The sequence below is a fragment of the Acomys russatus genome, chromosome 11 (genome assembly GCF_903995435.1).
Source record: "Acomys russatus chromosome 11, mAcoRus1.1, whole genome shotgun sequence".
Lineage (NCBI taxonomy): Eukaryota > Metazoa > Chordata > Mammalia > Rodentia > Muridae > Acomys > Acomys russatus.
The window spans coordinates 14,392,179-14,527,037 of NC_067147.1; the positions used below are offsets into that span (position 1 = coordinate 14,392,179).

At 44.7% G+C, this 134,859-nt stretch overlaps 1 protein-coding gene across 1 annotated transcript; it reads right to left on the bottom strand.

Moving 5' to 3' along the window:
- Positions 1–6,587: 6,587 nt before the first annotated feature.
- Positions 6,588–103,327, bottom strand: Adgrf5 (adhesion G protein-coupled receptor F5). The gene is made up of 23 exons (XM_051152935.1): positions 103,059–103,327; positions 59,387–59,512; positions 52,677–52,731; positions 40,777–40,935; positions 38,731–38,907; positions 38,497–38,606; positions 36,340–36,398; positions 35,568–35,713; positions 34,061–34,282; positions 32,348–32,551; positions 26,274–26,444; positions 23,933–24,052; positions 23,541–23,750; positions 22,103–22,321; positions 20,103–20,258; positions 17,994–18,202; positions 15,698–15,877; positions 11,595–12,998; positions 10,464–10,505; positions 10,310–10,369; positions 9,063–9,147; positions 7,667–7,733; positions 6,588–7,033 (listed from the first exon to the last, which is right to left on the bottom strand). The coding sequence occupies exons 2-23, from the start codon at positions 59,486–59,488 to the stop codon at positions 7,024–7,026; spliced, it is 4,167 nt and encodes a 1,388-aa protein (XP_051008892.1). The 5' UTR covers positions 59,489–59,512; positions 103,059–103,327; the 3' UTR covers positions 6,588–7,023.
- Positions 103,328–134,859: the final 31,532 nt, after the last annotated feature.

Genomic DNA, 134,859 nt, shown 5'->3' on the forward strand with positions numbered 1-134,859 from the left:
GCCCAGAGGCCAGATGAGAAACTTACCATATGGCCTCAGCTGCTGGCTGGGTTAAAGACAACCTGGCAGCTGAAGATTCAGTGTGGTTTGAAAATTGGAAAGCTGTCCCAGATGGAAAAAAAAATTAATTGGGTAATTTAAAACAATAATGTATATTCCTTGTGCAAAGTGATGTTTCATAATGACATTTAAAATGTTTTAGTATTTTTTTTTTTAAATGATACATATGTGTGTATGTGCATATGGGTGCAGGTACCCACAAGACCAGTAGAGGGCATTGTGTCCCCTTGAGCTGGTGCTGCAGGAAGTTGTGAGCTACTTGCTGTGGGTGCTGGGAACTAAACTTGAGTGCCCTGGAAGAGCAGCAAAGCACTCCTAACTGCTGAGCTGTTCTCTCGTGCACACAATGGCACCTTAGTTAAGTTTATTGTACATTTTGGTCATATTTACCTATTATACCCTCTCTTCACCTTTCTCCCCACTCTTGCTCCCTGCTTCACCCTTCCTCTTCCCAAACAGTCTCCACTCTATTTGTGTGTGTGTGTGTGTGTGTGTGTGTGTGTGTGTGTGTGTGTGTGTTAGTGGTGGTAGTGTGTAGATGTGTGGTAAATCTAGAGAATATTTGTCTTTCTGGCTCAGGCTTACATTTCATAACACAACCATCTCCAATTTCATCCATATTCCTCCAAATGACCTAATTATACTTTTTGTGGCTGAATAAAACTGTTCAATGGGTAAATTATGGAATAGGAGAACCCATTTTTTGCTTTATGGAGTAAGTTTTTCTTCTCAGCAAACATGGAAGGCGCTAATTCTTCTTCCTTAAATACCTTCCAGAAGCCTGTTTGAAAAGGTCAGGTGGTGGTGGTGGTGTGTGCATGTGTGTGCACACCGGTGGGTGGGAGCCGGGTGGAGAGGGTCAAATCCCTATAGGTTCTGGGACTGACTAGATTTGCTTAGTCATATAGATAAGCTTTCATCAGTGAAGGAGTGTGTGTGTGTGTGTGTGTTCTCCTGCTGGCAAATGCCCTATGTACAATTCAACTGTATGTATCCACACCTCCGTGTGTTTCCTGACTAGACCCTGCAAATATCATAATGTCACAGTGGAAGGAGTTCACTTTTGGGTTTTGAAAACATACCAATCCCTGAGCTCCACCCTGGGAAACTCCACCCCTAAGAAACTATATAAAGCCTACCTCCTGCTCAGTTCTTTACCGCTTCTTACCTGAGCAAAGACATCCACTCTCCTGTCTTTCCCAATAAAACTCTCTTGTGTGACGTTTGTGGTATTCTTTGGCTTCCAACTGCCAGGAGCCATTTCCCTTCAGAGCTGTGACATTTACAGATGAGAGAGAGAGGGAGGGGAAGGGAGGGGAAGCGGGAGGGAGGGGGAAGAAGGAGGGAGGGAGGGAAAGAGAGAGGGGGGGGGAGAGAGGGAGATTCCTCCATCCCTCATATCTGTTATGCAGCCTCAGACTTCATCCTGTTTCTATGACCCAAGTTACATCACTGCGTATTGTCCATTTGGGACCCTCAGTTTCCACGCTGTGCTGCAAGTGAGAACCACAAAAGAGGCACATCCTCTAATGCCCACCAGGTGGCGATCAAGCCTCAGGAGAAGCAAACTAGGGAGGGTTGGAGGTCTAGCAGTTGAGGCCAGCTGTCACTCATTCGCCCAGCTGGAGATGCCTGGGAGGAAGTTGATTCAGACAGCTGTAAAAGGCTCCTGGGGCATGGGAAAACTCTCTCAGTTCCAGGAGAAAAAAAAAAAAAAAAGAGCAAATGGATGTAATGACTTTCCTCAGTTAATCAAAAGTCAAGCATCTCTTTCCACAACTAAGGGTGTGTGTGTGTGTGCGTGTGCGTGTGCGTGTGCGTGTGTGTGTGTGTGTGTGTGTGTGTGTCTGTGTGTTGGAGGGGGTGGGGGTGTTGATTGGCAGGACGGGGACAGAAGATGACACTCATCTAAATCACTCCCAAAGAGGCCAAGCCTGAAGATGTTCTTGGATACTGTTGTCCAGGGCTGTCAGAACCGGGAGGTGACAGCCATCTTCCCGGGACTTGCCTTCCTGTTGGCGATGGCGGTTATGCCTTCCCCCTCACCAGCTAGATTCTGGGGCTAGTCATGTTTATTCTGTAATAGTTGCCATCACACTTAAATGGGCTCTGAGTTAATGAATAAAATCCCTGGGTGAGAACAGGCTCCCGTAGCTCCCGCCCAGGTCCCATTTGTGAAGTTTATCAGGGGTGGCCATAGAAGTCAATAAAATTATTTGGATTCCCCAAATTCTTCCAAGCGGCCTGTCTCGAAGGGATGGATCATGTCACTTCTGCTCTGGGCTTTGCCTCTGGTTCCATACATAGGATTTTGCCGGTGAGGAAAGAACCCTACAGCCAAGTCCCTTAGTGGTCACTCCTATCCCTGAAATGGCCTTTGAAAATCAATAGCCAATGTCAGCTCCTTCCTAGAATGTACTAGAAAGTACTTATGTATAGGGGACTCGCTTCAGTCAACCAAACCACACTCGTTGGAACAGTTGATTTGTGTCTTAGATATTTAGGTCCTGGCAACTTTGCTTCAAGGACCCTGTTGAAAGTCCCTGTGAGGCAGGCACTGGATCATCACAGTACCCCTGGGAGTGTGGGCGGTGTGACAACAGCCACGGGCCCTGCCTAAGCTCGCACGCCAGAATCCAACACCCTCTGAGTCTAGAAACCGGAAGGCCCCACTAGGTGTTTGGAGAGTGGGACCCCGTTCCGGCTGACCCATGAGGAAGCATGCAACAGCAGCAGCAGCACTTAATCAACAAATGGACAACCAAGAAAGCCGGGTAAATCATTAGATATTTTATTATTGGTAAGAAAGCATCACTGTACACCGACATATTAGTAGGGCATGATTTTAAGCTCTGAGTCAGAATTCTAGAAACCCATGGCATCTGATTGCCATAGAAATGCTATTCCTGATGTCTTCCAAATAAGAAATAAATGTCTGCTCTAAGCGCCTCCCTTGTGGATTCTCAAGGAACCAGGCTTCTATTGGCCTTGGTCCCTGGCTTTCTTTTTTGGTGGGGAAGAACCCATCTCAACACCTCTACATGCCACAGATAAAACACTTTCTCCCTGAATAAACTGCCCACACACATTTTTTCTGTCTTCCTAACTGGATGTGACTTACCACTCCACTCACCTAGGAACAACTTCCCTATGTCTGACCCCCCCCCCCTTCCAGCACACACACTGACTGGCTGGTGTACACTTTCCAATCTCCATGGACATTTTCTCCTAAGGAGCCTGTTCTGACTTCCCGTGGCATCACTTAGTTTTCTCCCAGGGAGATGCTGGCTGACACAGTATTCCCTGGGAACGTTGCTGTGTATTAATTGTGGATTTTTGAACTCTACAACTTCACAACCCCAGAAACATTAGCGTAGATTTTTAAAAATTAATTAATTAATTAATTAATTAATTATTTGCAAGAAACTGCCTTAATGGAAAGTCCCTGAAAGAAAGTTGGGGCCCATGAAATCTACTTTACACAATAAAGAATTGTGAAATTTGGACAGTAGAGGGCGCTCTCTTAGCAAAGTGAACATGATTCATTTGGCCCCAGCTTCAGGGAACATGTCTTCTCTGACCTTTTTAGTTCTGGGCTGTAGAACTGGGCCCAGGCTCTAGCTTTCATGCAGTGCACAGACCTTGTGTGCACAGACCTTAGTGCCTCTATGTTTCACAGTCTTGGATACTACGTTTACTTTATGGTATGGTTTAGAAATGTGAGTGTGGGACTGTGTACACAGTGCTGGGCACAGACAACCGCTAACTTCTCCTTCGGCATTCTGTTACATGGGTTTTTCTGGAGTTTACTTTTAAAACCTCATGTGTAAATGTGTGTGACAGGGAGAGGGAATCTGCACATGTGAGTGCCCTCAAAGTCATGAAGAGGGCAGCAGACCTCCTTCAGGCTGGAGTTACAAGCGGCAGTGTGCCCCAGCAGATGTGGGATTCCTCTGTTCAGAGCAGTATACAGTCTTAGCCACCGAGCCGTATCTCCAACCTCCTTTTCTGCAATCCAATGCTGTGCCTTGAAAGACTGAGCTGCATCTGTGTGTGCACATGTGGCTGTGTCTGCCCCAAAATCAAAGGCCCCCCCCCCCCAACAAACTTCCCTTAGGGATTTTAGATAAGAGCCCATTCAGTTGGGACAGAGTTGTGGCCCGGTGTATGAATTCGTGTGTGCATTAGCCTTTCTGGGCATGCGCAGTGGTGACGAGGGAAACGTGTCTCTGTGAATGAAAGCAGGCAGAGGGCCAGATCCACATCCTATGGAATTTGGCTAAAAGTCCCTGCCATTATGCTGATATGGAGGATCTCCTCACAAAGTCAGGCCCAATGGCTCCCAAGGGAAGTGGGCCAAAGTTCAGCCATCTTGGGACTTGTGCATCCCTGAGCACAGCAGCCACAGCTTCTCCCGGTGCCGTGCCTTCCCGATGTCAAGGTTGCCTGGTCATGCTGGGCAACACCCTTGACTCAGTGCTCCTCAGTGTGACTGAAGGGGCTGGGTCATCCTTTCTCCAAACCTGATCCTAACGCAGAGGATGCCCCATCTCAGACTCGGCTCTTGTCTTTTCTCTATTGAACTCTGCCTGGCTCTGGAGACTCCCTGGAGAATTCATCCACATTTGCACAGCAGCATTCGTTTCCTGGAAGGACTTTAAATAATGAGCCATTAAGTTGGGACAAGCATGTGGTGGTGCTCACGCAACTGTGGGAAGAGATGCGGCACGGAACTCAAAGCACCGGACTTTGCCCCACCCAGGTCTTCCTCTATGAAGAGGAAGCAGAAGTAGAATTTAAGCTTAGGTGATGGTTAGAGTTCAGACTCTTCTGTCTTTCAAACGAAGGGCCCACACAGTCTCTCATTGCTTAAAAACCCAACACTGCGGACCTGCCCCCAAAGAGCCTGCTGTTTGTTGTTGAAATGTGAAATGTCCCCTGTAGGCTCCTGTATTTGAACCCTTGGCCTCCAGTTGGTGGCGCTGTTGAGAAAGTTATGGAACTTATAGGAGGCAGAGCCTGGTTGTAGGAAGGATACCACTGGGGGAGGGCTTTGAATTTTCATAGCCTTGTCTCACTTCCTGTTCTTTGCATCCAGGCTGCAGAGGCAATGCGATAGGCTGGCCCCATGCTCTGACAGCCATACTTTCCCCACCAGGATGAACTGTATTCCGAAGTGTAAGCCAAAACAAACCTTTTCCCCTTTAAGTTGCTTTCATCTGAATTTCTTACTACGGCAATGAGAAGTTAACCAAGACACCGTCCTTATTGGCCCTGTTCCTTTGAGAACACACTTGGATATGGAACTCATGATTGCTCGGATACTGAACATGGTGAGTTCTAAAATGGATGCAGTTTTAATAAATATCTGTATTTTTGAGAGACACATATATAAAACCCGTATGGGGACTGGAGGGGGTCAATCTGCCATTTGCTTATCAAAGTAAAGTGTGGCTGGGAGCACAGAGAGCCTGGTGCAGATTTTTCTCCAGAAGTTGTCCTAGTGCCTGTAATAAACACAGATCAGGCCATAGAAACTCTGAATGTGTATTAGCCTCGGAACTTAGAAGTCTGGGAAGAGATGGCACACAGCAAGCTAGACAGCACATCGTCATGGTCACATTGAAGTCACAAAGGCAAGAATAAAAATGTACATGCTACACAGTTATTAAATCTATTCTATAATGCACAGAAAGTACCTGGTTAAAGCTATGACATATAAAGACAGATGTGGGAGTCTGAGTTCAGTGGCAGTGGATCAAATTTGTCAATCACTGGGTATAATATGTACATATACTTGCATTGCTTTCAAAATGTCTAACACAATGCTTTCCTGACAAACCATAAGAAATGAACCTTGCTTTCTCTCATTCTCATTCTCTCTCTCTCTCTCTCTCTGCATGCACACACTCTCTTTCTCTGGCCACCCCGACAAATGTCTCCTTGTCTGCATGGAGATCTCTCTGGTCTCATTCTGTGAGACTGGTGAACCCACCTGAGAGTTGCCCCCAATAAATCTGCACTTATATATAAAAAAAAAAAAAAAAAAAAAAAAAAAAAAAAAAAAAAACAGAAGAAGAAGAAGAAATGACCCTTACTTGGATCTGACAAAGTTGCTGTCATAGTTGCTCTGTGTGTTCATCCTGCTTTGCTCAGACCCTGCCATCCAAAGGTTCCTACGCGTCCCTGTCCTAAGAAGAACTGTGCCTCCTTGCATGCATTACTTGAGAATGTTATCATCCAGCCAGAAAGCATCCTCATGGCGTGAGTTCCTTCCTACCTTGTCCTCTGTCGTTTCATTGTCTGTTTTTGAGCCATATGATTTTACTCTCAGTTGCTGTGGTATCTGAGCAATCATATTAGATGACGGATGTGCTCCCTAAGGTTTTCTATCTTATTTCCTGTCTCCTTTCTATCCTTCCTCCCTCCCTCCCCTTCTTCCTATGTTCCTTCCTTGAATCCACTGAAGTCCTGGGTATTAGTTTTTTACTTACTGTTTCAATCAGTGCTTATCTTTATAGCAAATGGTGTGTGTGTGTGTGTGTGTGTGTGTGTGTGTGTGTGTGTGTGTGTGTAAAACTCTCTTCGAAATTCTATTTTACAATGTATAGAGAAAAGTTGAGCCTCAGCAGGGAGAGTTCTTTTAAATACTATACATATTTGGCATTACATGAGGGATGGGGTTGAGAGCAAAAATAAACATGGCAGTTGCTTTTAGTCCATCCTTATGAAAGAAAGCGTCCTCTTTACTGAGTCTCTTTGGCTCTGCTCCCAGAATTCTGTATAGAAAATGCTTCACCCAAAAAAGACTCGGGTGGGTCCTTTTTTTCACGGTGCATGGCCCCTTTTTCGCGGTGCATGCTCTGTCTCTGCAGATTTGTCTTTGCCTGGTCCTAATGGAGCAGTGAGTAAGCACTAGATGAGTTTTCCAAGGATGAGCTGGTCGTCTCTGGGGTGGAAACGTTATATGTTCCTGCAAAAAACAAAAGCAAAAAACAAAAACAAAAACAAAAACAGCACCTCAGCCTCCAAGACAAACTCTTATGCACTTTGGAAAGCAACATCCTCTAATGACCCAAGGTGAGCTCTGGTCCAGCAGCCATGCCTGGAAACCAACTCGTGCCTGCCCTCCTCCCTACCCAGCATGCCGGAGAACAAACGGCAGACGTGGTGTCCTCAAGCATGCATGGCAGCCACCAAGCACTAATTACTCCAACAACACACCAGCAGCCAGATTTTCACACAGGGTGGGGCGATCTCAATGTGAGCAGCCTCTCCATAACCCCCACCTGCCCCACACACATGCATGAACATGTGGGCTTCTACACAAGAAAAACTTCCTGGTCCCCTTGCTTATCTTGACTTGGGGGAACTCGGAAGACAATAACCATTGAATTGAAGGCTCATAAAAGGAAGAAAAGGAAGGAGAAGATTAGCTATAAGGAAGGAAGAGACAGATACAAACCCAAGTACCAGGACCAGCACAGCAGGGAGGGCAGCTGGCATGACTACTCAGCCTCATGTGGTGCAGCTGGCAGGCACTGTGCGTGTAGAGAAGCTACAGAGCATACACTGGACAAGGGAAGTACCGAAGTGACTACCCTACCATGAGAATGATGAACTGCCACTGCTAACAAGGTTTCCATCATTGCCTGGGGGGAGCTTTGGGGCTGCTGACAACATAAACCAGAGTTACAGTAAGTAGCCCCTCCTCCCCACTGTTCACAGCAGGGCTGTAGTGAAGGCTCACACAAGACTATCCAGCAACATGACCAGGAATCTCAGGTCCTGATATGCCCAGGACTAAAGCCCACACCCCAACTTAGATCTGGATCATTCACGAATAAAGAGTGTATTCTAGTGGCCTGGTATTGTGCAGTTTAGATCCAGTGGATTATTTAATAGCTTCCACTCACTTCATTGGGAATGCTAAACACCTAGGGAGTGCAATAGTTTTGATGTTCCAAAGACCCAGTCCATTTCATATTAGGGCTGATTAGTGATTTCCAAAGTGAAAAGTGACAACCCTTCGGTCTCATGAGTGACTGAGTGGAGGTTTGGCCTCCACAGTCTTCTCAGAATACTCAGATTTGGATACAGTCTTCTCAGAATACTCAGATTTGGATACATTTGACAGCAAATGTGTGACAGCCAGGGTCTGGAAGTGCACACAGTCTAAGTTTGCATTAGTGAGATCTATCTGGTTCTAAAGAGATGGAAGGGCGTCTGGGTGCCAGTTCCATGTTAGAGTGCTTGCTTAGTGTGCCTGAGAACCTTTTTGGTCCCTAACCCTAAAAAACACACACCCACAAAAGGAAGGCCTTTGGGGGGTCATTTTCTTGTGGGAGAGCAGTGTGATAGGGATTCCCTGTGGGGGAGAAGTGTGATGGGACTGTCCTGTGGGGCAGGGGTAGACAGTGGTTGGGCCTGGGACTTACATTCTGGTTAGCCTAGACCAGTTCTGAAGTCATTAATGCTATTTTTTCCCATTTCCCAGGTAGAAATGATGACTGTCCAATAGACCAGCCAGCCAGGATGGTGCCTCATGTGTGAATACCCAGTTTGTTGATGTCAATGTCAAACAAGCATGCTCCACAAAAGGGAGGGACAATGCTGAGTTGAATGCTATAGTCAAATTTTCCACGTTTATTCTTTGTGTGACCCAGAAAAGTGATGTGTCTATTACTTAACTTCATAGAAAGAATTCTGTGTTGGACAAGCCCAGAAACTTGTAGGTAACTTCTTATATTTGATAGATCTCTGAGGCTTATCAAGATTCCAAAACACCTCGTGGTTTTACACCAGTTGTCCACGTAGAGTAGCCTCCCTTCCTTCGCAACCTCCTGGTTGTTTATGAACATATAAGTAAGTTCCTGTATTCAGCATCTACCCAGAACACAGTTGTTTAGGTCCATGCTATGAAGTGGGGGTGGAGGCAGGAATGCTAGGTCAAGGCCAGTCTGATGTGGTCCACCTGGGAGTACCTAGTAGTCAGTACATACCTGTTTTACCAAAAAGATTATTAAATCTTCTGGATATTGGAGAACTCATAGAAAACACAGGTGTTGATGAACCGAGGGATGTTGACTAGAAGAGAGAGGGAGAAAAGATAATCACAAGCAAGTCCAGGAGATCAAGGCTAGTTTGGTCTGTTGGAGGGCTTGGCTTGCTGCCTTCTAGTGGCCACTTTGCTATTGTTTCTAATTCTGTCCCCTAGGTCAAGTGGAGGCCAGAGGCTGGCCTGCTCTGGGCTAGAGAAACAGCTTGAAAAAATATATGTGAGTTTGTGTTTCTTCTCCCTCTTACCCACTTCTCCCTCTATTCTGTCATCTTTCCTTCCTTCTTTCCTTCCTTCCTTCTTCTTCCTTCCCCCTTTGTCTCTGCTTCCCTCCCTCCCTTACTTTTTCCTTCCCTCCTTCTCTCTTTGCCTGTTCCTCACTTCTTCCTTCCTCGAATTTGTCCTTCCTTTCTTCCCTCCCTTCTCCCCCCTCTCCTTCCTTCCCATTCCATCCCCTTCCCCCTCTCTCCCTCTGTTTTATCTTCCCCCACCCAAGGAACAATTTTAGCTATTTTCACACACTAATCATAATCTAGGTTGTATCCTTGCCTAAATGCATGTCTTACTGTGTAGTGTTTTTTTTTTTCTTCTAGTATATTCTGGCATATAAAAGGTAGCCAATCATATTCAAGGACAATAGTTACACTTCAAAAGAATGAACTATAGAACATTTTATTACTAGCTCTCACATTGGTTTTTCTTGAATTTTCCCTTGAATTGTACCAAGAAGATTCTCACTGAGAATTTGATTTGCACTTAAAGGGTTCTATAGTGTTGCTGCTGGTTTTGGTTTGAGACTAGGTCTCACTATGCAGACCTATCTATCCTGGTGCTGCTTGCTAAGTAGCCCAGGCTGGCCTCCAACTCATGGATATTCTACTGCCTTAGCCTTCTGCATTGCAGGATCACAGGCATACACCACTGCTTTGTCTTAGATGCTACCGTGAGATTATCTGCCATCAAAAGCCGTGGAATCACTTTTCAAGGAGTTGTGCACGGCACATTTAACCAGAAGATGGTGATAATAATTGGATAATCTGTGCTGGATTTAGTCATGGGAGATGAGGGGTTTGTTTCTTTTCTTACCCAACTGGTCACAATCTTTAAGGTAAGAGTTACTCTACTTCCTTGTATCACAATGATGGACTCCGTGAGGGTGTGAAATGGGAGTCTCTTCAGGGCCAGGCTTACCTTTGAGTGCTGAGAAGACCACCGTGACAATGAAAACTTATGCAGCAAAGCTTCCTGCACCTGCATTGTTTAACAGAAACCAGTGTCAACTCAATAGTCTTTGTTTGGGTGTGGTTAGACATTTCCAGAAGCACAAGACTATCACTGGTCTTACCTTCTGATCCCAGAGGCAGCCAAAGAGCAAAATGAAGAGCCCCTGTGGGAAGGATGAAGAACAGCATTTCAGTTGCACGCCATCATCCAGTTTCACAGAAAGCATTACTATTAAGCAAGTGTTGAGTCTGTGCCACTTCTTCCCCCAACTCAGTGGATATGATGAGTCCAAGACATGGTGAAATTAGATGATGCAACATTTATGCATTGAGCAAGAACATTACATGATTAATGCTAGGGGAATAATTTCTATTTTCCTCTAATCATGAATGCTATTTCCCTGCAGGTTTTTTTGTTGTTGTTGTTGTTGTTGTTACTAAATACACGTCTCTAATCACATCATTTCTCATTTGTCTCTATATGTTGTGAAGACAATCATGGGATGAGATAGTTTCTTTACATGGAAGCATATCTTGAAGGCTAAGAACCTTGTAGCTATAGCACACAGTGGTAGGAGTTGGGATTCATACAGTTTTGTCATAAGCATCTAGGAGCAAGATGCTTTCTTGTAGCTCATCTAACAACTGGCATCCACTAGAAATGATTACATACTACAAGAGAGGCAAGGAATGTCTTCACCTGGACATCACCAAATAGATTGGCATACGCAGCATATCTTCCCAGAGAAACTATGTGGTACCCAGCACCTATTTCCTTCAATTGTCCTTTGAGAACCTGCCTTGGACCACGGTCTTTATTAGGCACTAGAAAGGGAGATACAGTGACCAACAGGAAGCCTGTCCTCACAAAGCCAGAGCTTGCTGATGCTCATGAGACTAAATGGAGCCATGACTGACTTAGTGGTAGTGCTATTCTTACTTAAAAGATAAGACTAGGGCAAGATTATCTTCTGTAAATAGCATCATCTAGTTTAGGATGATGATTCTCCTCCTACTTGTATTATGGGGACATTTGGAACCAAGTTATAATATAGGTGATAAAAGGTTCAAGGTTCCATGGGAGCAGAGGATTGTGTCCCTTTGTCTCACTGAAAGCTTGTAATTACTGCTCTCTGAAGCTCAGGCCTCCCATGCATTAAAACCTTCCCCATTCCTTCTTGTGTTTGTGTTTCTATCATTAGTTTATCCTACAAGGACAGGCATTTCCTGAGATCCCGGTGCCGTAGGCTTACCTGGAAGGCATTGAGGAGGGTAAATATGATGTGGAACACAGCATTGCTCCCCTGGATCACCGTGGCAAGACCGAAGCCCCAAGTAAGGCCTAGGAGTGGCGTGAGGACCCCGATGCTCTTACTGATCTGGAACAGGCTGCTCTTCTCCTGCTTGCCCGGCTTGTCTCCGACAGAGGGCCTCAGGATCTTGGTGATGACCACAGCTGTGATGCTCACGTTCACCACCACGATAATCAGTGCTGGGATGGCAAAAGCCAGCAGTGCTCTGGTGTCCTCCCAGTTGAGCCAGCACGCATTCTTCCTCATGTAGACTTCCTGTGGCTGTGTAACTCCCACTGTGATGGACGAGATAATGAGTGGACAGCCATAGCCTAGGGAAAAGGCAATGGCTTTCTGGGTGGACTTGCTGGCATCGTGCAGAATGAAAATCAGACGGTAGAAGAGCATGAGGCCCAGGGTTAGCATCCAGAAGAAGACGCTGAGGTAGAAGAAGTGGATGAAGAAGGTGGCGGCCACACAGGCTGTTTCATTGAGTGGGTAGTTGCCATCGTGAATAGCCCCGGCCACAATGAACCAGATGTTGGCAGTCAGAAGGCAGAGGGCAATGTTGACTATACAGATGTGACGCATATAGGAAGTACGGTTCTTGGTCACTGATTTCCACACCATGGCTTCCACAACTAGACAGGCCGCTAAGCTGAAGATGGAAAAACCCAACCCAATGTAAGAAATGATATCCAGAAGTATTTTTAGGAGAGATCCTGGATCCGGAGAGTCTGGGGACATGAGGATGGAGAATGACGTCAGGTGGTCGCATACGCAGAGGACTCTGTCCCTGTTGTCTGTACCATCATCTTCCACAGAGCACCCAGTGCTGTCCCAGCCCCCTGTGTAGTTGGCAAGGCTGAAGTTCCAGAAGACGCACTGTGGCTTGCCGCCTGAATGATGGTTGTTCTTAAAAGTCATGGCAATCCTAAATGGCTTGATGACACTATGGCTGATGGTGGTTGTCATGACTAAGCTGTTGGAGGATGTCTCTTTCTGTACATCCTGGGCAAGGATGGCTTTGAGGGTTGGGAAAGCCACGGTGACAACAGATGAGTTAGGCTTCAGGTTCCCCAGCTGATACTCATCAATGGCTACGTCACCCCACAGGTCAGAGTCCTCAAAGACAAACTTCTGTTGGTAGATTTGGGGGTGGCCGTTCTTTATTACCATGCTCTTCATCTGAACGTTAGGGTGGAAGAGGAACGGAGGGGCGCTGTCTCCCAGCTGCAGTGCTTGGGAGAACCTTTCCACTGAGTGCAGAAACTGGGAGCTCTGGTTGTTCTGTTTCTGGAGTAACTTCTCCCAGGAGTTCAGGGTAGCCTTGTCTAGGATGACATTAATGGTAGCAAGCACATCCTGTAGGTGACATAAGTAGGGGAAAGACCAAACCATTTTTTTTTTTTCAAGACAAAAGAGACAAACCAGCATTAACCTGGATACTGGTTGGTGTAAGGAGGAAAAGCAAAGGGTCTGAGGAACGACAAGCAGAGACAATCTCTCCCCTGCTTTCTCATAACAGACATGGCAGGCAGAGGCAGGGACCACAGGCTGTGGGATTTTGCTTAGCATTTAGGACTAACAACTGTGAGAATAACCCCACACTACTGAGATCCCACTGGCCGGGTGGAGTCTTAGTCTTATTTACTAGTTTTTGGCTCTGATTTTGTTTTTGTATACATATACATGTTTATGGACACATGCACATGTGTGTGTGTGTCTGTGTGTCTGTGTGTGTGCCTATGTGCACAAATGTGCATGGAGGTGCAGGGGCCAGAGGTTAGCATTGGGTCTCCTTTACAACAGCTGTTCACAGGATTCCTCACTGAATCTGGAGCTTACTGATTCAGTGACACTTGCTGCCTGGTGTTCCCCAGGGATCCTCCTGTCTGCTTCCCCAGCACTGGGATTTGGGCCATGTACCCAACTGTCTACAGTGGGTATGGGAGATTGAACCCAGACTCTCATGCTGGTATGGTGAGCATTTTCCAGATATCTCCCCAGGCCCTTGAGTGACTTTGTTTTAAACCTCAAACCTGTGAAGGCTTTTGGTAGGTTTGCATGTCACCAGCAAGAGGAAGTCTCAGCCCTAGCTCTGAGCATCCAATAAGCTATGAGAGTGTTTCCAAGGGCAGCTGTGGGTTTTTCTTGATAAACAATTTCTTTCTCTTTTCCATAAGCTTGCTTTCCATTCATTCTCTTCAAAATCATTTGTCTCCCTACTTTTGCCTTATCTGACCTGTAGAAGAATAACCCCATGAAACAGGTTGAGTGGCAGCCTCTAACAGGACACACTCTGATATCCAAACTTTAGGAATAAGACCGTGTGCAGTCACATAGCCTTTACAAATGTAGTTGCCTTAAGGGTTTATTCTAGACAGCCTTAACTGTCAACTTGACATAGCCTAGAATCACAAGTGTTTCCTGAGGAGAAGGGATTGCCTACAGCAGAGTGACAGGTGGAGGTGTCTGTGAGAAATTGTCTTGATTGCCTTAATTGAGGCAGGAGAGCACAGCCCACTGTGGGCAGCACCATTCCCTAGGCAGGTGGTCCTAAGCTGTATCAGAAAGGAAGCTAAGCGTGAGCCGTGAGTCACCAAGCAGCATTCTTCTATGGCTTCTGCTTCAAGTGCCTGCTTTGACTTCCCTCAGCGATGGGTGGTAACCCGTGAGCTCAAACAAACCCTCTCCTTCCCAAGCTGCTTTTGGTCACTATGTTTATCACAGCAACAAAAATCAAACTGGGACAAGATTTATTCTGTACTATCTGAGTGACTCTCAACTCCAATATATCTTTACAAAATACAGAGGAGAAAAAAGGATTGGACAGAGATTAGGGTGGTGCAGCAGGAGCCGCAGGATGCCTGGGAGAAGTGAAAAAAAGGCTCTCCTCTAACACCTTTGCAGGGAGCATGGGTTTGAAGCTACCTTGACTGACCTCTGAAGTTTCCTTTCATCCCATTTGTCTCTGGTAACACACACACACACACACACACACACACACACACACACACACACACACACACATTGGACTTCAAAATCTATAGCATCTGAGCAGAGTACTCTCCCCTAAGACTTCACCTCACCGTGTAAGTTCCAATGTTTTGTCTAAAGTGTAGTAATGGCTTATAGAGCCTGTGGCCTCTGAGTGTCCCACCCCTGCCCCTTACGTATTTTACTCTGACTTAACTCTGTATGTTCCCCATCATTAAAGCCTCTCCATTTCAACTCTTAGGAGCTTTCTTTCCCCCAAAACAGGAAGTGCCTGGCAGTTCACATTCAATGCAAACAAGACCTTTGAGAACCTGTCTTGGTTTTCTTTTCTGTTGCTGTGAAAATTGTTGCTCTGACCCAAACAAACAAACAAACAAACAAACCAAAACCCAAAAACCAAACCAAATCAAACAAAACAAAAACCCCACCAATGTAAAGGCCTACAAGTCCAGATTACAGCCCATCAAGGTGGAGAAGTGACAGTGGCAGGATCTTAAGAGAACTGGTCACATTACATCCACACAGTTAAGAGCAGAGAGCGGTGGATTAAGGCATGCATACAAGTGCTTGGCTCATGCCCTCTCCTTCTATACAATCCAGGATCCCCAGCCTAGAGAATATGGTGCTGAGTTAACGAAGATGGGTTAAGTTAGATGGGTTGAGTTAACGAAGCCATTCTCTCATAGACCTTCTCAGAAGCTGACCTTAACCAAGCTGGTCTTTCCTGGGTGTGCCCAGTGGCCTGCCTCGTAGGCGCTAAATTGATGCTATCATATACACTTTGCACATATTTTGTAGCCTTTGTATTCCTAGTTTTCCTATAAATTTCCTAGTAGGAATTGACTCTATATGAACAAAGAAATGAAAGAAGAGATTCATTAAAGAAACATAGAAACCATCTGATTTCCTAGACGCCGTAGCTGCAGAGCAGGCTGCACTGTCCTCCAAGTCAGTGCTCTGGGAAAGAAGAACCCGCACCGGAAGTGGGGGCCACTTCTTTCACACAAGCCCAGATGTGTGAGAAGTTAAGCCCTCAAACTCCCACAAGGCATGAGTGCACTCACCCTCATCATCTCTGAATTCACTTGGGTTGGAACTGTTGAGAGCAAATCAAGGATGCTAATAATGGCTCCCAGGCTCCCCGGAGAGGAGCGGATGTTCTTTTCCTCTTGCCCGGCACTAACGGAAAGGTCCCTCAGGTATGCAGGGAGCTTCTGGTCCTGGGAGGGGCTCTTGATCAAATCCTAGTAAAAAAAAGTATGCCAAACAAATGAAGCTATTTTGATCATAGTGATCTGGAAGCTGTGGGTTTTTTTTTTTTTTTTTTTTTTTGCCCCAATGTTCATAATCAATAATATACACTATAAGTTAAAGTCTAAATAGAATTAAGACTCATTCAACGGGAGGGAAATCACGCTTGCTACTAGAAATCTCGTCAACTACCTGGGGCTAGAGAGATATTAGAGGATCTTATGCCACCATTTCACTGAACCGCATAATTCCCAACTGCATTTTAAGTACTTATCCATATACCCACAGATAAGTGTAGCTTCCAACCCACACCGACAAAACACTTCGCAATAGACAGACACCACTACAGAAGTGCACGACTGGGTGCAAGACTGACTGTCGTGCAGTGTACGGCGCAATGGGTAAACCTACAACACAACTCTTGTGCTTGAGGCTCAGGACACATGGATGCAGGGGAGGTGTGAAGACAGTAAGAGCCAGGGGATTTGGAAGTTGGCTGTGAGATTGTGTCTCCCAGATATGACAAAGAAAACTTCACTCATGATACCTCAATAATATGGTGCCTCAACAACACCTTCACAGGGGTGACAATAACACGCATGCTAACATGTATGGGGGGAGGTTTTGTGGGGTCCCAGCCCTAGACAAAGAACTAAAGGCAACTAAGGGACAATGAGAACAGAAGAAGTAATCTCCCCCAGGGATGTGTGTGTGTGTGTGTGTGTGTGTGTGTGTGTGTGTGTGTGTGTGTGTGTGTATGTGGTGCATGTGTGTGTGTGTGTGAATGTGTGTATGTATATTATGTATGTGTGTATATGTGTGTATGTATGTGTCTATGTGTGTGTATGTATGTGGGTATGTATGTATGTGTGTGTATGTGTGTGTGTGCATGTGTGCATAAATATATAAATTTCAGAAAAGGATAACAAGGGGAAACATGGAGGAGGGAAAGGGAATGGGGACAGAATTATGTGTTTATGTTTTAATAATAAAATACTATTATAAAAACAAAGAGTTGTCCCCTTTTCTTCTCAGAGTATGTTGATTCAGGCAACAGATTATATTATCTATCTGTACACGTTGGTTTTCTAGCTATTTACATTTTTCTTTTTGTCTCAAGGCAGGATTTCTCAGTATAACCCTGGTTGTCCTGGGACATACTTTGTAGACCAGGCTGGCCTCAAACTCTGAAATCCACCTCCCTCTGTGTCCTGAGTTCTGGGATTAAAGGGGTACACCACCACCACCCAGCTCTATCTACCTTTTTAACTCTTTAAAAAGAGTGAGATGAAGAAATATATATTTTCTACAGGAAGCCTTTGATGAGTGGCCCTTCTGTGAACATGCGGATGTTTGTTTTATTTAAAATACATTATACTTGGATATCTCCACCAACGTAACCTTGTAGTTTACTTTCAATGCTTTTCTAATTAAATTATTTGCTATTGAATGTTATTTTTATATTATTTCTTTATGAAAATATTATAGCTATTTGCTACCAGAGCTATTTGCAACAGATTAGTAAGAAAGTATAACATGCCCCTTGGTGGTCTTGGACATGACTTGCTGAGCACTTGAGGTTAGGCATTCAGGTGAGCCAGGAGCACAGTACACATACTGATGTCTTGATATTCAAATTTAAGTGTCTTTAAAGCATTTCTGGATTCCAGTTTTGAGATGGTTCATCTTGATCATCAACTTGCTGGGATTTAAAATCACCATAGAAACGAACTCCTGAGCTCATCTAAGAGAGAGTGCCTGGATTGAGTTCACTGAAGTGGGAGGACCCACTCTCAGTGTGATAGGCTGGGGTCCTGGGCTGAATGAAAAACTTCCTGATGGTAGATGCCATGTGACCAGCCTCCCCCGGCGTCTGCATCCATGACTTCCCTGCCACGACAGAGGCCACGTCCCACCCACGAGCTAAAACAAAACCTTCCTTCAGTGGCCTTTGCCACATATTTTCATCACAGCAGCTAGTAGACGATACAACACATTTTGGCCATCCACTTTGGAGTGGTACACGGCCAATTTTCCTAAGCTGAGAATTCTGCTGAGCCAGAGAGACACCCCTCCCCAAGGGCTTAGAGTAGAGGACTTCAGGTTCACCTTGGCCAACTGGAGCAAATCATTGATTGGGGCTGAGATGCAGCTCCTTTCCTCCTCCTTCCAGTGGGAGCCTACACATCTATAAGTGATGGTCCCACCGATGGTCTGGCCCGGGCTTCTGTAAACACTTGAGAACTGGCACATCTTCTGGATGACTTTCCCAGGCTCCCCGATACCTATTATGGGGTCTTGGCATGTAATATTCTCCCCTGCATCAGCAACATGGAAATAAAGGGGACAGTTGGGAATTTCTTTCAGCCATAAAAAAGAATGAAGTTACGTTGTTGGGAAATAAATGCAACTGGAGATAACCATATTAATTCATTAGGTCAGTCTCAGACAAATATTGTGTGTTTCTGTCATTCATAGTCCCTATATTTTATATGATATACATATATATTATATAATGTAATTATATATATAGTGAGTGTAGATATGAAACCATCTGGGGAGCAAGAGAACTATTGGTGACGTAGGAGAATGCAGAGACACGATAAGAGTTAGAGGGCCAAACTCAGTATGCACTACACACTTGTGCAGAACTGTCATTGTGTAATGTAATGAAATTAAAAAAGCAATCAATAAAATAAAAATGAAACCAAAAATTCAAGACCAGTGGTTAGGGACTGTATGTGACTTTTTAAAAAGAATTTGAAAACCTTTAATTTGAAAACTTGAAATCCAAATTGCTTTAAACTCTGAATATTTCTAAGTACCAGTGTGGAGTCCCAAATGGGTAGTTCCCCATTTGGAAACCTTTCCAGTGTAAAGGCATTTCACTTTATTTCTGTTTTGCTGATGGTTGACCCACAGCCTTGTGCATGTGAGGGAACATGCTGTCTTGGCTGCTGTGGTAACATAAAGTGAGAGCTGGTGTGGGTGGAGAAGACTGCCCTACGCTGATCTTCCTGCCCTGCCTCCATTGAGAGTTTTGAAAATACCTATCAAGACTGTCGAAGGCGACACTTTACAGCAATAGAAAGGAAGTAAGAACCAGGGTCAGGCTGGGCAAACTTTGGTGCTGGGGTTCACACTGCTTTTACTCTTAGTTACCTGGTGAGAACTAAACACCTTTTGTTTTGTTCCTGGGGTTTCAAAGCCCTTTGATTGCTTTCAACCCACAGCTGCCTCATGTAATCCACAATGTCTTTTCTCTATGCTACGTGCATACCTCAGATCCCCAGGACTTTCCTTTTGGATGTAGAGATAATCTAAACCATGGAAAATAACAAGAACTTAATGTATGGACATCCAAATAAGAAATTACCCTATTTACCAAGGGTCCGGAGGTCATGGTGCCTTCTTACTTTGATGGGCAGATCCCAGTTACCAATATAAACAAGAATGTACACACAGCATTCAGTAAGCTCAAATACACTGGTTGGAAGAGCTAAAGAACCTTTGTGTGTCAGATATCTAGTTATCTGGGCACCATCTTTATCTCTTGGTCTCTCTGGTGACTAGGGAAGAGTTCTGCCCCATGAAGTCACATAGAAACAGTCACACGCGGATCACGACTTTTCAACTTGAGAACATGCCAAGTGACACTGGCTCAATGGGAAGGGCAGTTACCTGTTTTCCTTATCACTTCTTTTCAGATGGCTCTGTCTCAGAAAAAGAGTGCTGGCAAGGACATGTTCCCTTGGTGTTATCGCTAAGGGATCTAATCTGGACATAGATACTGCCCACTGCAGTCTGCGTCACAAACCACTTAGCCTTCTGGGCTTGGCCCAAGAATGATTTCATCTGCCAGGCTTCCTCTCCACCATCAGCAATGGAGTTAAACCAGGCGGCCTTTCCGGCCACTCACAATAGTTCTATCTTTATGTTGACCAAAGCAGCTATGACAGCATCTTCAATTCTCTCTCTCTCTCTCTCTCTCTCTCTCTCTCTCTCTCTCTCTCTCTCTCTCCTCTCTTCTCTCTCTCCTCTCGGCTAAAGGACGGAAGAACATGGCTCTATTTCTTTTTGTATTTCCCATGGTTCACCAAACACACAACAGTGAAGGTGTTTAACATATATTTACTGACTATACAAACGAAGGAGGCAGTGAATAAATGAGTCTCTGCTCTTGACTAAACAATTTTAAAGTAATTTAAATGCACTTACCTGGAACAAGGGTAAGCTTCATAGACGGGCTCTGGACCGAGCCGTTGGCATTATTGGTGAAGTGGCAAAATGCATTGATGTCTTTGGGACACCAGTGAAGTAAGTTTGCTGGGAGACTGTATGTGTAGCATGCTTGGTTGCCAATGACTTCTCTTTCTAAAGACAGTTATTGAACAGATGAATGCACACCACGAATAGCTAAGACAAAGACATTGCCAAGATATTCTAATATGAAGAAACCTGCCCCAAACTCCTAGGAATCTGTGACACTTATTTCCTAATATTGTTTCACATATTTATGTGAAAATAACTTCTGCCTCTCAGAATAGGTAAATTTATCTTTGACTGTGCGTTAGCCAAAATATCACCTTGACCATTTATGGTTTCCAGTCCGAATGCACATCCTACTCTCTACACTGAACCCTGCCTCACAGGGATTTATAATCACCTCTTTATTGGCCATTCTATATTTTAAAGATTTACTTTTTAAAAATTTACGTTTTAAAAATTATATGCACCCATGGGTGTCTGTATGTGTGCTTGTTAGCGCAGTGACCTGCAGAGCCTGGAAGTTAATTAATTCTTTAACTTCGGGATCTTGACTCCCACCCAGAATGTGAGAACAACACCTGAAGTGGAGTGAGGCAGGGAAGTTACAATGCATAGGAGCAGCTTGTTCCCACCCAGAGTGGAGGCCAGACTTTTAACCGTGACTGACAGATTTTCGTTTTTCTGACCTAGTCTTCTAGGGAGCATGCCACCCTTTGAAGATGCTGTCAGGGGTGGGCTACAGTGGGGAATGGCTCAGGTACCATTTAAAGACCAAAGCCTGGGGCTGGAGAGATGGCTCAGTGCTTAAGGGGATTGGCTGTTCTTGCAGACAACTTTGGTTTGGTTCCCAGAATCCCCTGGCCATCTATACCTCCAACTACAGGGACTCTACACCCTCTTCTGACTTCCACAGTGTGTGTGTGTGTGTGTGTGTGTGTGTGTGTGTGTGTATGACACACACACATACATACATACATGCAGACAAAGTATTTATATACATAAAATAAAATAAATAAGTCTAACAAAACATCTTAAAGAGCAAGGTCTTCCTGACCTCCAGAGCCTTCAACTGAGGTTCTGGGCTGCTGATCATGGCAAACACCTTTAGGAAGCATCATCCTTGCTGGAGAGTGGTTCTTATTCTCATTCTCTTTTCCTCTGTGGTGCTTGGACATTCCTCTCTAATCACCTTGCTGGCTCAGCTATGCATTCACATGGATCATTGGGTCATTTTCTATCAAGTTATTTTCCAACATAGAAGGATGGATTATCAGAATATCTAGTTGGACACATTGCAAGAGAGGAGGTGAAGGAAAACTTATGGGCTCCACCCAAAACTTCTGTTTTAAACCAGTGAGTCATCAGCCATATACCAAAACAAGATAAGAAAGGCTGGCAAAATTCTCCCTGATGCCGTTGCCAGGATTTTTTTTTTTTTAAATCCAGTGCTAAGGATTGAGCCTATGAGCCTCCCACATGCCATGGGTGCATAAAAAATTTTAAACTTTAAGTAAGTCTTTAAAATATAGAATGGCCAATAAAGAGGTGATTACAAATCTCTGTGAGGCAGGGTTCAGTGTAGAGAGTAGGATGTGCGTTCAGACTGAAAACCATAAATGGTCAAGGTGACATTTTGGCTAACATACAGTCAAAGATAAATTTACCTACTCCCACATGCCAGGGCAGTGCTCTGCAATACCTTTGGCCTCTTTTCATTTCTTATTTTGAGATAGAGTCTCACTAAATTGCCTAGGTTTGCCTTGAGTTCCGTTAGGCAAGCCTAGCATAGGAATCCCCCTGTATCAGCCTCCTGAGGAACTACATTACATTCCTGTACCAACAAGCATGGCTTGGTCTCTGAGAATTTTTTAATATCTATCTGAAGAGTAAAAAAAAAAATCACATCAACCAGCTAACACGCCCTAACAGTGGGATGGCCTGCCTCTTACCAGCGCGAAAGGATGAGGAATCTACGTGGAAGGTCACAGTATACTCTTTGTCTTTTTCCTGATCCACACAGCACTTGAATTGGTGGGAACTGGTGCACAGGCCAGTGGCTTCCAAAGGATCTATCATAATATCTGACTCCAGAGGCAGCGGGTGAATGGTGACGTCTTTGGTGGCCACACTGTATGAGTTCTTATATCTAAATATGCAGTGATAGGTTCCTGAGGGGAGGGAGCAAAAGTGAGACAGAGTGAAGTCATCACCCTTAAAAGGCATCAACTGTGATGAAACTACCACTCCTACATGGCATCATTGGGAAAAGGAATCTTTGATTGCCTTCCCAAACTTGTGTGCAGACCTGCTCCACCTTCCTGGACAATGGGACAGCTTGAATGACTTTCCTCCTACATACTTCACAGGACCGAAGAACTAACCAATAACAGATGCTTCTCTATTTAAAACTAGACAAATAAACACTTTCCTAGAGATTTCATGGCACAACTGAGTAGTGTGGCACTAAGCGTCTAGTAAAGCTGTTTCGTTATTATTATCTGTGTGTGTGCACAAGCATGTGCAGATGCATGTGTGTGCAGGTCTGCACATACACGTGGAGATCAGAGAAACAACCTCCAGCGTTGTTTCCTAGACTCCTTTCACTTTCTCTTTGAGACAAGGTCTCTCATTGGACTAGAGCTTTGCCACAAAGGCTAGACTAGCTGGCTGGCAAGCCACCTGGGATCCACATGTCCCCACCTCCTTACTGCTGCTGAGGCTGCAAGATGGCACCACTGCGCTGGGCTTTTTATGTGGCTTCTGGGGGGGGGGCATTAAACACAGGCCCTTAGACTCGCAAGGTAAGTGCTTTTCTGACTGAGCCGTTTCTCAGGCCCTAATAAACTTATTTGGAAAAACCGCCTATTGTCATGATGCCAGGCGGGCGGGCTGTGGACTTAGATGCTAACTGCAGTCCAGGCTGCAAAACTTAACGCGTACTGCTGTGTTTATTACTGTCTTTGAGCATTGCTTCCCACATCCATAAGGTGGGATAACGTGGGCTGGAAGGTGGTGGCGCACGCCTTTAATCCCAGCACTTGGGAGGCAGAAGCAGGAGGATCTCTATGAGTTTGAGGCCAGTCTGGTCTACAGAGTGAGTTCTGGGACAATCAAGGCTACAGTGAGAAACCCTGTCTCAAAAAAAAAAAAAAAAAAAAAAACCAAAAAGGAGGAGGAGAAGGAGTAGGAGGAAGAGGAGGAGGAGGAAGAGGAGGAGAGTATGATGCTAATCTACCCCACCCCCATAGAGCCCATATACCACCCACATAGAGCAATAAAGCAGTCATTGTAGGCATGTCCCAAGATAGCCCCTTCATAGGCAGCTTCTGCCAATGCATATTTCCAGGGGTCTGGACAGCCGGCTGCGGGGTCTGGCCTGTCACTCACCATCCCACTCTCGGGTGGAGGCCTTCACTGTCAGCACCGACTCTGCTCCCTCCTGATACCGCCTCATGGTGTAAAACCTTGGATGGATCTTAATACCAGCTGAAGTGTTCCAGTATACCTCATCATAATTACTCACGTCGCTGATGCAGGTTATAGAAAAGCTTTGTCCCTCAGAAACAGAAATTGGGTCCGGGGTTACTGTTAGGTTGGCTGAAAGAATGCAAACAAAGCAGACAAGACAAAAAAAAAAAAAAAAAAAAAAAAAAAAAAAAAAAAAGACAACAAATCCGATGTTTAGTTTTTCTGATGACATCGACACAGGAGTGAAATTTAAGACAGAGACAGCAACACGGACCGTCCTGACTCTACTCGTGCCAACGTGGAATTGGTACCTTGACGCTCCTGGGTTTTACTCGTTTCTAGGCTGTTCCGGGTGGTGCTCTGAACAGTACTCACTTCCATCTCATGCCTTGGGACCTCGGGCATGTCCCCTTTGTAGCTGGAATCATCCCCTGATGATTAGCAGGGTAAAAGGTTGCAAACTTAGGGATGTTGGCTTAACCCAGGCTCCCCACCAACCTCCTCTGTGACCCTTCAAGAGAAAAATAGAGGACTGGGTTCTTGCAACAAGTTCATCTCTTTAAACGCTGTGTTGTATCGTGGAAGGCAGTTGTGCCCACTACTGTACTATCAATGCCAGACCGCTGTGATGCAGCTTCACTTCTTGATGTATCTGTTTTTGCCTCTGTTGGTACACCCTTAGCATTTACTGATGGTCTAGCGTACAACCAGTGTTTCATAAACAAAAGAGAGAATTCTTGATCTACTTTTTTAGTAGAGGGAGCATAAAGTTCACTCTCCAAACAATCAACACTTAGATTACCTCAAGCACACTAGGCTGTACGGGCACTTTAATATTATTTATAGCTATTTCATTTTGACTATATATAATACTATAACTGAGGTTAAATAATGTAATCAATTCCATGTTCACAGTTATTTTTGTAATTCTCTCATAGATTCTGTAAGACATTAGCTGTTGACAATGTTGAGACCATTAGGATATAGATGCTGATATGAAAACCCATTATTTCTTTTTCTCTTGTTCTAGGCTTTCTCTTCTCCGGGAGCATGTCTTTTCCAGATTGACATCTCCGAGTGGTATTGGCTTCGGTCATCTGGGAGGAGAATTGCCTCATTCCTTGAGCCTGCCACCCCAGGCCTGCTTCTCCAGTCATATATAGCCCTTATTCTTAATGATAATCAAAAGAAGCCAATGCTTTCCACAGTGTCTTAGTCAGAGTTCACATGCTGAGGTACAGCGCCACAGTGTCCACATGACACAGTGCGTCCCTCACTCTGCCCTGCCTGACTGGAGGGATCTGAAATCAGCTCCCTGAGTGTTATCCATTTCTGGACAGAAAGTAAAGCCTCATGGACCCAGAGATATGTTTCTCCTGTTTCTGAAAGAGGTCGGACAACCAGATCAGTCATGTTCAGCAAGCACTAATCATGCCTCTGTAATATGGCCCAGGCTTCCAAATCAGAGCTAAGTCTTATCGAGCACTCAGGAGAGGAACAGATGGCTGCACTAGAGGAAGTGCTGGGCACTTTGGGAACTTAGCAGTTTTCTGTAGTGAAAGCTGCTCTTTCTCTCTCTCTCTCTCTCTCTCTCCTCTCCTCTCTCTCTCTCTCTCTCTCTCTCTCTCTCTCTCTCTCGTGTGTGTGTGTGTGTGTGTGTGTGTGTGTGTGTGTGTGTGTGTTCACTCTGGTTCTAACTCAGAGAGCTGTGCTGGACATGGGGACCCACATGCAGCTGTTCTTGACAAATACTAAGTCCCAATAGCAGAACACTTGCAGAAGACAAATAGGTATTGCTTTCGTCCTGCTTTTCACATTTCTCAGAAAGGCTGTGAATGGTTCAGAGGATAGAGGGAAAGAAATTTCTGTGGCCATGGCGACTCCATAATGCTAGTTGGTTAATGATGCAGTTATTATTTTGAGTGGCACATGGCCAGTACTGTGGTTTGAATGAAAAGTGTCCCCCACAGGCTCATGTGTTTGAACACTGAGTTCTCAGATGGTGATAGTCTTTGTGAAGGTTATACAACTTTTAAGGCATGGGACTTGCTGAAGAAAGTCCATCACCAGGGTGGGGGGCCAGGCTTTTAAGGGTTTTACAGCCTGTCCACACTTTCTGTTCTCTCTGATTCCTGTGTGTGGATGAAATAAGAAGCGACTCTTCCAGAAACTAAGAACTGAGAGACTAAAACCAAGCTTTTTACTCAACCATAAAGCAATGATCAGATTGCCCTAGGTTTCTGCAGTGTTGTTTCTAAAATAGGTAGACTGGGAGAGGAGGACCTGGAGATGGAATTGATGGAGAGTGGAGGAGGGAGTGAGGCTCTTGGGATTTAAGGAGGGGAAACTGAATTGTAGGAAAAAAATGGGGTTAGCTATCATATGAATTCGATGACTACAGAGCTAACCTGGTCATGATTCTATTTTCTACTGCTTCCTTTATCAAACAACATGATCAGTTTCTCCCCACGCTTTCCCTCCCCAGCCACTTAAAATGACTCCACCTGAATTGAAATGGCATAGAGGGACCTCTGACCACTATCCCACTCCTAGGGAAAAGCCCAGCTTTATTCTGCCTCCTGACAGCCCCAGTGTAATGTGATGGGCAAGTGTAAGACATTTGTCTAAACAGTCTATGGCAAGAGTTCTTACCTACAGAGATGAATGTCACAGCTATGTCCTTACTGCCTCTGGCTCCGTAGGCACTGACGAACTCACATGTGTAGGTGACAGTTGTTCCTGAAGACCCACTGGGACATTGGGTTCTATCTGCCTTGAGCGTGTACATGCTGCAGCCATAGTCCAGCTCCGATTCTGGGTTCCCTGCAATGATGTAGACAAAAAATTTCACATCATGGTTGTCTGACTCTGAATTAATAGCAGCAAGGTTCTAAGTGGAAACTTCAGCTTCATACTTTTTCGGTGGCTCACAGGTTTATATTTCCCAAATCACTGTTTCCATTCCCAGAAACATCCCATGCTCCAAGACAGCTTTCCTTCTTAGCTAGGGTCCTCAGATAACCTCTTGTGTGCTTTGTTTTCTTAGTCCAGTCTCCATCTTCTTCTCTACACATCTTCACCTTCTTGTGCAGTCCTCACACACTCTTCAAACACTTGCACCATCCCAAAGTAAAAGACCCACAACACGCTGATGGATTAGTGTCAAAAATAAATGCATTCTTTCAACTCTAGCTGATCAATGTTGCTGTACAGGCCAGTTTTATCTCAACTCGACACAAGTTGTGGCCATCAGAGAAGAGGGAACCTCAGTTGAGAAAATGCCTCCATAAGATCTGGTTGTAAAACATTTTCTTAATTAGTGACCAATGGGAGAGCACCCAGCCCATTGTGGGTGGTGGTGCCATCCTTGGGCTGGTGGTCCTGGCTTCTATAAGAAAGCAAGCTGAGCAAGTCACACCAAACAAGCCAGTAAGCATATCCATGGTCTCTGGCTAAGCTCCTGCCTCCGTGGTCCTGCCCTGCATGAGTTCCGGCTCTCGCTCCTTTTGATGATGAACTGTTTGTACAGACCAGTAAGTGAAATAAGCCCCTCCTCAAGTTGCTTTTGGTCATGGTGTTTTATCACAACAATAGTAACTCTAACTAAGACAGATGCCTTATGACTAGTGCTGTGGTTTGAATGAGAAGTGTCTGTCCTCCATAGGCTCACGTGTTTGAACACTTTAGTCCCCAGTTAGCGCTACTCTTTGGAAAGGTTATGAAACCTTTAAGGTATGGGAATTTGCTGAAGAAAGCACATCACTGTGGGAGGGCTTTAAAGTTTTACCCCCTGGTCACACTTCCTGTTCCCTCTGATTCCTGTGTGCGGATGAAACGTGATCACTCTGCTTCCTGACTGCCAGGCCTTCTCCCTCACACTGGGCTCTGTCTGTTCTAGAACCATGCACCGAAATGAACCTTGGCTTCCATAACTTGTCTTTTGTCAGGGTATTTTATCACAGCCACAGAAAAGTAGCAAGTCCAACCAAATTGCCTCCCCAAGTATCTATTCAAATCACTCTGCTGATTTCCACTTTCTTTCACCCTGACAAAGTCACTTCTAACTCTCTAAAGCCCACCCTACACTCATCCTTTCTTGAACCAAGTTCTCAGAAGCAAGCCACATCTGCCCTAAGGATTCCACAAGGTTGGCTGAGTGTAGAGGGCTAGAACGTTGGCCTCTGATGCAGGTCAAATCCTAGGCCAAGTCTATGCATGTGAAAAGCCCTCCAGCCCAGCCCCTTTCACTACCCTTTTGCATTTGATGCCTTTGCTTTCCCACTCTCCCTTTTTGCATTAAATCTTTAAAATTGGCCTTCTTCACACTCTACCAAAAGTGTATCCTTAGGGCCAACAGGGACCTCTTCTTTCCTTCACCCTGGGCTTTTCCTCATGCTGTCCCCCATGGCCAGCAACCTTGTTTCTGCTGTGGCTGCTTGAGCCCTCAGGTCCTTTCTTTTTCTTTCTTTCATCCTCCTGGGCCTCCTTCTAAGCCTCTCTCCCGAGCATCCTTCTTAAATGCACATGTTACTCCCCCCATTACTCATCTTTTTTTCACTCTCTCCACAGCATCATCAGCTCTGGCTCCTGTTATAAATTGAGTTGGGCTGACTTCCCAGACTACTCTAAAAGGAATGTCCTGGTTGGAAACTTTTGAGGCAAATTCCCAAGACCTGATTTGACATCTCCGGTACTGCAAACACAACACGCGCAATTTATTTATTTTCCCTCAGACAAAATTCGCACATCCAGTGTTTCCTCTCCCGGCTATTGGCAGAAACCCAGATTAAAAAGGCTTAAAGGCCACTTTAATCACCTGCACTTCCTCACATTGTACTTCTACTCACTTGTAAAAACCCTCTTTGAGCTTCCAGTCCTGAACCATGGAAACAAGCCCGTCTCCATCAACGCAAGGTCACTCACCCAGGCCCTACTGTTTGTTGTCTGAACACTGCAACCGATTACATCTGGGTCTCAAACTCTGAATTAATTCACTTTTCAGCTTACTCATTATGCTGCCTGGAAGTTTCCTTTTCTCTTTGTAGTTGACTTGTTTGGGGTTTTTGAGACAGGGTCTCACTATACAGCTCAAGCTTGCTTTGTATCTCTGTGTAGTACAGGCTGGCCTTGAACTTGGGGTTTGCCTACCTCAGCCTCCTGAGCTTCAAGTACAAGTGGGCGCCATGGTGTCCAGGGAATGTTTTATTTTCTAAAGCTTAGCTCTGATCATTTAACTTACTTTCACTTGTAAGTTCTTACTGTGCGCCAAACGCTCTTAACCCAGCATGTGGCACTGAAGGACTAGGGGCTGGGCAGATGCCTACTAGGCTGACAGAGAGAGAGAAGATCCACAAATAGATGATAAAGATGGAAAACTTTTAGCTCCTTCTTTGTGCTCCTGACCCAAGATATAAGCCCGGCATCTCCAAACAAAGACCTACTGGGCTCTTCCTCTCCTACTAGTACTCCCCGATCCGCCCCACTAGTGGACCAACCCAATGAGTCAGGACTTGCTTCCACCAAGGTTACGAGTCTACCAGCCTCCCTGTCTGTTAGGTCTCAAAGCCGGACTCCCTAACCCTAACTCCGTTATATACAGGCAGTTTCACTGGCCGGCTCTCAGGGACCTAGCAGCTGCTGCCAGGTGCACCAGGTGTGTGCTGTAGATAAAAGGAGCATCCCAGAATGCCCCTCCCCCCTCCCTTCCTCTCTTTCTCTCTCTGCTTCACTGTCTGCATGGCAACTTCTCTGGCCTCTCTTTATGAGACTGGTGAACGCACCTGAGAGCTGTTCCCAAAGAAACTTGCTTTTAATTTGGCTTGAAAGAGCTTACTATGTTGTCCACAGAGAAACACTCTTATCTCTGTGCCAAAACCCAGGTCCCAGGTTTGAAACCTAAGACCCTCTTTGTGTCAAACTGGCCGGCCCTATATTGGGGAAGGAAACTCTCCTAAAGACCCTTAAAACTTCCAGCCAATGAGGAGACACCTGGTTTTGGGGGTCCTGAGAACCTTCTTTGCTTTGAGGGTCTTTCTCTCACTTTCTTTAGATGGGCCTGACTGTGTATCCTTACCCCTCATAAAAGCCTTTCACTAGCTGCCAATTCTATCTGCCATACCTGAGATTTCTCCCATTGCTACCCATTGCACTTGAGATTGTGTGGGTGCGAACGCCTTTAAGTTCTTTAATTAGCAGATAAAACAAACTGTATTCTGACCCCTAGACAGCAGCAGCAGCTTTTATCACACAATAGTCCCCAAAACATCTCTCTCCTCTTAACTTGATTCCTTGTCTTCTCAAACCCCAAAGCATAGCCCTCAACACACCCTGTAGCCTCAGACCTGGATGCCTGGGTTCACATTTGTATCTCCCCCTCCTCTTCCTGTTGACTTCCTTAAGAGTCCAGCCTTTTCACCCAATGGGCAACCCAATAAACCATGCAAAATGAGATGTTATAGAAACAGACAGAATAATAGGAATGTGTCAAGACATATGTCCCACTGAAGAAAATTCAATACAGGTGCAGATGAAAGGGATGGTCATTTCAGGTGGATGACTAAGAAGGGTTTCAGAGGAGAGGATGTTATTCTAAGCCTTAAGAAACAACTAGGACTTTAACAGAAATCAGGGCTGTGGTGTGAAGCAAGGCTGTCAGTGAGCTGTGTGAGCATAAACCAGCAATCTTCACCGTAGGACTTAACACTCCACCAAACTGCTTTGAGGTTCAGGGCTGGGTTCAGAATGGGAGGATACCAAGCTATGCAGGAAATCCATTGTTCTCCAGGCTGGTCAACCTTGCTGGACTTAGAAAAGTCTGCAAAGGGGGTCAGCAGAGAGAGAGGTCCCTGAGTATCCTACTGCAGACTTCCTGGTTCCTCTGCCAGAGGGAAAGGTCTGTCACCTTCCAGAGTTGAAAGCTCCTCCACCAGAGCCACAGGAACTGTGCGAGGCCTCTCCTCCATCTGGCAGCTCCTTCAGGATGCCTGTGCCCCCTTGTCCTTGTAAACCAGGGAAGTGACTTAAACGTCCCATATGGGCATTGCTCGGAGTTGACCAGATGTCTTTCTCAGTCACTGGAGGTGTGTCTAATCAGATGCCACAGCTGGAGTGTGACTTTTCAAAATAACAACAACAATGTAGCATAGTCTAAGAGCAAAGACTTTGTACCTTCAACATCATACTAAGAAGATCCGTAGCGCTGCATTTTAGTTCAAAGAGTTTTGTCTTTATATGTTAGCACATAATACTGTTGTACCTTAAAAGAGGAGATGGCTGTAGCCTCACATGGCTTCCAAGTAGCAAATGATCTTGCTCCCTTTCTATCTAAACTGCTAGCAGCTCAGTCCAGAGCTGGCTCACCAGGATGAAGAAGATGCTGGTCATGTTAGCTGGTGAGACGAGATCAGCGGGGAATCCAAAGTTTCCTTTTTATATTGTGATAACCTTAGGAACATTTTTTAAATCTGCACCCTAATTTCCATATTATCCCATTTGAGGTAAAAATATTAGCTTCAAACTTGTGATCGCATTCAGACTTGATAACTAGCGACTGTGCTCCCTTTTTTCAAAAAAAAAATAGATTAACATTTTGGCAAAATGTTTATAAAAGCCACTATTTTTTACTTATTCTTTTTAAAGATTTATTTATTTTATGCTCTGTGTTTGAGCATCTTGCCTACATATGCATCAGCACAGCATGTGTGTGCAGGGTGTCCAAGGAGGTCAGGAAGAACGTCAAATCCCTTAGAACTGGAGTTACAGATGGGTTGTGAGCTCCCATGTGCATGCTGGGAACTAAACCCTGCTTCTCTGCAAGAGCAACAAGTGCTCTTAACAGCTGAGCCATCTCTCTAGACACCCTGGCTGCTTTTCTTTATCATTCATTAGTATAAACTGGACGGTGCGGGGGGGCTTCAGTTCAGATCTCATGAAGTATAGTTGGGAGGATGGATTAGTGGTTAGAACACGTCCATATTCGTATGAGTACTGAAGTCAGAAACCCAGCATCCATATAAACACTGCAGCCTGCCCATAATCCCAGCCTGCACAAGGAAGAGACAGGAGATCTCTGGATTCATCAGGCTAGTGATGCTAGCAAAATTCCTGAGCTCTGGGTTCAAGAAAGAGAAAGCCATCAAGGAAGACACTCAGTGTTAGCTGCTACCCTCCATGCATATGCACCCCGCCCCACAAAACTGTATGGCCCAACACATGTAAACAGGCACACCACATGTGCATAAATGCAAAAAAAGCACATGAGTAGAAATTGAGATGAAGTAACTGACAAGAAATTAGTCTACAGAGACATGCAAGCTGGGAACAAAGAGACAGGAAAAAAAAAAAAAAAAACTGGAACAAGTACATAAGTAAGTGACTCCAGACAGGAAAGAAAAGAGACGAGATGCTCTAGGCAGGCCTAGGTGAAAACTTTGTGACCTCAGCTTTAGCGCTTTTCTGAGGATGGAAGGAAGGGAGGGACGTGCTACAGACCGAAGTCATCGGGTCACATCCTCTTAGGCCTTTATCTCCTGGGATCTTATCTACACCTAAGCATGATGCTTGCATGCCGGTGCCTTGGGAGGTTTGTCGTGGTGTTGTGGCTGGAGCTGGTATCAAACCTGGTGCTTATTTTTCATGGCCCAGAATAAACACCGCTCCTCCTCTGCCCACAAGATCTCCCCCCCTCTTTTTTTTTCTTGCCAGAGGTTTAAATCCACCATTCTTACCTAGAATCCTTATTTTCCCTTCCTGCTTCCATTCAACTCTGCTCCAATTTCCAAAATTCTCACTGCAGCAGTTCAGTGATACAGGGTTGTTATCACACACCACCTTTCTTTCTTCCTTGGCGAAAATTTGGATGGGAACAGCATCTAGTCTTTCAAATCTCCCATATTCAAAAATATCCAATGTCAGGTTGCACCCATACATGCCTTCAAAGAACAAACAAACAAAATTATGAGTCATTATCCCTCCTCTAAATTTCCTTCAAGAAAATTGAGCCTCATCTCATGTACGATGGTGTCTGAGATTTGAGTCAAGGGCACCTTAAAGGAATATTCTGAAACTGTCAAAGCAGTGCGAACATTTATGATGACGTAAGTAAAAAGTAGGAAAAAAAAAAGCCTCAGTTGTGGCATTCTCAGGGTCAAATGTGAGATTAAAAGACACAGGGAAGTGAAATTAATAAGACCTCCAAGGGAGAATTAGAGGGCCACAAATAATTCTGACATGCCATTTAGAGCTGTGGTAAAATCAGAATCTGCAAGAATGTGAGCAGCCGGCTCACGTATCAACAGCCCTCCTCCTTGGGCAGAGAAGCAGACCCAGTCCTTCTGGTATCTGGTCGTAAGTGGGCTTATTAAATACTAGGACGTGGCAAAGAAATAACATGCATTGTTGGGGGACGTTGTTTGGAGCAAGTAGGAAGGCAGAGAAAAGTCAGAGAGAGGGATTGCTACAGGGACTGGATATACTCGCCACCTTGATTTTGGTGATACCTTTTCAAGTATATGTATCGTAACTTCACACAAAACTTAAAATATGTGCAGTATGTTCTATACCAATCTTATCTCGGCAAACAAAAATTTTATTACTTAATTAAATTAAGTAATTTACTTAATTACTTACTATTACTACTATGTAAAACTCAAAAATAAATCTCAGCATTTTAAATGTCATTTAAAAATAGTACCCTGGGTCACTGGGGAGATGGTTCAGTGGCCCACTGTGCAAACATAAGGGTCTGAGTTCAGAGCCCCAGACCCTGTTCGAAAGAATGGAAATGGTAGCATCCATCTGAAACTCTAGAGCTAGGGAGGCAGACACAGGTGGCTCCCCAGATCCTGCTGCCTAGTAGATGCTGGATTCAGTGAGAGACCCTGTCTCAAAAACTAAGGTGGGAGCAACGAAGAAAGACACCCTGAAGTCTGGCCTCCTTGTGGATATGCACACGCGCGTGTGTGTGCACACACACACAAACACATTCACACACACACATGTTCACACACATACATACACACACACACATGTTCACACACATACATACACACACACATGCTCAAAGACACACACGAACATGCCCACACTCTCACACACACACATGCTTACACACACACCACACACTCAGACACACACACACTCACACATACATTCTCTCTCTCTCTCTCTCTCTCTCTCTCTCTCTCTCTCTCTCTCTCTCTCTCTCTCTCTCTCTCTCTCCCCCTCACACACACACGCTCACACACACACACACACACACACACACACACACACACACACACGCTCACACACATCTACAAGCATGCCATGGATAAATTTTTCATTTTGGAATATGAGCCATCATCTTGTGTACAGCTCAGCCCCAATCCTATTCTGTGGGCTGCCTCTCTCGGCACACCATTCAGTTCCTCCCACTAGTCTCTGGTTAGAGAGAAACCCACCTGCATCTTGCCGTGTGAAGTTATAAATGGTGAGGCGGGTGACCAGGCTCATGTTGTTAAGGACTGCGGTGTGAATGGAGAATTTGTCGCTGTTTTGAATGACAGAGTGCTTTTCTCCATAGTACCAAGATACGTTGGAGGACACGATTTCAGTTTCACACTCCAGGACCACATTGTCTCCTTCAAAGATGCTTTCCGGTGTGATGGTGAACTTCGTTTCATCTGGACAGTGGAAGAAAACATGCGAGGGTTTACACCTCAGTGAGGGCAGACCATGGAAACGGCTCTGCAGGCTTTGCCTCTCCGGGATTCTTGGGGGCCCATCTCAACATCTGTCTGCCACAATCTCGCCTACAGCCTCCCCTTACCACTTCTTGAGTCACAAAGGTCCCATGGCCGACTGATGCGCTAGAGGCCATGTCTGAACCCCATGTGTGAAATGGGGGTTCTAAAGCTGTGGATTTGCCACCGCTGCTGTAAATGACCGGGAGCGGCAGTTTGGAAGCCTCCCCATGCATCAGAACCATCCTGGCTTGAAGTGTTGGTGAAGTGCTGGGTTTGTAGGGCTGATGTGGTGCAGATGTGTTCTGAGACCCACCCTTGAAAACAACAATGGGACCCTATGTAGTATCAGTATCTGCCGTTACTGGTTCCCCTCCACCACAGTGTTAGCCTGACATTTATGGATCTTTTGAATATGTGAACACAGGAAAGTCACTAGCCCTGGGGTTCCATTATAAACTACTGCTGCAGTAGAGTTCATCAAAAAGGGACTGGTGGCATGCAATGCTCCAGGCTCCATACTTTGAAATAGCACCATGATTTCCGAGGTCTTTATCCTCTCCCACACTTTTTTTTTTTTTTTTTTTTGTATACAAATTGGTATACAAAGTATTAGATTTCATTATGGCATCTTTTGTTTGTTTGAAGACAGGGTTTCTCTGGGTAGCCCTGGCTGTCTTGGAACTCAGAGGGCCACAGACTCACAGAGATCCACCTGCCTCCTCCGTTTCCTGAGTGCTGTGACTAAAGCATGGGCCAACACTCTCCTGCTTACTATGGCATTTTTTAAATACATTTTTTGTTGGGTCCTCTTCCCAACTTGTCACTCAGCCCATCCTACCCCACCCCGAGGGACTTCCTTTCTTCCTTCCTGTTACACATTAAAAGTTAGGATCTACACATAAGAGAGAAAATGCAACTTTTGTTTTTCTGAGTCTGGTTCACATGGCTTAGCATTTCCTAAATCCATATATTTTCCTGGAATTTTCACAATTTATATATCTTTTTTTGACAGCCTAGGAAATATATTGCATATATGTATGTGTGTGTGTATCAGTTTTTATTATGCTTATTTGTTGTTGACTATCTAGGCTGATTCTACTTCCTTGACAGTGTGAACAGTGCAACAGTACCAACAGATATGCAAGAATCTCTGGGATCCCCTTCCTAGGTTTAAGCCACACCATCGCCATGCCCACCCCAGCTGAACAGGAGTTCCGCTTACTGTTTGGTGTCCCTTGGAAGGAGTTGTCGTCCATTCTGTAAGTGTGGTTGAGGTGCTGTGTGACTTGCTCATTGGCTTTATGAATTGATCCAGGCGGTGGTGACGATGTGACCTTGACCTCATAGTCCACAAACACGCTGCCCTTGCTGCATAGAGACCACCCAGTTCAGTAAAGCAGTAATTAGCCTAGGAGAGCCTCGAGCCTTGTAGCTCATTGCATGGGGGGGAAAAAAAAGCAAAATGGCAGAGGCCAGCTGTTTTCCATCATCAAGGAACTGCTAAAAACAAGCCTGTCTTTAAATGCTAGCAGACAGCCTGAGGCAGGACTTGCCTAGGAATATAACTGAGAAGAGTGAATAGATGAGGAGCAGTGAGCTGAGCCCACAAGGGTTCCAAGCTCCAGTGGAGCCCCTCATGGTACACCAGGAAATCCGGAGATCTGTCTGCCTAGCCAAATCTTCTAGCCATGCCTTTCACATTGCTACCCAATATGATTCCATTTTAACACTGCAAACTCTTGGGACTAAATTCTTTCATGCATGAGATGAACACACCTCTGTGTTTCCTTACTGCTAACGAGGTCCATCCATAAAGGGTGGTAGGAACACAGCTTGCTCTTATTCCCTTTTCCAGCTCACCACTGTGGTCTGGTAATGGCTCTCACCTCTGCTGAGCACCCCACATGATAGCCCATGGATGCTCTCTCTCCTTCCCTGGTGTACTGGCTTCTTCCCTCATAGGAAACAAAATGAGCAAATTACATCATTCTTACGTGAACTGTGTCACAGTCACCGATCTGAATCCTGGTAAAGTTTTGTAGCCCTCTCGGAACTGGAAAACAAAGCAAGAGAATGATCACTCTGAGACTGGTGAGAGATACCAAAGGCTTACACGTACACTTTGTCAACCTGGTTAAGTCTTTCTTTTGTGTGTATTTTGTTAGTGATGGCATCTGATGAGCTTTGAAGGAGTAATTTCTAACAACTTGTTTTTAGAGAAAACTTGTTTTTAGCTTTTAGAGACCCACACGGTAGTTTAAGTGCACAAAAAAATGGCTCAGGGAAATGCAAGGAGAGAGGGGGGGGGGAGGGGGGAGAGGGAGAGGAAGAGGAAGAAGAAGAGGAGGAGGAGAGGAGATTAGGAGAATAGAGACGCTATAGGAAAGAGAGAGAGTGACATTAAACTCTAAGTAGGAGAGAAGAAGGAGGAAGGTGGAGTGAAAGGATCCCACATCAAGCCTGACAATGTTCTAAAAGACCTTCCAAGGACATTTAGGTGTCTTTCTGGAAGTCTGTCTACCAAACACACAGCCCTTGTGTGTTTTGAGGAAAGGAGCAGAAGCCTGTTCCTGAGTGTCCGAGGTGGCACGCCAGTGCTACTTACTCAACCTTAGCCAGAGACTTGGAAGTCAGGAACACCCTCATGGCCACCACCACACCTGTTCCCATCTTAATACCAGTGTGACTCTAATGAAGCCAGTTTCAATTTTGATGATGTGTTCGTCTGGCTCTTCTGAATGTCAACGCCGTAAAGAGGTGCTGACTGTTTTCAGTTACAATACCAGGCATCACAGTTAGCTTTAAATGTCACTTGCCCCAACCTAGAATCACCTAAGACAGTCTCTAGGTCATTGTGGCCTGTGGGTACATCTGTGAAGGAGTGTCTTGATTGGTAATCGATACAGGAAGACCTAGCCCACTGTGGCCGGCACCATCCTATGCGCATGCGCAGAGGGTCCAGGGTTACAGGAGACAGGAGAAAGCTAAAGGAAAACAAGCCGCAGGAAGCACGCAGCACAGGCTCACTCACTCCTCTCTGCCTTTGACTGTGGTATGACGAGACTAGTTGCGTGAGTCCCTGCCTCTACATCCTCAAAATGACAAACTGTGACCTGCAATTTTAAGCCCGATTAACGCTTTCATCATTTAAAGTGCTTGGTGTCAGAGTGCTTCACTGTGGCAACAATAACGAAAGGAAGGCACCAAGAAATCTATACTATGTGCTGTAGGCCTGGCACCTGGGTGAGTGGGACTCAAAGATTATTATATGATCCAGCCTTTTCTTAGAAGTATATAACTTAGTGCCTGGTATGCCTTGTGGAGTTCTAACATGCCAGAGATGTAAATCAGTTATCCAAGGGCTCTGTAGAGCCAATATTCCACCAAGGCACCATGGAATAGTCACCATTTTTGAGTGGCATACTGGGATAGGCAGGAGGCTTCTCCTGTTCTGAGGCAGGGGCCTGGCTGTACTAGGAGTTCTGGGAGTCGTTATCTCAGCCCCTGTGTAACAGTTTTCATCACACCAGTTAGGAAGCAGCGTTGGGAATGCCTCAGCTCAAGCAAAGCATTTCCATTTTAGGGCTTCATCTAATATCAAGCTGTGTGCAATTGCATCTGGGAGACAGTTAACTCTTGCAGAGACATTGCTATTTTTACCTCAGTAACTATAAACTGTCCCTAGACTGAATGCCTAGTGATGTCCAGGCTCAACCTTGAGTTGGACAGCCCCAATGTTGTTAGAATTCTTATCTATATAAGAGAACCCTACCCACTTAGGGGGCAGTAACACTTTCTGGGCAGAGGGTTCTGAGCTTTGAGACAGAATGCTAGAAAGCCTGAAGAATAGACTTGAATTGCCTACCTCTTCTGGACCAGCCTTATGAGCCTCTGAATTGATTTTAGTGGAGTGATGCTGCCAAATGTTGCCTGAATCATTTCTACCCAGGGAAGAAGTCCTACTTCTAGGCCAGGGTGACTCCCTAGTCCTCTGATTGCTGCTTGAGTTAAGTAATCTCAATTGTCATCTTTCTGTAACTTCAAATCCTTATACCTCCTGTAATCCTCCTGTCCACTGGGAGTGGGATTGACTGTATTCCTCCCAAACAGTTTCATGGTTAAGAGACTCCAGTCTAACAGCCCAAACCTACCGCTCTTTCCAGATCTGTCTTGTAGGACCGATAGAGGGCAGAGGAGGTGTTCTTTAGGTCTTCTTGAAATCCTATGTTCAGTCTGACTTTGATTCTTAAGGTGATGTATGCTGTAAAACACAGGGCAAAACGTAACTATCTCCCTGGTGTTTGAATACAGGCAAAACAGACAGACGTTTTATTGAAGTAAAGTTGGATACCCGTTCAACAAACCTTTAAAGAACAATTGCATACCTTCTGGGAGCTGGCAGAAAGGTCCCTGGGGAGGGAGTCCTTTTAGACAACCGCAGGAGCGGCCTGACAAGGCACTGCCATGCTCTTGACAGGTGAGATTGTGGAGACACTGTTCCTGAGGCCACAGGTAGCCTTTCTCACAGAAGCACCAGAGGTCATCTCCAGCAGGTGTGCAGACTGCCGTCAAGCAAAAGAGTAAGCCAAGACAAGATGGTCACCACCCTTACGCTTGTACATTGCAAGTATCTATGCTGGTAGGAAATCCTAGTTCAATTCCACATTGAACTTCTAGAGACCTTAATAGAACTGCATGAGACTAAAGGGGGCATGTATGTATCACCAAACCACGCCTGAGGTCACCTGAAAGGTGATGATGGAGTGACCATCGTCCAGCTGCACACTAAGGAGCTTTTTTTTTTTTTTTTTTTTTTTTTTTTTTGAATAGTCATGTTTTACATTACGCAGCCACTAGGTGTCTGTGATGAGTGGATTTCTTGATACCTCTATCTCCAAAGATATTTACATTATGATTCATAACAATAGCAAAATTAGTTATGTAGTAGCAAAAAAAATTGATTTTATGGTTAGGGGGTCACCACAACAGAGGAACTGTGTTAAAGGGTCATAGCCTTAGAATGGTTGAGAACCACTGACAGAGAGTTAACCACTGAGCTTCTCTGCCTCTAGGAATCCACAGCCTCTTGTGGTGCCCTCTTATAGAGCCTGGCAACAGTGCTGCTATCATTTAGCATATATTCTATCTATCTATCTTTCTTTCTTTCTTTCTATCATCTATCTACCTATCACCTATCATCTACCTATCTATTTCTATCTCTCTCCCTTTCCTTCTCCCCACCCCCATTTCTCCTCCTCTTCCTCTCTTTTCCTCTGCGGAAGTTGGCTTCATGGCACAAAGACCTGACAGGGAGAGACCCACATGGTAATAAGGTCTCTAAACAATAACTACTTAGGAATGGTAGTCTGCAAAACAAACAAACAAACAAAAAACCCTGGTGCACTTGAAAATGATTTTTCTAACCTATTATAGCCTTCTGATCAAGTTCCTAAGCTAGAACCACCTACCTAAGCTGCCACTCCAAGACTGCAGACCCCCAGAGCCTTTAAGACCACACATGTCTGTTGGGCTAGGAGCGATTTGTTACATGGAAATAAATCACAAATACAGAACACAAGTAAGTGCCCTTTACATTTCAAGTCAAAAGAACAGTCCAAACAGAGCCTAATCTCAGTGGGAACATTTTTTTTTTTAAACGAAGAAGGAAAAAAAAATCGCTGAAAACAGAGAGTCTTGAATCAGTTTCTGAAGTTGGACCACAGAGACTGCTCTGCAGATGAGGACCCTTAGGACGCTCCTCAAAGGAAAGCCATCAAACAGTTGTTTCTGAAACAGTAGGCACAACCAAGTGGCAATGATGCTTTCCAGTTTATAGAACTTTTGTAGGACTAAAGGCGGCCTCATCTATGGGACATGGAGTCTCTGGCCATGGTACCCCAAGACAAAGGAGAAATGGCTTAGTTTTAGTAGGGGGTTCTCAGGCACAAAGGCAAACCATGTCCTGGGATAACTTTGCTTAGTGTTGCTTCTGACTCAGGTATCTGCCTGGTTCCTATTTCCTGACCTATGGCATCCCAAAGAAAAAGAAGCTGCTGCTTAAAACATACCGAACCAAAACAAACAACAACAAACCTCACAAAAACATACTGAACTCCTCCTTGTTGGCTCCTCACATTGTTCAGAGGGAAAGAACCCAGTAATTCGTCATAAAGGGTATGTACATACCTTGGGGAGGGGGTCACTTTATGACAACCACCAAGAAAATCTTTGGTCATCACTTAAAATAAGGTGACTGGCTGTGGAGTATATGGCTAGCGAATTCTTTCTGGGAGGTGTGAGGTCATAAGGTGACAGGGCCGGCCAATTGGGCCATTACGCTTGCCTCTCACGACTAATTTGATTTCAAAGAAAGCAGTCTGCCTTTCTCCTGATGTACCCACTCACCCTCAAGCAATGCACGTCTCACTCACCTGTTGTCATTGCTATGCTCAAAATGTCAGTGCCGTTTCCTTGAACCGGAAACCTGAGGCTGCTCAAGAGAGCTTTGACTGACTCCAGGAAGGAGACATTTTCAAAACTGATCTCAATATCCACAGTGTAGTCTTCCACTACAGGGCCATCCAGTGCAACTGAAACAGAAGTGCAGGAAGACCGTGAGTGCTTGTGGAGGTAGGTGAGAGGCCCCAGTGGGCACTGCAGCAATGAAAGCTGGTGATGCGTCCCTGTAGATCCTGGGCACGTCAATGCATAAGCATTGCTAATGGGCACTTGTAGAGGAAAAAAGAAAAGTTTACTCTCTCCCCTCTCTCCCAACCCCTACACTCAACTTTGATGTTCATGGTCAAAGGCCATATGTGATGATCAAAATGTGTCTGGGGCAAGACTAGCAGTAGCATCCTGGAAGGGCGGGTCTCACGCCACTGCAGTCAATTAGCGTTCTGAAATCCACACACAGGAATGAGTCTCTGCCTTTATAACATTGTGTCGTTAGTTTGCACACACTCTGAGAACTGATCAGGCATGCAGGCAAGCTTGAAAACCTTCCAGAACACCCCTTCCTCAGTTAACTTCCTTTGACCTTAGCTTGCACACATGCACCCAGTATGTGCATCTTTATGGTTGCTTTGTTTCTCCAGTGTCCAGAACTCAGGCGGTGATCAACAAAAGTTTAGCAACTTGAAATGAAAATGATTCCTACTTCTTCATTACTTTTTCAAATTGTCTCCAGGCAGTTGAATGCCAGCTCTCCAAATAAATCTGCTCCAAGCACATATGTAAACACACACACACACACACACACACACACACACACACACACACACACGTATACACACACAGACACAGACACACATACACACATATGCACAGACACATACACACACAAACACACACACATACACACACAAACACACACATGTATACACACACAGACACATACACTGACACATACACTCAGACACACATACACGCATACACACACATGCACAGACACACACACACACACTCCACAAGCTACGGATATGATGATATCTAACTTTCTTCCCCAGTTTCCCATATCATATCATGCCTTGATCACCACCAGTTGTAAGCTACCTCGGACAGTAACTGATTCCTTCCCTTCTGGTGATCTTTCTCTCCTGTCCTAGAGCTCACCATGTAACAAACATGTCCCCAATCTTATTAAGCACATCCCCCAAGTCAAGTAATACACCCACTTCTCTGTCACTTGGCTAATCACTCCTCTAGTCCTGGCTGGAAAATACAATTGGAATACAAAATTGAGGCTGAAGGTATAGGCTTAGTTGCTACCTCATAAAAGAGGTTGAAGGATAAGATTTTCTTTTTTATACAAACGTATTAAGAATATTAAACAGATAAAAAGAATGTTTTCAAAATTATTCCTTTAAATTTTAAGTGAAATCTGAAAGCGTGATCTGTATTTTAGTATGTAGTATGTAGTATGTAGAATTCTATGTCTTTTTTCTAAAGACAATTATTTTCTTATGAAAATGTAAGATTTGTGTGAACCATCCCAAGGACCATTACTGGGAAAGAATGAGAAACTTCAGAGCAGAAACCCCAGGCATTTAAATATCTACTGCTGGAAACTAGAATGTGTATTTCCTCGGAGGTATAGACTTCATTAGTCTTGGAATATAACCTATTTGAAAATTATTTCTTATTTGGCATCCTTCTGTTTGCTGCAATGAACTCAGGTTTTGTTTTTAAGTCTGTGAAGGTATTTTAGGAATGTGTTTCATGGTATAGTTCCTCTTTATACAAGTAGAATAAAACAGACATGTGGTGACATGATTGTTATCCGGCCACTTGGGAGGTAGAGGCAGGAGGATCTTGAGTTCAAGGCCAGCCTCAACTACAGAGTCAGTCTGAGGTTAGTCTGGGATTTGTGAGACCTTGCCTCAAAACTCAACTCAACTCAACTCAGCTCAGCTCAGCTCAACTCAACTCAACTCAACTCACTCAACTCAACTCAACTAAATTAAAATTTAAAAGTCACTTGTAAGGTCTAATATGAAGTCTTGTCTATTATGGCATAGTAACACTGCCTCAAGTTTCCTGTTTTCTATTTGATTCTCAAGGGTTCTGTGATGAAAAGAAGCTTCCTGGAGGAACTGCTAATCTCAATTTGTGTGATCCTAACTCCAGGACTTATGATGTTGCCTGCTAGGAACATTTCCAATAGGGCGACTGCAGTATTTACATCTGTCATCCAGAACATTCTTTTTCTTTTTCTGAAAAGTCATGTGACCCTGTTTATGCCCTCTGGTAAATTCACTAGCTCGGGGTCCTCCCATGAATGCAAACAGGATTTCCTGGATGGTGGCTGCTCTGGAGGGTGAGGCCAACAACAATCCTGTAGCATCTACTTTGTTATTTGCATGGCTACAGCCCAACATGACGCTGATAGTCCCCGGCCCTGAGCCCTCTTCCCTGTGTCCTTTTCAGACACAACAACAGAAGAAGTGTGAACCTGGAAAGCAGCAGCTATCCATGAATCAACCACTCCTGGTTAAAGCCAAGGCAGCTCTGCTTAGATTTCCACGAAAGTGAGCCTGAAACATTAAATTGTGGGAGCAAGGGATCTTATGACTAAGCAAGGTTCGGTCTACAGGATTCACACAGCTGTTAACTCAACACTAGCCTCCAAGGTTCCCTTCTCCCAGCCACCTGTCACTGTCATGTTCTTCAACACCTAAAGGAGATTATAGTCACCCTCAGGCTATGTGTCACCCTTTCCTAGAGGCTGATGAGGACCAGGGGTCAATACTTCCTCCTTCTCTTCACCTTCCTCCCCATCTTTCTAAAATGGTCTTGCCATAAGCCCAGGCTAGCCTGGAGTTTACCATGTGGGTTAGGCTAGCCTCCAATTCGTGACCCTTTAACCTCTCCCTCAGCCTCCTAAATGTTAGGATTAACAGCACGTGTCACCACACCTGGCCAGAAATGTTTCTTTAAAAAAAACAAAAACAAAAAACAGTCAATTCTCTCAAGGAGTCCCGGAAATTGTACTGTTTTAAGCAGGCCACAGCCTTGCCCTTGAGTATCGCCCCCTCATGGCCTTGATCTTGATGTGCAGGTGGCCGGGGATCTGACCTTCTAAACCAAAGCATGAAATAAAGAGAGTGACCCTGGAGACTAGATGCTGACAGACTTGGTTTTGGGTTGTTTTTCTTAGTAGGTTCAGATCTCCTGCTGCTCCTGTTGGCCAATAGGCCTCTTGTGTTTTGAAGGTTTATTTTTACTTACTTTAAATGTGAGTATACCATGTACATGCAGTGCCCTGGGAGGCCAGAAGTGGGCATCAGATCCTGCAGGGCAGGAGTTATAAGTGTTTGTGAGCTGCCCGATGTGGGAGCTGGGAACAGAACTTAGGTCCTCTGGAAGCTCTATTACTGCTGGGCCATCTCTCCTGCCTGCTGTTTACTCAATTTTACCTCAATAGAGCTGACAGGGGCTTCTCCCCTCCTTCAGTGATACCAGCTTAAATAGGAGATGACAGAGCAACAGTAGCAATAGCACTTGCTACTTGCTCTTCCTGGTACTTTCAAGGGCCTGGTGAGCTAAAGGGCAATGTGCTTCCTTCCATTTCACAGGCAGCAAGACTGAGGAGCAGAGACTTGAAGTCCCATGGTAATATCTGAGCTAAGATTAAAAGAGACATTTTGCTGACTCCAAAGTTCATTTTCTTTTAATCATACCCTGCTACAACTTGAATGGAAGAAGATAAGAGAAGCAATCATTTCACAAAGCCTTAAAGCACTAAAAAAAAAAAAAAAAAAAAAAAAAAGATATTAGTGTTAAATGTAGCCTCATAATAAATTAATATTTTAATTAGATTTTTTAAGTCATGCTCCAAACAAGAAATATTTGTATTAACTGTGACAATCTTGATAACTTTCTTCAAGTCTATCCCTTCATAAATGTCTTAGAAATCCAAGCTCAGGATAGAGGCTTTGGACTGCCAGGCTTGCTGATGTTACACACGTCTTTTCCTTGATTTCCTTGGTTTTCTTGCAGTTTTACCATTCACCGGGTTCCTGTTTCCCAGCACTGTGCTAGATGCTCCAGCATTGGACTAATAAATGTTCTGTCTCCATGATATTTCCTTCCTCTGCTGGAGGGAACTGGTTCGTTTGTATCTTAATATCAGTCATTTCTACAGGAAATAGAGAAAAGTAAGGAAGAAGAGTGACAGAGTAATAGGATGACGATGACGACGATGACGATGACGACGACGACGACGATGATGATGATAAAGCAAAGGGACTCTGGCCAGCTTGAATATGCCAAGCATGGCTCTGGTAGACCTTGTCCTTCTCCCCGACCCCCTCTCCCTTGTTAAAAATCTTATATCACATTCCTAAGGTCTATTCACTTATTTGGCCACTTCCTCCTTCTGAGGACAATTATCAAGGTCCTGGTATCAAAGTATTGAAGCCTTGCAATCAAAAGCCCCCTTTGGCCCACCTAAGCAACATGCTCAATTAAAATTAACAAAGGTTTTTTTCCTTGTACCATTATAAACCAGCATTTTCCTATGTACCACGCCTGTCTCTTCCCTAGCTAGGGGCAATTCTTTGTTCTTCAGGACAAATACCACTGCCACTCCCTTCCTTGTTTCCTTTCCCTTCTCCCTCATCCTCTACCTCTTGTATTTGTCTCTTATTCCCTGGCCTCTGTCCCTTTGGGGAAAATAAATCTTTGTGCTGAGAACTTGATGTTGGGGGGTCCTGAGCCAATACTTTCCCTTACACCACCACCAAAACCAACAACGGATGGCTAGAAAAGATCTTTTCAAAGCCTTAAATGTTGAGCAGAGACTTGAATGAGGCATCAGAGGTACCAGAAGGCCAGTGGGAGAACATTGCTCTGGGAAGATCAAAAGAACACGGATGCCCTGAGTGAGTTGCCGCTCTCTTGCCTCGCTACAGGAATGTAAGATGACTCCTGCTTGGGCCATTCCTTTCTTGGTGGATCTTAGGACAACATGAAAGCCACAGGAACCCTGGCAAGTAAAGGAAGTCATCCCGCAGCTCAGGCATCAGTGTGGTACCCCTCCTGTTCCCCTCAGGCAGATGGGAAGCCTTGAATCAGGAATGAATGTCAAACTCTAGGCCCTGGAGATGACTCTGGAGTTAAGAGCGCACTACTCTTGCAGAGGACCTGGGTTTGAATCCCAGCACCCACATGGCTGCCCATCTGTAACTACAATTCCAGGCACCTTAAGCTCTCTTCTGACCCTTGCAAGCACCAGTACGAACAAATGTGAAGTGTACATACATGAAGAAAAAAATCTGTGCATATAAAACTAAAACAAATAAATCTAAAAACAGAGATGAAGAGGAAGAGGAGGAGGAAGAGGAGGAGGAGGAATGCTCTTTTATCCCCTCCTGATCCTGAAGATCTTGGAGCCTTGGAGGAGCCTGGGAGGAGCCTGGGAATGTGACATTCTTTGTCTTGCCCTTTGCTACACTGGACACTGAGGGTCAAACCACAGTTCTCCTCCTTCCATGTGTATTTCTTAGATGACCTACACCCTTCTCTGCCACCTGAGCCAGCTGGCCCCTGGCAGCTTTACTATATTTTCTTTGTCTCGATCCCCGTCACCCTTTGTGCTGTTTGTCTGGATTTCTCTGGCCTATGATGCCAAGTGGAAGGCAGAACATTCCAAGTGTCACTGGTGTCAGTCGATGGCCCTCTGCAGGCCCAGGAGACAGTAACTAACCAGGATTTCCCCCTCTCCTTTCCCATAAGTTACTGCCAGCCTCACAACATTTATCTGAGGGAGAGATTTCTGGAAAGTTGGCCACCAACCTCCACAAGCCATGCTGGGTCTTAATCACAGCTGTTTCAGCAAACAACACTGTTTTTGCCTAGCAACCGATGGGAACCAAGGGCTCTCAGGAGCTGAGCTTACGTAGATACACAACTGGATCTCCCACATGCAGAAAGGAGGCCTGCAGGCTTCACCCAGGAGAAGGGAGCTTGCTGAGGGCAGTGTTCTTCATTGCTGATGATCTCACACTCTTGCCCCCTCCCAGCCTTGACCTCAGAGCAATAAACACCTAAAGCAGCCCCCCCCCCCCATTCTTTTTCTTGTTTCTTGTAATTTCCCCGAAGGGCCATTGAGTGGCACTGTCTGGACCACACTGTGTCATTGCTCAGCTGATGCTATCTAAGGATCTTATTCTTCCTTTGGGTTTAGGAAGGTCTGTCGTACAGGAGAAAGCTTCCCAGATTCCAGGCTGTGGCTCATGCAGCAGATGTGGGTAGAGGAGAAGGTTAACATCACATATGATGGAAGAATGGGCTGTGATGTCTAGAGAAGAGGATCAGCTTGAAGAAGTGGCCACAGAACTAGCCACAGAACTGGCCACAGAACTAGCCACAGAATTGGCCACAGAACTAGCCACAGAACTGGCCACAGAACTAGCCCTGTGTAATGTTCTTTCCCCAGGAAGAAGGGACCAACACCCAGTCCTCCTCACTCCTTAAAGCTACTCAAGGGGGTGTGAGATGGGGGCTGGGAAGATGGCTCTGGGGTGAAGAGATTTTGATGACCTGGGTTTGGATTCCTAGAACTCATGTTCTTAAAAGGGAAAGCAATAAAAAGACAGACAGACAGACATAGTAACTCAAGGGCCTATAATTCTAGAGCTCCTCCCACCAGGATATGGGAGGCAGAACAAGAGAATCTTTCCTGACAGCTTTCTGGCCAGCTAGCTCGGCGAACACAGCAGTGGACAACAAGAGATCCCATCTCAAACAAGAGAGTGTGAGATGCATACACCTGCACTCATTCACACATGGGTAAACACACACACACACACACACACACACACACACACACACACACACATACTCAGTCATGAATTGAGACCTCATGTTCAACAAACAGAAACACATTCAAAACCAGTATGTGGGGACTTAAGGCCAGAGACTTGGATGGAACCCTTTCTTACTCTGGGTGCCAGGCACACTTGTAGGTCTGCACACTAGGGGTAAGGTAGCTCTCTACAGGATTGATGTGAAGCAGTTTGGATCCTCTGGCTAAGGCCTACCCAGTAACAACAGTAATGAGTACACACACACACACACACACACACACACACACACACACACACACACGTAATGCAGACTGGCAAGAGAGCCTGGCTTCTATAGTGCTTGTGCTTCAAGCATGAGGATCTGAGTCCAATCCCAGAGCCTGCATTAAAAAGCTAAGTGTGATGGCATGCTCGGCATCCGGCACTCGGGAGGTAGAGACAGGTGGATCATTAGAGCTTGCTGGCTACCCAGTTTAACCTACTTGGTGAAGCCCAGACCAGTGAGAGGCTCCATCTCAAGAAAGAGGTGGACAGAGTCTGAGGAAGAACATGTGCACAACCAGCCATGAACACGACACATACCCGAATACATATAAAGATGTGTATTAACAGTCAATAAAGATACACCTTAATTTGATATCTTACCTTTGAATGGTCAAACAAAAATCAGATTAAAAAACAAAACAACACAAAAGCAGAACACTCCTGACTTTCACCTGGACCTACATCAAGCCCACACGTAAGCTAGAGAGAATCCATCCCTTCCTCTCACTCCATCCCCACTCTGTTCCCTCAGACTACACATCACATGGTTCCAGAAGTACAGCCCTGAATCCCCAGGCTCCATGCTACAGGCTTAGAAATGCAGTGTTTGGGCCCAGATCCCAAGGGGCCTACACCCTCAACCTGTCAGGTCTGTAAAAGGTCAGGCTTTCCTCACAGGCAGCCAGAGACCTGCTCTGGATGGGAGGTGTGCGGATGCCAGCATGCCCTGTGGCTCTGCGCATCCAGGCTCCTCCATCCCTGCCCTCTGGGTCCCTGGCAGTCACTTCTGAAGCCACAAAGATGAAGTATTGGTGAGCATTCTTCATTGTCAGGCCTTAAGGCACGCTTTCCGATTTAGCTCAGATACTCCAGGTCAAGAACTTTATAGCTCACATTTTTGTTTTGTTTTCTAAACAATAAGAACGTGCACTTGAAGACCCCCATGAAAAGTCCCTGTGGATGGTTCGTCTTGATTATCAATTTGACTGTGATTTTTTAAAAACCCTCTAGGAACTGGCTCTGGGGGGTGTGCCTGTGAGTGAGGGCATCAGCAGAGAAGACACTGGAAAGGGGCACTCGCGAGCTGAGGTTGCAGACTGACCAGATTACAAAGCGAGCTGAACACCAACATCCATCTCTCCCTCCCCCCCCTCCTTCCACCACGATGGTACCAACTACAAACCAGGAACCTCCCTCTTTTCTTTCTAAGAATATCTTTTATTTATTCTTTGACAATTTCATACATGTATACGATATTTGCCTTCCCTCGTCCCACTCCTCCCGGAGACCTTCCTATATACCCCCCAGTCCTTCAGGGTCTCTCTCTCTCTCTCTCTCTCTCTCTCTCTCTCTCTCTCTCTCTCTCTCTCTCTCCCTCCCTCCCTCCCTCCCTCCCTCCCTCCCTCTCTCCCTTCCCCCCATCCCTTGGGAATCTACTGAGTATAATTACCACTGCTTGCTAGAATGCTGACTGCTGCTGGCTTGCTCTTGTGTGTGTCTTATTCCTTCCTTTCTTCATCTGTCTTTGTCGGTGTTTTGACACAGTCACCAGAGCAGACCACGTTTGGGGTGTATCTGCAAATCTCTAAACTCCTTTCCAACCCAGGTCTCTCTCTACAGCTTTCTGAACACACAGATTGGCAGGTCTGCGCTTTCTTGTCTTCTGTTCATTGCACACTTCTTCTCCATGTCGCACTGGTGCTTGTACCTCTTTCTTCCTGTTTGTCAAATGACCTTGGACAATCATGTCCTCTGCTTTGCTCCCCTCTTCCTCTTGGCCAGGGTCCATGTGGACACTCCTCAGCCTCCTAGCTGGTCTCCCAGAATGCTGGTTTCTTTATCTATTTAATTCAGCAAGGGCCACCTGGATCACTGTCACCTACAGTAGCCTTCATTCATCACTTCTTGGTGCCACACCCCAGCTAGCCTGGATCTTACTTCTTGATGTAACAGTGATACAATCCTGAATGTTTCCCCTGACCCTAGTTCCTCCTGCTCGCCCACAACTACACTTTGTTCTGTCAAGTAGTGCCACACATCTTTTTGGTTCTGGTCTCGGCTTGTGTGTGTGTGTGTGTGTGTGTGTGTGTGTGTGTGTGTGTGTGTGTGTAGGCCATAGGTCAACCTTGGGTGATGTTCCCCAGGATTCTGTCTGCTTTGTTTTTTGAGACATTACCTCCCATTGGACCTGAGATTTTTCCTAATTAAGCTAGGCTTGTAGGCCAGTGAACCCCATGGGTTCTCCTGTCTCCGTCTCCCATCTGCCCCAAGGGCTGGCCTTAGAAGCAGCCCCACCTAACCTGGGTTTCTATATGGCTGCTGGGAATCAAACACAGGTCAACATGCCTGCGTAGCAGCAGTTTACCAGCTGAGCTATCTCATTAGCTCCAGGCCTTAAACATTCTTCTGTCATCTCAAAGCCCCTGAAATATAATAAGTCTGGTATGCTCATAAACTACTTAATGATTGTGATATATATGTACATATACATGCACACACATATACAAAAACATATCTCAAGAAGACAGTAAGTCTGGCCACTGACTTGTCACATATGTAGAAATCTATAATATCCTGAGAATAAATATAAATATTGATTTGGCTGTTTACAAAGGACTGAGTGAGGCATGGATGTGATTAATATATATACATGCATGCATATATTAAATTCTCAAAGAATATATTTTAAAATATAACTTTATTCCAAGTTTTAATGATATGGTCCAGTGACTCAGAAGGAAATTTCATTGCTACATTTAATTCTTCTAGAACCTTCATACCTTCTGCTATCAAGGCCTCAGAAAGGAAGACATACCTGTAGCAGAGCAGGTGTGCCTGTTCCTGACTCATCTGAACTCCTCACCCAGCGAACACACCAGACTAAGCTCAGACATCTTCTGGGTACAGCTGCTTGTGAACTTTCCATCGCCTGCTTCCTTCACTTTGCTGGAGACTCATGTTCTCATTGCAATTTATAATGTTGACGTGCAGGGCCCAGCCAGCACGGGAACTTTCTATGGCTATTTCGTACTTAGCTGCTTTTGTAAAAGTACCAAGGCAAATCCATCATCTGTGGAAGATTCTCTAGCACTTTCCATTGCCCCTAGGGGCCTGAGAGCACGGGGCACCGTGGATAATACACGGAAAACATGTCTTTGTGGTGACTTATCACTGTCACGATTCTTTGTAGTGAAAGCATGCCTGGAAATTTTTTGAAATGTTCGAATCCTTCGAAGTGCGAGTATTTCCTGCTCCAGGATTACCCCCTCATGCTGCTAAGGAACCTGCCCACTAGGAAGCTGGTGACTTGAACCCTGGAAGAACTTGGTGGAAACCCAGAGCTGGGACTCACCCATGCATGGCTCCATTTTGAACCATGAAATCCTTCCACAGAACAAAAGGACACATCTCTGGCTCAGGGCCTGTCACGGGGTAAAGGAGAGTTCACAGAGTTGGTGGTCTGAAGGAGACATTACACATGTTTTCCAGCACAGTAGCTAGAGGCTGGCTTCAGGGAAAGAATCAGAAGGGACATTGGAGTCCCCTGCGACAACAACATGGAGGATGAAGTGGAAGAGAAGCAAAGAGGGGAGGGAGAAGGATGACAGGAAAGGAACAGACAGGCAAAGGGAGGGGAGGGGAAGGAGGGGAGGAAAAACTGCGGGTCTGGGAAGAGTTCGGATGCTACAGGAGGGCAGGTAAGGAGAATAACAGGAGAAATGATGCTCGTGGGAAGGTGTCACGGTGGCCACTTAACATAATTTAATAAAGATGAAAAAGGGGCTCCTTGTAGTTACTTTTAGCAAATAAAGAGAACTGCTTCCCCTGAGTTACTGGCAGACTGATGAATACAGGAGAATATGGTGTTTAAAAACCATTGCCTGGTTTGGAAGCTTGTAATCCCAGCCACTTGGAAGGCCAAAGGTGGATCCCATGTTCAAGGCCAACATGGGCAACACAGCAAGACCCTATCTCTAAATAAATAAGTAAAGGTGTGGTGTAGTGGTTTGAATGAAAAAAGCCCCTCTAGGCTCATAGGGAGTGGGGCTATTAGGAGGTGTGGCCTTGTTGAAGTAGGTGTGGCTTTGTTGGAGGAAGTGTGTCCCTGGGTTTTAGACAGTCCCAGTCTCTCTGTCTCTTTCTCCCTGTTACTCTGTATGTGTGCTTCTCTCCTTCCCTCCCCCCCTCCTTCTTCCCCTACCTCTCACCCCCTTTCCCTGCTGCCTATATCTGAATCAGATACTCTCCAGCACCATGTCTGCCTGCATGCCACCATGCTTCCCACCATGATGACAATGAACTGACCTCTGGACTGTAAGCCAGGCCCAGTTAAGTGCTTTCTTTTCTAAAAGTTGCCATGGTCATGGTGTCTCTTCACAGCAACAGATCTTTGACTAAGACAGTTGGAGAAACCTGGACATGGTGGTAGCACATACTTGAAATCCAGATAGATCTCTGGGGCTCTCACTGGGCAGCCAGCCTAGCCTACTTAGCAGTAGAGGGTTCCAGACTATGAGAAACTGTCTCAACAAATAAGGTGGATGGCTCGTAATGAATGAATGGCATCTCTAACTTAAACACATGAACACACATGCGCACATGTATTAAACAAACAAACAAAAGGGAAGGAGATAGAGTGTTTTCCAGGCAACATAGGGCCCAAGTTTAATACCCTGCATGAGAGAATCAATTGTAGTTATAGCACGTGGCATTTGGTTGGATTTATAAAAGAGACTTTAAGCAAGAAGTTCACATACCTGCTCGTTTTTGCCTCAGTGGCTCTTGCCCTGCTAGGTCATGTTCATGGGGAATCTGAAAGGACAATGAGAAGTGTGTCAGTAGAGACTGTGGCATTTGTCTCTCTTGGCTTCCTACTCACGGGCTGATGCGCATCACACCTGCACACGGATGCACACCTGGGGAGAACGCCACAGGTGCGTGTTGTATAAACCAGTCTCTAGACACAGCAATGGAAGGAGTCACAGCTTCTGGGTCTCTTAGCATGCCTGGTCTGTGAGCGTGCTACAAACAGGCACCAGTCTCCTCTAACCCAAGCTCTTTACTTGAGACTTGAAGCCTAAGTTGGGCTGGTGGTCTGTAACATCAGTCAATCTCCCTACCTCTTTCCAGCATTCAGCTGGGACAACCTCGGTGTTTATACTGCAGTTCAGACTGCCGAGCCTTTGCCTGTCTAGACATAATAGTTCCCTCCCTGGGCTTTTTTTCTCCTACAGTCTAGATGGCTCCTGTGGTCGTTGCATCGACATATATACCTATACCTCTTTCTAGCTTTGTCACTGTAGGGAACTTACTGATATTCAGGGAGCCTTACTTTCCTTTTCTGAGAAGTGGGAATAAGGACAGTGTCAGTCACAGGACTGTTACAAGACTTAAGTGAACTACAAAATGGCGTAGGGTAAGCTCTTAAGTAAATTACATTATTGTAATATACAATGGTTAAAAGCAATGATTTGGACAAGGGAGGTGACGTCACAGGTGTGAAGACCTTGTGAGGAAAGAACCTCAATTGAGAATTTGCCTCCATCAGATCAGCCTGGGGGCATGTCTTGATTGCGGGTTGATGTGAGAGGGCCAAGCCTACTATGGGTGGGACGATCCCTAGGCAGTCAGCCTGTGCTGTATAAGATAGGTAGCTAAGCGAGCGAGCAATCCACAGAGAGCATGCCAGGAAGCAGTGCTCCTCCGTGCTTCTGTTTCGGAGTATAGACTATAAGCTGTAAGATGAAATAAACCCTTCCCTCCACAAGGAGGCTCTGGGAAACAAACCAGAACAATGGATAAAAGCACTTGCTGTACAAGCACCAGTAGCCGAGTTAAAATACCCGGAACCTATGTAAAAAGTTGCACCTGACCTCACACGCATATAACCTTAGCACGGTGGGGCGCAGACAGACAAGGATTGCTGGGGCTTTCTGGCTCCCAGCCTTGCTTTAAGTTCAGCAAGAGCTTCCGTCTCAAGGGAATAAGACAAGGGGTGACCAAGCAGGGTACCAAACATCCTCCTCTGGCTTCAACACACACACACAGGTCCATTCATCAGCACACACTTGTGCACATGGTTGCACACACACACACACAAACACAGAGAGAGATAGAGAGAGACAGAGACAGAGAGACAGAGAGAGATCTTCCCAATATAAGCTCCAATCTTAGCTCCACCCTCAGATAGTGCTGCAACCTCAGACAAGTTATTTAACCTCTATGCTTCTCCCCTATTCAGTAGGATGGGAATAAGTAGAGCCTGATCTTCAAGGTCATTGCAAAGGTCACATGGTTATTGTAGGGACAGAACAGGAAGCCTTTGCTGCACAGTAAGCACTGTCTAGAGTCAGAAGACTCACTCTGGGATTCCTTTCACCTGTCTGAACAGTGCTGCCTGGATTGTCTCAGGCCCATCCTTTCCAATACCCATCTGTGATGAGCAGTCCATGTTGCTGATGGGATCAATCCCTGCTCAGTAGCTAATGACCAAACCTTCCCCTTCCCTTGACCTAATATGGCCTTTCTCCTTGCTTCCTGCCTGCAGGGAGACTCCTGGGTGTCCACACAAAGCAACGCCCCACCCCTCCCACCACACCCCCAGGCTCAGTGAACAAGTGCCATTTTTCTTTGAAGTCTTCTCCTTCGAATGCCAGGCATCCCTGAATGCCACACAATGCTAGGCTTATCCTCCTCAGCTGGATCCTCTCTAGTTTTCTAGTTCGTTTACTCTCACATGCGCTCAGCTGTAACAAAACTCTTAAGATATATTACACACTCTACACCAGGACAACCGACGGTATTCTAACTGGCCACGTTTCACTGCTGTGAAAACATAGGTTTGGGTGGTCAAATACTCGGCCTAAGGTCACTGTGTTTCGGGACTCAGAATTCAAACTTAGCAAGCCTGACTCCAAATTCAGCTCTTGCCCATGTGCACTTAGGACACACTCTGGGAATTGTTTCTTCTTGGGGTGCCGGGGCGCCAGTCTCCCTTGCCTAACGTATCTCTCTCCAGCATCTAGCGTCTTCATTCTCTTCCTCTCCCCCTCTCCTTTTCTTTCCTTTTGTAATTTGTAGGGTTTTTTGTTTTGTTTTGTTTTTTTGTTTTGTTTTTTTGAGACAAAATTTCTCTGTGTAGCCCTGATTGCCTTGGAAGTCACTCTGTACAGCATTCAGGGATCTTCCTGCCCCAGCCTCCTGAGTGCTGGAATTAAAGGCATGTGCCCACCACACCCAGCTCCTTTTCTCCTTCTCTACAGTTTCCCTGGCTAGTCTCCCTCCCCTGTGTAAGCTATAATTTTGGGAAATTACCAGCTGCTTTGTGTGTTTTCCTCCTTTGAAGCTCTTAAGAGACACTGGCTGAGGAGAACATGAAAATGTGTAAGAAGTGGCAACAGGGAGGGAGTGGGGACCTGAGAGTTCACAAAAGTTCTTGAAGAAACAGAGACATGATGGACGGTGACTGGAATTTCAAAAGCGCACTGTTGCTTCCTCTGCAGTGAGCTGTCCCACAGGAATGTAAGCATACCGGAACTGAAGTCACAGAGTCGATGTATAGGGTGGTTCCCACCAGTTTCCCCCGATGCCAGATTGGCCCTGTGCCCAGGCAGAAGAAAGGTTTTGTCCTGCAGTCCCGTCTCCAACCTCCCTGGGGGCCAGGGAGAGGCTAGCCACCCATCTAAGCCCGGAGCTGAGTTTGAGGGGCTCAAACACACTGCTGCTGGCTGCAGTGAGTTAAAACTCAAGGTGCATTTCACTTCTAATGCTGAGGATCTCAAGCTTTCTTCCTCACCACAGATTTTTGCCTTTCCTTCCCGCAGTCCCACTGAGGTTTGGAGCCTTGGTGACCAGCGTTTCCCATGCGTGAAGAAGCCTTATGGAAGTCACAACTTTCTCAAACCTTGAGAGTAGCAGTTCTCAACTTTCCTGATGCTGTGACCCTCTCATACAGTTCCTCATGGTGCGGGGAATCACCAACTGTAAACTTATTTTTGTTGCTACTTCATGACGGTAATTTTTGCTACTCTTATGAATTATAATGTAATTATCTGTGTTTTCTAGTGGTCTTAGGCGACCCCTGCGAAAGGGTCATTCAGACCCCTAAAAGGTTTGCAAACTACAGGTTGAGAATTGATATTTTATAGTAGCCATTCTGAGCTTTCTGGACACGTCTTTTCAAGGTACAGCTATCACATACTGTCCCTGCCCATACTCTGCTGTATAGCACTACACAGAACTAGGCTGTTAGGTTCTAGGACCTTGATTTGAACAGGCAAAGGGCTAGGGTCACATCGTGGTCTGACTCCCACTGCCCTCCATCCTACTACGCAAAATCCGTCCATTTCTTCTAAGTTCTGATTCCTACATTCTAAACAAGAACCTGTGCAGAGGCGTATCACAGGCCTGAAGTGGTCTATGGCAGTGCTGTGTGCTCATGTGTCCTGCTGCTTTGGGCTCCCTGGGACCAGCCTTGGCATCCTGAGTCCTCAGGAGGTTCTGGTTTGGGCAACTGGAACACTCTAGCACTTGCTTTCTGGTTAAGATAGCTAAGAACGGGAACTAGATCCTGCTAGACTAAGATCACAGGGCTCTGGAATGTTCTCAGATTAGACAACACAGCTCCCACTTGGATCTGTCTCACATTTTATGCAAAGCAATCCACATGAGGCTCTGAGCCGCAGCTCCGTCCAGTGAGGATTTCCTGATGGCAGGACTTCAGCTGGAAGAGACAAGGCCACCAGTTCCAGGAAGAGCCCCACCTTTCACACAAGATGACTTTCTAAATAATTCTGAGGGAAGTGGTGTGGTCCAGAGTTGGGGAGGGTAGTCAGTCAGGAATGAGAGGTGGTATGTGGGTGGGAGGGTGGTGGTGGTGGTGGTGGTGGTGTGTGTGTGTGTGTGTGTGTGTGTGTGTGGTGTAGTGTGATGTGTATGTGTCTGCATATACATGTGGTGGCCAGAGGGCTAACTTTTTTTTTTTTTTGGAGACAGAGTCTTTCTGTGTAGCGTTGGCTGTCCTGGACTTGCTTTGTAGACCAGGCTGGCCTAGAACTAACAGCAATCTGCCTGCTTCTGCCTCCAGAGTGCTGGGATTAAAGGTGTGCGGAGGGTTAACTTTAGATGCCTTGTTCAGTTATTCTGCACCTTAGTTTTTGAGACAGGATCTCTCTTTGAGACAGGATATCTCTCTCTCTCTCTCTCTCTCTCTCTCTCTCTCTCTCTCTCTCTCTCTCTCTCTCTCTTTCTCTCTCCTCTTTAACCTGGAGCTCAGCAATTTAGTTAGGCCAGCTGGTGGTGAGTACCAAGGATCCTCCTGGCTTCATCCTCCCCCAGTGTGTGATGATGAGCATGCACCTGGCTTTTTGACACAGATGCTGGGGATCAAGCTTGGGCCTTTACCCTTACACAGCAAGAGGGGCTCAACAACTGAGCTGTGTCTCCCCACCTAAAAGGTGGACAAACGGCAAACAAGATGCTCACCAGAGACTCTAGCTGCCCCACATCTCAGCCCCCATCACCAGAGCCTTTCTTTTCACTCCTGTTCTTGGCCCAGAATGCTGACCTAATCATTTGCTTTCAAGTTGGAGAGTTGCCTGACAAAGATTCTTCCCAGAAGGCTGGCAACACACATCAACAGTAAGGACGGATTCAGAAACCTTTGACCTCTGAACTGGCCACGATGTGAAGGCACATATGTGTGATCCTTACAAGCCAGAGAGGGTGTACTAGTTACTCTCATTTTATGCAGAGGGCATAGGCTCAGAGAGACACGAGCAAAGTTATTGAGATGTCTAAAGCTTGTGTGGACCAGAGCTGGGCTTCAGGTATGATGCCAAGGTTAGACCTGGGCAGCTGGCCACGGTGAGTGTGATCCCTGGGGTCACTTCTGAAAGAGAAGCTAGGCTGACCCCAAGCTCTCACCTGAGACATCACATCGGCTAAATAACCAGGTGCAGATGCTTCCTACTTAATCTAAGTTGGTCCATTCTCCTGCCTAGGTTGTACCCCCACGAACCAGAAGTTGGATGTACTATGTATGCCCTTCAAGTCATAAAAGAGAAAAGCAAAAAAAAAAAAAAAAAAAAAAAAAAAAGAACATCTAAACCAAACAATGAAAGACTGTAAAATGGGAAAAGAAAGAAAGCGCATAAAGTCATTGAGATGGTGATTCTTCAACCCCAACATGACAGGAAGAAGGATCAGCATGGAGGCTGAGGCATACCTCAGGCGTGTTCTAGAGGCATCTCCAGAAAGCACTGACTGAGCATAGACCGCCCCGGTGTTGCTGGTCCCAAGCAGGGCAGAGCAGCAGGACATGTGAGCACATACACTACCATAGATCACCACAGGCATGTTATCTGCCTCTGCATGGGTCATTGTTTAGAATGGACAGAGAAGGGAAATATGGCAGAAAGGGGAAAAGAAGAAAAGCCACCAGATAGCAGCGTTTCCTTTACTGCAGATCATAACTAGTGTAATGCACGTGTGTGGCTTGCCGTGCCTCCATGGACTAAAGTCTTTAGAGATGTGAATCAAAACCAAAGCTTTTGTCTTTATGGTTTTTATGTCACACATTTGTTATAGGATCAAGAAAGCCGATAAACACAGCGATGAAACAAAATGCTGAGAGTAAGATCAAAGACTTAAAACACAATAAATGTGAGTAATTTATACTTCCTGAATCAAAGTTCAGTCTCCTCAGATTAAGTTCAATACATGAAAAACAAAACAAAACAAAACAACAACAACAAAACCAACCAACCAAACAAACAAAAAAATCTCAGAGACGATCTTTTCCCCCCATACATGCTATAAAAATAAACTAATTTAATTGTCATAAGAATAATAGGAAATTGGTACTTCTATTAGCATGATCCTATAGACGAAGAGACAACAATGCAGAATGCCACCTGACTTCCCAAAGACAAATGACCTGCATTATTCCTGAGGAGGAGTCTTAGACACTACTCATGGTCCTTTGGCGATGGTAACCGTTGACTGTGATAGGCACACAGAGATGACCAGGCTTCCATGCGAAGCCTCAGCCAATCAGGTGTCTACAGCTTTCGAGCCGGCAACATGACGTCATCATCTATGACCACTTATCACGAAGAACCACGTAGTCGGCTTACCTTGTTTTTTAAACCTGACCCTTTTAAGGAAAATTACAAATGTGGATTGATTTTGCAGTTATAACGTGGCTGCACGCAGCCCACTGGCCAGCTTGGATGTGTGATCTAGTGAGGGAGGGCAGCCTGGGTGACCTCTCCTGATACCACTGATGTCAGATTGCGTAACGTGGCAGCCCAGTAAGTGCGCAAGCGACTATTCTATCCCTGGGCAGCACTGTCTCAAACCCAGCTCCTACACCACTATTTACAAGAAGTGCTTTCTGACTGCAGCCTTACCAGGAAATCAAAGAACTGTGATGGGGAAGTTACACGGCAGAGGTGGCTTTACTCACCAAAGGATGAACAATGGGCTCTGCTGTCGCGCTCAGCTTAGCTTCCGAAATACAAATCACAAAGAGCAAGAAGCAGAACGGGACTGCCCTTGGCGGTTTCATTTCTTCACGTTCGAGTTGCTTTGCCTGCAAGAAAATATGATACTTCAGAGACTCAGCGATTGATTTGGGAAACCAAGAAAGAATTGCCAACCCCTGTCTTGAAAGTCACATCACCCCTGAGGACCTTTGCAATGGAGGGGAAGGAGAGGGAGGGGCACAGAGGGATCAAAGTGAGCAAGAAGCTTTGTCTCTCCTGGGGAGGCACACGTGTCTGGGAGGATGAGGAGAGGTGGGTATCTCAAGAAGTAAAACAAAGGCAGGAGGTTTGGGGGTACAATTCCTGCAGACATGATGAAGAGTGGGGTGAAGGGAAGAGAGGAAAAATGAGGCTGAAGAAAGAAAGCAAGAAAAAAGATGGACAGTTTAGTGGCATAGTGTGGGAAAGGCTTGCTGCATAAACATAAGAACAGGGTTTTGCATCCTCAGCACCCATGGAAAGCCCAGTGTGGCAGCTCCATAGGATACCCAGCACCCATGGAAAGCTGGCGTGGCAGCACATAGGATACCCAGCACCCATGGAAAGCCTGGCGTGGCAGCACATAGGATACCCAGCACCCATGGAAAGCCTGGCGTGGCAGCACATAGGATACCCAGCACCCATGGAAAGCCTGGCGTGGCAGCTCCATAGGATACCCAGCACCCATGGAAAGCCCGACATGGCAGCACCATCTATTAATCTATATTGCTGTGAACAGATGTGAAATGAAATGAACAGAGTCTTGGAAAGCTCCTGGCCAGCCACTGCTGTACGTAGCAGTGAACATTAAAGAGACCCTGCTTCAAACAGGCTAAGGCTTGATTTATCTTCCAGTTTCCACGGATGCATCATGGCAAATGCACACCCCACACACATACATGTGCACAGAGAGGTACGGGGGAAACCCCCTTTAATGTGATCTACTACGCAGCCTGTCCCACAAAATCATTCAGAGAACTTGCCTTGCTTTTGCTACATTCAATGCACTTTGGTATTTTCAAGTCTACCCCATTCTCTCTTAATCTCTTTTTTTTTTTTTAATTTTAATTCTGTAAGCCACCCGTTCAATTGACCTTTTGGTTATATTAATATGGTAGGACTTGTTAGTATTTAGTTATAAAAATACCCATTAAGTCTTATAACACTCTATCATGGTACAAAACACATATGATATTAGTGCCATAAAGTATCCTATTAGACCTGCCAATTTTAGAAACTCTCTCTATATATATAATGCTGGTGATGTAAAAGGGAGCATTCTTTTTTTTTTTTTTTAATCTTTTTTTTTATTATTAATTTATTCTTGTTACATCTCAATGTTAAAGGGAGCATTCTTGTAACCAAATTGATCATTGCTATATTTGAAAATTGGAGCAGTAATACCAAACCAAGTACATCCAGGAACCAGGAAAAATGCGTTGGTGTGAACCCTTTCTTTTCTGACTTTGTGTGTGCACGCAGTGTGTACACAGGTTGGCTTGCCTGTGCATGTACGTAAAGAGGTCAGAGACCAGAATCAGGAATCTTCTTTTGTAGTGCTCCTGCATATTTTTGGAGGCAGGTCTTTCATTGAACCTGGAATTCATCAGCTGACTATGCTAGATAGCCATCAAGCCTGAGGGTCCAGTCTGTCTGTCTGTCTGTCTGCCTGTCTACCTCCCCAGTGCTGAGATTACAGACACTCACTACTGTGCTGGGCTTTAACCTGGGTGCTAGGGACTGACCAACATGGGAACACAGCAGGCACAGAGCCACCTCCCCAGTACCCTCTCTGTGGTCTCCTATGCCTACCTGTGCCAGTAAAAAGAGCCACAGATTGAGACACTCCTATCTTAATCTCAACCAATTTTGATTATGATCTAGAGTCATTATTGTGACCTATGTCCTTGACTAAATCTCCTCTTGACCCCAATACTTTATTTATAAAGTGGGGATCATGATACTTTCTGCCTTAATTATCTCAGAATTTCTTGAGGCACAAATGAGACTAAAAACCAAGAAGAGCTCCTGAGATGTTGATTCTGGAAAAAAAAAATAGTAGGGTAAGGCAGGATAAAAAAGGATTGGAAATATCAAAGCACAGTGATTATGGCAGTGGTTATTAGCCAAGTGGTCAGTGAAGGGCAGAGGGCAGCCATGTGAGAGCTGCAGAGGACACCGGAGAAGCAGGATCAGACTGCCACACTGATGAGAGCCAAGAAGAACCGTATGTCAGTTGCCAAGAGCCAACTGCTTTTTCCTCTTCCCCGGTGAGAGAGGGGGAAATGCAAGCCTTTGGACAATGTTTCAGTTTGCACATCTGGCAACCGATGCATTTTTAACATTCTTCAGCCCAGTGGTTTCAGGACAATGCTCTGCATGTTCAGTTCTGGGGACAGATACCACAGGCCAGATGCATCTGTGGCAGAGAAACCATAGTGACCCATTATTTAGTCTTTATGTACATTTTTGATGCAGGGGGAGGTTGATGAAGGCTGCTGATAGCGAAGATCTCTAAAAGAATCAACTCATCCTGTATCTCCAAAGGATACTCCCTCAGGAGGCAAATTAATCTTCTCACTCTCCAGCACAGGACATTGTGTGGTCAGCACCACAAAGAGGCAATTAATCAAGGATGTGAGAAACAATAAGAATAATTAGTGAGTCGTCCTCAGCCCTTGACACTCAGGAACAGGGGAAGCAGAGAAAAATCCAGATCTTTACTTCCCGAATGTGTCAGTGAATTTTTTTTTCATTTGAGTTAGTGGTACTGTGAATTATAAAGTTCCCAAATGTTTGAATCTCATGTGTTAATATAGGCTGTTGCCAATATAGTTCCATCTCTCTGCGTCCAGCCTCCTTTGAGACTATTCTTGGTAAAGTTTACATTTTTCATTCTTTTGAGACATTTGGAGAAAAACAACAGATTGTTTGACTTATCTGGGATTTGTGTATCTGCACAAGTGTGTGTGTGTGTGTGTGTGTGTGTGTCCCTGTCCCAAGAGACATAGATAAGACTCCATCCTATGAATATTCTCTGGAATGAAAGAGCATTGTTAGCTACATTGCAAAGATGAGGCATTGTATGGGAGAAAGTAGAAAGCCACCATTCTGAAAGGGAAAGTGGTATTTTAAATAATTAGCAACTAGTGTGACAGAGCATCAGTCAAAAGAAACAAGTGCCAGCTGGGGACCACTTCAGCCACTGAGGCTCCTGTTTCATCAGGGAAGAAGCCTGAAGTTACCACTCCTCTTTAGCATTGTCACCGTCTGTCCTCCATCTCAGAGGAGTTCTCATCTATGAGGAAACCAGTGGGTGCTTTGTAACTTAGCCAATGGGAAAAATATCCACACTGATCTAGTTGGGACCTGGAGCGTCCTCCTACAGCGAAGGCCATGTGTGGTCACAGGCACTTTCCATTTAATGCCCCTAAAAAATTCATATTGCTTCTAACATTCCTGGAGTAAAGGTCAGAGACACCAAGAGAGGAGGAAAATTACCCACTGTCGTTCCTAACCTTTCTCTTACTGAATTAAAATATTGGACACTCCACTCTAAATCACCTACTTGTGTGAGCTGGCTGTCCACGAGAGCAAGAGCTGTGCTGGGAAATGAGATCTAATTCCCAGGATTAATCCTGTTGTACTGAGCAACTTCCTGGTCAACCCAGACTCCGTCTTCCCATCTACAAAGGTACAAGAGGCAGAAGAAATAAAAGTGCTGGCTGATGTCATGTTCCAGGAATAAGTCCTAGTGATTATCAACAATATGTGGACCATGACACGTCTGGCTCCTCAGCTGTCAATAGTAATGGGGTTCTTGCGCAGTGGCTATGCACCAGGAAAGGCACAGTGAAAACCCAGCCTGTTCTCGCACACCTGAGGAACACCCTGCACTGAAGACACACTCTCCTTCTAGAATCCCGCCAGCAGTCCTGGCTGACCCTGCTTTGTTTTGTTCTGTTTTGTTTGGGGGGGGGGGGTTGTTTTTGTTTGTTTGCTTTATTTCATTGGTTGTTTCCTCTTTTTAAAAAAATAACTATTTTTATAAGTTATTGAGATTACGTACCCTTACTTGTATCTTCCCGTCCCCCCTCCCCCACCCTTTCACTCTATTCCCCTCCCCTGTTTTATCAGAGGTGAGGAAATGGTGAGAGAAAAGAAAGCAAACAGGCCTCATGCAGGGTTCAACTCCTGTTCACAAAATGGCCACACCTGGGTTGTCTAATGATGATGTGGACTGCACATGGGTGCAAGGATACTTCCAACAGGGCCATTGTGGGATTCGTTTTGGAAACGATTGGCTTGGCAAACGTCATCCAGCTCTGACTTCCCTCCCATGTTCTCTCATCTCCATGTCATGGAAAACACTCGGCCATCTTGGCTTTTCGGATAAGGATGCTAACGCTTAGGGCTAACTATCTCACAGCCAGCTAGGAATGGAGACACCCACCGAAGAACCCAAGCAGTAACCGATGATCGTTTAAATTCCAGCTAATCATATTTTCCTACAGCCTGGTGAACCGTATTGATAGGACGTTGGATAGTTATTGGTTGGGGAGAAGATCACAGTCCGTAGGGTAGGCACAAGATGAGCAGCTTACCACACCCCAGCATGGTGCTAAGCTCTATGGGGGTGATGCCCTCTGGGCACCATAGGAGCAAACCTGTAATTCCAGTATTCAGGAAATAGAGGCAGGAAGATTATGAATTTAAAGGTAGTCTCGGCTAGGCTACACAGTGAGATATCATCTCTCTCTAAAAACAAATGGATTGTGTCATTTAACCCTCTCAGTGATCCACAACTCTGTGAGACTTCTATATTATTCCTGCTTTCTTTCCAGATATGGAAATGGCAGCTCTGTTGAGGGCTCAGAGGCACACTGCGCATACAGGATAATGGAGACATTAATTACCAAGCCAGGGAAAGTGCCTTCCAGCCAAGAGAGGTTCTTGGTGAAATAGCAACAAGGATAACTGGAAAATTTTCTAAAAATGAAGCAGGCAACTGAAACATGCATTCTAGCCTCACATTGCCACCCGTTATCCGTGTGATACAAGCAGGCCACTTTATCTTCTGAGCTGGAGTTTTGTTACGATCAAAGGCAAGGGTTTGACACAACTCAGTAGTTAGAATTGAGTTACAGTAGTTGGCCTTGGAAAGTCTTGTGACTGTTATTGTTGTTGTTGTTGTTATTATTATTATTATTATTACTATTGTTTGGCTTTTCAAGACAGGCTTTCTTTGTGTAGTCCTAGGAACTAGCTCTGTAGATCAAGCTGGCCTCGAAATAACAAAGATCTACCTGCCTCTGCCTCCTGAGTGCTGAGATTAAAGGTGTGCACCACTCCTGCCCTGCCTTCTGAATGTTTCAAACACATACAATTCCTTATATGCTTTGCATCTCAGATGCCATCTTGCCAAGTTTAGCTTCTAACTCTGACCAAAGCCATGCCCCTCTGACATGTGACCTGGCCCTGGCCTCCCTGCTGACCTGTGTGCTATGACAATGATAATGCCATCTTTTTCGTTCAGCTCACTTCTACTTAGATATAAGATGGGTCTTTTTGAAGCACCTTTTGCCCTCCCTAGTCCTTGCCTGCTCGGCTCTTAATGATTTTCAAAATAAAAGTACTCTCATTGGTACGCAAGGCTCCCTAAGACCTGGCTTTTATTTTTTCAATAATGTGTTTAATAAGTATTCTCCATATTTCCACTACTCATGTTGGCTGATATAAGGGTATCTAAAATAGTGCAAGAAGTTGTTCTAGCATTCATCCAAAAGTGAAAAGTCAAACAAAAACTATTCTTGAGGGTGGAAGGGAACAATTATCAGTGAACTATTTTTAAGTGTTTGGCAAGCTAAGATAATCCTGCCATTTACTTGGTTCATTAATCTTCATCTCGTAGGCCCAGTTGTCACTGTACATTCAAAGTTTACCCACCCACCATGTCCAGGAAAAGGCCGCCTCTTGATGCTAGTCCCTTGATGCGTGCAGCTATAAATAGTCTTATTCCCCAAACACCTACACACACTAATGCAGGCTCAGGACCTTCCTGCCTTCATGACATGGATTGTTCCGTGAGCCCATGATTCCCTTGCTCATCTATTTGTGTATCCATTCGTTAGGTCCTGACAAGTGCCAGATGTTCCCCTGGACTCCCAAGTGGGGCAGCCACCAAGACAGTGGGTCCTGTTTCCATAGAGCATGGAGTCTAATGAAGCAGACAGACATCATTAAAGAGTCAATTACTCATGCCGCTGTAGTATTAACAGTTCTTGAGCAGTTGTTATGTACCCAATGCTGAGAACCGACTGTATTTAATCACTTCATCTTTATAACATTCCCACTGAAGTGTTTCAGGTATGCTTTCTAATTAACAGTAGGATATAAAATTAACTGAGCCACATAGGACTTGAACAACTTACAGCAAGCATGTAGGAAGCAGAAATCCAGTGTGCATCGTTTTATCAATGTGCTTAACTTTCTGGAAAGAAAAAAAAATTCAAGACTTGATCCAGTCTTGTGTATGTAGTAGGTGTCCCAGGCACAGGGATGGGGAGAGAGAGAGAGAGAGAGAGAGAGAGAGAGAGAGAGAGAGAGAGAGAGAGAGAGAGAGAGAGAGAGAGAGAGAGAGAGAGAGAGAGAGAGACAGAGAGAGAGACAGAGACAGAGAGACAGACAGAGACAGACAGAGAGACGGAGAGAGAGACAGAGAGACAGAGAGAGAGACAGAGACAGACAGAGACAGAGAGACAGAGAGAAACAGAGAGACAGAGGAAGGGAGAGAGAGACACAGAGACAGAGAATTAGTAGGAAGGGGGTTCCATGTACAAAAACACCATGTTCAAAGGCTCTAAGGTAGGAGAAAGCACTGTCTATTTAAGTAGCTATACATGGGTAAGAGTGGCTAAAGATCAAAAGAGCAGAAGACAGATATGCTGTGAGGTGACCAGCAGCCAGGGTAGGCAGACCTGATAACTTTGCGCACAGGATAAGCTAAGATCAAATAAAGAGAAGGGTGGAACCCAACTCTAACGGAATTCCAAATAGTCACATCCAGGCCAGGAGAATGATTGCACCCAGAGTTTAGAAATGAGACCAGAGCAGGAAGAGGAGAAGGAGGCCAGCCATATCTCTGCACACTTCCAATTCCAGTGTTTGTGAAATAGAAGCATGGGGACCTAGAGTTCAAGGCCAGCATGAGCTACATGGTGAGACCCTGTCTCTAAAAAAACGAACATAGAAAATTAAAGCAGCGACCAAAAGCTGGCAGAGAATGATGCAAGCTGGAAAATTTTGGCATTAGGAAGGAGGGTGTGGTCAGCAATGTTCAGAGATGCTGAGAGGTCCATCAAGGAGGAACTGAGGTTGTTCCCTGCGCCTTCAGACAGGATGTCCTATTATCGAGGGCAGGAAGTCTCATTGGGGTGGTGAGGTTGTACCATCCTGGGAAGAGTTTTAGAGTGTTCCACAGGTGAGGAACTGGAGATGCACATACAGGACTCCAGAAATGGTTTCCAATAGTCTCAATGGAGTTCTGGTCCTTCATTTTGCACCACTGAATTGGGAGATTTGTAGCCATAGCTCTCTTTTGAGAAATGGAACAAATTATATTGCACATTAGGATGATTTCAAGAACCCTTGCCTCTGATTCAACATGGCCTTGGCTTAGGACTCATTAATGAGACATGCTATTGTATCCTCTGGAGGTAGTTTAGTTTAGTCTCTCTCTCTCTCTCTCTCTCTCTCTCTCTCTCTCTCTCTCTCTCTCTCTCTCTCTCTCTCTCTCTCTCCTCTCCCTCTCCCTCTCTCTGTTTTGTTTCCTGAGACAGGTTTCTCTTTGTAGCCCAGGCTGGCCTGTGTTGTTTTTAATTATTTGTATTATTAGTATTATCAGTATGCCTGGCTAGCAATCAATTAAGACACTGACACCGATTATATTTTAAAATAGCCCTAGTTAACCTGGTGCAGGGCAGACTTTAATCCTCTAAACTACTTTCCATAGTGGGGCAGGTATGAGATCCCTGTCCCAGTCCCATGCCATCTGCTTCCAATAACTTCTATCAAGCTCCCTCCCGTTCCATAATCCCAAATACTTGCTAATGTTCTTCATTTGGGATGAATTCTCCATCCACGCTGGCCATGTGCTTCTCCTCCATCTAACCCATGGTGGCCTTCTTTTTTCTCCTCTCAGGACCCTCTCCTCATCTTCTTTCTCCTTTCTTCTTCCCAGGATTCCTCTCTCTCTCCCTAAGCCTCCATATACATATGAAGGCGTGCATCTGCACATGTGTATGAAAATGTACACACACACACACACACACACAGAAAGGGGGGGATGAGAAGAAAGAAAGAAAGAAAGAAAGAAAGAAAGAAAGAAAGAAGCCATCTTTGTTCATCTTCATGATGGTTGAGGCTCCGATCAGGCTGGGATAACTGCCCATATATAAACCTCCCTCCAGAGCTACAGAAGTACAGCTTCAAAACCCTCAAGTGCAGCTTTAAGAGGCTCCCACCAGTCCTGTATTTACAACTGCCGAGGTAATAAGACTTATGTTCGTTGCATTGACCTTATTTAATTCCATGACTCATCCCTGGCACATGTAGGATTATAAAGTAAACATTTATCCAACACAAACACGAAACACAATGCCAATTAAAGAATTCTATTGAAGAACTTTTTTTTTTCTATTTAATTTTCCTTTGCCTTGAAATCAGGTTCTGTGGCAGCATTGTGTCCCAGCAGCTTGGGGACTATCTGATTACAGAGGGACGTTTGTTTGTATACAATGGAATGGCATTTTCTAAAACACACCACACATGTGTTGGTTCCTGATAACCCCTCAGTCTTCTTGGCTTCTTGTAAATCACTGGGGGAATTTAACCTTTAAGGAGAGATTGTCATCTTTAAAAAAAACCATTAAGTTCCTAACTGGATGCTTATCTGTTCTGTCTCCTGGCTTCAACATATCACAGAGAGGGGTTTCCCTGCACCAGGCAGAACAATGTCAAGCCGACATTCCAACTGTAGACAGGGGTAGCCCTGTGCTTGGCTGTAAGAATAGATTGAGCAAGTCTGGGTTGACTCCTCACAGCCCTGTAGATTTAGTGCTGTTGGGTGAGTAGCTAAAACAGCAGCCAAATGTCTTCTGGACCACATCTTAGATATTTCAATGCTGGATTGTGGGAAACTCAGAACAGCTGGCCCAGTTAGAGAAGTGTTCATTATGCAAATATGAGGACCTGTGTTCAGTCCCACAGCACGACATAAAAAAAAAAAAAAAAAAAATCAGTCTCTGCAGTAAACATCTATAATGCTAGGTGGAGCTGGAAGGATCTCTGTGGCTTGCTGGCCAATCACGCCAGCGAACTTTTGGTTCCAGTGAGAGATTTTTGTTTCAAAAACTAAGGTGGAGAGTGATTGAGAAAGACATGCTGGGGTTCATTTGCCCTAACACACAAGTTTTCATAAAGGCACATGCACCCCTCCAGGAACATTTGAATACACACTCACACATATGCACACACACGCATCCTTCTCAAGTCACTCCTTTCCAACCCTGACCACACCACCTTCCTGTGATGTGCTGTGGCCACCCTTGGTCACGATCACAAGTCTCTTAAATTGTTATTTCTCTCTTTAGGAATATTGTTTAATTCTAACACTAAAGACGATGCCACACAAAATAGAAAAAAAACTACTTTATTGATTTATTTTCTCCGAATGCAGTGTTCTTAGAAGACCTTACCACTCCAAGATGTCTTAACTTGGACCATGTGACTTTAGTACTAATTATAAAAAGTATTTCATAAAAAAGAAATTGACCGTGTATCTCCAGAGCTCCCTCTGGCTTCCCACTTGTGTCCCCTCCTATGTGACACGCATCTCCTTCCCTATTCTCTCTGCTTCCCTCCTTTTCTCACCCACTATAACCACCATCATCTGAGTCCTGCCAAGCAGAGGTGTTGTTTTTTTGTTTTTTTGTTTTTTGTTTTTTTTTTTTTTTTTGGCTTTTCCTTCTTGACGTTTTTGCTATGGAGGAGCTTGTCCAGTCCCACAGTTTGCACAGCCAGTTTGTGTGACGATACCCCAAACCTTATTTCTACCTTGTCCAATGTATTAAATAGTAGACAGGTCCAGCTGTACTGTTTCCATCTGAGTCTAAGTTGGGCTATTCTGAAACAGAATCTGCTCCCTTCTGTGCTACCACAGTCTTTCCTAACCATCTCTCCCTGGATTTGCTACCTGCTGGCTCTGTTCTCCTGATATTCAGGCCCCAAACCCTACAATTTTTCTTGGACTCAAGAGGCAGGCAGGGGTAGGGACTGCCATCCCACCCGTAACTAAGTAACTGAAGACACTCAGAGGTCACGCTTCTCTTGTTGGGCTTGGCTGGTACCCTGCCACATCTGAACGCTGGCTGGAAGCTCCTGAGTGCCCCCTCCCCCTCCTCCCGGACCATTAATCCTACACAATAGCAACTGATAAATTTGTCCCAGATGAAGTCCCCTCTAGATCCCCACTGTATCTAACACAAGCGCTTCGGTCATTTCAGATGCCCTAAGGATGCTTAGACAACACCTGACAGACAACATCACCAGAATCTAACATAACCTAACACAAGACTGGCTCAGACAAAGCTATCTCCACAACGCTTAAATTTAGACAGATCTATCGTAAGCTTTTACTGTAATTTCCTTTACAAAATATGGTACAAATACTAACAGTAAATGTGGGTTAAATGGATTAGAACATCTGAGTGTCTTTTCATACAGTTCTTAAGCCTTTTTCCCCGTCCTTTTTGAGCTTTGCCATTGTTTGGGGGCTTTTTAAAAACTTAATAGCAATGACTGCTATCTTTTATCAAACTCTCCTAAAGACTGGATTTAAGGCTCAACACCCACACACATCAGGCTCACTTGCTCGTTATGATCCTGACTTATGAGAACCACCATTTTCTCCACTTGTGTAATGGGAAAACCAAGGCCTAGGTAAAGTATGCAATATACCCAGGTCACATAGCAAGTGTAGCGTCTAGCGCCAAAGTCTGAGTCTTTAACCACTGTAGCACACTGTCTCTCATCTTTTCCTCAGGGATACATCCTTCTTTGAAAGGCACCTGTATTTCTCTATCTCACTGCCCTTCCTGTCCTTCCTGTGGGTCGCTTGGCACTGCCGTTATGGTTTTTGGTGTGTAACACAGTAATTAGGTAAATGAGCTCTGAAGTCAGAAAGGCTGAAATGCAATTATGGCTCAGTAGTTATTTTTTTTTAAATAATTTAATTAACGTTTATATATTTGCTCAAATACAAGTTAAAGATTATAAAAATACAGACCTACTGGTACAACTGAAAAAGAGATATCTTTACAAAGCACTGGGCATGGCATTCAGGGCACAGAGAGCACTTAATGACAACATGTTGCTAAAATTCTCACTGCTTGCTCCTTACTTCAGGTTAAGAGTCTAAACTGATTACAGGACAAGATTCCCTGTATTTTTAATTCTGTGAAACCTAGCAAGCTTTCCTAGAGTCCCCGATTCCATTAGGCTGTGATTTTAAAGTCTTTACTTTTATGATTATCTTTTAGGAAGTAACCGAGATCCCATTTCTTTTGAGGATAGTGACCAGAGTCAAACAGCGCGAACTGAAAGGCAGAACTGTCAAACGACTTGTGCATTTATGGCGACTCTATTTTGCATACAGCACATGACGGTGCCCATTACGGTTTGTGCATTTAACTGAGCACATCCTGTTTACTAGGACACTTAATCAGACTCCGTAAGATCTGCAAGTAGCAGGAGCTAATGCATCTGTGTCAAATCAGTGGGGTCATTTCCAGTGGAAAGACAATGCCGCTGCGGGTGGGGACAGGAATGGCTTCTCCATCCTTGCCTGCCAGCACTCTAACCCATAATGCTGCACACAGCCCCAGCTCTTCAGAATCATAACCAGGTAATGTTGCTGCGTCTCACATTAACCACTCCACCCCTGTACAGCCAGGATCCCCACTCTCACAGCCTTGGGGGCATAAGGAGACCTCTGGGGAGACGGAAGAGCAAACAACAAACTGTACAAGAAGAGTTCTGGTCAATTGCAACTGCGAAGTGTGTGAACCTTGCTCTGGTTATGCGAAGATCCTGGGGTGACAGCAGGTATTCCCGTCTGCAAATATCAAAATGATGCATTTCACAACCCCCAGCAAAGCCTTCACCATGCCGCAAAAGCTAAAGTAATCAAGATAATCGTGTCAATTCCTTGTTATCTTATATCTCTTCATAACAAAGGGACCAACAGGTGGAAAAGAGATCGGAATTCCCTTCCCTACAAGAGAATCACTGTGCAATGTGGGGCCAACTCCTTAGCCTCACTTTCGTATTTTCTCTTCTCATCTTTTATTGAACAAGTCAGGAATCAGACCCCCGTTTGACCTGTGGCATGGTGAAAGAAGAGGTATGGGTGTCACCTGAGAGCACAGAAGTTGTGTACGAGTATAAGAAGCTGAAGAGAGCCTCACAGGATGCTGATTGCCCTCATCGAGTGACTGGCTGACTGCCCTGAGACACCACTAAGGACCCTGTGGTGCAGAGAGTGATGCTGCTGCTGAGTTCTGGTGCAGCACTGGGCTACCCGGCCTTCCCTTCCTCAACTCCAGCAGCCCCGAGGGACTCCTGCGCCCTACCAGGGTTAGGCTGCAGAAATCTTGGATATGCCAAGAAATTATGAGCAAACAACTGAGTTGTCATTACTCTTAAGGTTTTTAAAATTTTTATTGTTATTGTTTTTTGTTTTGTTTCATTTTTCTTTGCTTGCTTTTTCTTTATGAAGGCCCCTCGTGTTTTCTGTGACCCATGAGAACTCTTCATTGCAATGTTTTTCTTACCCTTTTTAACTTTTTACAACATCAGAGTCGAGTCATAAAGGGAACGTTGCCTTTTACAGAAGATTAAAGTATTTGGAAGATGACCCATCAAGTAAAAAATCAGTTTCCTCTGCCTTCATCTAGTCTTCTCTTGGTCAATCATTTAGCTTTCAAATGACAGATTGACTCATGTGGCCATTTAATTTCTTTACTTGTTCCCCACTTTTTATTTCTAGAATAAAGCGAACTCTGGAGTTCTTCAAAGGGAATGCCCAAACCACTAATTGTTAATCTTAAAGTTTCATCCTTGAGAAGTTGTTGTTAATAAAAAAAAGCAACACAAAAATAGCCAAATAATAAAAGGGAGAGGAATTTTTTTATGTCTTTTAAATTTTAATAAGCTATGCACATTCCTCTGGTGTCATCAAAAGTATTTGACAATGAGAACATATGGGCCCCAGCCTGGTTAATTCTAAGAGGCAGAAAGAACAAATAAAAGCCTTTACCTGGTAAAGTTGATGGATAATTTGTGGGGAGAGGAAAAAACATTTAAGAATATATCCATATATTCTTATACAATTAGGGGGAAAATGGCTCACCTCTGTCTTCCCAGTACTCTGGACACAGAGACAGCAAGTCTGAGGTCAGCCTGGTCTATACAGCAAGTTCCTGGCCAACCAGGGCTACATAGCAAGACATAAGACCCTTTCTCAAACACCACTAAAAGCAAACAAAATAAAAAATGAAAGCAAAAACAGCCACATTAGGCCTTTTAGAAAGGACAAAGAGCTATGGTAGCGTTGTATGGCCTGGCTTTCTACAAAATGCAAGAAAACATGATTTAGGTTAACTGTACACTATAGAGATTTTTAAAACAACTTTTTACAACATTCAAAGCAAGTCTGGCTGGTTGTTAAGTCCAGACACTTTAACTGACCAATACATAAGCTCTTTTCCCCTCAGCCGTGGGCAGAAAGTCTCTGTGCCCAACCCAAGGCCTATCTGACCATTCCTTCAGTGACTTTAAAGCAACCACCCCTTGCTCCAGGCTACTGCCATGGCTGCCTGGCTATCAGGGCAGTGCTGGCTCACTAATACTTCTGGCAAGTTTGGGAGGATTCAGAAAGGAATCCCTACTAAAGAGAAAATCCTCATGGGCCCCAGTGAAGTGGAGGAAGACCCGGCAGCACAGTAATGTTAAGTCACCTATGTTACCTTTCCTGCACACGGCTATGCGAAAGATGGTCAGGCAGAGGATGATTGGGACAACGCCATAAAAGGAATGCCAGACATTTTGCTACAGAGGGACACAGACCACAGAAAGAGAAAAATCTGTTACCTGCTCACCACTGCTGTTGCCTCCAGGCAAGTGCCTGCTCTCAACAGATGTCTAGAAACTTCTGTTTTTCACTACGGTGGCCATTGGCCCCGCAGCCTTCTTGGGGACCTCACAGACAGTCAGTCGGGGGACAGCGGGGCAGGCATCACTATAAACAGGACTAGCCTATTCTTTCCTCAAGTTTTGCCTCCCTGTGCTGCACTCCTCCGAGCCTCACGGAGCCATCTCCTAGAGCCTCTCTGCTGTTTGAAAAACAAGAAGCAATTTCCTGGTCCACTTCCCCGGATGCGTGTGCAATTTCCCTCACGCCCATGGGAAGTCCTTCAGGTCCTCTGTTTGAGAAGCCTCTCCACCAAGTGGACAGACTCGTTTGGGCAATGCTCCTTGTTCCTGCTTTCCTTTCTCCAAATGGGGTCAAAAAAATTAAATTAAATTAAGTTAAAAAAAAAAAAAAACAGTGCAAACCAGAAATGAGTTAGGGCTTATGAGGGAGTGGTATAGAATCCCTGATTTTTTTTTTCCGAGACAGGGTTTCTCTGTGTAGCCTTGGCTGTCCTAGACTCGCTTAGTAGACCAGGCTGGTCTCGAACTCACAGAGATCCGCGTGCCTCTGCCTCCTGAGTGCTGGGATTAAAGGCGTGCGCCTTCACACCCAGCCTTAGGATACCTGATTTAAACCTTCAAGATATGACCATGTACTGAGACTGTGTAAGGAAAATTAAAATTATCCATGAGCCCCTTGTCTTGAACAGGGCCAAGAAGTCAGAAGCTGAAAATATCCCATAGGATGGGAGACCTGTGCTTCAAACATATCACAGTAGGGGACATTCAGTTTTCAGGGACATTGGAGACCAAACACTGTTCATTCAGTGACACTTCAACATCGTCTCAGCAACAATGACATTTGAAGATAAGGAGACAACAAGAGGGCTGGCTGGCAGGACACGTGGGCAGGCTCCAGTCCCAGGGTTTAAGCCAGAACCACAGTTATAGGTTCTGAGCTGAACATGACCCTGCCTGCCTTTACCTTACAAGTGAAGACGCTGGGGCTCAAGGAGATTCTGTAACCTGCTCAGGGTCAGAATAAAGATGGGAAGTGGCATATTGTCATTAGTTAAACGTTGCCTATGTGTGTTGGGGCTGGGCGAGCACTGTTCAATTTCTGAAATTCTATCCCACATAGGGTTTGCTGAATAAGGTCCTGCTGGGGCCCGGGAATCTGTGTGGGAAGTAAGGAATCCCACATAGTCCCAAGTATTAGAGAAAAGCATGTACTGTCAGGGCATGGATCCCAGAGCCTCACCGTAGGTTTCAAACCATGTACCACCAATGTCTAGTCACACAGTCGCATGTACATGACTTGACAGTGTTGAAAGTTGGTTTTACTGCATACAACTCTGATAAAACCACATTGAATTTATAGGCTGTGCTCTAGATCAGCTGGAAGAGCTAGTCCTAGTCTGGACAGGCCAGGGACACGGATCAACATGTGAAAGCTCTCACCACTCAAGCCTGAGTGAGTTCTACAGTCCTACTGAGGATTGACTGAGTTCGATCCTTAGAGCCCATGTAAAGGTAAATGGGAAAAAACAATCAACTTTATTATAAAGTGGTTCTCTGACCTCCACACACATGCTCTGTCTCTCTGTCTCTGTCTCTGTCTCTCTGTCTCTCTGTCTCTCTCTCTCCCCCCTCTCTCTTTTTCTCTGTCTCTGTCTGTCTCTGTCTCTCTCTGTGTCTCTGTCTGTCTCTGTCTGTCTCTGTGTCTCTGTCTCTGCCTTTCTCTGTCTCTGTCTCTCTGTCTCTGTCTCTGTCTGTCTCTGTCTGTCTCTGTCTCTGTCTCTGTCTCTGTCTCTGTCTCTCTCTCTCTCTCTCTCTCTCACACACACACACACACACACACACACTAAATTGATAAATAAAAATCTCATAGGCCTGGGCTGAAGACACAGAGCCTACTTCCTTTTTTCATCTCTCTCCCCGTCCACTCTGCCACCCTTTCTCTCCGTGCACCTTCTCACTGTTCCATCTTTGTAGGACAGAGAGCGAGCTGCAGTCAGGCTGGAGGTAAACGCTAGGTGACATCATCCCTTAGGAAGCAGTGTTGGAGGCCCAGAGGGTTCAAATGTCTACGGAGTCCTGATACAAAATAACGCAGCCTTCGCATAGAACCTGCGTGTGTGTCCCCACTTCTTTAAATCACCTGAATCACTCCCTTGGATGATGTAATGTAACATACACGCTACATACATAATGTGATTCTGGATTGATTGGAAGATAATGATGAGGGAAAAGGTGCGGCATGCGTTCAACAGAGATGGAATTATTTGCCAAACACTTCAATCTAAAGTTGGTTGAATTCAAGTATATGGAAACAAAAAAGATAGAAGGTTGTGTTTGGTCAAAAATAGCATGAACAGCTATAATGTATTATTTCACACCTAGGCTCTCAGTTGCACTCTATAGCTTGAATGGGGTGTCATTTTTTTTTTTTAACCTGAGCTGTCAGAGTGAGCAACTGGGCCTTTTTTCCCCCCAGTGCTTCCGGCTTTGGTGGCTGCCTGGCAGTTGGCTTTCTGACGTGGAACGGGGAGCTGACGGGCTTTCTCTTCCCTTCCCCTCACCCACAGCCCCCTGTTGTAGCTAGGAACACTCTGTGCTCACCGCACACTTTACAGGGAAAACAAAGCCGGGTGGAAAATGGAACTGCCATATGGTCTCAACTGCAGCTCAGAGTTAAGTGCCTTGCTGTAGCTCCAGGCAGCTCTGACCATCAGAGAAACCTTTTTCTTTAATTCTAGAGTGTCGGGGTTGGTAGCAAGCTGAACTCACACCTCTGCAAGCAAACTGTGGACACAGCCTGAGTAAATAACCCATCAATTGTGTTACCCACACTTGTTAATAGCAGTGTCTTACATGCCAGATACAAAAGAGACCCGTGCTTTCCCAGGCAAGAATTTCAGCTGCGATCTGTATGCACTTGTTAGTATGGAACAAGTCATTTTATTCTTCTGTCCTCCCCTCACTCAAGATGCTAATTTCTTTTTTTAAGTTTATATGTGTTCTTTTCTCCAAAGACCCTAATGCTTCTGTCCTGAGTCAAGTGCTTCTTTTCCCCATCCCATGCTACCTCAATGGTGTCTTTGATGCTACTACTCGGCAGCCAAATGATTGCCTCAGTACATTGGCTATAAGCATGTTAACGGCAGGGACTAGTATGCTTTATTTTATGCCTAGGTCCTGCCTCAGAAGGCAGATGATCGATAGAAGGTGCTGGAATTAGCTGTCAGTTCTCAGGGCTGGTTCCTGCTGTTAGCAAAGGGTCTTGTGGCTTCAACTTTGGAATGCTTCTCTGCTGACGTGTATCCCCAGGCAACTCCACTTTGGTTTAAATGTCTGTATGATGACTCCCGGATGTCTGCCTCTGTCATGGACCAGAACCCCTAGCCTACACACTCAACTGCCTTTGGACCATTCCAGCTGGGACTTCAACAGGACCTCAGGCTGCACATGTCCAAAATGAAATCCCTAACCTTCCTTCCAAATGAGCTATCCCAATGGCCTTGGGGATCTCCATCCTTCCGTGTTACTCACACCCAAACCCTAACAGCCATGCTGATGTCTCTGGTTACCTCTCTCTTGTTAGAAAATAACCTCCCCAAGAGAAGAGATGATGACCCTGGAGAAGACCATTTAAGTATAATACATCAACACAAATCATATCCCAAAGCAGTATGCCCAAAGATGTCCATGCAAGTCTACTGGAAAAACATTCCCACTTCCACATATTGGCTGGGTCGGTCGCATTTTTAAAATCCATAACCAAGTATTGGCACCCTTTTGACCCAACAAGGCCGAGGTCAGCTTTGTTTTGCTATTTTCACATCTCTGCCTTATGCAAGGAAAGCAAGGACATTTAATTAAGCCAGCCTGTAGTACACAAATGACTTTACTGCTACCTGGGGTGTGTGTATTTTTGGCAGAATCTACACTAAAGGCGTTGGACATGTCTGTGTTAAGCTGCAGCCTCCAAGGTCGTTGTCACACTCACTGTAATGTACTCATTCTTCTAAGGGCCTGTTATTGTAAATCTCTCAGATGGTGGCACTTTCCAGAGGAAGATTCCATATCTTCCATCTTCTGTTGGAAGCCAACTGATGGGAGCCAACTGAACACAATCGACAACTTCTTTCTACCACTTGGTGCCTCCAGTAAAACACACTCCAAGTAGAATTCTGCACTGGATTCTGCTACCTTCCTGGGAGCCCTTTCCTGGGAGAGGGGCACTCGAGGCACAGCTCTGTACAGTGGCCGGCAGCAACCATCACTTGACCCTGACTGACCTCTACTTTGGGAAGCTGATATGAATCCTCAATTACAATACTCAGTTCTCTGAGGTGCCATCATTGCTGTAGGGGAAAGTGCTGGCTGACCTTACCTAGCTGAGATGATCACCCACATCAAATCTCTGTAAGTTCAGAGGAAGGCATAACTTACTAGTCCAGGATTCGATAGGAGTCCCAACTCTGTGTGACTACTTCCACTCACATGTATCAGCTGTGATGCTTGTGACAACAGAGTTATTGGGTAACTACATTCGTCACTGCCTCTTCTTTCCAGTAGTCCCTTCTTCCCCTAGTATCATGAAGAGAGCAGGGTGATGAAGGAGCTGAGCATTCCCTTGGTCTCGGCCTGGGAAGGAATCTGTTCAGAGGAAGCTGTACTTTCCCTCTTGAGGTCTATGTGTTAATACCTGGGTACACTGATCAGGCACTTTGGGTTTTCCATGATGCATCTTGGGGCAGATGCTGTACATCAGCAGATAACGCATTCTGCTGATGTGACTGACAGCGAGTGTACGCTGCAGATCTTCAGAGTGCTTTTCCTATGCCCACTCCAATACTCCTCAGTTCTCAGGGACTCGTCATTTCTCATGACCCACCCGCCCCCAGCCAAAAGCAAGAAAAGCCAGCTCCTTATGATAGGCATAATTTCTTTCAAATTTACTAACATGATTAGCATGGCTACTGAATGGCCGCATTGCTCAAGCTACCAGACAAAATATACTTGTATATGCATATATACATGGAAGAGCAATAGATAAAAAAAAAAGAGAGAGAGAGAGAGACCGTGAATTTGAAAGAAAGCAAAAAAGAGTATATGGGAAGGTTTAGAGGAAGGAAGGGAAAGGGGAAATTATATAATTACTATCTCAAAAGCACATACATATATATTTATATTTATATACACATACATATATGAAGAAAGAGGAACCCGAGATTCATGCATACCAGGAGAAGAATCAAAATCATAAAAGAGGTTAAAGGAAGCCCAGATAGCCTACCTTCATTTCTACCGCTGTGATAAATGTACTCGGTCAAAACCACTTAGCAGAAAGAGGGTTTATTTGGCTTACAACTTCAGGTCACAGCCTATTTTAGAGGAAGTCAACGGAGAAACTCAAGCAGCTACCCAAATCACAGCCACAGTCAGCAGTAGAGATAAACCAATGCACCCTTGATACCTGCTTGCTTTCTAGTGTTCTCTACCTAATAAGGCCCCGGGCCCTGCCTATGGAATGAGAGGATGGCCTTCCTACATCAAGTAGCATTTAAAACAACCCCGACAGTAAACCTGGACTAAAAGATTCCTCACTAAGACTTTTTTTTTCAGGTAGCTGTAGGTCCTGCCAAATTGACAATGAAAACTAAACTTTGCACCAGGTGACTGTTTGTTTCAGCTACCTGTGTTGGGGGGGGAGCTAAAAGGCTTAACCTAGGTGACAGTTTCTTATTAGAGACAGAATAGACTTAGCCCTTCTGTGGTTCCATGCTGTTCCCTTAACTTTATATCCCAGCACTGACGAATCCCTTCAAACATATTCCCTCATCCTAATTTCCAGGAGAAGAGAAATAATTAAATGGGTCACATGGGTAAAGTGGCATGTTACCTCTGTCTGAGAGAAGGCAATCAAATATCTGCCAACATATCCATTCTGTTTATTAGTATACACAATGACACTTTCTATATGCGTTCAAGCCACAGTTCCCATAATGACATCATTTCTGCTGTAGTGACATCATTTCTGCTGTAGTGACATATTTTCTGCTGTAGTGACATCATTTCTGCTCTAGTGACATCATTTCTGCTCTAGTGACATCATTTCTGCTATAGTGACATCATTTCTGCTGTAGTACTCATTCTTCTGACTCGCAACCACTCCCCTCACACACACTGCCCGGGCCCAGAGCAGCAGCACCAAAGAGGATAAAGACAGGAAGTTCTTTCTCACACCGTGTCCATAACTCAACTTTCCTCGTTAACACGTCAACCAGCCAGCTTTGTTCCAGAAAGAATTCCATCTACCCAAGCTAAGATGAAGAGCATATAACACTGTGGTAGAAAGAACTCTAGCCTATGACGCTATGAAGCTGTGATGCTTCCATTCAACTCTTGCCTGATTCTACTGAGGAAGATGCTGGAGAGTGGGGGACCACCACAGGAGCGTGGGAAGTAGAAAGCTGGCCCACATCAGAGGAGACTCTAGAACCAAGCAGAACCCAGCCATTACGAGCCTCTGACACCTGTGCACTCCTAACAGCATGTGTGTTCTCTGGGTTACTCAGCCCAAAGGACTCCCACTCTCCATGTATGCTGTGTCGGTGTTGCCCTCAGTTGGTGCAAATGAAAACAGAGGTAAATGAAACAAACAAACAAACAAAAAATAAACTTTGTGAATTCCTTGGAGTACACACAGGAAATGTGAGCACGAAGAGTTAGAGGTTAGGGAGTGATCAAAGATTATTTATAAAACATGCCTGGAGGGACACTATTCCGCCGGGGCTTCCACGAACTCTCCAGTGTATGGTTCTCCGCTGGACCTCTTTCCTGTTCTTTCCCAAACGCTGCCCTTCTGATCAGCTCTTCACTCTTTGAAATAACATAACATTCCATTTTCCATCCTACCACTAGAAACCTCTACACTCTCCACAGATGCCTCAGGGGTCTGTGACTCTGGTTCTCTCTCAAGAACCAATGTTAAGGTCCCTTTACCTCTTGCCTTTGAGTTTTAACATTTCCACAGAGATGCAGGCAGAAAAGGTGCCCGGGTGCGATGTCCAAGATGGAGGGGCTGTTTCTGAATACCAAAAGAGGTGATGCTGAGCTTAGAATAGTCCTGCGGTCTTTTCGCTATAATCTTTCCTGACTCTGGCTTTATTTATTTGCTTGTTTATTTGTAATTAAGAAGGGATCATGGCACATAGCTCAGGCTGACCTCAATCTCTTGGTAGTCCTATGGCTCAGCCTCCTGGCTGCTAAGATAACATGAGCTACAATGCCTGGATTCCTGACTTAGAGGCAGAAAAAAAAGGGTAGGGAACACCTAAAATAAATTAGATAGCTCTAACCAGAGCCTGTACCCTTCCGTGGGAGAACGCTGAGTGGATTTTAGCATGCTGTAATACCACTCCCCTGAAATTGGAGTGATGGGCACAATAGTGGTCTGAACTATATTGATGCCATGAGATTCCAGAGCAGAAATGGCCACTTCCATTGCAAGAGTGTGTGTCCTTGTGGAAGCCAGAGGTCAACAGGTATCTCTTCCTTGGTCCTTTCTCACTTTAGTTTTTAAGAGAGCATCTCTCCCTCAACCTGGAGTTCACTGGTTCGGGTAAACAGGCTGGCCAGTGCGTCATAGGGATCCACTTTTCCTACCCAGCCCCTTCCCCCCAGGACAGGGGTTGAAGATGCCTATCAGAGTACCTGGCTTTTATGTGGGCATTGTGGAGCAAAAAAATCATGTTACCCACAGAGCCATTTGCCCAGCCTCTCTGTGCCAGGAGACTGGTATCAAACAAAAACCTATGCACACTGTCTCTTCATTTCTGAAATTATACTTTCAGAAACAAGTGGATTCAAATGAAAGAACAGCTTGGACTCTGGCTCCATAGTTTGGAAGGGTTGGCATGTTGTCTATTTCTATTCCCAGTGGGTTGCACGACAGTATGAGCTAGTGAAGGCCTGGAGTTGAAGACTCCATGTGATAGAGCACTAAGGGATGGAGGTTAGAGACCAGCAAGTAGATGTGGAGTTAAGATTTCAAAACAGATGGTTAAAGGTGCCTGAGGGCTGGCATGCCATTTGCACCTAAGTCCATTCCCTTCCTGCTAACTCTACAGGAGTCACGTCCCCTGGCTGTTGTGTCCGTGATACTAATTTTCAAACTGGCTACAGCACACCCTCTTTCCTTGCTCTTACTAGCCTACTTGAGAAAAGTTAATTACATGAGAAAAGTCTTGTTGTTCCGTGTGGTTCTCTGTGTTTTGTCTTTCCTGTGGTTTAGGACAACAGCATGCTCCTGCTTCTGATGGCCTCTTCCTCCTCCATGGCTCTCGGGGCCATCCCCTCTTTCTTGTAAGCACTTGGCTCAGTCTACCAGTGTGCTCTAGAACGGCTCTTAAGCTCTTCGACTGGCACCAGCCTATTCCTTCCCACCCCCACCCCCCACACACACACTGCCACACCCCTGCACTACTGTCACAGCAAACCTTAGCCAGAGTCCAGTAGGTAGATTTTTTTTGCCTTGCCTCTTCTCTGTCTCCGTGGTCAGTTGCAAAAAAGAAAAAAGTGAGGGCTGGGGAGCTAGGTTAGTCGGTAAAGCTCTTGCCTAGTGTATTAGTCAGGGTTCTCTACGGTACCAGAACTAATAGGACAAATCTCACTATATAATGAAAGAGGATTTAGTGGAATGACATACAGGCTGCAGTCCAGCTAATCCAGTAATGGCTGGCTGTGAGTGGGAAGTCCAGGAATCCAGCACTTACTCAGTCCACAAGGCTAGATGTGTCAGTGGTCTTCAATATATGTGGGAATCCCAAAAAAAGTGGACTGTAAGTCTAGTGAAAGAATGGGCTGGCTAACAACGTGAGAACAAGCAGGCAAAAAGCAGAAGCTTCTTTCAACGTCCTTATACAGGCTTCCAGCAGAAGATGTGGCCCAGACTAGAGGCATGTGTCCTCCTGCCTCAAGATCCAGATTAGAAGTAGATTTTCTAATTCCATTCAAATTAAGGAAATAACCCCTCACTGGTGCCCCTTCCGTTTTTGAGTTTTAGTTGATTCCAGATGTGGTCAAGGTGACAACCAAGGATGGCCATCGCACCTAGTGTGCATGAAGCCATGAGTTCAATCGCCAGCATCATAAAACAGAAACGGTGCTGTACAACTGTGACCCTCAGCACTTGAGATGCAAAGGCAAGAGAATTAGAAGTTCAAGGTCATCTTTGGCTACATAGTGGGATCAAGACTAGCCTGGGATACAGGAGAGCTTGTGCTGAAGCCGAGAGCAAGGAGTTGGGAAGGCTGGATCCCCAGAGTCCATGTAAATACCAGGTGGGCTTTGTGGCCTGCCTGTAATCTCAGCCTCCAAAGACTGAGAAAGGGATTTCTAGATCAAGCTCTCTAGTGCAGTGAGTTCTGCCTGAGTTCTTCTCTGACCTTCACATGTTGTGGCACATGTACATGTATGCATGCATGCATGCATACATACATACATACATATATACATAATGCAAGAAAAAAGAAGAAAGACAAGATGTTACAAGATGTTTAGTAACTATTGAAAATAAAACAGTAGGTGCTCAATTAATGCTTTTTAAAGAGATAAATGGGTTAATCAAAGACACACTTTCTTTTACCTCTTCAGTTTGTAGCTGCCTAGGACACTTGCTGTTAGTGTAATTCAAATTTCACTGGCCTGGGACATCTGCTGTCAGTGTAGTTCAATACATTCAAAGCAATGTCAGGATGTGATTTGGTTGCCAACTGGTTACTTTGCTGTTGCTGTGACAATATACACTGACAGAAGCAATTTAAGTGAGGAAGGACTTCTTTTGGTTCGGAGTGTGGAGAACAGTCCATCATGGTAGTGACATCAAAGCAGCAGCTTGAAGCATCTTGTCACATTTTGTCTTCAGTCAGGAAGTAGAGAACAATGGTTGCTTATGTTCCGCTTGCTTTCTGCTCCTTTATACACAGTCCAGAATGCTAGCTGAGGGAATGGTGTCACCCACAGTAGGCAGGCTCTCTTTCTTTAACTAACCCAATAAAGATAATTCCTCACAAGAATGCTCAGAGGCCCACCTCTCAGATGATTCTAGATTTCATTAAACAGATAACTTAGTTTGACTATCACAGTAACATATTCACATGAGGCTTTCTATGACATTGAAACCTCAATAAAATCCCTATTACTAGATGTATGGCCAATGTTATACACACAAAGGAGTACAGTACCATCTTAGGTGAAACAAAATTCTTCCTAGGGGCACACTCAAACCATAAAATATCCAAAATATAAGATACAAGGGTAGCAATGACAAGTCAATATAGCCTTCTGGTCAACCCCAAAAGGATTTCCCAGTAATAACAATTGCCACCCCACCCACCTACCAAGTCTTGGATCCAGAGCCTCTGCCCTTGTGTTCTATGTCCTTGGGAGATGATATAATCTTTTTAGAAAGCTGCTTCAAGTATGTATCATGTGTCAGGCGATGTGCAGATGTTTGCTGGAGACAGAAATATAAAAAGGGTTGCCCAATGACCACTCATATCTGTGAAGAACAGCAATGGCTCTGAAATTCAGTCATGAGATGGGTCCACAAATAATCTGGTTGATCCCTCTGTATCCCATTCCTGTAACTGGGGCTGCCATGTCTGGCCTCAGTGGGAAAAGATGTGCCTAGTTCTGCAGGGACTTAATGTGCCAGGGTGGGTTGGTGCCTGTAGGGGACCTCCTTCTTCTCTGAAGAGAAAGAGGGGGAAGAATGGGGGAAAGAATGGCTTGAGGAGAGGGACTGGAAGGAGAGGGGGGCTGGAATCAGGATGTAAAATGAATAAATAAATAAATAAATAAATAAAGTCAAGGTTGGGGGTAGCAGTGGTGAAAATGGAATATGAAGCATAAGTGAGAATCAGTTTCTCTGAAGTTTGACTCCTCGTGCTTTTTTAAAGCCTACAGATGAGGAAGGATGAAAAATGCCTTGGGGAAACTAGCTAAGAAGGTCTTGGTAGAGCAAGGGTGCCATGTTTTTGTTGCCACTTGTGAATTATTTAAAAGAGAATGTAAGGGTGCATAATTTCCAGACTCTGCACACGTTAGAAACTCACTCATGTTCAAAAGAGCTTGTTTGTCTTCACACTGGGGAAAAGCGTTATTCTCTATGCTCACTATGGTCTTGCCTATAAACCAATTGAGTCCTTTGCTCCCCACGCTGAATCCCTGGGTATACCATTGCTTGCGTGGGTACACCATACCACACAGGCATACTGCTTTCTTTGTTCACCACTGCGGGGGCTTCTGAGACAGGAACTGCCTTTGCCACTGTCCTCTTAATCAAGCTGGTGAACATAAAGGGGAATTCTCCTGGGTTCTAGCCTGACCCTACGCTTTTCAGGCAGTGTAAGAAGTTAAAGAGAAGGGTGCTCTTGGGGCCCGTTACTGCTCTTCAAAATAACCCAGCATTGTGCAAATCGATGCCTTGCTCTGTGCAGATTGTCCATCCTGCCACAGCTCCGATAACCTATCCCCAGCACAAGGAAGAGGCTGGATTTCCAAGTTCAAGACGTTTGCTAAGTACGTTGCCTCTGATTTATCAGTGTTCACCTCTCAGGACCACGAAGCTATTTTTGGGACTTGAGAGCTAGTACACAAAACACAGCAACAGATCAACAATGACATGACTATTCCAGGACCACACCCCTCCAGCTTGCCTCATCTGACCTGGACTGCCAAGATGGAAAAGCCATTTATATTATTAGCTTTTCCACACAAATACACACACAAAGGTACAGATGTGTGTGTGCGCGCGTGTGTGTGTGTGTGTGCACCTGAATCTCATACACACTCAAACTTCACACCGCATCGGAGTGAAGGTGGTAACAGATACAGACATAATTATGGATCATGAAAGATTTTAGCATATTCAACAGCTAGACCAGATCTTTTCTTAATTTCTCTTCTTTTCATTGAAGTAGTCTCCCCCTACCCGGAAATGCCAGGGATCAAACGCAGGGCCACACACACAATAGGCAAATACTTTAGCACCCTTTGGGACACCCCTTAGTTTTATTTGAAAATTTAATTTTCTTGACTCGTTATTTAATTATGGAAATTATTAACTAAGAAGAAAGGCATTTTTCCTTAAAATATTATTAATCAAGTGAAATATGTAAGAATGAGCTAAAATGTGTACTCATGAATATTTAAACACAAACAAGACCTCTTAGGGTCACATAAGTTACGGTATCCTGCTCAGTGTCTTTGTCTTTCCTAATATGGCTAGCTACATATAGCCTACGTTGGCCTTGAACAGACCATGTGGCTAAAAATGACCTTGGGCTCTGGCTTCCTGCCTCTGCCTCCTAGGTGCTGGACCGCCGCTATTGTGCATGGCTTATTTAGTACCGGGACAAAGCCCACTGCTTCGTTCGTGTTAGGAAAGCACTCTGAGCCGAGCCATGTCCCCAGCCTCATGGGGATCTATGTCAACCTGTGGAAGCTGGAGATACCTGAGGCGAGCCCCAACAGTTGTAACCATCGTGGAGTCTACTTTTTTTTCCCTGAATCTTTAGTATTTGTATTTACTTATGAGTTTATGTCTGAGTGTGTGGAAACCATGATATAGGTAACTGCAGAAAACATAAGAGCGCCATCAGAATTCCTGATCTTGGAGTTAAAGGCAATTATGAGCTACCTGATATGGGTCCAGGTCCTCTGGAAGAGCAGAAAGGAAAGTGACCTTAGCTGCTCATGTTAAAATGGTCTCTGTAATCCCCAGGTGTGTGGGATTAAAAGCAACAGAGTAGCTGAGACTTTCTGTGTCAGAAACCATTATATAAATAAACGTTGTCTGAATTAACTCCAATGCTGAATATGTCTTTTTCTACCCTTGAGACAAGGTCTCACTGTGGGGCCCTGGATGGACTGAAACTTGCTGTGTAGAACAGGCTAGCCTCAAACTCACAGAAACCTTAGTGCCTCTGCTTCTTCCTGCCGAGTATTAGGAGTAAAGGCATACACTATGTCCCTTTTAACAAAAAGACACACCCACAATAACTAGGAGCTTAGATAATATTGCAGAACTCACTCTGTAAGCAATCCTTTAAACCTAGAGTAACCAAGGGTTTGGTTTTTTAGCATCTTTTAGGCTTGACAATGGGTTGATAACCTGTTTTTTTCAGACTTTGGTTCATCTTTTCTTGATTTTTAATACTCTGTAGACATTTCACCCTTGTTGCACACAGCCCTCCTTTTCCATTCCAGTGTCACCAAGTCTACTGGTGAACTCTGCAGATGAGCACAGGGAAGTGCTTTAAAGGTCGCCTGGTCTGTCTTCATCAGAGTCTTCCTCGTGACCTTGGGGGCAATCCTCTCGGGACCCACATACAAAGATGGGGTGGAGGATGGGCTTGTTAATGCCAAGCAGAAATGGGGAGCACGCTCAGGGAACCGGAAGGCCACGTGACTCCTGAGACTCACGGATTATGTCCCTCTTCCTCAGCAACAGCTGATCTTGTCTCTTTGTTTCCCCAAGCTCCCCACTTGGCCCTGACTAGCTCTGACTGGAAACATCTCCCTAAGAGGAAGGAAAGCATCAAAAATTCTCAGTTCCAAGCCCCCTGGGTAAACTTTAAAAAAAAAAAAAAACAGGCACTGCAGTGCCTGGGGGGGAAACAAGCTTTGGCACCGCCAGAGCCTGGAGGAAGGAAACAGGAAGTCTTGCTGGGGAGCAGGGGTGAAGCAGCTCGTTGGGACAGACTGTCTTCTTACCTCCTGACCTTCTCTCTAGTCATGAATGTGGAGCAACTGTCCCTGTGCAGAAGGCAGAGCCTCTGGCAACATTTGCACGCACCTCTCTCAAACTCAGGGAACTAACTTTGGGGGAAGAAACCGACCACCGCACCAGGAAGTACAGTTGCCTGTACATGACCTGCAGAAAAATGAGCCCAGAAGCATGGTATCATGGAGAGGAGAAGAGGGCCTCCCAGCCTCCTACCCCTAGCCAGTTGGTGGCTTCTGAGGAAACGAGAGATGATTTTCTTTAAGGGTGTGGTCCCTGGTGCTTGGACCACACTCCAGGGCACGGCTCCACGCATGAATATAAAGGCAGCACAAATTGGACTCAAAAAAAAAAAAAAAAAAAAAAAAAACCAACAACAACAACAAAACCCAAAAAACCGAGAGAAAACAGGATTTCAAGTTAGGATGCATAGGAGAATGGGGTTAGATACAGGAGGAGTTAGGGAGAAGGAATGGGGTTAAATCTGTCCAAAATGTATATGTGTGTATGTGTGTGTGTGTGTGTGTGTGTGTGTGTGTGTGTGTATACACACACACATATATATGTATACATATATATGTATAAATTTTTCAAAAAATAATAAAGTATTATATTTATAAAAGAGAAAGAAACAGCCCTTGTTTACCATGCCAATTGCAGTGTTAGGTCTCCATATTCCCTCAAGTCCTGAGGGCAAACCACACACATCTTCATTTTAGAGATAAAACTCAGACTCAATAACGAAGGGGCGAGGGCAAGACTCTGAGCTGCCTCCTGTCCAAGCAGGTGGGCATCAGCAATGGCTAAATTCTCATGTGTCTGGCACCTGCAGATACCAGAACACCAACCCCTGATACATCTTCATGGTCACTTAAGCTCTCTGTGGTGGGGGCCTTGTTTGGAGTTGGCAAAGTGCTGAGGCTCTTGTGACATGATTAGAAATACAAAGGTCTAAGAGGCTCCAAACAGGCAGTGGGTCACCTAGATGCCAATCACGCTCTGGTTTGCCCAGTGGAGATGTATTAGCCCCGCCGGGGCAAGATCTATACCTGAGGTATCAGGGGCAGAACCTAAGAAAGAGCAGTAACTATAGCAACAGAAGAGTACTGGTTACCCCGGTCCATCTCTGTTCCTTGTGTGTCCTGCTGAGTGCCCTGTTCTACATCAGCATGTCTTTACAAAGGGCACTGCTACAGAATAGAGACAAGCAGCTGCTAGGGACAGGCTATCCTGTTCCCTGCTGACCCTGGGAAGCATGCGGGAGCATCACAGGAAATACTGCAGAGTTTGCTGTGCATCTCTTTGACCAAGCTGCAGTTCAGGAAATGATTCTCCTTAGCTTCTGATCCAGAAGGAGCCCTTTGCCCATAGCTATAGAGCTCGCCAAGCTCTTATGACACCTCCCCTTACCCTCCCACCTTCCTGCCATTTTTAGCCCAAGGAGAAGCAACTGGCTGGGCAGTTCTTCCTTGCTTCACGTCACCTGGAGACTTAGCTACACACCTCTTCCATTGTCCATGTGGCATTTTTGTCCCTATAAGATCTTCACAAAAAAAAAAAAAAAAAAAAAAAAAAAAAAAAAAACCAATAAGACAGGTAAACAGGACATTTCTGTCGTTTTGTTTGTTTGTTTGTTTTGTTTTTTGGTTTTGTTGGGTTTTTTTTGGTTTTGTTTTGTTTTGTTTTTAGTGAAAATGATGTGAAGACGATGGAGGAGTGTGAGTGCGTGTGAGTGGGAGGACTGGTGGTTGTGGCATAAGCCCCTCTTTCTTGTCTGTTGTGAAATCCTCCTCCTACCTCTAGGCCCTGCACGCCCCGCCTCACTGGCTCAGGCCTGCTCTATGATTTGCTCTTGTCTCTAAGCCAGGCTGGCTTTACATTTGCTATGTAGCCAAGGATGACCTTGAATTGCTAATCCTCCCATTTTCACCTCCCTGGAGCTGGAATTTCAGGCCTGAAGCTCCAAGGGCTGGTGCTATTGGAATGAATGAATGTTCTTAACAACATTAGTCAGTTTCAGTCATCAAAGCTTCTGCCTCCCAGTGTGTGTCTTGGGGGTCTCTCAGCAGGGGGCCCTCCTGGACTCACTGCTCCACTTCCAAGGTACTATTATGTATCTTGAGAACCAGAAACCCTCCCTATCAAGAACTGCTTTGAGGCAGCATGACTCTCAGTTTTACTTGTGTGTTTGGGAAAGATAGGTATTCTTACCCTAGACTCCCACAGAAGCAGCACCAATACTCACCGTGCAAATTCTTCACTAATTAAACGACCGCTTTCTGGTGACTTTGAAAGCGGCACCCCTTGTGTATTTTGATCAGAGGACAGCTTTTGGGATTTGGTTCTCCACTTCCGCCATGCCAGGACAGACTTGTCAGCCAAGTGTCCTTACCCACTGAGGCGTCTTGACAACCCTCTTAAGTACGAAATTTTTTTTTGCTGTTATTCTTTGGGCTCTGTTCTCCTGCCCCACAGCTCAAAGCTGTCACTCTTACCCCCACCTCAGACACAAAGGAGGGGGGATAATGAAGACCCTTCCAACCCTTCCTGTCAGCGAGCTTGCTTCCCCAGCCTCTTCCTGCCTCATCTACTCAGGGGAAAATGACAGCCCTCAGGATAGACTGTCCCTCCGCTAGCAGACCACACTCCAAGACACAGGCCTCCTGCCTTCACATTCAGGTCCATTCCATGAAGACTCAGGTTCAAACTCTGCTGGGTCCTGGAAAGTTGCTTAAACGCTGCAGCAGAGAAAGCCCTCCAAAGGAGCAGCTCGCTTGATTCAAGTGTTTACTCTGGGCCACAGTTGACTTCCTGCTTTGCAAACAGAGGTTTCAAAGGACTGGTTCTTAAAATTCCAAAGAACCCTATAAGTGATTTATACAGACCAAAATGAACCAGCATATTGGAAATATTTGGGTTTTATTAAATTACAGAAATGTTTAAAAATAAAAGCGTTTATAGTGAAGAAGAGAATTAGTGCTCTTCCTCTGAGGAATTTTCTAATTTTAATGTGACTTAAGAATGAGTCAAAGGATTCTGGCGAATTCTTGACTTCACACTCAGGAGACTGAGCTTGGTGCACAGAATGGTATGTGTGTCAGAAGCTAGATCCCATCAGACAGTGTCTGGGCCACCTGGGATCTGGTGACAAAGTCCTAGGGCCCACCCCTGCCTCTGTTACCTAAGATCAGCAGTGGGGCTCGGTAGGTAGCATTCTACCAAGCTCCATGGTGGTTCCAGGGCACAGGGGAAGTTAATAGAAATGGGGAGACAGAGGGTTGCCTGGTTCTATAGTTTATTACTCTGTAAAGATACTGATGATGCGATGCTTGGTACCCTGATTTAGGTGGGGTGACCAAAGCCTCCTAGTGTCCTTAGAAAAACACTGGCAGAGAGAGGAGATCTTGGGTCAATCCATGGAGTCCTCTCTGTTTTCTCCAACACACACACACACTCACACACCCCTTAGCAATTACAACTTCTGTTCCCACATCCAGCTTTTCCCCTTGCTACTCCTTACCCAGTTCTATTGAGACACACTTGACAAGAACTAAAGTTACTTGTGATACACAAAATGATGGTACTATACATTAATGCCTTTGTATTTTATATACAGTGCCCCCTTCCTTCCCTCTTACCCAAGGGCCCTGAAAATGGCTGCTGTGTCTGTTGCATTGCATTCGCTTGTCCTTCATGGGCCAGGTCAAGGTCACTACTGCAGGAGTCCTTCTCAGTTGCATGCGTGCTCCTCCTTCCTCCTGTTGGAACACTAACCAAACTGCCTTACAAAGGTCTATTTTTAGACTCTCTGCCTTCCTGCAGCATTCCTACCCTGTCAGTGTTTGCCTACTTTTCAGGCCCAGCACTTTGCACTACGTAGCCCAGAGAAGGGAGTGTTCATTCACGTTTGTAAATGGTCCTTGAGGTGACATATTATTAGCATCCTAGAAGAAGTGACAGCTCTGGCTGTGGTGCTGTACTGCTGGAGAAAAGTTAGCCCACTTACTAATTATGGAGACATGGCAAGTTATTCAACCTCTCCATTCCTCGGTTTTCTCACCTGGGAAGTGGAAACAGTAGTGTAATTGTCTCCTGTTTAATGACGTTATCCACAGGAAGTGCTCAGAGCTGAGCCTGGTAAAGGTTAGTTTCTCAGTGCTAGCGAAGAAAAAGCCTGAAGAATTTGCATGCTTCTCTGCTTACATACCTCCACATGCACTGTGAAGTTCATGTTCTTCCCCCTCCTCCCCATCTACCTCTGTAAATCATCTTAGTTCTTTCTAGGTTACTGGTATGCTTTCTCCTTTCTCTTCCTCTGTCTTTCTACAAGTATGGTGCAAGCCCATAGTTAAGAGCCATACAAAACCACCTTGAATCACCGGTGTGTATCTCCATGCATTTGCAGATCTTAAATTTTTAATGGGTTAGTTTTTGAGGAATGGGACCAACTAATCTCAGTCCTCTGGGAATCTTAGCCAAATCCTTAATGGAAGGGCATGCCTTAATGTTGACGACTAATCTACCACAATAATTAAGTACAAGTGTCTCTGCAAGAGCTTTCTGCACTCGTAACTGCTGAGCCGTCTCTCTAGCCCACTACATTCTTTTGTTCATTAGTTTGTTTTTGAGACAAAGTTTCACCAAATAACCCAGGATAGTCTCTAACTCACTATGTAGCCCAGGTTGGCCTCCAACTTGCATTAATCTTCCTGTTTCATCCTCCTCAAGTGCTCAGATTACAAACCTGCAGGATCACACCTGGTTTTAGTTAAACATTTAATACTTGTTAAATTCTACCCTTTTCTGAGGACATGTGTTCACATCAACAAGTAACAGTCACTAAATAGATTTGAGTGTCTACTTTCTATGGAGTGTTTCCTTTCTTCCTGTTTCTCTTTCTTTTCATTCCTTCTTTAATTTTCATTCAAATCTAAGGCTTTTCACAAGCTAAGCATCTCTTCCACCACCAGGTTATAAAACAGAATGTTGTCTTAATGCTTTAAGAAAGAAGCCAGCTGTGGGTTTCCCCAGACCATAGAATTTTGTGTTGGTGGAGACACTGATGCTTTTGTTGTTATCACTGATTCCTGTTTCCTTGCCCTCCCCATCCTCCTCCTTCTTTTCTTCCTCCTCCTCTTTTTCTTCTTCTTCTTTTTAATTTTTTCTGAAACAGGGTTTCTCTCTGTGAATATTTGGCTCTTCTACAACTCTTCCTGTAGACCAGACTGGCCTCGAACTCACAGAGATCCTCCTGCCTCTGCCTCCTGAATGCTGGAACTAAAGGTGTGTACCACCACTGCCTGTCCCTGTCTCTTTCTGTGAACAAACCTCATCATAAGACTATACTGAGCTTTTTAAACAAATCTTTTAATGTAATATGCCTTTTAATTTTCATAATATTGTGTAAACCAGTTAACTATTTCCACTTCCAAATAGGTATTTCAGAACAAGGCTACAAAGTCAGTAGGATGAATGTTCTAGCAAAGGTGAGCCTAGGGTGAAAAATCATGAACCTACTGTTCAAGATTTATTTCTGTTGCTGTGATAACATACTCTGGAAAAAGTACAACTTAGGCAAGAAAGGGATCTGTTTTAGTTCACGTTTCTGGGTTACAGTCTACAGCTGGCTACATCATACCTATAGTTAAGAGCAAAAAAGAATAAATGCATGTATGTTTGTTTACGTAGCTGCATGTGTTCAGCTTGATCTCTCTACTCTTATATAGTCAGGACCCTTTGCCTAAGGAATGGTGCTGCCCAAAGTAGGCTGAGTCTTTTTGCATCAATTAACTTGACTACAACAGTTTTAAATAGACATGCCCATAGGCCAACCCAATGTACATAATCCTTTATCAATCTCTCTTCCCAGGTGATTCTAGGCTGTGTGTCAAGTTTACAAGCTAACCATCAGGTCTACCCTAAAGAATGCATGGCGGAGGGACTTATGCCACCATTGTAAAAATGTGTTCTAAATCAAGGTTTGGAGGTATTTTCAGAAAATGGTTCTTATACATGAATTGGGTGGAATCTTGTAGAAGAGACGGGAGGTAGGATAGAAGGAGCCAGAGGGGACAAAAGCTGCACAAGAAAACCAAAAGAGCCAACTAACCAGGGTCCAGCGGGGCTTACAGAAACTGAAACACCAGCCAAGAACCGTTCATGGACTGGACTTATGTCCCTTGCACAGATGTAGCCAATGGGTAACTTGGTCTTCATGCGGATCCCCTAGTAAGGGAAGTGGGGGCTGCCTCTGACATGGACCCTATTGCCTGTTTTTGTTCTTTTTTTAATCACTCCCTCCTGGCTGGGCTGCTTCTCCAGGCCACAGCAAAAGAGGATGCAACTTGATGCTGATGCGCTGGGGTGGGTTGGGGGGGGCTCCACTTTTCTGAGGAGTAGGGGAGGGGAGGTAGGGGAAGGGGGAGGGAAGTGGGACCAGGAGGAGGGGGGGAAGGGGGCTACAATCAAGATGTAAAGTAGATTTCAAAAGCTCAGGGAGCCTGGGAACCTCCAAAGCTAAGGTGGAGAGAGAAGGAGGAAGGAACTCAATATCAAGCTCTGCCCTCCACATGCACCTAACACACACACACACAAACACACACACACCGACACACACATGCACACAAATACCTCCTGTAAAGAGATTGAGTCTATTAAAACAAACAGCAATGAGCTTACTTTCTGTTGACACACAACAGAGGCTGTGGCATCCTATCCACCACCCAAACCCCAGGCAGCCTGTATCCTCTCAGACTGGTCCCCGTTCGTTCTTCCTACTCGTGGGAGAAAGGAGGTTGAACAGCTGCTCCACTGACACAATGCTCATGGGCTTTCTCCATAACCACCACAGTTCTCCCTCAGAAGACTCTGCGAGCCACTCTCTGGGATTCTAGAGGAGAGTAAACAAGGGGCAGGATGCATGCTCAAATGCTCCCTGAATGAAAATTAAAAAGTGGCATGAAAGCCACATGGTCAGTCACTTGGACTGTGTAAACAAGACGCAGACTCAGAGAGGAAAGGATCAGAATTGTGATTTTGATTAGAGCTGGGGGTCAAGCCTTCCTCCTGGTGCAATGTGTGCTTGTGGGCCTGTGTACAAATGAGGGGAGGGGCACCTGGGAACTCACTCTTCCTGGTACTCCTAGAATTCCAGATAGTGTTGCTGGAAAATGCAGTTGAGTCTCAACCAAGATGAGGATTCATGACCTCCTTCTAATCCCTCTTGTCCTTAGTTCAGACAATTGTCCGATTTCTTTGCACCCTCGTCATGCATGAACATGTGTGCCTGCACATATGTATGCCACTATCGTATGCTCTAGAAATTTCTAGAGCTGCTACGTCATCTCCTTCGTGATTAGCAGAGTTGTAGAAGTATGTTCAACAAGTCATTCTTATCCACTTAAAAGATCGTGCCTTTGCTTTCGGCAGCAAGCACACTGGAGGGAGGGGGGAGGCGCGTAGGGAATCAACTATTATTTAAGAAGGAACTGAAATTGAATTAGCATTTTTCATAGAAATGTATATAAAATGTATATAATGTATAAAATGTATATAAAATAATTTTGTCAGGTCCAAGCCATGGTGTGGTGCATGAATGAAAATTCCTCTTCTGCAATGTATTCTACTTTATTTCTTCCCCATTGATGTACATGCATGCACACATAAGCACATGGCCACACATACACAGGTACAGACACGCTGCAGGTGCACACACAGAGCTGAAATGCTGCAATCTTATTTTCTCTCCAGTGTGTTTTTTCTCCAGCTATGAAAAGCCACAGGGCAGCAGCGGGAGAGGGTTAAGTGGGGATGTCTAGCAATGAGTCCACTTGTTCTTTGAGGAACAACAAAGAGAGGAAGCGTAGCCTCTATGGAAGGAAATTCTCAAGCCTCACACGGAGGACATTGCAACCTGCCCTGTGAACCCCTGAGGGGCGTCTGATAATAAACACTCAGCCAACAAAACAACCCAGCGAGGCGTTTTACCAGCACTCCTGTATTCTCACTGCAGGGCTAGAAAACATTTTTCTGCATCTGGGAACCTGGAAGGACCTGGACAGCCACCTGCTGAGAAGGCTTAAGCATCCTAGCCCTGCACTGAGCTGGTGTTTCTACAGACAGCTCCCCTTTGCTCCCTGAGCCTTTGATGGTACTGGAGCTGAGGCTGACCCTTGAGCCACTGGAATTAGGATCACAGATGGGCACAGGGCAGGACAGGTGCAGAATGTTGCACGTAGACCTGAGGCCCACCTTTTCCTCTCCCATGAGACCCTCACACAAGCCAGGGCCCTGAACCTCAAGACAAAAAACGATGCCGTACAGAGCTTCCTGAACAGCATGAGGGAGGGATTAAAATATAATGGACGGTGTAGTGATTTTGTTTTGGTTTTGGAGTTTGAGTGTGTGGGTGCTTGGATGTGCACATGCGTGTACATAAGCATGCATGTGGGGGCCAGAGGGCAGGTTTGCAGCCATTCCTCAGAGGCCATCCACCTTGCTTTTTGAGTTTTACTTGCTTGGAGTCCACCAAGTAGGCTAGGCTGGCTGGTCAGCAGAGCCTCAAAAACATTCTTGACTCTGCTTTCCCAGCCTGTAGTCCATAAATGTTCACCGTATCCATCTCTTTAGGGGATTCCAGGGACAGAACTGGTGTTCGCAAGCCTTGTAAGGCAAGCACATCACCTAATGATGCTATCAGCATAGCCAAGTTTTAGGAAGTTTTGAGAGAAAAAACATCTTACCACATAGCTCAGGCTAGCCCCAGGTTGACAGCCTGGTCTACAGATTGAATTCCAGTTCCAGGACAGCCAGAGCTATACAGAAAAATCCTTTCTTGGAAAAAAAAAATTAGAAGTGTGTGCCATCATACCCAGCTTAAGTGGCATTCTGGACTTTTTTGTTTACAGTAGTGAAACAAACAAAAATATTGGATGCTGGCTATTAAATACTTTCATAGGAATTACTTATAAGAAACTTTTAGCAAAGTGGAATCAAACTGTAAAGCCATAAGCAAAATCCTGTCTAGTTAAGGTCTGATAATTTGGAATATAGTAACTTATTTATCTCCAAACTAATAAGATATGGGATCTTTTATATCTATCTTGAAGATGAATAAATCAAAACCTGCAATAATAAGAACATTTTGGATGATTCACTGCCTAGTTCTTGCAATAGCAAGTACTGCACATGCATGTTGGATGGCGTGTGTGCTCTTAGGATTTTCATTTTTCTGTAATATGCTTTAAAGCCCCTTTGTTGTACAATTCAACTTGAATCCTCAAATCCCTGTATCAAAGCTCCAGAATCCAGCACCCAGCACTGGTGAGTATATCCTTGCCTGCAAATAGAAAGCAGACCTTTTATTGTTTGATTGCCATCACCGGTGTCTGAGATATTTTTAGATGAAGAGGGAAAAAATAGTCAGACCTATCTTCTCATTTGCATTTGCCCAGAGTGGAGGATGGTCGACCTCCATCTTGACCCCCAGGACTCAGGATCACATTGAGTTGACTGAGGGGCGGGGGTGGGGGGTTGGGGCGGGGTGACAGCGTCCATGTTTCCCTCTAGGTGGAGTTACCAGGAGTCTCCTCTCAAGCCTCCTTCTGCCCTTTGTACTGCCACAATGGACGGAAACACAGCCTTGTTAGAGGAAATTCCCAGGGCCATGCTTCGGACATTAGACAGTTGCTTTGCTATGCTGTGTGGCCAAAGTGCATCTAAAAATAAACACATGGGTCTGCAACGGTTCTATAACGTGGCCCCACACCGTCGATTGTATTTCAAAGGGATTTTTAAACCTATAATTCTTTTTAAGAAAGCAAAATTAGGGAAACCTTCAGAATAAACTATATTGTGGCTCTGTTTCTGCCTGACAAACTACAGTGTTTGTTGGTACCCTTTTGTAGGAAGGAGGGTTGCTGCTCTTTTTCCTTCCCCTGGGATCTCAGTACGAGGCTGAAGGAAGCAAAGGCGTGCTGGAATGCGTTCCAGCATCTTTAGAAGGATGTGAGGGTTCTAAACAGACTGCAAGAATAGCCAGCTCTCCTGAGTCGATGAAGAACCAAGAATTAGCGGAGAATGTTAGACAGCCCGAGCCCATTTAAGCCGATCCTTACGTCTCTAGGAACTGTTCAAGCTATCAGCTGGCAGAGGCTACGATCGACAGGGTCCTTTTTACAAGAAGTAAAGGTTGGAGGAGGGCTGAGAAACTGGATGTTAGAGCAAGCAGCCAGCTCCAGCCAGCTCTCTTCTCTCCCTTGAGGTTTGCCACCTAACTCACATCAGAAGAGCATGGAGCTACTTAGCTTCAACATGTCTCAGTTAGACTTCTGAGTGCCTAAGAACACACATCCTGGGGGCTAGAGAGTTGGCTCAGAGGTTAAGAGCACTGTCAGTTCTTTCAACGGCCCTGAGTTCAATTCCCAGCAACCACATGGTGGCTCACAATCATCTACAATGAGATCTGGTACCCTGGTCTGGTGTGTCGGCACACATTCAGGCAGAGTACTGTATAAATAAATAAATAAATCTAAAAAAAACCCACCCATCCTTTGGTTGCGTGGCCAGATCTTTCTTTTTCTTTTTTCCTTTTTTTTTTCTTTCTTGTGTGTGTGTGTGTGTGTGTGTGTGTGTGTGTGCTTTTTCCTGGAAGTCTGACTTAATCTATTGTTGCAAGGATCCTATTTTAAAATTATTGCTGCCAAAAAATAAAGCCAGAGAGTGAAAAGTCAGCTCATGTCACTCCAGGGTAGTGATTTTTTTTTTTCCTCAGTTCTTTATCTGGTGGCTTGGGTTAGGGCACTGACATCATACAACTCTCAAGAGTGGGAAGGGACCCTCTTGGCCATCGCTGAGACCCCACCCAGTCAGTCATCCCCTTGGGAACACCCTGGCCAGCCCACTGCTCTCCTAGGGTGCTGGAATGCTGCCCAGGACAGGGTGTTCCCCACCCCTACAAGACGACTCACCCATTTTTAGACAATTCTCATGGTGGGTAAATCCTTCCGCATATTGAGTTGAAATCTTTTACCCTCTAATTCCTATTCAGTGATCTGGTGGCCTTTTTTTTTTTTTTTCCCACACGAGTGACCTTTAAGCAATTGGAGGTAACCTTTAGACACTACAACAAATAACCTGTGTGTCCTTCAGCTATTCTGTGGGTGATCCTCTTCTCAGTGTCACCGTCTCTTTAAGATCTGGGATAGCACCTTTACTTAGTGTGATCTGCGTGGCGTGTTTGCATGTTTGTACCCATGCACCAGAGGTGGGCATTGAGGTGCCTCCTTTGTCCCTCTACACCTTATTTGTTGACACAAGGTCTCTTCACTGAATCCAGAGCTCACTGGTTAGGTTAGATTAAGAAGACAGCAAGCAGCCAGGCGTGGTGTTGCACACCTTTAATCCTAGCAGAGGAAGGCGGATCACTGTGAGTTCGAGGCCAGCCTGGTCTGCAAATTGAGTTCAAGACAGCCAAGGCTATACAGAGAAAGCCTGCCTCAAAAAAACGATGAAGAAGAAGAAGAAGCAGAAGAAGAAGAAGAAGAAGAAGAAGAAGAAGAAGAAGAAGAAGAAGAAGAAGAAGGAGGAGGAGGAGGAGGAGGAGGAGAAGGAGGAGGAGAAGAAGAAGGAGAAGAACTCTGGAAATCTACTTATCTCTGTGCCTCTCCTTCCCCCCAGGGCTAAGATGACAGATGTGCACCGCCACACCTGGCTTTTATGTAGGTGATAGTGATGTGAGCCCAAGGCCTCAAGTATGTGTGGCAAGCATTTTACCCAATGAGCCATCTCCCCAATACTGCTGTTATAATTCAGTCAAGCAACCCGTTACACATGTTAGTTAATTAATCGTCTTTTCACCCTCTATGTTAGTACATATTTTTTTTTTCAGAAACAAAATCAAAATTTAGCAAGGTACATTACTTACTTAAGGATGAACAAAACAAAGAATTTAAAACTGCCTCTTCTCTTTTACCCCACACAAGGTTCTGATTAAAAAAAAAAAAAAAAAAAAAAAAATTTAATGTAAAAGAAAATGTTGACTTAGGAAGAGGTGTGAGGACCAAAAGTTTAAGGTTATTCCCTCTTCATCTTTATAGTAAGATGTCAGCCAGCCTTGGCTGCATGCAGCCCCATCTCCCAAAAGGATGGTGGTGGAGGTGGATGAGAAGGAAGAGGGAAAAGAAGGAGGGAAGAAAGAGAGGGAGAGAGAGACAGAGACAGAGATTGTATTATATACCTAAGTTTCAGGTATAATCTATGTATGGCTATCCACTAGAACCCCCCACGCAGGATAACACCTCCTTTGTGGCTAACACTTTGCTTATTATTCATTGAGAGGAATGTACATTTGAGTAGTTAGGAACTGAGCTGACGGGCTGTTGTACAAAGGTGCAGTAAGTTAGAGGCAAAGCGGTATGAGCAACAAAAGCAAGGAGGAATTCTGGGTGTCCGGGAGGCATTTATTTGGACCCTGGGTGGTAAGAGGAACAAGAAAGAGAGGGTTAAAAGACAGAGAAAGAAGTCATTTGAGAAGGCCTGAACAGTTTGTGTTGCCTAAGTCTAGTGGCTGGGTCTAGGCACATGAAGAAAGGGCTGTTTGTCTTTAACCTCCTTTGGAGCTGTTGCTACGTGGTACTCTAAAAAAAGGTTCCAAAGGACAATGTGACCATTTATGGCTGGAGTTAAAGGCAGAGCAATGAAATGACTCCTTTTGTGACTTTGTCCCAGAAACCTACAGCTCACTGCCCTTCAAATTATCATGAGAGATGGGAGAGATGTAGCTCAGTGGGCAGCGGGCTCCTTGCTTAGTTGGCAAGCATGAACCCTAGGTTCCACCCCTGGCACAGCGTAAGCTGGGCATGGTAAGGTTAGATCTGTAAACCCAAGACTTGGATGTGGAAGCAGAGGCATCGGAATTTCAAGTCATAGTTCTTCGGTTCATAGTTCAAGGCTAGCCTGGGATATGTAAGACCTCTCAAAACAATTTTCATGAGCCAATGTGAGAGCAGAGGCACTGTGACCTCCGTACACCGAGGCAAGCCAAAGCTTCCTTGTTAACCGCTGCCTAAAATCAAGGCTTAGAGAAAGGCTTAAACTCAAAGTCCCCTGGCAAGACAGCCACGGGCTCAGGTGTTATGGACAGAGACCCCAGAACATGGTACAAGTTTTTCTGCATGACCACACTGTCTTAAGGCTCCCAATGCTCTCACTTGCATGTGTTAACACTTGTTAGCCATCAGACCTCTGTTTTTTCTTTCCTCCTTTCTTCCTTTCTTCCTTCCTTCCTTCCTTCCTTTCTTTTTTTGTTTTGTTTTGTTTTGTTTCTTGAGACAGGGTTTCTCTCTGTAGCCTTCGCTGCCCTGGACTCACTTTTGTAGACCAGACCAAGCTGGCCTTAAATTCACAGAGATCCATCTGCCTCTGCCTCCTGAGTGCTGGGATTACACGCATGTGCCATCAGGCCAGGCTTTCAGCTTTCACATAGTTTCTTTTGTCCTCATGTTCCTAGCATGTAGCCGGCTGCCTGATAGAGATGAGGTATTTATTACATGTTGCTGAGAAAGTAAGTCTGGGTTAGTTTGGTAAGGCATGGAGGGCAGGGATTAGGAAGTGCCATATGACAGAGGCATGTAAAGACTTGAAAAACTGCACAGCTCACCAGTAGACCCTCAACATGTTTGGTGAATAACTGAATCCAGCAAAGTCTCAGCTGGAAGGGTGAGGGAAAATGTTTTACACACTAGCAGTCTTCCTGGAAAACTTTTAGCAACACATCTCATCCTACTCGTTAATTCAGATTATTCAGCTAATGCACACATTCATTTGTTCCTTCCTTCCATCCATCCTTCCTTCCTTCCTTCTGTCAGTCAGATAATACTAACTGAATATCAGCAATATGCCAGACATTGTGCCAAGTGTTATGGATTCAGGAACAAAACACCAGTGTCTAGTTACCAATGAGAAAACCCATAGCAACCATCAGTTTGTATGCCATAAAATCAGAGACCCAAGGTGCTTAGTAAGGGGTGGACTGAATGTGGGGCCATGAGAGTAAAGTAAGGCTATAACAGGTAATTGGGGAGAAGCTGAATGGAGGCATCCAGGCGGAGAGAGCAGCACCCCAGGACCTAGGTGGGCAGCAGAGCGATCACGTGACGAGGGAACTGACACTAAGTACAGTTGGAAAGTCAGGTGGTGAGAGGTAAGGCTGTCACGATGCTTTGGGGCAGAACTTGAAAGAGTCATCTACCCTCCTCAAGGTGGAAGCTGGCAAGATTTATTACAACTTGGATGAAATACAGACTCAATAAGTCTGGCAAAGAGATTGGGGTTGTGGGGTGGGGTGGGGGGGAGGGGGGAGGCAGAGTATTGCATTTCTAAAAAGCCCTTAAGTGACGCCCAACACAAATGGTCCCTGGTGTCAGAGCCGTAAGCGGCAGCGTGTGTTTATTTGACAATAGCTCAGGAAGAGAACCACAAAATCACAATCACATCTTCCCAAGAACTCTGTAGCAGGACCCAGGGGATGAATGGAGAGAGGCACTATCAAACCTAAGTATGCAATGGCAACTACATAAAGAAATCAATAAATAAGATCACCCATCATCTAAACCAAGAAAGTTAGGGGGGAAAGAGTTCAGTAAGTTGGCTGGCACTCATTGAAATCAGTACAAATCTTTCTTCTTGAGGAAAGGCTGGTTATGAGGGTGACGTGAGGAGATAAAACAGGAGTGCACCCCACGCAGTTCAGAGAACACTGTGGTGCAAATTGACCCTGCCTTGCCTTTCCCTGGGTCTCAGCCTGCATCACCTGGAACCCCACTGACATCCAGCAAAAGCGGCCAGGTAACGGGTGGGCGGGCGTCGTGCCTGCAAAGGATTTTCACATCAAGCCACGCTTTTGTAGCTATCATGAGATAAGAATTTCAGGAAATCTCAGGAAGAGCAAGAATGTTTTCTGGAAAACAGCATAGATGGCCACCAACTTCCTGACCAACATGTCTCTTTTTGTTTGTTTGTTGGATTTTGGTTTTGCTTTTCGGGTTGTTGTTGTTTTTTGTGTTTTTGTTTTTGTTTTTTTGTTTTTGTTTTTGTTTTGTTTTTTTTACTTATAATGCAAAGCTGTATAAACAAGAAGCGCCTGTATTGCTGCTAGCATTTTCTTTATCCACCTTGCTATCTTTCTAAGTCGAAAACAAATTAAAACAATCATGGTAGAGGTCTTCACAATGGGGAAAGGGCAAGTCAGCTCACAAATATTTCCTCCCTTCATTACACAGAAGCCAAAACACACAACCTCTAATGTCATGTTCCTCCAAAGAAAACAAGAATCACACTTTATGGTCCTTATACTATGCCGGCCGCTATTCTCCAGCCAAAGACATACGAATTCAAAACAATCCACTAGAACAGCCTCTGCCTGCCACTATTTACCCAGCTGATCCACAAGGCACAGGAGTTGAGTAGAAGCAGCCACCGGGAAGTGCCGAGTAGACAGAAACCCATCCATCTGCTTTAGAGCAGCTTACCTCATAGCCAAGGAAACAAAATACCACACAGGCACCTACCTTTCTCTTCAGCAGTGGGCAGCCTCCTCACTTGTCCTCCTGTGTGGAAGATCTCCCCGCAGACCTCTGAGGTGAGGCGGAACTTAAGGGCGTCCCATTCATTCAGGCGACCCTGAGGAGAGGAGAGTTTCACCAGATTAGATCTGAGATGTGTCCAGGCTCACACAGGCTTCCAGACCTCAGGGCAGAGGTGAACTGTGGGCTGTTCCTCAGAGCAGGAAGAAACTGGGAGGCACTGTGTGCCTGGAGGTGGAGGCGGAGGCTGGGGAAGGGAAGTAATCTGGGGACTGTAATAAATGAGAAATCCTCTCCACATGATTTCCTGTATTTGGTGCCTCTTGCCTCTTGCAGGCTTCCCAGAGGAAATCAGAAATTTAAACTTGTCCTTTGGCCACTGAGAGAGGGGAGAATAAACATCCTAAGAGTCATGGAAAGAAGGAGAAGCTAGCAATAGGCAGCAAGCTTAGGGGCCAGCTACCTTTATCTTTAACCAAGTACTTTCTTCCTGAAGTTTCTCCAAGTGTTTAACTCTGCAAAACTCAAGGATGCCTTTATCGCCTTCCACGCAGCCTCTGGCCATGGCCCAGATGTCATGTAGCAGAGCAGTCACTGAGGAACTGTCTGAACGGTCTCAGGAAGCGCTCCCATGCCCTCAGGAGAAACCGGCACCACTTTGCTTTTGTAAAGACTCATAATATTCTTTATTAATCTTGAAAAATCTCCTAGTAGTTATCAATCAATTTTGTTCCAGGGCTCGAAGAATTATTGGGGATCTATAATTCACAAATTGTTACAATCAGGAGCTTCTACAGTAGCGAATCTCAACCTGCGGCTCGTGACTCCTTTGGGTGTGGAAAGGCCCTTTCACAGGGGTCACATATTAGATATCCTGCATTTCAGCTACTTATCTTACAAGTCATAACAGTAGCAACATTACAGTTATGAAGTAGCCGTGAAGATAACTTTATGGTCGTGGGTCACGGCAACACGAGCAGCTATATTAAAAGTTTGTAGCATTAGGAAGGTTGAGACCACTGCTCTACAAAAGTGTAAAACCCCACTGTAAGCAGAAAATGAAAGGCACTCAGGCAACAGTGCACAAAATTCAAGATGGCGTCAGCAGAGTACTCAGCCAAGGGCAGGGTGTAGGGGGTCTCTGTGAGCACAGGGCTCAGTATAAATACACAGAGTTATCCATCAAGCTGGTCCCAGTTATATAAAGAGGGTGGGAATTCTAAGTGAGTAGATGTCAAGAGGCATCAGGAGGCTTGGACTCCCCTATTTTGCTTTGTGGGGTGAAGTATATTATTAGAAATAGGTACACGGAGTAAGATGTAGAACTGTGGGTGAAGAGATACAGACTACACAATATCTGCTAAAATCACAACAGTGTCTCACCGCCTTCTAGCCCCTTCCCCTCCAGGATACCAGGAAAACTGCCCTCCAAGAGTCTCCATAATATGTTCCCCATGATTAAGATCTTGTACGACCTAAAGAAGAAAAGCCAAACACTCCACTATGACATAGATGAACATTTCCGGCTTTAGCTCAAGGCTCCCTTCTGTGAGCTGGGGTTAAGCTTCTTTCTCCTTCCCTCCTTCCCTACCTCTCTCCTCACTTAGGAGAACTACTCTATGCAGAACGCAGAGTCCTTGCTGTAGGGTCCTTTGACTCTCACAGTCCCCAGAGCACATTCTCTGATACCTTGGCCCCGGTATTGTTCCCTCGGAAACTGTTACTATCTCCCTCGCACCATCCAAAGCCAGGAAGCCTGTCCAGCTGTGCCCAGAAGAAAAAGGATTAAAGTCAGTAAGGGTAAAAAAGAAAAAAAAAAAAAAAAACAGAAGGTGAAGGTGGCCGCGAGGTAAGCAGAGAACGGGAATGGAGAGAAGAGCAGAGGAAGGAAGGGCTGCAGGATGAAGATGGGGAAGGTGGGAAGAAATGTGGGGTGAGACAAAGGTTAGAAAGCGGCAAGATAGGAGACAGGAAGTTGCGGGCTATCGCAGGCCAGCATTTCCTCCAGGGACAGCACTGGGGCAGGCTTTGTCCTTCCGGCTGGACTCCATCTTTCCTCTCTCGAGCAGGCAGTGGGAGATGCGGGAACATGCTGCCACGGCTGCCATTTGCTGCAGCCTCTGCGTTTTCCTTGGCGGCTTTATTAAAGCTGCACAACCATTTGTGTCGTTTTCTGTGTCAGTCGCCGCTGGAATTTCCAAGCAGGTATTTGGGTTCCTTCCCATGGCTCTCCAGAATCAAGTGGTCTAGTTGTCTGTTGACAAAGGCTGCTCTTGGTGGAAGCTCCACGGGGCGGGGGGGGGGGGGGGGGGGGGGGGAGACACCTAATTAAAGTACAAGCAATGCCAGCACGTGCAGAGACAATCAAGGCGTATGTGGCTTGTGGCTCAGAATTGGGCATTTCTAAAGGTTTATTTTGGTGTTTGAGTGTGTGTGTGTGCGCGTGTGTGTGTGTCGCGCGCTCGCCTGCTCACCCATGTTGGAGGCCCCTGGAGGTGGAATTGCAGGCTGTTGTGAGCCATGCAATATGGATGGCAGGACCTAAGCTTAGGTCCTCTGGAAGAGCAGTAAGTACTTTAAACTGCTGAGCCATTTCTCCATCCTCATATGCATATATTTAAAATAAAGGAAAGGCATTAACTAAATGAATTATTTGCAATTTTGCTTGTAACTCTCAGTTTGGCTCCTAGTTAGTGGGTATTATTTCCGTCAAATGTGGAAGCATCAGGAAAAACAGTGAAAGACTTTAAATTGGAAACAAAATAGGATCATCCTGTCAACAGAATGTTGAATGCTACGTAGGAGATCTTTTAATGAGTGTATGTGAATCCATAGGAACTTGTCTTTTTCAAATTATCTTTGGCCATTTTATAACTATTCTTATAGAAATTAGTGGTATGGTATGTGCCTCTCATTTTCGAAATAGAAATTCATTTTGTTTGATAGAGTACAGTGTAATTGATGTCCTCTTTGTGCAAATGCTTCTTCAGAGCATTATGTGTTGGCTTGTTATACAGTATTGTCCAGTTGTCCATATATTGGCAAATGCATTTCAGCCTTTCTGATCATCTATGTGAATACTATGGCAACTGGGCCACAGCATCAGCTTTCACTACTGAATTCGGCTAAACTTTTAAAGAAATGATGCTAACCTTCTCAAACCACTCCATAACAATGAAACGAAAGGAACTCTTCCAAACTCATTCTGAGGAGGTCAGTATCACTCTATTATTAAAGCCAGACAATGACACAAGAACAACAAACTATGGATCTGTATTCCCGATGAGCACTGGCACAATGTTTCTCAAACCAAATACTTGTGAATCAAACTAAATAGTGTACAAAACTGTCTTTCATGTTGTTCAAGTTGGTGTGCAAGGATGATTGACCATATGCAAATCATTTCAGCACATGTAAAATATCACTCAATAAGATGCAGCATCAAGAAGCTGAGGAGGTGGCTCAGTGCTTGCTGTGCAAGCATAAGGACCTGAGTGTGGGATTCCAGAACTCCCAGTTGGGAGTTGTGGTTGGTGTGTGCTTGTTATTGTCAATGTGGGAAGCAGAGAAAGGTGGATCCTGGGGGCTGTTGCCCAGCCATTGTAGCCAACTCTTAGTTGATAGTGACTCTCTCTATGAAAATAAAAAACCAAAAGAACAGTGGGGAGGGTGAGAGAGGTTGACACCTGACATGGACCTGGGGCCTCTGTGTGAATATACACGGACATCCACACTTGGATACACACATTCATACATGACTTCCATGGACCTGTAGCCTCTGTGTAAATACACACGGACATTCACACTTGGATACACACATTCATACATGACCTCCATGGACCTGTGGCCTCTGTGTGAATACACACGGACATTCACACTTGGCTACGCACATTCCTACATGCCCTCCATGGACCTGTGGCCTCTGTGTGAATACACACGGACATTCACACTTGGCTGCGCACATTCCTACATGACCCCCATACATGTTATGACTAAAGTCCTGAAATGAGCAGAAAAGTGCTTCAACATAACAAAGGCTATAGATGATGAATCCACAGCCAACACTATGTGAAAGAGGAGAAGACGAAAGCATTTCTTCCAAGATCAGTAATGACAGAGGGGTTTCCACGGCTGACACCTTTACTCAATGTAGTACTAGACAGTTTAGCCAGAGCAGTTGGGCAAGAGAATGAAATTAAAACCATACCGTTAGGAAAGAAGTCAAATCATCCCAATTTGCCAAAGATATGATGGTACATAAACAAGAACCTTCATCAGAACTTCTACCAAAACATGACTAACTCAGTAAGTAAAGAGATGTTAAAACTCAGAAGCTTTTCTACATATTGGCAGTGATTTTACTGAGAAAGAAATCATTAAATCAGTCAATTGACAATAGCTATAATAAGTCAATAAATACATAAATAAGCACTACTAATAAATATAGCCAAGGAAAGCCTTCTATAATGGAAATTATAAAGCACTGTTTCTAGATGAGAAGAATTAATATTGTTAGAATGTGCACACTCAGGGTCATCTACAAATCTAATATAGTGCTTCTAAAAATAGCAACGACACTCATAGCAGAACTAGAAAAAAATCTTAAAATTTATTCAGAAACACAGAAGACCCCAAATAAGCAATCTTGAACAAAAAGAACAAAGCTGTCAGCATCCAGACATCTGGTTACAAAACATTCTATAGAGCCATAGTGACCGGAATAATATGGTACCGAGCACAGAGGCGGGACACAGACCAATAGGACAGTCATAAACTTAGGAATAAGTGGGTCTGTCCTTAGTCAACTGACTTGCAACAGTGGTACCAGAGGCTTGTGTTAGAGAAAGACAGCACCTAAGCAATGCTGCTGGGAAGCCTGGGTATTCACACAGGGAAGATGGAACCTTGACCTCTATTTCTCACCCCATATAAGCATCAGTTCAAGATGGATGAAAGAACTAAATATGAGACTGAAGCTGAGCAGAGGGAGCACTTAAAGGCCTTGGGTAGTTGTAGAAACTCAGGAAAATAAGCAAAAAATAACAAATGAGACTACATTGCAGAGAGGGAGGGAGGGAGGGAGGGAGAGAGAGAGTGCGCGCCTTCTTACAACAAAGGAAACAATGCTGAAGGAACAGCTTGGAGGATGAGCTGATGTATCTGTCATCTGAGAGATAGTAAAGTTTCAAAACTCAGCAACACAAAACAAGAACCTACTTTTAAAAGTTGGCAAAGAAAAAAAAGAGAAGAAAAAAAAGGAAAAATGGGAACAGGACATAAATTAACAGTACTCAAAAGAAGAAACAATGTGTACAAGCTGACCTAGAAAGCCAACGATGTGAGAAAAATAACATGTATCATTAACTGTGAAGGAGATGCCAATCAAAACTATGATGAGATAGCATCTCACCCCAGGGAGATTGACTATTATCAAAAAGGCAAAAGCCAAAAACAAACAAACAAAAAATAAAAAGGAAGGAAGGAAGGAAGGAATAGGGATGGAGGGAAAGGAAAAGAGAAGGAACTGGGAAGAAAGAAGGAAACAAAAAAGAAACTGGTAAGGATGTTGAGAAAACAGAATGTACACACTGTCAGCGGAATGAAAATTGGTACAGCAACTGTGTAACACAGTTGAGTTCTTGGAAAACTAAAATTAGATCTAGCGTGTAATCCAGCTAGCTCATCTCTGGCTAGATAGACAGAGAAAAGCAAACCAGCAAAGCAGAGTTACCTGTGTGTCCACGTTTACTGCAGCACGGATCACAACAGGATATGGAATCAGGCTAGGTGCCCAGTAACAGGAGAATGGATAAGAAAAACAAAGCTCCCACGCACACTGGTGTTTTATCTACCTCCCCTCCCCATACACACACCACTGCAACCCGGACATTCGCTGTAAAATAGATGGGACTAGAAATATTTATGTTAAGTGGCATAAACCAATATAGGAAGACAAGTTTACATGTTTTGTTCTGTTCTGTCTTTCAGGTATGGAAGCTGACGTATATGTGAATGCTTGGTCCCTAGTTGTTGCAATTGTTTGGGGGAGAATTAGGAGGGACGGCTTTGTTGGAGGAGGTGTAGCACTGGGGGTGAGCTTTGGGGTTTCAGAAGCCTACACCATTGCTAACCCCTCTGGTTCTCTGCCTCCAACCTGTGCAGCAGATATAAGGTACCAGCTCCTGCTCCAGATCCATGCTGCCAGGTTTGGACCACCTGCCGCCAAGCTCCGAAACACGATGGCCATAGCTCACCGTCTGAAACTTTAAACAAATCCCCAATTAAAATGCTTTCTTTTAAAAATTGCCTTGGTCATAATGTCTCTTCAGAATAATAGAAAAGTAGCTAAGTCAGAAGGGCAGTAGTGATTACTAAGAATTGGGAAGAGGAGGAAAGAGTTGTGCGGAGGGCCAACAAGATGGCGACATGAGTAGGGGGACTTGCATCCAAGTGTAACAACCCGGGTTCAGTCCTAAGACCCACACGGTGGGAGGCAGGAACTGATTCCCACAAACTGTACTCTGACATCCATATGTGCATTGTACATTCACACACAAACAACACCAATAAATAAATAATTAAATATAAAAATTATGTTAAGGAGAAGGTGCATTTGATCAGCATATGCCACAGGTGTGGGTCAAAACATCATATTGAAAGAAATTTGTATATAGATTTAAAAAAATTTGTCAATAACTAAAGCACATGGCAGAGCTGTCAGCTGAACCACTGGGAGCTCCAGTTGGGACAGACACACAGGCAAAGCCTGAAGCAGAGGGCAGGAGTTTACTGGTTCTGAGGAAGGAGGTCTAGGTTTGGACAAATGGCCTTGATAAGGAAAGAACACTCAGACAAGAGTTCTTAAAAACAAAATGAATTCTAACCACATAGAAAAATGACTTGGAAATGTTCTACTGTTGAGTGTCAGGGCAAACCCATCAACAAAGCCTGCCAGATCACATCTCTCTCAACCCTCTGGGATTCTCCAGGAAAACCCATAGGGGGCTGCGTTCTTTAGTGTCATTCTCTCTAGAACCCCAGTAAATAATAACTCATCGTGTAGCTGTGTTATTGATTTCTGCAACCAAACTCCACAACCTTCCACTTGCCAAAGTCTAGTTAGCACATATGCCTGTTGAGTAGAACAGGATTTCATTAGATGTCAGAAAAAAGAGAAACCCTCTTAAGTGCTCACTGGTCACTCCTGTCCTAAAGCCCCAACTTTTGACCCATAGGGGTTTGTTATAGCTGATGTCTCCTAAAGACTCTGTCTATGTGCTGTGACTGGGGTTTTCTTCCTTCCCAGGGTCTCCTGTCATCTTTTCTTTCTCCCTATCTGGATGAATCTGTCACTATTTTTTAAAGTGCTAAGCTCTCACAACTCTCAGCAGTTCAGCCTCTCTCTTTTCATGCATCCTTGCAAGTGCTCAGCGGGTGCCAGTTTTGACCTCTACCCAGCCCAATTAGGATATCTTCTAAAATAAGCATCCATCCAGAGCTTGGGCATTTTCACTTCCTGATGGGTGTATGTCTAAGCATCTTTGCTGTATCCTAACCAGGCTTTGATTTCACATTGCTGTTGAATATAATTATCTATGACAGGGGATGAAGCCAGCAGGTAAATGAATAGACACGGACACAGGAGACCAGTTTCTGTTACTGACTGGAAAATCTAGAAGGCATGTTTGCAGAGTCGCTGGTGTCCCGAAGGTGGTAGGTAGAAAAGTGAATGCAAATAACATTGACAAGGTCTTAAAATTCCATGTACTTTGTATGTTCTGTTTCTTTGTTTGTGTCTTGGTTGCTAAGTGTTTTCTTTAAATACTAAACATCTTAGGGAACAAATTTGCCCCAATCTTTTTTACTAGATTGAGAAGTATTCTGGGATGGGCTGTACTTGGGGTCTCTGTGGGATGAGTGCTCATGCCAGGATGTAGATTGCTCAGGTAGAATCCACTCCCTGTGACTTACCATTGCTGAATTCACCCTGATGGCCCAGTCCCTTCTCAGGGGCCAACTCCAGCACTCTTGGCCTCAGTGATTCATTATTTCTGCTCTTTCTCAGTTCTTCACTCATCGGGATCAACAGGAACATTTGTAGTGATCTTAATTCCTATTTGTGCTGGTTGGTTTTTAAATGTCAACTTGCCACAACATAGATTGACCAGAGCAGAGACTCTCAACCAAGGGATTTCTTAGATCAGGTTTGTGTGTGGGTTGGTCTATGGGTGACAGTCTTGAGTGTTAGTTAATGTAGGAAGACTCAGCCAACCGTGGGTAGCACCATTCCTTAGGAGGAGATTTGTTGCTAGGAGACAGGAGAAAGGTAGATGGAAGCTGGAAGCAGAAATGGGCAGCATGAGTACATTGGTTTCTGTTTGCTCTTCATCTTGGTTGAGATGTGGTTTGCTGGCCAATATTGCCCACCAATAATGGACTAATTTATAATTATAAGCAACAAAAGCCCCTTCCACTGCTGTGTTGCTTTTTGTCAGGATATTTTATCACAGCCACAGAAAGGAAACTGGAGAACCAGCTCAGAATTCCAAAGGCTCCTCTTTTACCATGTCTTATTCCGACAACACTACCAGTCCTAGCCCACACTCTCTGCTGGTTCATACAGCGTCGCTAGAAATAAATGGGACACATTCTGAACCCAAGAAGTTCACGGTCTGTTCTCAACCTATGGGTCACAAACAATATGGGGATCAAATGACCCCTTTCATGGGAGTCACCTAAGACCATCAGAAAACACAGATATTTACATTATGATTGCTAACTAGCAAAACTACAGTTAGGAAGCAACAACAAAAATAACTTTATGGTTGGGACTCACCACACGAGGGACTTATTAAAAGGTGACAGCATCAGGAAGGTCGAGAACCACTGGAATCCTTTAAGTCATTTCATAACTGCACAGATTTAGAGACACTGTGGCTCTAGTATCCTGACCTTCTTGAAAATTTTCATGCAACTTGATAATACATCATTTGAAAAGAATTCCTGTCTCTTATTATCTTAGTCATGTCCCTCCTATTTCCATAGCTGATAGAAATTGAGAGGCTGGGTATATAGCTAGCTCAAAGGCCGAACAGTTGTATAATACGCTGAGGCCCTGCGGCCCTAGGTTTGATCTCCAGAACAAAAAACAAAAACAAAATGAAAAGAAAGGAAAGGAAATGCAGAGAAGATAAGGGTGAGGTTGGGGATAGGGATGAGACAATTCAGCAGCCACAATATTTTTATTCATGGACTGCAGAGGCGCATCCCCATACAGAGGTGCTTGTCATTAAGCTGGATGACGTGAGTTCGGTCCTGGGAACTCACATGGGAGAAGGAGAGAACTGACTCCCAGAAGTTGTTCTCTGACACATACACACATGCACGCACGCACGCACGCACGCACTCATGGGTTTCTGTTTTGTGTGGAGGATACTTTGTTAGAATGGCTAATGTGACGTCACTCAGTCCTGAAAACAACCGGAAGGCGGCAATGTCTGCCTTAAAGGAAACTGAAGTCGAAGGTTACCTGTCTGGCTCCAGCTGTGCTTTAGGAACCTGTACACTGAGTCTTGGTCCTCCTTTGGGTTAGTAAACATGGAATAAGAGAAAGAAAGCATGAACTAAACGTGAACCGATGAGTTCCTAAAGCCACTCATAAATAGGGTCCCAACACAACAAAAATAAGCAAAGCCATAATCTTAGTAACAAACTGCCCAAAGTTTAAAAAATCAAAAAACTTGGAGAAGTAGATCCTTCCACTGAAGTCTGGTATCTAAAAGATCCCAGTGTGCACAGAGGAGGGAGAGGAGCAATCTGGGGAGTTAATACAGGTCATTGCATTTGCCCTAATTTCACTGGAACCTGGCTTTGCTTCCCTTCAGACAGTGTAATGCCTTGCTGCCTTCATTACTGCCCTTTGGCTGTCCTCTATAGAAAAGACAAATATGTTTAATCACAGGTGATGGGAACTTAAAGGGAGCAAATTTATAAATCTGGCCTCACATCGTATTTTCAACGCCACCTTCAAGTATCTCAAGGCATGAATGAAAGAAGACCAAATAGAGCACTGGATGGGTGTGTTTCTTCAAACTGCTCATCAACGGACACCGCACTCTAATCTTTTGTGACCAGAAGGTCCTGATAGAATTATTTTTCAGAATTATTTGCACACAAATCTTTTTTTATTTTATTCAAACGCCATTTTGCATCTTATGTAGCATTTTTCTTTGAAAATTGAAAAGAATAGAAAAAAGCTAGGCACGGTGATGCATGGCTTAAGAAATGGAGGCAGAAGGAGCACAGAGCCCCCTTTATGTACACAGTTGAGTTTGGGGTCAGCTCGGGCTCAGTGAGATCATGTCTAAAAACATTTTAGAAAGAAACAAACTAGAATCCTTTTATATATGAAATAGTAAAACATGAATTTTTCTTCTGTGATATTTTTAGCAATGCAAATGAAAGCAACAAACAACCTGTCAGTCCATTCTAAATAACACGTGGGCAAATCATGTTCAAACTTCTGTACAGTTCTGTGGGGTCCCATGGACTCCTGTTTACCTGAAAGTGTTCGTGGTTTTAGCTAACTCTTGTGCAATCAGATATCTCCTCTAAATTAAATCTAATCTAGGCTGGCCATGGGCGCTCATACCTGTAATCCCAGCCCCGTGGAGGCTGAGGCATGTATACCTAAGACGGCTACGGAGTGCGATCCTGTCTCACCATAAAATAAACCAAAATGAATTTCTGTGTTGAAATTCACCGTCATCGTGCGTGTCTCTGGGTAGTTATATGGCCAAATTATACATCACTTTTGCATTTATCTCTTTTCCTTAACCAGAGATTTGCTATATGGTCAAATCTGGCTGCAAACTCAACTGTCCTCCTGCTCCCATCTCCCATGATATAAGATTGCGTATGCTTCCACTACCGTACCTGGTTTAGTTTCTTATTATAAGTTTTGGTGGATGTGGGCAACATCTGGCACAATCTTGGAATCGTCCCATAGTGTGAAATTGTTCAGGATTCACCTCCTGATAACAGATTCATGCCATGTTGGGGGAGAAGGATACAGTTCATTGGTAGAGTGCTTGCCTAGCACGCATAAAACATGAGGTCCAGTCCCCAGTACTACAGAAGCATACACCGTGCTGAATATGTCAACCTGTTGCTTGCTTTTTCCTCAGCAAACCCCTGTGCCGAACTCTCAACAGACTTCTAAGCCAGGGCCTAAAATGGCAAGCTGTGTTTTCAGTGCTTCATAAAATTTGAAACTCTTACTTTTTAACAGCAAATGTAAAACCCAGGAAGCAGTTTTTAAAAATAATTTGTATGTTTACAGTGTAACTGTTATTAGTGACATATTTAGTTGGGCATTAATATTTATACAGTAGATATTTTTTATTTTAGTAGCTATTATTAACTGTCCTCGTAAAACTTAACCATCTATATATGATGATTATTTTTTAAACCAGTCTTTTGTGTTTGGCTATTTTAACATCAAATTTCAAAAGCATTTCTAGTTAATCTGTAAATTTTCCATTATTTTCTATAAATATTGTCCTTTTGTTGCCACAAAACATCATTGTTATTGGTTAAATATTGAACATAGTACTATCTGTTAAGAATGCCACTTAATGTTCAAAGCTCTAGCTCACTGTTTAGGTTTTACTATTTTCCACTTGTCTAACTTTTATTTTTCAGTTCCACTAGTCACTAGTTGATGTTTAAAATGTGTGCCCCATATATTCTCTTTTTTCAGAGCCTAAGAGTTTTCAGTAGCAGAAACCTTCACACCCTACAACTGACCCTGGAAAGTAGATTCCCAGTAACTTAAAGTAGCACATACTCTGATTTGAAGAAGAACATAGAAACCCATTAGCTAACAAATCAAGTTTTTTCAAAGATAAGAATCTTATTTATTTATTTTCATTTATTTAGTGTATCTTGAAAGTCATCATTTTTCTTGGCTATCATTAGATATCTCAAGATCCACCCCAGTATTTATATTTGTAGTTTTTTTTTTTTTTTTCAAAAACAAAAGCCATCTTATGAAACTGTTCAGATTACCGAGGAAAACTAAGGCAAAATTTCTAGACTTATTCGGGAGAAAATAGATTTTTTTTTACCTACAGCATGAACAGTTCTTTCTGAATTACATTCCCTACCATGCCTACACCAGTGTTACAGAAGCCATGTTCTCAGCTGTCCACCATTCTGCTAATACAGCCATTTCTCCAGCCCTTTGTGCCAGGCACTTAGTGTGAGCTTCACCGTCCTCCTTGTGACTGATGCCAGCTGTCATGTCCAAATGTTTGCAGCTCAGGGAAGTCTTTCCTGCCTTTCCTCTATAATTTGACATTGGTGCATATTTCCCTAGTCTGAACCGTGCATACCCCACGGGTAGTAGACCTTAGCATTGGGGCATCATTATCTTCTTCCCAACACTCACTGACCCACACCTACTCTCTAACTTCTCAGCTTTGCTTTAGCTCTTGGATACCTGCTCATGCTTCGGAATCAAGCTTAGGACTTCTGCTTCCAAAAACCCTTGTCTCGTTCTCCTTTTGTTCTGGGAAGACATCTTCCCACCAGGCTGCAGAATTATGCATTCCCCTACCAAAAACCAAGAGCCTCAGGGTTCTTCATCCGCTGCATCTGTAGCATGATATAACATGGACAAGGTAGGATCACTGAGCTTGCTAAATTAAAATTAAGTGCATAAAAGGATAAACTTGCTCCAAGGCCCCCAATCTTCATAACTGTGGGAATAGCAACTGAAGGTCTGGGTGCGTGGACAGATTCTGTAAAGACTTGTCAAAGTGGTTAATTTTCAGGTTAAAAAAGCATCAGACAGCTGAAATGACTTGGCTCTGTCCCTCAGTCAGCCTTTCAAGAAGGAGAAAGAAAAGGAAATAAATGCCACTGTTTCCTCTGTCAGTCCTCCCTGGTTCCCCAACCTGAGGACAGTGGCGGTGAAAAAGCAATACCTAGTAGGCATGTCACATTTAGGGCTCTCAGAGCATTTTTTTTACACAACACCCATAGAACTGTTGAGTTACTTCAGCCAGGTATTTATCAGGATACTTTTCAGAAGATAAAATGGGAAATTGAGAATTCTCTCCATCTGCTCACTGAATAAGCACCTTTTTATTGCCTCACTTTGGATACTGCTTCTTGAATTAAATTATAAAATATATTTAATTTTGACCCAAAGATTTTGGTCTGCTAACACACACACACACACACACACACACACACACACACACACACACACACACACACACACGAGCTCCCAAATAGAAAAACCCCTTAGATGTTATCTACTTAAGGAGACATAAGTGGCTTACATCAGAGATACCCAAGAGCTACTCAACTGGGTGCACCTGGTAGTGCACCTGGGTGACTTAGGCTGAACAGGAACACTCACAATGGGTCAGCTTTGTCTGCTGTATATGCAGACATTGAAGGGACAGCCTATGTCCCAGAATATACTTGATACTCTTATTTAATAAGTAAGGAAACTGGCCCTCAGAAACTTTCCTTGCCTGTTTTTTCAGGCACAAAGAATCAACTTTTCTGCTTCATGAACAAAAGGAGCCAAAGCCAGGAACCAGTCTCCAATTTAGGAAGACAGACTCCTTAAGAGCTTTACACTTAGCTGTGACTCCTGCAAAGGTCCATGCCAGCTACAGCTACCACAGAGCTGAGAGATTATGAAAGACGCTTGTTCTCAAAACTTCTGCTTGAAAACTCTCAATGGGAGTAGTGAACACGCGAACCTCCAAGCATGTTTATTCCTGTTTGTTGAAATGAGAACATCCTAAGGGGTCGGCTACTTAGCTCCCTGTTTATGTACTGAGAGACACTGTGTCCCGGGAAAGAGAAAAAGGACAAAGCTTGAGCCTGGGAAAAGTGGAAGTAACCTCTTTCCCTAAAGCTAATCTTTTTTTTTTTTTTTTCAAAGCCATAAAAATGACGTAATGTTAATAGAAGGCAATTAATTCACCCCTCACAGATATGATTCCTATCTACCATGATAGGGATTTTCTCTAATGGTCTTATGTCCCCACCTCTGAAGGTCCAGATATCTCCAGACAGACTGTAGACTGAGGTTGAAACTGAGAAGGTCCTACCTACCTCGAGAAGGCAAAGGTATTGAAATTTCCCAGGAATGTTTGTTTGTTTATTTGTTTTGAGACAGGGTTTCTCTGTGTGGCTTTTGCTGTCGTGGACTCACTTTGTAGACCAGGCTGGCCTCAGACTCACCGAGATCCTCCTGTCGCTGCCTCCCCGTGTACCGGGATTACAGGCCTACGACTTCCCAGGAAACGCATATTGAAGAAAAATGATCCATTGATTTTAACACTCTGCTCCTGTCTTCTGAAACAGTAAGGCAAATATTGACACAGTCCATTGGGAAATATGACTGTGATTAACATAAAATTGATTTTCTACTTACGTATCAGCCTCAGGTATAAGTTATTGAAAAAAATAAGTGTGAGATTGGCTGGTACACAGAGAACTCGGTAAGCACTGGGAATGGGACGTTATATTGTTTTTTTAAGCACAACATTCTTAGTTTGAAAATGGTAATATTTTTGAACTACAGGGTATATAATTTGAACAGCAAGTGAAAAAGTTTGCGTGTCTAGAGGGAGTTAAGACTGTGTGTGACTTACACATGACTTTGTCCCACAGTGTTCTGACACAACACCAAATATTTGCAGAAACAACCACATAACACGCCTGTGCTGGGCAGTGGAGAGTGTGAGCACATCCTTGAGCCGCACTTCATCCTTGACTGCTTTGATTATGACCGGGGACCAGCCCGCCTCCTATGAGCACCCGGGATCCAGCTGTGCCGGCCTCTGTGCAATCATCCCAGGACCGTCTCTGATCTAGCAGCTGAAGCAGGAGTGAAAAAAAGAGACAACTGCAGAGGCGCTTGCTCGCCATCACCCTATTCACAACAGCTGGAATGTGGAATCGGCCTAGATGTTCATCCACTGGTGAAAGGATAATGACAATACGGTGCATATACACAGCAGAATTTTACTCAGATAGAAAGAAAAATGAAGTTATGGCATTTTAAGGCACATGAGTAAAATTGGAAGAAATTATACTGAGTAAGGTATTAAGGCGCAAAAAAAAAAAAAAAAAAAACACCCAAAAAAACAGAAAACAAAAACAAAACAAAAAAAAGTCACATGTCCTACTCCCATGTGTGAATCCTAAAACTAAGTTTTCTGTTACAGCATGAACTACTGTAGAAGCCAGGAAACTAAAAGAAAAAAAAAAAAAAAAAAGCATTGGGATAGAGGCATCTTAAGGGATGGGGGAGGGAGATAATAGATTGCAAGTAATACGAAAGAAAAGAAAGGAGAATGCTGGGGTTGGAAAGGCTTAAGCTGGGGCAGGGAGGAAACGGGCGACCCATGGGTAAGGGGTAAGGACTAATCACAATAAAACAAGTGTGGAAAAATCCATTAAGAAATATGCTATCTTTAAATCAACACCCCCCATATATATACATACATATGTATGTATGTATGTATGTATGTATGTATGTATGTATGTATGTATGTGAGTTTGAAGGAAGGTACCCTATATGGCTGGGAAAAGGGCTTCACAGGAGGAGCAGTGAGTCATTAAACAAAATCTCTAGTTCCTGGGGTGGGACTCCTCTTATGAACTGCTGGGGAGGGAACCCAAGAGCCTGAAAAAAAATATTCTAAGGGCAAAAAGGATGTGTTATAAGAAAATATGGTAGGTTTGGAGAAAGCAAGGAATTGACAATACCACCCAGGATGGCTGGAGGAACACAGAAGATAGTGGGTGAGGCCAGCCACTTTGACAGAGAATTTTTGGGGGACCGAGGGAAGTGAGTGCCGGTTGTCGCTTTTCACGTGTATGTGCACATGTGTGTATGTGGAAGCCAGAGTGCAACCTTTGTGTCACTCCTCAGGAGACATCTGCCTTGTTTGTTGAGACAGCATCTCTGTCACTTGCTGGAACTTGGAGAGGAGGTTAGCTGGCCACCAGTGAGTCCTGGAGGTCTGCCTGTTTCTGTCTGTGCTTGCCAAGTACAGGCTGCCATACCCAACTCTGTTTTTTTGAGAGTCAACCCAAGTCCTCATGCAAGCACGTTACCAGCCAATGCTGACACGCAGGTCTGCCCTTGACACCTGCTTTCTCAGTAAGCTTTCTTAGGTGCCACCTCAGCAGGAGCCTGATCTGGTGTGGGATTTGCAGATGCAGATAAAGAATAAAACTGAAGTCCCTTTGTTAGACACTTAAGACATTCCAGACAATATAGAAGTAAACCAAGTGTGAGCCCTTCTGAATATGCCACCTTGCAGGACTTGCGAGTCACATGCCCATGAAGGTGGCCTGGTAGGAGCACACAGTGAGGAGAAATAGTCTCAGGGCTACATTAGGATCACAGAGACAAGGGTCTGATTTCCTTGTCAGTGGATCAACCTGTCAAAAAGAAAACAAAAACAACAACAAAAACAAACCCACACATCTATTTTCCATTCTTTGTTAGAGGAATACTTCGCACTTTGACGACGTATCCATTTCCTCTCATAATAGGCCGTTGAGTTGACCATTATGGTGAAATAATAGAAGGGGAGTAGTTTCCATTCACCCATGCATCCATCACCCATTGTTTAATCTTTGACATTACACTTAACAAGTATCTGCTGTGCAGCTGAGCCTACGGTAGCAGCTGAGGAACTCACCGGAAGCTTCCATCACATGAGTCGTGTGTAGGTCAGAGCACCTTCGCTTGCTGAGCCATCTTGCTCAGAACTGCAGGTAGTCCAGGCTGACCCTGGATTTGCTGCATACTCGAGGATAATCTTGAACTTCTAATCCCCTTGTCGCTACCTCCTGAGTGCTGAGATTATAGACGTGCTCCGCCATTCCTGTCTTTATGCAGAGCCGGGAATTGAGCCCAGGGCCTAGTGCATATAAGACAAGAACTCTATTAAGTGAGCCGTGTCCACTTACAGCTCTGTATAAAACTCTCAAGTGTCTGAAACTCTAATAAGGATCCTTGTAACAAAAAAGACTCTAAGTTATCTGCCAGTATCACACATGTGTTACCTCCTGCTTGATTCCTCTGAGGGCTTGGAAAGGGTTGGCATTCAAAGTTAGTCTTCTTGTTATTTTATTTTCTACATCTTATTTACTTATCATGTGTGATTGTGTTTGTACATATGTGTGAGTGCTTGAGTGCTACAGCATATTGGGAGGGTCAGAGGACAATTTGTAGGACTCAGTTATCTCCTCCTACTATGTTGGTCCTAGGACTCGAACTCAGGTCATCAGGCTCACCAGTAAGTTACCTTAGCTGCAGAGCTACCTCACCCCTCCACGGTTATTCATGAGACTGGGCTCCCTCAGATGCTTTGTGGACTGAGTATCCGTATCAGCTAGCTAGCCTCTGAGGAGATCTGAGAATCTCACTACTTCCTGGCTTGCAAACATCTAAGTGTGTTGGATGATTCAATTGTCAAATGAGATGTGTGTCTGTGCTTTCCTTTGTTTGTTCTAGATCATTCTCCCACAGAACCCAAGACACACAAGCATCTCTTCCTGCATCTGGGAGGAGCGCCCCCTCTCCTCCCACCAATCTTACATACCTACATGTTCATATCCTTCAAGCATGCTGCAGGCCTGTTAACCAACTCTTCTAACTTTTATACATCTGATGATAAGAAACAACTATAGACACACACACACACACACACACACAGATGTGTGCACTGCACATACTTATCTATTCTTCAAAACAGAAGCAAGTAGAGTATCCCTCTAATTTCAGCATTTGTGAGTCTGAGAAGGGCTCAAGGGCATCCTGAACAACAACATACCTGCCTCATTAAACCTAGTAAAGCAATCTACAGAATGAATGAACCAATGAACAGACATATTCAATGCATTACTCTTCCTGAGGCATTTTACAAATAGCATGGGCTTCATGTCATTTCACTGCTTCCAAAAGTTGTTAATTTAGATCAGTGTCTCACTTTAAAATCATTAAGAGCCTATAACAAAAAGAAATCTTGATACTGTCCCCTCACCAAGTTGAGCACGTTCCACCAAATAACCATCATTTAGATGCCAACTGTAAAGACAAAGAGTCCCCAAAGATCATTCTGGGTTCTGATAAGCTATGAGGAGGAGTGGCCAAGCTCACATAGGAAGTGGAGACAGTTTATTACAATGAGAAAATAGACAGATGAATGCTGGGTATGATGGTGCACCAGTACTCAGGAGGCAGGCACAGGTAGACCAGGAGTTTAGAACAGTTCAAGTGCCCACTCCCTCTACCCCACAGTGTGTGTGTGTGTGTGTGTGTGTGTGTGTGTGTGTGCAGGAGAGCACAAATTAAAGTGAATTTTCACATGAGGCAGAATCTAAAATCTAGGAACATTCTAAACACTTCCATTTGTTCTCTTCTGGTAGACTAGGAAGCTAATCCTCTCTGGCATGTACATATACAAATCTCCAAGTACTGCCACTGGATTCATGTGTACCCAAAGTTTTTACTGAGGGTCAATCATGCAGCCATAACTGAGAAACCAGGTAGATGACCTTTGCACTCCAGTTCCTCTACCCACCAAGCTTATAAACTTGGTATCCTACCAAGCACAGTGCACAGCAAGTGGTCTAGAGCTCAGAGGTAAATCATACTGTTAAACTGTTCAGCACTGCCCATGTAAGCAAAGATGTTCTTAGATGGGTCATGCAGAGGCAGAGGTGACAGTGGTACAAGGCATCTCCCTGTAAGCAAAGGCAAGACTGACAGCTCTTAAGGTCAGATTAGTTACCAATGGAGACATTTGGGTCACTTTACTGATTTGTAATCACAATTGTCTTATTTCTTTTTTCTGCTTATTTTGCAACTTGACCATTCACCCACTTTTCAACCTTCATATTTGAAGATCCACCCAGTTTGTTCTTCAAGATACTAGAATGATAGAACAGACACATGTCAGGGGCCCACAGAGGGCCCCAGATATCTATAGTTGACCTTCAGCGATTTCCCAAACACCAATTCTGGAATTATCATTTGTTGTAGATCAAAACTACAGTAAAAATATGAGTTATGTTTGTTTTCCACCAAACATTCGCATTTACTTAAAAGAATAACTCGTGCATATTACTTAATATTTACATGTACACACATATGCTCCCAATGTGGAGAGTGTGTCACAGCATCAGGACTCAGACTTCAGCAACACGGAGAGGAAGCCATCATGTTATCACAGGAACAGACCTTCAAGTCTAGACAGCAGATACTAAAGTTTCCAGGTTCTTGTGGCCCTTTGAAATCAACTGTACAGAGACATGTATACAGTTACAGGAGAGGAGATGGTTTATCATGGAGTAGATAGAGCAGGACTTGAAGGCATGCCATGTTTCCTTCCCCATGGCCTGTTCCCAAGAGGACAAGAAGGATTGAGGTTTGGTTCCAGTGACTTTTTAAAAAATGAATAATTTTAAATTTTAATTAAATATAATACCAACCTGGGAGAGGTTAGTATTACCCAGGTTCCTATAGCACATGCTTTTCGGAGCATGCTCCCTTAACTGAATGAATCCACGTACACTAAGGGTTGCCAGTCTTTCCCCTGCCGCTACTTTGTCTATGTCAGTCTCTGAAATTTTCTCCATTATTTTTCTGCCTTAATAACCTAGTGGTAGAGGACAGATAAGACACTATCAAAATAAGTTTGGGGAGCTGTTGAGTCAGCTCGGAGAGTAAGCACACTTGCCACCAAGCCTGCTATTTGTTCTAAGTCCAGTACTTGAGTACCAATCCCAGAGTGCTGACTCCTGCAATTTTCCCTTTTTTATATAGGAGAAATCAGGGTTCCCATTTTAGGGTTCTTAGGCTCATTAATATATGCATGTGAGAACAGATTCAAGTGGAAACCTTAGGGCAATTTTATTATAGTTTAGAAGGAAACTCCAGGACAGGCAAGCTGTAAATCTTAACAAATATCTGGAAGAGAGAAGGAAAACAAATGAACAAACAAACATGCCATTACGATGTCATGGAGGTCAGACGTGAGGGGAAGGAGCAGCCACATGGTGACAAGGGGAGAGCATTAAAGAATGAGTAAGGAAGTCCAACGGATCAGAAAAGGCATACTTAGTTTCCAGTCAGCTTCCTGAAGGAAGAGACAGGGTCCCAGAAAGGAGGGAAGACCCAGCTGAGCCTCATGGTGACACATTGCAAGAACTGCAATGGGAGTGGGAAATCTGGAATGGAAAAGTACAGAATCTCATTGAGGGGTAATTATTCCCCTTAGCATGACTTAAAGTAGATCTTCCTTTTGGTCCCTTGGCCAAATAATTGACCTGGCCCAACTAAACTGTTGGGTTTCTGCCTAGGCCAGAGATGCTATTCCCATGACCAGAAGAGCTTTCTTTCTTTCTTTCTTTCTTTTTTTTCTTTTTTTCTTTCTTTTTTAAAGGATTTATTTATTTATTATGTATGCAGAATTCTGCCTGCATGTTAGCCTGCAGGTCAGCACAGGGCATCTTACCACATGTGTTTGTTCAGAATTGAACTCGGGACCTTTGGAAGAACAGCCAGTGCTCTTAACCTCTGAGCCATCTCTCCAGCCCAAGAGCTTTTTTCTTAATGGCATTTGTTGTTACCATCACATTTTGACCTCCACATGTCTGCTGTGGCACATGGAAGTTTATATGCATGTGCTTGTGTGCAGACTCACACATACGCAATAAATACAATCAAATAAGAGTTAAAGAGACCATGCTTGTACCTCATAGTGTTCAAAGGAATAGGCACACTGCATGTTGAATACTACAAGAGCAGCACATTTGTACTTCAAACCATAAACAAAAACCTGACTCATGACCCTTGAAGGACAACAACATTTGTGCACATAGAAGAGGAAGTGCGTTTCCTGGCCAGCGAAATAACAGTGAGTAGCAAGATTTTCTTTTGGAACAAATCATAAATGCACGAACATACTGAGTTGTCCACTGGCAGGACCTATACACTCCAAATCAGTCAACAATGAAAGAAAGTACTTTGCGAGCTCACAGAGGTTAAGAAAAAGCAAGGAAACAGGGCTAAGAGTTGTAGGCATGTGCTGGGCTTGGCACACCATGGATATATGACTAGTGGCCAACAGTTTCCATACTGGTGTTGCTTTCTTCTCTCCTTTTTCATCTTGTTACTTATGTGTCTCCAAGGCTAGAGGAAGCATCCAACCAACTTTATAAAATAGGTGAGTAGATGAGTTGTTGTCTTAAGGTGTCTATTGCTGTGACGAAACCCCATGACCAAAAGGAACTTGGACAGAAAAAGTGTATTTTTGCTTACACTTCCAGGTCACTTGTTCATCACTGAAGGAAGTCAGGACAGGAACTCAAGCGGGCAAGAACCAAGGAGGCAAGAACCAAAGCAGAGGACCCTGGAGGAGTGCCACTTACTGTCTGCTCTCCGTGGCTTGCTCAGACTGCTTTCTGTTCTTTTTTCTTTTTTTAGTTTTTATTTATTTGTTGTATATGAGCACTTTATCTGTAGAAGAGGGCATTAGATCACATTACCAATGGTTGTGAGCCACCATGTGGTTGCTGGGAATTGAACTCAGGACCTTTAGAAGAGCAGGCCACTGAGCCATCTCTCCAGCCCCAGACTGCTTTCTTATAGACTCCAGTACCTCCAGCCAGGAGTGGCAGCACTCACCATGGCCTGGACCTTCTTCTGTCAATCACTATTGAATAAATGTCCCATGGGCTTGCCTACAGGGCAACCAGAACAGGACCTGTTCTCAGTGTGCTGCCCTCTTCTCCGATGACTCTGCAGAGCACCGTCCCGTGATGCTCTTTTTAAGGCTCAATGTGGCCTCTAGTCCATGCACACCTAAGGAGAACCATTCTAGAAAAGGGAGTCCATGCTGCTTATTTCCCCAGTTTGTCATTAGAGTAAAGCTGAGGAAATGCAAGGAACGTTCTCTTTCTGAATATAAACATCCCCTTTAGTCTTATCTCCTCCACGCCCTAGCCTAGAAGCATAAATGGTGATTGCTGTTCCCATCACTTATGGGAGCGACATTAATAAATGCCAGTTATTTATCTTGACTATCTCCTGTGCGCAGCCTAAGAACCAAATCCGCGCAGGGAAGTTGATCAAGTGCAGAACGTAGTCAAACTCACAAACATGGCTTCCTCTAAATGCAGAGAAAGCTAATGTCCCTTGATTAAGGATAGACCTGTAAGAAGGAAAAGAAGGGAAGGTTCAAGTAAGAACACAGGGAGCTGAGCTGTCACTTCATGAGATAAAATAAGAGCTTCTTCAACTCCTATAGAACCCAGCCACTTGGGCCACCTGCTCTCTTGGTTCTCATGCACTCCCCGCTCCCACCTCTCTTTTCCCTTTACTTTTTGTGGGTGTAGCCCATGGTTTGCTGTTAGATGAGAGGCTCTGGGTTTGATGACCAGCAACTCAACAAATGCTCTTCAGCAAACAAGGACCTGCAGACTGCAATCTCTGTGCCTGCACTTTGTTTATCTTTCTAGGAATAGAGTGACCACTACCTCTGATCATCAGATCTAGCAGGAATAAAAATAGTATCTTTTTCTCTGTAGTTAATTTCTCCTTTTCATATCCACATGCTTCCAACATGTAACACCACTTGTTTGACTGTTAAACAATTCTCTCCAGTCCCACATCCCAGGGGGAACAGGCTGAGAATAAAGCTGACAATTGCTTCCCATGTGACCTGCCATTTGTACTTCTAGCAGGAGAAAGAAGTTAAGAAGTTCAGCCTAGAAGCCTGGCTTCTGGAGGCATGTCCTGAAAGCTGAGGATCTTGCTCATTCTTGTTGATGTTAGCGTCTGTGCTCAGGTCCTGGGAGTTAATATTAGGGAGGCAACAACTGGCTCTTTCATAGCCCAAAGAGCTACTGGCATACAAAGAATATAAGCTGGTCCAGCAATTTAACTCTCAGCCATAAACCCACGGCTAGCAGGAGTGTACTGAGGAGAGAGCTTAGTTGTCACAGTGCTTGCTTCACACGTGTGGAGATATGATTTCAATCCCAGAAGTCATGTGAAACAGCAGAGTGTTCTGTATTTGGAATCCCAAGGCCGAGGAAGCAGAAACAGCCAGGTCTTTGGGGCTTACTGATAATATAGCTTACTTCCAAATTCCAGAAACCCATCTTAAAAACAAGGTGGGTGGCTCCTAAGGAACAACTCCCAAAGGCAATTTTGGGCCCCCAAACATACATGTGCACCCACAGAAACACACATACACACATGCACGCACAGGCACACGTGCACATACAGGTAAGCTCACACACTGTAGTGCAGTTGGGTTTACCCAGTAGAAGCATCCCAACAGGAAAAGTGGGAATTGTAGCACTGTCTCCTTACTTCCTGGCTATGGAAGTTGCTGCCCTGCACCAGGGTGCTGACCAAGTCTGTAGAAGTGGCACCTTTGCCCAGGTTTGTGTCCTCTGTGCATTGTTGACTATGGAGCTGCAGTTGATTGATTGCAGAGCCAAGAGAAGCCGGATTTGGGACTTGGGCTGGCAAAGAGACAGCCTATGGAGGCTGAGGACGGAGCTCAAAGACAGGGAAATGTGTGGTAAGGGAAACCGAGCAAACACACACTTCCCCTTGGAGTTACCCCCAGGGCAAAGGATGCACTCTTTTTACTGTCTGCCATGTTAAGGGCAGTAGCCACAGCAGCATTTGAATCTTCTTCTTTTCTTTCTTTCTTTCTTTCTTTCTAAGACAGCCTACTCCGTAGCTCTGGCTGCCTTTGAAATCCACCTGTCTCTGCCGCCCAAGTGCTAGGATTAAAGGGGTGTCCTGCTATGACTGGCCCAGGGGTGGGAATTTTAAAAAAATTTACAAGTAGGGTTTTATTTGCTTTTAAAATAAATTTTGTTTTGTCTCTGTATGTGTGTGGTACTTGTGTACATATTCACAAGAGTGTGTGCAGATGCTCGTGTAAGCCAGAAATGAATGTCAAATTCCCTGGAGTTGGATTTCAGGCAGTTAGGAGATGCCAGGCAAGGGTGCTGGGAACTCAGGTCGTCTGCAAGAGCCATCTCTCAACCAGGTCTTGAAAGGTGTGCTGTGAACTTTCAACAGCAGTGTGTCTTGGTGGGATGGATAAAATAGAAAATCTAGGAAGGTAAGCTTAACACAGAAAGGAAGTTTTACTACCTGCTATGCAGTTTTACATTCACAAAAAAAAACAAGTGTTAACAGCTAACCTATAATGAGGCCTGAATGTGTTGCAGGAATTTTGCTAGATGCACTTTTTTGTTTGATTCTCACAGTACCCTGGAGGTTTTCCTTGTTTCACAGCTAAGGACTGGGGTTGAGGAGAGACTAATTAGGGAAGCATTTATGGCTATGTGTTAAGCAGTGGAAGTAGATAAGGTCCTGGACTTCCTAAAATGAACAAATAAACAAAAGCAAAATTCCTTTAGGAAGAAAGAGTTGCATCCCACTGCCTCATAGTCACACCTCCTATAGGTCTTCTTATTATACTCCGGATGTAAGCTGCGGCTCGCTTCCACTCCATCAGATGCATATGACTGCTCTGCATGGACACTCCCTGCACCTGGAAGGCCAGGATAAGAACAATACATTCCCATATGGTCTGGAAGAATGGGAGGCCGGAAAAGGGCTAGATGCCAGCATCTGGGTCTCTGGAGTGCAGACAACAAAGGCAGGGAGAGGTGGATTAGGAAGAAATTGAAATTCAGAAACCGGAGAGCCCAGCACACTTCAAGATGGCCTAAACCAGTGGTTCTCAACTTCTGGGTCGCCACCCCTTTGAAGGATAGAAACTTCCTTTCATAGAGGTCACCTAAGACCATTAGAAATCACAGATATTTACTTTACATTGGGAACAGTAGCAAAATCACTGTTATGAAGTAGCAACCAGAATATTTTTATGGTTGGGGGTCACTACAACATTGAGGAACTGTATTAAAGGGTTGCAGCATTAGGAAGGTTGAGAACTATTGTCCTACATAAAGTCCTTTTCTTTCTTTTATCTATCTATCTATCTATTTATCTATCATCTATCTTATCTATATCTACCTATCTATCTATCTATCTATCATCTATTCATTTATTCTGAGTGTGTATTTATGTGTGAACAAGACTATGCCTTGGCACATGTGTGCCACAGGTACATGGAAATCAGAGGACAACTTCAGGAATTGGGTCTCTCCTTCCACCATGTGGGTCCTGGAATCAGGCTTCACAGTAGATACCTTTACCCACTGAGCCATCTCACCAGCCCTACGAAGTCTGGTTTTTGTTGTTGTTGTTTGTTTGTTTTGTTAATTTTTTGTCTAAAAAAAAAATTAGAAATTTCTTTTGGCTCATAACTCTTTAGTTTTATTTCTTTTAGAAAACTTCCTTTGCTACTTTTATTTCAGCCGGACAAAGGGCCATTAAAAATTTCAGTAGGATGATAAACAAGAAATGGAAATATGTTCTTTCTTATTCTCAGCCCCTCCCATAGACCTTTCTTCTAGCTTTTAAAAAGGATTTATCATTTTACTCTGTGTGTGTGTGACACATGTGTACAAAAGCCCATGGATGCCAGAGGAATGTTTCCCTACAACTGGACTTGCCTCTGTGAGCCTCCATGTGTGTCAGTGAACTGAAGGTAGGTGTTCTGCAACTGCACTAGGTGCTCTGAGCTACTGACTCCAGCCCCTTCCTCTAGCTATAAGCAGACATTTTCTAAAGTGTGTGTGTGTGTGTGTAAAGCAGAGAAGGGAGATTTATTCACTATTTAGTTAACAGCACCCAGTGTCCAGAGATCCCAAATGCACCTTTGGCATACTGACAGCAGCTTCAAGTTTAAATAGAGGAAGGATGAAGGAAGTGAAAATGCATAATTATGCAGTCCTGGCCTCTGTGTGGTACAGGAGAATGTCTTGCCTGATTTAATAGTCAGCACGTTGTCCTTGCACGCTTGAATCTCTGAGTTTGCTTCCCCTGCTGAGGAAGAGGGTGCAAAGGGAAAGGCTGTGTTTAAAACTCCTCAGTACTTCAAGCATGAAACAGCTGCTCAGTCTACTTCACCTAATTCTCCCAAGGGCCCAGGAAGATAATTGTCATCCTCCCAATTTTACATCAAATGGCACAATATCCCATTCAAGTACGTCAGTAACAGAAATGAGGCTTGTGCATGGGTATTGTCCTCTCAGATGATGCCCTTCCTTTAGGCACACTGCGTTCGCTAGCCACAGTGCGGTGTAGAATTCTTCCCTTGCTGCTCACGTTAGCATTACCGATGTTAGTGTCTGCAGGGGCTGTCATTTGCCAGGTGCTCATGAAATGACAGGAAGTCTATTAAGAATGCTAAGCATGTAGGGACCCAGGGAGTGCTCGGGCCATGTAATGCAGACCTGCAGCAGCCCTCCCCGTGTCACAGATCCTGACAGGCACTGCACTGAGGCATCCACTGTGACTATCTACTCAGCAGATTCCCAGGTACCAGGGTTTATATCAAAGCAGATATTGGTGGTCACACTGTGAAAACTCCCCATCCTCAGAAAGGTCAAAGACAAGACACCACTCCTGCTCTGTGAACCCAACTTCCTTTTCTTCGGAGTCCCAACTGAGCTGTCTATCTGGAGATTGAACTTGTCTCAAAGTCACTGTCATGATGCTGTCTATCTGTCTGTCCACGGCACTGATAACTCTTCTAATAAGTTCCTTAACTCCAATAATCCATCTCGGATTCCATCTTGAACCACCACCAGAGACATTTTAGAGAACTTTCAGGTGTCCCCCGGCCCTGTACTCCCACCCATAACTTTACCAGGAACTCTTAGTGCTTCCTTAAGGCAATGTGCCCAAGGTTTGGCAAGGTAACCAAGTCAGCCCAGTTAAGCAACGGATCCAAATGTCCAATTCATTTCATTCTCAATAGCCGTGCAGAAGCTTGGGTCAGACCGTTCTCAACATTTCCCTGATGGTTGAGGCTCAGAGAAGTGGCCATGACAATAGAAGATGAATCAGAAAAAGTGGCTTATACCATCCCCGCCTTCCCATACACAGGAGGAGGCTTCAGAATCTCCTGGGGACCTCAGCCATCACGGTTTCTAACAACCTCCTCTCAAGTTTTCAAGTCAGTGTTTCTGAACTTGTGTGTGCAGCAGTTACTTGCGAAGTGTGTGGAAACATAGGTCCCTGGTGTCTGTGTTTTATTGTGTGTGTGTGTGTGTGTGTGTGTGTGTGTGTGTGTGTGTGTGTGTGTGATGGTGCTGATGTGTGTACTAGGTGCACATTTCTCAATTGCTTTCCACCCTACTCCACTCAGATTTGCAGAGATCCACCTGCTTCTGTCTCCTGAGGCCTAAGATTAAATGTGGGCACCACCACACCCTGTTCCACATTACTTTATTTTTCAGACCATAAAACGCACTTCCCCCTCCAAAAGTGGAGGGGAATTAGGGTGTACCTTATGGTCTGATTCCTTTTTTTTTTTTTTTTTTTTAACTGTTTTTCTTGTTTTACTGCTTTAAAAACTGAGTGCGTCTTATAGTCTGAAAAATATGGTAGTTTTTGAGGCCACTGAATCTCATTGTGAAATCTCTCACAGAACTTGGAGCTCACTGAGTAAGCCAGGCTGGGTCACGGAGATTCAGGGTCTCTCCTGTTTCCACCTTCCCAGTGCTTGGATTGCAAGCATGCTCGACTGTGCCCAGAATTTTTTTTTACATGGATTCAGGAGAATCAAGCTCGGGTCCTTAAGTGAGAGATTTAGTAACAGAGCCATCTTCCCAGCCAGGACATGGCATTTCTGGCAAGTGTTTCATGGCATGGATGGCACTGCTCAGGGTAAGATTTTGAGAATCATTCTATAGTCTAAAAGAAAGCAGATGAGAAACAAGTCATTTTTTTTTTTTGTAGACTCTAATATATACACAATGGTTAAGACAAATTCTGACTGTGCCTCTCTGAATGTGATCTCTTATTTATTCCCTTCCGCAAGGGTGTGTACTTTGTAATGGTCCCTCCTCACTCTGGTGAAACAGATGGCAGATGGGGCTAGTTCCCTGGCCCAGCCGACTCCAGGAAAATGGAGTCACATTATCAACAGCCCCAGGTGAAGCTCTCAGACAGCACAGTTGTCCTTGGCAGAGCTTGGCAGTGTGTTGTTTTGGAATTCACAAGCTGTCTTCCCCAGACCCTGGTGAGGGATATGGCTGAGATCTAAGAACCAGGAAGCCTTATCCACAAAACCGCTGTGTGCCTTGGCAGTACATCACAGCAGGGAACTCCTCTGCTGTGGATCAGAGCATCAGGTCAGAATTCCAATAGGGTGTCACCTCTCATTCAGTTGGCATAATGTAGCTGTTGGCAACGTTTGTACCGATGATTTCTACCCAGCAAGATAAGGTCTTGCCAAACCCACTTGGGCTGGTATTCTTTGGTGATAAATTTCTATTCTCCCAGGGTGTTCACTGTGAAGAGACACAGAGCCATAGAAAGTCGGGCTGTAAGGGACCTTTGAGGTTATCTGTTGAGTGCAGGTTTGCAGTTAACTATGGAAATAACAGGGGAAGCTGGGTGTGGGAATCCTCCACCCCACAGGAGTCAGTCTGCGGACCAGCATCCTGGCTCATTTAGCTAGGCTTAAACCAGGTGAAATGTAGACCTATTGTAGAGTTAGCAGTAGTAAAAGGGCTAAGAGTCTCTTCCTATATTTTTCTCCTGATCTAGCTCTCCTTCCATCTTGCCCCAGTTTTCAGAAGAATCTGGAATGAGCTAAGTAGGTAGCTTCGTTGGTAGAGTACTTGCCTAGCATGTGTAAAGTCCTGGGTTCAGTTCTCAGTACCCTATAAACCAGCATACGTGTGGTCCCAATAACGCAAGCATTTAGGAGGTAAAGGCAAGAGGATCAAGAGCGACCTTCAGTTACATGGAGATGTAATGCCAGCCTGGGATAAATGAGACTGTCTAAAACGGGGGAGGGGGGAGCGGGGGGGGGGGGGTGGGGGGGGAAGGTGAGATACAGCCTGGTGGTAGTGTGGTAGCATGCTTGCCCGGTGTGAATGAGGCCACTGGTTCAATCCGAAGTACACATATGCTTGCATGTGCATCAGTGCGCGCGCACACACACACACACACACACACATACACACACACTGGGGTTGAGGGAGTTACTCCATGGGTTCGTGTTAGAACTGATGTTCTTTTGCTATTTGAGCTAAGGTCCCCCTGTGTAGCCTAGATTTGCCTCAAGTTCATGAACCCCCTTCTTCAGGCTCCAAACAGCCGAGAGGTGACAGGAATGGGCCACCACACCCATTTTAGGAATGGAACCTTTTAAAGGGGAACCTCGGAGCTCAATTTTAACCCCAAAGAACTAAAGCTGTACGGATATCAAGGCAAGGTCTTTGCTGCTTCTCTGAGGCAAAGCCAAGTAGCTGTAGGCTGGCAAGTGGGGAAAGCTGAGGCACGATCCAGATGAAATCATCTTTACTCACTAGTATAAATAGGAGGATTCCTGGCCGGCAGGAAGGTGTATGCAATAAAATCTCCCCTGGGACAAAGGTAAAGACCTAATTGTATAACATTTCCATGGGGGTTGTGTATGAGTGTATGGTCTGTCTATGGGGTACAAGGCTAGAAGGCAGTGCAAGAGTGATTGTAACTCAGAGATTGCAGAGATAAGGAGTTTTCTTGTTAACTTGATACCAACTAAGGTCATCTGGAAGGAAGGAACGCCCACTGGAGAAAGTGTCCCCATCAGCTCAGCCTGCAGGCCAGCTTCTGGGGCGTTATGGGTACTAGGGCCCACCCCATTGTGGCTAGAGCTACCTCCTGGTGCAGGTGGTCCTGGGTTGTACAAAAGAGCAAGCTAGCCAGTAACCGTATTTCCTGCAGGTTTCCGCAATGCTTGAGTTCAGGCCTCCCTTAGTTCCCTTAGTATCAGACTGTGGTGGGGATGGGTAACCAAATAAGCCTTCTCCTCCCTAGGTCGCTGTGGTCATGGTCATTATCACAGCAATAGAAAGCAGAGGAGGACAGGCGTTGATGGCACAGAGCTCCACTCTCTCCTGGACAGCCCTTGAGCTATGTACATCTCTGTTCTAGGTGCAAATCACCCGTTAACACTTGCTGGACTTTAGGGACAAAACCCGAAGAGCAAAAAGAGCAACACAGCCACTGCAGGGATGGGGTAAGCTCAAGCCTTACGCGCCTTTTCAAAATGACTTCTTTTCACAAAGTTACAACTGGAAAGTATACGGTAGTCTCAATCTGGCCCTAAGGACTTTGACTTAGCTCTGACTCCACACAAAATGCTCTACGTGTAACCCACCCACACAGGCTGGTTTCTAGCACGTGAAAAGCACTTGAAAACAAAACCAAAACCTGAGCCTGATTCCTCCTTTGCCTAGAAGCAGTCCTCACCGTTTACCAGCACCCCGAGGCACAAACCCAGGATACAGAGCCATTGCTCACCACTCAACTGAGCCCTTGTGCTCTGGGCATCCTAAACTTTCCTACCAATCAGAGCGAAGCTTCAGCAGCGTTGCTAACCAGAGCAGCAGCATTACTCCCTTGCCTACTCCCCACCCCATCCCCCATGCCCCCTTGTGCTAGGGAGGCAATTAAACGTGCAAGGCATCAGGTTAAGTTTCCTGGTCAGAGCCTGCCCCCTGACGTTCAGTGAGGGTAAGTACAGTTCTGCTCCGCAGGCAACTTGCAAAAGACCACCATGCATAGTCTTTCCCAGAGAGCGAAGAGCCAAAGCAAATAGGTCTAGGAGTTTTTATTGAAGTAGGCCTTGGGCTGAGAAACTTTCTGCGGGGGTGGGAGTGGGGGGTGTAGAGCGACCATTTCTCAGCCTCTTCGTTTGCTCTGGAAATAACAGAGAAAAACATTTGACTCCTCCTCGTATCTCTTCACGAATCCAGAGGAGTTTGCACAGAGCTGTGCAAAGTCAAAGCAACCTCTAATTTTTTAAATTAAATTTTTATTAATCAAAAATAATTGTTGTTTTGTTTAGCATTATACAAAAATGGGTTCCCCCTACTCTATGCTACCCACCCCTCACTGGTTTCCTTCCTCCCCCAAATAGCCCCTCTTCTGCTTTTATGCTGCAGGTGTGTGGTATTATTATATTTTAGGGTGGTCGAGAAGAAGACACACACAAAGAGGGGTCACGGAGGGTCATTCCTTTCAGACAATAGGCCATAGGAGGAGCCCAAAGGCAACGGTTTTGGGGGCCCACAGACAAAGAGTGTCTCTATGGGAAAGTGTGGGCTGGAGGGACCTGTACTGTGAGGAAGCAGGTCCAGTTAACTCTGTGGCCCATACCGCATAAATGAGTGATGAGTCACTAAGGCATTGGTGGAAGAGTGGGACCACAGTCAGGCTGCTTCCAATGCCAGATGCCCACTGGAGGTCTAGGCCCTGCTAGAAACCCTCTCTGCTTGGGTCTGAAGGATCTGGGTTACTCACACTCTTGTGTGCATGTGTAGTGGAGTTGGTGGAATTTGTCTCTGGCTTTGACATGTTTTTAAAAATACCATATTCTTTGAGAGTTTCATACGATACGTTTTGATCACATTCACTCCTCCTTACAACTCCTCCCAGATCCACCTCCTCCTCCTCCTCCTCCCTACCCCCACCAATGCATTTCCTCTCTGTCTCTCTGTGTCTCTGTCTCTCTCCGTGTGTGTGTGTCTCTGTCTCTCTCCTCTCTTTGCCTGCCTGTCTCCTCTGTCTCCT

Bases quoted from the DNA above. Each gene is read 5' to 3' on its own strand.
- Adgrf5 (XM_051152935.1), bottom strand. From the start codon at position 59,488: ATGAAACCGCCAAGGGCAGTCCCGTTCTGCTTCTTGCTCTTTGTGATT. The intron at 40,936-52,676 runs GTATGTGAACTT...CTTCTGTTTCAG, and splicing joins ACTGAGGCAAAAACGAGCAG to TTGCACTGGATGGCCCTGTA. The intron at 18,203-20,102 runs GTAAGTGCATTT...TTGCTGATGCAG, and splicing joins GAAGCTTACCCTTGTTCCAG to GGGAGAATATTACATGCCAA.